Below are 139,172 nucleotides of genomic sequence, written 5' to 3' on the forward strand. Positions count from 1 at the left end.
GGTACAAACAACTTTTCTCTTTCTTCGTATATTTCTTGTACTATTCTATGCTTCTCTCGGGTGTGTTAGGATATTGAGATACTTTTCACTTTTTCTTGTTTTTTAAAAGAATGACAAAGGAGATCTGAACTAACCGAGTATAAACTTCGTAAATTTAGATACTTTTCGGTGTTTCTTTACTTTATACGATTCTCTCGGGTTTGTTAGGATACTTAAGACACTTTTCGAGTTTTCTAGTAATTTCAGAGTAGTTTTCTAGTGTTTTTAACAACATCATAGAGTATTTTTATAAAGAATTAGGATATTTTGTAGTATTCTCTCGGGTTTGTTACTGATTCTAGAGATACTTCTCGGGTTTTCTCATACTTTCAAAGTAGTTTTCTAGTGTTTCTGATACAACTTGAGAGTATTTCATAAAGAATTAGGATATTTTTTGTAGAATTCTCTCGGGTTTGTTACTGATTTCAGAGATACTTCTCGGGTTTTCTAGTAATTTCAGAGTGGTTTTCTAGTGTTTTTAACAACATATTTCGGTATCATATAAAGGATTAGTTCAGGTTAGTTCAGGTTAGTTCAGGTTAGTTCAGGTTAGTTCAGGTTAGTTCAGGTTAGTTCAGGTTAGTTCAGGTTAGTTCAGGTTAGTTCAGGTTAGTTCAGGTTAGTTCAGGTTAGTTCAGGTTAGTTCAGGTTAGTTCAGGTTAGTTCAGGTTAGTTCAGGTTAGTTCAGGTTAGTTCAGGTTAGTTCAGGTTAGTTCAGGTTAGTTCAGGTTAGTTCAGGTTAGTTCAGGTTAGTTCAGGTTAGTTCAGGTTAGTTCAGGTTAGTTCAGGTTAGTTCAGGTTAGTTCAGGTTAGTTCAGGTTAGTTCAGGTTAGTTCAGGTTAGTTCAGGTTAGTTCAGGTTAGTTCAGGTTAGTTCAGGTTAGTTCAGGTTAGTTCAGGTTAGTTCAGGTTAGTTCAGGTTAGTTCAGGTTAGTTCAGGTTAGTTCAGGTTAGTTCAGGTTAGTTCAGGTTAGTTCAGGTTAGTTCAGGTTAGTTCAGGTTAGTTCAGGTTAGTTCAGGTTAGTTCAGGTTAGTTCAGGTTAGTTCAGGTTAGTTCAGGTTAGTTCAGGTTAGTTCAGGTTAGTTCAGGTTAGTTCAGGTTAGTTCAGGTTAGTTCAGGTTAGTTCAGGTTAGTTCAGGTTAGTTCAGGTTAGTTCAGGTTAGTTCAGGTTAGTTCAGGTTAGTTCAGGTTAGTTCAGGTTAGTTCAGGTTAGTTCAGGTTAGTTCAGGTTAGTTCAGGTTAGTTCAGGTTAGTTCAGGTTAGTTCAGGTTAGTTCAGGTTAGTTCAGGTTAGTTCAGGTTAGTTCAGGTTAGTTCAGGTTAGTTCAGGTTAGTTCAGGTTAGTTCAGGTTAGTTCAGGTTAGTTCAGGTTAGTTCAGGTTAGTTCAGGTTAGTTCAGGTTAGTTCAGGTTAGTTCAGGTTAGTTCAGGTTAGTTCAGGTTAGTTCAGGTTAGTTCAGGTTAGTTCAGGTTAGTTCAGGTTAGTTCAGGTTAGTTCAGGTTAGTTCAGGTTAGTTCAGGTTAGTTCAGGTTAGTTCAGGTTAGTTCAGGTTAGTTCAGGTTAGTTCAGGTTAGTTCAGGTTAGTTCAGGTTAGTTCAGGTTAGTTCAGGTTAGTTCAGGTTAGTTCAGGTTAGTTCAGGTTAGTTCAGGTTAGTTCAGGTTAGTTCAGGTTAGTTCAGGTTAGTTCAGGTTAGTTCAGGTTAGTTCAGGTTAGTTCAGGTTAGTTCAGGTTAGTTCAGGTTAGTTCAGGTTAGTTCAGGTTAGTTCAGGTTAGTTCAGGTTAGTTCAGGTTAGTTCAGGTTAGTTCAGGTTAGTTCAGGTTAGTTCAGGTTAGTTCAGGTTAGTTCAGGTTAGTTCAGGTTAGTTCAGGTTAGTTCAGGTTAGTTCAGGTTAGTTCAGGTTAGTTCAGGTTAGTTCAGGTTAGTTCAGGTTAGTTCAGGTTAGTTCAGGTTAGTTCAGGTTAGTTCAGGTTAGTTCAGGTTAGTTCAGGTTAGTTCAGGTTAGTTCAGGTTAGTTCAGGTTAGTTCAGGTTAGTTCAGGTTAGTTCAGGTTAGTTCAGGTTAGTTCAGGTTAGTTCAGGTTAGTTCAGGTTAGTTCAGGTTAGTTCAGGTTAGTTCAGGTTAGTTCAGGTTAGTTCAGGTTAGTTCAGGTTAGTTCAGGTTAGTTCAGGTTAGTTCAGGTTAGTTCAGGTTAGTTCAGGTTAGTTCAGGTTAGTTCAGGTTAGTTCAGGTTAGTTCAGGTTAGTTCAGGTTAGTTCAGGTTAGTTCAGGTTAGTTCAGGTTAGTTCAGGTTAGTTCAGGTTAGTTCAGGTTAGTTCAGGTTAGTTCAGGTTAGTTCAGGTTAGTTCAGGTTAGTTCAGGTTAGTTCAGGTTAGTTCAGGTTAGTTCAGGTTAGTTCAGGTTAGTTCAGGTTAGTTCAGGTTAGTTCAGGTTAGTTCAGGTTAGTTCAGGTTAGTTCAGGTTAGTTCAGGTTAGTTCAGGTTAGTTCAGGTTAGTTCAGGTTAGTTCAGGTTAGTTCAGGTTAGTTCAGGTTAGTTCAGGTTAGTTCAGGTTAGTTCAGGTTAGTTCAGGTTAGTTCAGGTTAGTTCAGGTTAGTTCAGGTTAGTTCAGGTTAGTTCAGGTTAGTTCAGGTTAGTTCAGGTTAGTTCAGGTTAGTTCAGGTTAGTTCAGGTTAGTTCAGGTTAGTTCAGGTTAGTTCAGGTTAGTTCAGGTTAGTTCAGGTTAGTTCAGGTTAGTTCAGGTTAGTTCAGGTTAGTTCAGGTTAGTTCAGGTTAGTTCAGGTTAGTTCAGGTTAGTTCAGGTTAGTTCAGGTTAGTTCAGGTTAGTTCAGGTTAGTTCAGGTTAGTTCAGGTTAGTTCAGGTTAGTTCAGGTTAGTTCAGGTTAGTTCAGGTTAGTTCAGGTTAGTTCAGGTTAGTTCAGGTTAGTTCAGGTTAGTTCAGGTTAGTTCAGGTTAGTTCAGGTTAGTTCAGGTTAGTTCAGGTTAGTTCAGGTTAGTTCAGGTTAGTTCAGGTTAGTTCAGGTTAGTTCAGGTTAGTTCAGGTTAGTTCAGGTTAGTTCAGGTTAGTTCAGGTTAGTTCAGGTTAGTTCAGGTTAGTTCAGGTTAGTTCAGGTTAGTTCAGGTTAGTTCAGGTTAGTTCAGGTTAGTTCAGGTTAGTTCAGGTTAGTTCAGGTTAGTTCAGGTTAGTTCAGGTTAGTTCAGGTTAGTTCAGGTTAGTTCAGGTTAGTTCAGGTTAGTTCAGGTTAGTTCAGGTTAGTTCAGGTTAGTTCAGGTTAGTTCAGGTTAGTTCAGGTTAGTTCAGGTTAGTTCAGGTTAGTTCAGGTTAGTTCAGGTTAGTTCAGGTTAGTTCAGGTTAGTTCAGGTTAGTTCAGGTTAGTTCAGGTTAGTTCAGGTTAGTTCAGGTTAGTTCAGGTTAGTTCAGGTTAGTTCAGGTTAGTTCAGGTTAGTTCAGGTTAGTTCAGGTTAGTTCAGGTTAGTTCAGGTTAGTTCAGGTTAGTTCAGGTTAGTTCAGGTTAGTTCAGGTTAGTTCAGGTTAGTTCAGGTTAGTTCAGGTTAGTTCAGGTTAGTTCAGGTTAGTTCAGGTTAGTTCAGGTTAGTTCAGGTTAGTTCAGGTTAGTTCAGGTTAGTTCAGGTTAGTTCAGGTTAGTTCAGGTTAGTTCAGGTTAGTTCAGGTTAGTTCAGGTTAGTTCAGGTTAGTTCAGGTTAGTTCAGGTTAGTTCAGGTTAGTTCAGGTTAGTTCAGGTTAGTTCAGGTTAGTTCAGGTTAGTTCAGGTTAGTTCAGGTTAGTTCAGGTTAGTTCAGGTTAGTTCAGGTTAGTTCAGGTTAGTTCAGGTTAGTTCAGGTTAGTTCAGGTTAGTTCAGGTTAGTTCAGGTTAGTTCAGGTTAGTTCAGGTTAGTTCAGGTTAGTTCAGGTTAGTTCAGGTTAGTTCAGGTTAGTTCAGGTTAGTTCAGGTTAGTTCAGGTTAGTTCAGGTTAGTTCAGGTTAGTTCAGGTTAGTTCAGGTTAGTTCAGGTTAGTTCAGGTTAGTTCAGGTTAGTTCAGGTTAGTTCAGGTTAGTTCAGGTTAGTTCAGGTTAGTTCAGGTTAGTTCAGGTTAGTTCAGGTTAGTTCAGGTTAGTTCAGGTTAGTTCAGGTTAGTTCAGGTTAGTTCAGGTTAGTTCAGGTTAGTTCAGGTTAGTTCAGGTTAGTTCAGGTTAGTTCAGGTTAGTTCAGGTTAGTTCAGGTTAGTTCAGGTTAGTTCAGGTTAGTTCAGGTTAGTTCAGGTTAGTTCAGGTTAGTTCAGGTTAGTTCAGGTTAGTTCAGGTTAGTTCAGGTTAGTTCAGGTTAGTTCAGGTTAGTTCAGGTTAGTTCAGGTTAGTTCAGGTTAGTTCAGGTTAGTTCAGGTTAGTTCAGGTTAGTTCAGGTTAGTTCAGGTTAGTTCAGGTTAGTTCAGGTTAGTTCAGGTTAGTTCAGGTTAGTTCAGGTTAGTTCAGGTTAGTTCAGGTTAGTTCAGGTTAGTTCAGGTTAGTTCAGGTTAGTTCAGGTTAGTTCAGGTTAGTTCAGGTTAGTTCAGGTTAGTTCAGGTTAGTTCAGGTTAGTTCAGGTTAGTTCAGGTTAGTTCAGGTTAGTTCAGGTTAGTTCAGGTTAGTTCAGGTTAGTTCAGGTTAGTTCAGGTTAGTTCAGGTTAGTTCAGGTTAGTTCAGGTTAGTTCAGGTTAGTTCAGGTTAGTTCAGGTTAGTTCAGGTTAGTTCAGGTTAGTTCAGGTTAGTTCAGGTTAGTTCAGGTTAGTTCAGGTTAGTTCAGGTTAGTTCAGGTTAGTTCAGGTTAGTTCAGGTTAGTTCAGGTTAGTTCAGGTTAGTTCAGGTTAGTTCAGGTTAGTTCAGGTTAGTTCAGGTTAGTTCAGGTTAGTTCAGGTTAGTTCAGGTTAGTTCAGGTTAGTTCAGGTTAGTTCAGGTTAGTTCAGGTTAGTTCAGGTTAGTTCAGGTTAGTTCAGGTTAGTTCAGGTTAGTTCAGGTTAGTTCAGGTTAGTTCAGGTTAGTTCAGGTTAGTTCAGGTTAGTTCAGGTTAGTTCAGGTTAGTTCAGGTTAGTTCAGGTTAGTTCAGGTTAGTTCAGGTTAGTTCAGGTTAGTTCAGGTTAGTTCAGGTTAGTTCAGGTTAGTTCAGGTTAGTTCAGGTTAGTTCAGGTTAGTTCAGGTTAGTTCAGGTTAGTTCAGGTTAGTTCAGGTTAGTTCAGGTTAGTTCAGGTTAGTTCAGGTTAGTTCAGGTTAGTTCAGGTTAGTTCAGGTTAGTTCAGGTTAGTTCAGGTTAGTTCAGGTTAGTTCAGGTTAGTTCAGGTTAGTTCAGGTTAGTTCAGGTTAGTTCAGGTTAGTTCAGGTTAGTTCAGGTTAGTTCAGGTTAGTTCAGGTTAGTTCAGGTTAGTTCAGGTTAGTTCAGGTTAGTTCAGGTTAGTTCAGGTTAGTTCAGGTTAGTTCAGGTTAGTTCAGGTTAGTTCAGGTTAGTTCAGGTTAGTTCAGGTTAGTTCAGGTTAGTTCAGGTTAGTTCAGGTTAGTTCAGGTTAGTTCAGGTTAGTTCAGGTTAGTTCAGGTTAGTTCAGGTTAGTTCAGGTTAGTTCAGGTTAGTTCAGGTTAGTTCAGGTTAGTTCAGGTTAGTTCAGGTTAGTTCAGGTTAGTTCAGGTTAGTTCAGGTTAGTTCAGGTTAGTTCAGGTTAGTTCAGGTTAGTTCAGGTTAGTTCAGGTTAGTTCAGGTTAGTTCAGGTTAGTTCAGGTTAGTTCAGGTTAGTTCAGGTTAGTTCAGGTTAGTTCAGGTTAGTTCAGGTTAGTTCAGGTTAGTTCAGGTTAGTTCAGGTTAGTTCAGGTTAGTTCAGGTTAGTTCAGGTTAGTTCAGGTTAGTTCAGGTTAGTTCAGGTTAGTTCAGGTTAGTTCAGGTTAGTTCAGGTTAGTTCAGGTTAGTTCAGGTTAGTTCAGGTTAGTTCAGGTTAGTTCAGGTTAGTTCAGGTTAGTTCAGGTTAGTTCAGGTTAGTTCAGGTTAGTTCAGGTTAGTTCAGGTTAGTTCAGGTTAGTTCAGGTTAGTTCAGGTTAGTTCAGGTTAGTTCAGGTTAGTTCAGGTTAGTTCAGGTTAGTTCAGGTTAGTTCAGGTTAGTTCAGGTTAGTTCAGGTTAGTTCAGGTTAGTTCAGGTTAGTTCAGGTTAGTTCAGGTTAGTTCAGGTTAGTTCAGGTTAGTTCAGGTTAGTTCAGGTTAGTTCAGGTTAGTTCAGGTTAGTTCAGGTTAGTTCAGGTTAGTTCAGGTTAGTTCAGGTTAGTTCAGGTTAGTTCAGGTTAGTTCAGGTTAGTTCAGGTTAGTTCAGGTTAGTTCAGGTTAGTTCAGGTTAGTTCAGGTTAGTTCAGGTTAGTTCAGGTTAGTTCAGGTTAGTTCAGGTTAGTTCAGGTTAGTTCAGGTTAGTTCAGGTTAGTTCAGGTTAGTTCAGGTTAGTTCAGGTTAGTTCAGGTTAGTTCAGGTTAGTTCAGGTTAGTTCAGGTTAGTTCAGGTTAGTTCAGGTTAGTTCAGGTTAGTTCAGGTTAGTTCAGGTTAGTTCAGGTTAGTTCAGGTTAGTTCAGGTTAGTTCAGGTTAGTTCAGGTTAGTTCAGGTTAGTTCAGGTTAGTTCAGGTTAGTTCAGGTTAGTTCAGGTTAGTTCAGGTTAGTTCAGGTTAGTTCAGGTTAGTTCAGGTTAGTTCAGGTTAGTTCAGGTTAGTTCAGGTTAGTTCAGGTTAGTTCAGGTTAGTTCAGGTTAGTTCAGGTTAGTTCAGGTTAGTTCAGGTTAGTTCAGGTTAGTTCAGGTTAGTTCAGGTTAGTTCAGGTTAGTTCAGGTTAGTTCAGGTTAGTTCAGGTTAGTTCAGGTTAGTTCAGGTTAGTTCAGGTTAGTTCAGGTTAGTTCAGGTTAGTTCAGGTTAGTTCAGGTTAGTTCAGGTTAGTTCAGGTTAGTTCAGGTTAGTTCAGGTTAGTTCAGGTTAGTTCAGGTTAGTTCAGGTTAGTTCAGGTTAGTTCAGGTTAGTTCAGGTTAGTTCAGGTTAGTTCAGGTTAGTTCAGGTTAGTTCAGGTTAGTTCAGGTTAGTTCAGGTTAGTTCAGGTTAGTTCAGGTTAGTTCAGGTTAGTTCAGGTTAGTTCAGGTTAGTTCAGGTTAGTTCAGGTTAGTTCAGGTTAGTTCAGGTTAGTTCAGGTTAGTTCAGGTTAGTTCAGGTTAGTTCAGGTTAGTTCAGGTTAGTTCAGGTTAGTTCAGGTTAGTTCAGGTTAGTTCAGGTTAGTTCAGGTTAGTTCAGGTTAGTTCAGGTTAGTTCAGGTTAGTTCAGGTTAGTTCAGGTTAGTTCAGGTTAGTTCAGGTTAGTTCAGGTTAGTTCAGGTTAGTTCAGGTTAGTTCAGGTTAGTTCAGGTTAGTTCAGGTTAGTTCAGGTTAGTTCAGGTTAGTTCAGGTTAGTTCAGGTTAGTTCAGGTTAGTTCAGGTTAGTTCAGGTTAGTTCAGGTTAGTTCAGGTTAGTTCAGGTTAGTTCAGGTTAGTTCAGGTTAGTTCAGGTTAGTTCAGGTTAGTTCAGGTTAGTTCAGGTTAGTTCAGGTTAGTTCAGGTTAGTTCAGGTTAGTTCAGGTTAGTTCAGGTTAGTTCAGGTTAGTTCAGGTTAGTTCAGGTTAGTTCAGGTTAGTTCAGGTTAGTTCAGGTTAGTTCAGGTTAGTTCAGGTTAGTTCAGGTTAGTTCAGGTTAGTTCAGGTTAGTTCAGGTTAGTTCAGGTTAGTTCAGGTTAGTTCAGGTTAGTTCAGGTTAGTTCAGGTTAGTTCAGGTTAGTTCAGGTTAGTTCAGGTTAGTTCAGGTTAGTTCAGGTTAGTTCAGGTTAGTTCAGGTTAGTTCAGGTTAGTTCAGGTTAGTTCAGGTTAGTTCAGGTTAGTTCAGGTTAGTTCAGGTTAGTTCAGGTTAGTTCAGGTTAGTTCAGGTTAGTTCAGGTTAGTTCAGGTTAGTTCAGGTTAGTTCAGGTTAGTTCAGGTTAGTTCAGGTTAGTTCAGGTTAGTTCAGGTTAGTTCAGGTTAGTTCAGGTTAGTTCAGGTTAGTTCAGGTTAGTTCAGGTTAGTTCAGGTTAGTTCAGGTTAGTTCAGGTTAGTTCAGGTTAGTTCAGGTTAGTTCAGGTTAGTTCAGGTTAGTTCAGGTTAGTTCAGGTTAGTTCAGGTTAGTTCAGGTTAGTTCAGGTTAGTTCAGGTTAGTTCAGGTTAGTTCAGGTTAGTTCAGGTTAGTTCAGGTTAGTTCAGGTTAGTTCAGGTTAGTTCAGGTTAGTTCAGGTTAGTTCAGGTTAGTTCAGGTTAGTTCAGGTTAGTTCAGGTTAGTTCAGGTTAGTTCAGGTTAGTTCAGGTTAGTTCAGGTTAGTTCAGGTTAGTTCAGGTTAGTTCAGGTTAGTTCAGGTTAGTTCAGGTTAGTTCAGGTTAGTTCAGGTTAGTTCAGGTTAGTTCAGGTTAGTTCAGGTTAGTTCAGGTTAGTTCAGGTTAGTTCAGGTTAGTTCAGGTTAGTTCAGGTTAGTTCAGGTTAGTTCAGGTTAGTTCAGGTTAGTTCAGGTTAGTTCAGGTTAGTTCAGGTTAGTTCAGGTTAGTTCAGGTTAGTTCAGGTTAGTTCAGGTTAGTTCAGGTTAGTTCAGGTTAGTTCAGGTTAGTTCAGGTTAGTTCAGGTTAGTTCAGGTTAGTTCAGGTTAGTTCAGGTTAGTTCAGGTTAGTTCAGGTTAGTTCAGGTTAGTTCAGGTTAGTTCAGGTTAGTTCAGGTTAGTTCAGGTTAGTTCAGGTTAGTTCAGGTTAGTTCAGGTTAGTTCAGGTTAGTTCAGGTTAGTTCAGGTTAGTTCAGGTTAGTTCAGGTTAGTTCAGGTTAGTTCAGGTTAGTTCAGGTTAGTTCAGGTTAGTTCAGGTTAGTTCAGGTTAGTTCAGGTTAGTTCAGGTTAGTTCAGGTTAGTTCAGGTTAGTTCAGGTTAGTTCAGGTTAGTTCAGGTTAGTTCAGGTTAGTTCAGGTTAGTTCAGGTTAGTTCAGGTTAGTTCAGGTTAGTTCAGGTTAGTTCAGGTTAGTTCAGGTTAGTTCAGGTTAGTTCAGGTTAGTTCAGGTTAGTTCAGGTTAGTTCAGGTTAGTTCAGGTTAGTTCAGGTTAGTTCAGGTTAGTTCAGGTTAGTTCAGGTTAGTTCAGGTTAGTTCAGGTTAGTTCAGGTTAGTTCAGGTTAGTTCAGGTTAGTTCAGGTTAGTTCAGGTTAGTTCAGGTTAGTTCAGGTTAGTTCAGCCGCTTTTCATCTTGTACAACCTGTGTTCTCAAAGAAACTTGGTTGCAAGTTAGTGATACTGCTATATAAGTCATATCTGATTCTTGCGATAACTTTCTCGCTGCCAATGCCAATGAAATATAACCGAGTAAATGCAGTGAGAGAAATGGCTAAAACTATAAGTATTGCAACTAATAGTTTGGTAGTAAAATCGTGCTCTGCGCCAGAATCAATGATGTTACTTAAGCCTCTGCCAAAGAGGAGGATCGTTAAAGCTGAAAATAAAACTGCAATAAAAGCTACGATGAAATAAGATAGATTAGGCTTTATATAGTAAAATAACTGCCTAATATTAGATCGCATCGTATTTTAAAGTTTCTAAAGTTAAGTATATAGATTCTAGTTTCAGGGGAAAGGGGAAAGGTATGGCATTAGTCTACAGCATGTCTTCCAAGCATAACACGCTCACGAAACTTTAATGCGATAGCTTGGTTTCTACTGAAAGACAGCATTATGCCAAGTGCGATGCTCGAAGATAAAAGAGAAGAACCACCATAGCTAAGTAACGGCAGGGTTATGCCGGTGGTTGGAAAAACACTCAATGTTACCCCTATGTTTATTATGAATTGTGTGATGAATTGAATTGAGATACCGAGAATCACCAACAGATTAAATAATTCATTTTCCCTATATGCAATGTAAAGCAAGCGGGCGGAAATGATACCAAATAACATCAATGTGGCTAAGCATGTAATCAAACCAAATTCTTCTGCTAAAACAGAAAACACAAAATCTGTATGACAATCAGGAAGAGAGGCTTTTACGCTACCTTCACCAGGTCCAACTCCAGTTAATTGACCTCTTTTGAATGCTTCTAATGATTTTGTGACTTGAAAGTTATCGCGCTGCGTAAAAAAGACAAAATTGTAAATCCTTTGCTTTATATGTGGGAGGCATAAGTAAGCTATTGTAGTTCCAGTTGTGGCCATTCCTATTATGCATAGAAAGTATAAAAATGGTATACATGCAATAAACATTTGACCAATAAAAGAATATGTTAAAAGCATGGACATACTGAAATCAGGTTGCAAGAGTAACAACACAAAAACTAACAGAAATATTATGATTGATATGCGCATTTTAAACCTCATTTCGCTGGCCAAGATACTAGCTATAACAACAGAAAAAAATGGCCTTACGAACTCAGATGGTTGAACAGAAATTTTGACAATATGTAACCATCGTTTCGCACCTTTTACCTCTATACCAAGTATTATCGCAATTGCTACTAGAATAGTAAATAAAATGAAACCTGCGAACGAGAGGTTAAGTATAGTTCTTGTGTTGAGAAAAGAAAATGTCACCAAGGTAATTAGTGACAGGACTATATAAATTGTATGGCGCCGTATAAAATAATCCTGTGGTAGAGAAAGACGCTGCGCAATTACAGGGCTTGCTGAATAAACAAGAATGAAGCTTATAGTGAGCAAAAAAAACACTGGAAGGATGAGATAATAATCCAGCGTTCTATACCAGAGTTTAATATTCATTTTGTTCCAATGTGTAATGCCACTATTCCATAGCTCATATTATGAAACTCAACATTCTTAAAGCCTACCTCTTCAATTTCCATTTTAAAATCAGCCTGAGTTGGAAACTCTCTAATGCTCTTCACTAAATATTCATAAGAACTCTTGTCTTTAGCAACTATGCTGCCAATTTTAGGAATTACTTTAAATGAATATAAGTCATAAAGTTTGGTAAATATCTCATTTTGATAGTGCATAGGGGCAAATTCTAAGCAGATAAATTTCCCATGTGGTTTTAATACTCTGTATGCCTCATTTAAAGCCTTCTTGCGGTCAGAAACATTTCGAATGCCAAAAGCTATTGTGCAATAATCAAATTCGGAGTCTTCAAATGGTAAACTTTCTGTACTTGCACATACCCAATCAAAATTAATTTGGTTTGAATTTATAGCTTTATCACGTCCTCTGCTTAGCATATTTTGATTTATATCGCACACTGTAACCTTAGCACTTGGCTCTTTTCTTACTATTCTTATTGCTATATCTCCAGTTCCTCCAGCAACATCTAAAACCTTAGAGTTTTTTGTAAAATGCACACTATTTACCATTTTATCTTTCCACAATCTGTGCATTCCGAGGCTCATTATATCATTCATGGTGTCGTAGCGACTTGCCACGGAATCGAATACCTCTTTAACTAATTGTGATTTCTTCTCGATTTTTATAGTAGACATTACGTAAAAACTCCTTTATAATTAGTAAAAATTAATTTGAATTAACACAAATGTCAACGACAAGCCTTAAGCCTGTTAAAATCTTCTTCAGCGTGGTATGATGACCGAGTTAGTGGGCTTGATGCAACCACTAAGAAACCTTTGGAGTAAGCAATGTATTTATAATGCTCAAACTCTTCTGGGGTAACATACCTATCAAGTTTTGCATGTTTTGGAGTTGGTTGTAGATATTGACCAATTGTAATAAAATCAACCTCAGCACTGCGCAAATCGTCCATAACCTGAAGTATTTCCTCTTTTGTTTCTCCAAGACCAACCATAAGCCCCGACTTTGTGAAAACTTTAGGATTAATCTGCTTTACCATCTTCAGCAAATATAGTGAATGAAAATAGCGAGCTCGTGGTCTTATTTTTGCATACAATCTCGGCACTGTTTCAATATTGTGGTTATAGACATCAGGTGATGCAACAGCAATTGCTTCAAATGCTCCTTTCTTATTTAAAAAATCAGGAGTTAAAATCTCTATTGTTGTTTCTGAAGTTATCTTTCTAATTTCTTCTATGCACTGTATAAACTGATTTGCGCCACCATCTGGTAAATCATCACGATCAACAGAAGTAATAACAACATGCTTCAAGTTCAACTTTTTTATCGCTTTTGCTAAATTTTCTGGCTCATGAGGGTCTAACTTATCAGGAATGCCAGTTGCAACGTTGCAAAATGCACAAGCACGAGTGCAAACAGAACCGAGAATCATCACAGTAGCGTGACGTTTATTCCAACATTCACCAATATTTGGACATGCAGCTTCTTCACATACCGTATGTAAGTTATGCAGTTTAACGATGTTTAAGGTTTCATTGAATACTTCACCGGTCGGAGCTTTTGCTCTGAGCCATGGAGGCTTACTATGCATCTGAAACGGCTAACTCTACCTCTTGCTTTACTAAAACTTTTTTCAACCTTCTTTTTATCTTCTGTGCTTTCTCACTTAGTTTAATCGTTCTTGTGTTGAGCAAAAAAGCATCCAAATCACCTTTGTAATCTATAGTTCTCAAAGTTCTTGTTGCCACACGAAATCTAAACTTTTTATTCAATATATCACTTGTCAACGTAACCTTATGTAAATTTAAAAGAAAGGTACGCTTTGTTTTACGATTCGAATGTGATACCTTATTACCAAAAGATTTTTTTCTATTTGTTAATTCACAAACTCTACTCACTTCAATATACCAAATTATTCTATGTACTTAGATTACCTTATATAGTCAAATAGTCAATACTCTCTTGCTTAATTTTTATACCATATACTGCTTTATAACCAAAAAATATCGTAATTTTTTCTATTATAAGAGAAATCATATGCTGAATTTCCAATGCTTTACTGCCATTTGTTACTACCAGATGCAACACACCCGAATTTATATTCTGTGCATATGAGATCTTTTTCGGTTTTGTACACTCTGCTATTTCTTTCCCTACTATATTTCGCCAGTTTAAAATCAGACGTATTTCATTTTTACTAATCTTATTTTTCATGCATTTTAATGCATAGTTTTCAATTATAGACTTTAATTTTTTTGGACCGCTGTGTTTGAGCATTTTTCTGTTTTGTTTCTAGTATAACTAAATAAGTAAGGTTTACCACTACATTGGATTTCTTAAAGCCCTGTCATTCCAGTGCGTACTGCACAAACATTGTAATTTGAGTCCACCAGGGAGGATGTCATCCCAGTGCTCAGACACATAGCTGTACGAACATTCATTTTTGAAGGTAAATTGCACAGCAAATGGTGTCATTCCAGTCTGGAATCCAGAAATTTTGCTTATAACTGAGCTGATGAGCTAAAGGTAGTTGTCTTACGCTAAAATAAACGTTTTTAATTAAGTTGCATAGAAGCTGGATCCCAGTGTCTGGGCACTGGGATGACACCCCACTGGTGGGAATTGCTCCCAAACTACAACGTTCGTACAGTTGGTGCGACCCGAAAGTCGTGATTTTGTGATGGTAAAATTCCATCTTCCCTAGACATCGGGGGTAATGTATGTCTCACATTTTAGAGAGTGGCAACCTCTAGGATGCAAGCATGAGATAAAAGCAGGTAACACTAAACCTTATAGTGAATCCCTGCAAACAGAGTTAGATATGGTTACGAGAGGAACCAATGCCTGAATTGTCGTAACGAACGATATGCGAAATAAGGTTGGTTAACGCATAGACCAAAAGGTACGGAGAAAGTGGATAATTAGAACTTGACTGGTCTGATTAAGATGTTTCCCATCTCCCGGCAAAAAGTTGGAACCTAAGTCTAACATGAAACAATTTCATGAAACGGAGTAACATTATAGATGCTCTTATTCTTTAAGCAGGGAGCCACCCGTATGCACCTATAATGAGGGATTGTCTAAGAAGCCAAGGCCTAAAGTAATGTTTAGGATATGCTGACGTGGACACTGTAATTTGGAAGGTAAAGTTGTGAGTAGTGGTTAATATGTTATGAGCCAACATTAAGTGTTAGGTATGTATGAATACGACTTCTCTAGTAATATAGAGAATGCTGTATTTAAGCTATAAAAACAAATTTACCAAGCTTTGAAATGTTAATTACATGGAGAAGTATGTATGACAAACACCAAGTTAGAGAGAAGCCGGATGTGGTGAAAGTCACAAGTCCGGTTTTGAAGTCGAGTGGGGAGAGGTGACTTTCTCCACTTAGATAACTGTAGCTGACACTGGGATGACAACCTTCTAACTGCTTTACAAACCTCTAGCCTCACACCATAAAAGCAGTATTTTTATGTAAAATTTATCTCAACGTAGCACTTGTCAAGTAAGTCGTTCCATTCAAAAATTTTTGTTTTGCCTCATAATTAACCTTATAGCTGTTTTAATTGTAATTGGTTAAATTATTATTAACTTGCCAGGCTAGATCCAAAAAATAGCATAATCAATATGCAAATTGTAATAGAAATCACGTTTGCGTATGGTTTATTGCTATGCGGTTAATCTTTCCTCAATCCAAGCTGCTTGAATAGCTTCGAGTATTTTTTCGTTACAGCGTTTTTCATCATCATCAAATTCCTCTAAACTCAAGACCTTTTTTTTAAGCTCAGTGAATCTGACACTAATTATATTCTCATCTGGAAATTTTTCCTCCAGAGCTTCTACAATATCTTCTATATCAAGCCATTTCATACTTTTTTGTGTTTGTCTGCTAAGTTAAATTGGTGCCCATGGGGAGACTTGAACTCCCAAGGTCGCAAAACCCACGGATTTTAAGTCCGCTGCGTCTACCGATTCCGCCACACGGGCTTTTTTTATCTATCTAGAGTAAAACTCTACTACTAAATTGACTTCCATGTCTGCTGAATAAGGAACCTCAGAATATTGAGGTGACCTCAAATACTTCACTGAATGCTCTTTACTATCTGCTTCTAAATAATCCGGAGCCTTGCGCTCTTGTTTTTGTTCAGCCTCTACTACTACAGGGATTTTTGCTGCCCTTTCTCTTATTTTTATTATATCACCTGGCTTCACTCGATAACTCGATATGTTAACCACCTTATCATTAACTGTAACGTGCTTATGAGATATGAGCTGCTTTGCTGAGTAAATTGTTGGAACAAGACCAGAGTGGTATAAAACAGAACTTAATCTCGATTCTAAGATACCGATAAAATTATCAGCCGTATAACCCTTTCTGTTATAAGCATCTAAAAATGTACGTCTGAGCTGCTTACTTGAAATCGCATAGTAAAACTTAAATTTCTTATGCGCAGCAAACTGCTTACCAAAGTCGGATAACTTCTTGAATCCAAGAATACCATGTTGACCTGGAGGGTATTTCCTTTTGTTTACTGGGTCTTTAGCTCTACCCCATAAATTTACACCAAGTCTACGGCTAATCCTATACTTTCTAGTGATAACAGTTGTCATATAAAAACTCTCACGATTTAACTTTAGATTATTAAGGATTTTAGCACTCAGTGTCAACTTGTTTTTGCTGATATAATCTTTTATACTTCATTTTTAAGTTTTTCTATTAACACATGAATCATTCACATTTAAAATCTATGGCAAACGCCATCCGTTTTTTATCAATTGATGCAGTACAAAAAGCAAACTCTGGACACCCAGGTATGCCACTTGGCATGGCAGATGTTGCAACTGTTTTGTTTGCTAAATATCTGAATCATAATCCTGATGATTCTAAATGGTTCAATAGAGATCGCTTTGTTTTATCAAACGGTCATGGGTCAATGTTACTATACTCAATATTATATTTGACAGGTTATATTAGCATAGATGAGCTAAAAAACTTCAGGCAAATGGGATCCAAGACCCCAGGTCATCCAGAGTTCGGCTTGACTTCCGGGGTAGAGGCAACAACAGGCCCGCTCGGTCAGGGATTTGCCGCTGCTGTTGGCATGGCACTTGCTGAATCAATCCTTAAAAAGCAATTCAGAATCAATCACTACACTTACGTGATGCTAGGGGATGGCTGTCTTATGGAAGGAATAAGCCATGAGGTAGCATCACTTGCTGGGCATCTTAAATTGAATAAGCTCATAGCTCTTTTTGATGATAATGATATCTCTATAGATGGCGCTACTTGCCTTTCCTGCTCTGATGATGTAGAGAAACGCTTCTTAGCGTATGGATGGAATGTTGACAAAATTGATGGCCACGATTTTGATGCCATATCCTTTGCAATAGAGCAAGCAAAAAAGTCTGGTAAACCTACAATGATCTGCTGCAAAACCATTATCGGAAAATTTTCAAGCCGTGCTGGCACATCCTCTGCTCACAGTGGTGCTTTTTCGGAGGAAGACATAAAACAGATGAGAGAGAAATTAAACTGGAATTATGAACCATTCCATGTACCAGAAGATGTGAAAAATGCCTGGAAGAAAACTGTTGAGAGAGCAAAACAAAACTACACGATGTCATTCCAGCGCGTAACGCTGGAATCCAGGAAAGAAGAAAAAGAATGGATCCCAGTGTCAAGCACTGGGATGACAGGGTATCATGCAGAACTTCAAAGACGGTTAGATAAACATCTACCAGATAATATCGCTGGTGTTTTAGCTGACCTGAAGAAACAAATATGTGAGCTAATGCCAAACGAAGCTACTCGATCTTCTTTCGGCAGAGTAATGGAACTTTTAACTGAGTCTATGCCGGAATTAATCGGCGGTTCTGCTGATCTTACTGGGTCAAATTGCACTAAATATAAGCACATGCAGGTAATAAATAGCAATAATTATAGTGGCTCTTATGTCCACTATGGAGTGAGAGAGCACGCTATGGCAGCATGTATGAATGGTATGGCACTTCACGGCGCGATTCTTCCTTATGACGGCACTTTTTTGGTATTTTCCGACTATTGTCGTCCTGCTATACGTCTTTCAGCTCTGATGAAGCAGCAGGTTATGTATGTCATGACTCACGACTCAATTGGAGTGGGAGAAGATGGCCCAACTCATCAGCCAATAGAGCATTTAGCCTCCTTGCGTGCTATACCAAATCTATATGTTTTTAGGCCAGCCGATGCAGTTGAAACTCTGGAGTGTGTTAGCATTGCACTCGAAAAGAAAGAATCTCCAGCACTGTTTGCGCTCTCAAGGCAAAACGTAAGTTACATGCGCAAGTTCTACTCTGATATCGATCAATCTGCTAATTTATCGAAGTTTGGTGCATATATTTTGTGTGAATGTTCAAAAGAATTAAAAGTGACGATATTTGCTACGGGGTCCGAGGTTGAAATTGCAGTTGAAGCAAGGGAGAAATTGCAGGAAAAGGGTATAGGTACAAGGATTGTTTCTATGCCATGCTGGAGGCTTTTTGACGAGCAAAGCGATGAATATAAAGCGGCAATATTAAATAATGACAGCATTAAAGTTGCAATTGAAGCCGGAAGTGAAATGGGTTGGCATAAATACATAGGTTCAAACGGTATATTTATTGGCATGAAAAGCTTCGGAGAATCAGCACCTTATAAAACACTTTATGAGCATTTTAATATCAACGCTGATCATGTGGTAAAATGTGTGTGTGAGAAACTGGTTTACATTCAGTAGACTTCTCCTAAGAAACTCACTCAACTAACTCTTCTTGTTGAACTAATATGTAGCCAAATTCGCTCGCTTTTTTGATCAAATTTTTTACAATTCTATCTTTATAGCGTGTTTCATAGTATTCCATTCCTTTTTCTACATATTCCTGTCCGTATTTGAGCATACTATAAAATATGCATGCCATTTTTCTTGCAGTAGCTGTTATTGCTTTTGGTGCTCCTAGTCGTTTTTTCAATCTTCTGTAGTATGCACCCAACGCACTTTTACTCTTTCCTACAGAATGAGCAGCTATTCGCAAAGCATTTGCAGCACGGTTAATGACTTTACGTGTTCTTGTATTAAACACTTTTTCCCCTGTAACTTTATTAGCAGGACTGAGTCCCAACCACGACGAAAAGTGCTTTTCTGTTGGCCATTTACTGTGGTTTATACCAACTTCTGAAATTATGGTTTGTATACTTAATACATCAAATCCAGGAATTTTAGTGAAATCCATACCAGTGATTCGGTGCAGTTCCTCATACAAAGCAAAGCTTGGCTTACTTTTGCTATTTTTATTCTTTTGCTTACTTAGCTGTTTGCTTTCACAAGACTTTGTTTCAAACGTTTTATAATAGGCTTCAATATTTCTATCACATTCTGCTATTTTTTCTTGATAAATATTATATAGTTCAAATTCTTGCTTTAGCGTGAATAAGTGTTCTTCTCTATAGTCACCAGCTAACGCTTTTGCAATAGTAGACTGATCATTTTTCATTCGCACGTCCCTGAATTCTGCTAATTTTTCAGAATCTCTTTCGCCTTCAATTATAGCTTCAATGATTTTCATACCAGTTATCCCAGTAATATGACTAATAACCTTGTGTAATTGTATATTCATTTGAATTAATGCCTTCTGCATACGTAGAATATGCGTAGATGCACTTTCAGTGAGATTTCTGCGCTGCCGCACGTAACTGCGCAATACACACATCTGATTATCTGGGTCGAGTAGACCAGTGGAACTTCCCCCCCAGCCCCTCACAGAACTGTGCATGAACCTCTCGATTCACACAGCTCCCATTATTCAGTACTTTGATTACCATACCAACCTCCAGTGGTAAAAAGTATTCGGATTTTCTGTTCTCATTTTTCCTAGAAGTTTCCTTGCTAGTCTTTTTCCAATCAGATATTTCTTACTTACCCACTTTTCTAGATGCCGCTCTACATTATTAAGAAGTTTATACATCTCCGTTTGGTAAAACCTGCCATAATACTGACACCAGCCTCTGACTATTGGATTTACTTCCTTTGATATTTCCTCCAACTTCTTTCCTGTAAATCTATGTATTTTCCATGACCTTATGGTTTGAGTGATCTTTTTCTTGGCCTTATTGCTAATTGCAGGTAGAAATCCAACAAAATATTCTCCTATTTTGCTCTTTGCTCCTCTAGGTCTAAAGGTATATCCTAGAAAATCAAAGCTTTGTATAGGAAATGTATTCTTCCTGTTGCTATTCTTACAGTACACTATCCGTGTCTTTTCGGGATGCAACTTTAGCTTATACTCAGCCAATCTTTCTTCAATCTTTACTCTCATAAAGTCTGCCTGTCTCTTAGTTTTGCAGTGCACTATTGCATCATCAACATACCTTTCAAATGGTATTGTGGGGTAGTTTTGCCTCATCCACATATCAAACGCATGATGCATAAATATGTTAGAAATGATTGGGCTTACAGAACCTCCTTGCGGAACTCCCTTATTCCTCACTTCCCTAGTGCCATCTGCTTGTTGAATAGGGGCTTTCATCCACCTCTCAACATACAGTATGACCCATTTGCAGTTTGTATATTTCTTGATAGCTTGCAAAACTAATTCGTGATCCAGATTGTCGAAAAATCCAGATATATCAAGATCTATCGTCCAATCGTACCTCCAGCATCTCTTGCGTGCTGTATCTACCGCATCCAGTGCAGATTTATTCGGTCTATAACCATATGAATCCTCGTGGAATTTTGGCTCTACTAGCGGCTCAAGATACATAGAAGCTGCCGTTTGCCCTATCCTGTCGAATACTGAAGGAACACCTAAAATTCTTTGTCCTTCTCCCGTATCCTTCGGTATTGCTACAGCTTTTACTGGCTCTGGAAAATAACTTCCGGATGACATCCGATTCCATAGTTTGTACAGATTATCTTTTAGATTTTCCTCAAACTTTGTTATCGAAACCTCATCTACACCTGCAGCACCTTTATTTTTCGATACTTGTTTATAAGCTCTCCAAATAAGTTGTTTCGGTATATCAAAAGACTTTGTTTTATTCATTAACTCCTCCCTTTCGGTTGATAAATAATTAAAACTAAATAACTCAGCCCCTTCGCTCCATTTCCATTACAGAAACTTCTTCGCTACTACGAGCCGATCCGCCCCTGTTTTCCGCATCAGTACTCTCATCCTTAGAGTTTAGCTCCTCGAATTTCTCCCTTATCATCGAAACGACAGGTTCCCGCAGTTCCACACAATAGCCTAAAATAGATTCACGCCACCTCTATGCCGGACGCCACCTATCCAGTAAACAAGTTCCTGATAGGTTTATCCCAAGAGATTCAGGAGCCCATGGTTTTGACGTCGTCTTTGGAATTTCGACACTTCATCAGTGGTTCATTTTCATTCACCTCTCTATTTTACACATGATGCATAATTGCACCTTTTCCATAACGCTCACTACCATAGCTCTTTACCACAGCAGCTTATGGCTGTTTGAAGCCTATTCTTGCAAACCGACTTCAAGGGGCCCACCCTCATCTATTGTGCAGCTTTGCACTTAGTTTGCTCATTTTTTTTTTTAAGCATTCTTTGTGTCTCTACGGCACACCCTAAACGATCCATGAAGCAGTCCGTAGCTATGCAGTTGTTGGAGCCATTGGCAATCTTGAACGTCAGACTTCCTACCAGGTACATTCTTTACATGCCGTGCATTTACCAATCTTACCTCGAATTTATATGACTCAAGTATTTGAAATAAAGGAATCCAGTATACTCCTGTTGATTCCATAGCTACTGTTGTAACTTTACACTTTTTCAACCACTGTGCTAAGTTATGAAGGTCTTCAGTAAAGCAGCCAAATTTCTGAACGCGTTGTTCATCTCCTCCTTCAGGTACACACACATAGTGTACAGCTGAACCAACGTCTATTCCTGCTGCATTAGGATTCACTATTTCTAATTTACTTTTTGCTTTTTTCATGGTAACTCCTACATATAATTTGTTACAGGGAAACGCTTCAGCTTGGAACGGTTGATAGTACAATCTCCTAACCGAGGTAGTCTAAATGACTCCATCAATGATTTGACCGTTCCTTCCAAGACCATGCTTGCATACGGGCACTTAGGCACCATTGAAAATGTCGATCATAACTGCAGAGGCGCTCCCTCTACAACTATACTTGAAAATTACTAAAAACTTAAATTTGTGTGTTTCTTTCTGATTTGACAGATTTTGTCTGTTCGATGCTTGCATAACCATATGAAAGCCCACTCTTCTTTGTCATTCCAGCGCGTGACGTTATTTCCATCCAAGATGGTGTCATTCCAGTGCTCCTTTTTTTGTCATCCCAGTGCTTGACACTGGGATCCAGTTTTCTTTACAAATTCACCAAAAGTGTTTCATTCTATAACGCAAAACCCATACTCACCAAACCCAATGCATTACTTGCAATTAAGTTTCCTGGATCCCAGTGTCAAGCACTGAGATGACACCTTTTCCGGTAGAAGATCACTATCAAATCACATTGCTCTGGTCATTATGATCACCATTATTTTGTTCAACTGATTGATCGACCCTAGGTGAAGAAGAATCATCATAAGGTTGTGTGTCAGACTTTTCTTCGTCAGACCCAAATAACCATGAAAAAAAGCCACCAAGAAATGATCCTATTAATGAAAAAGGCTTCATAAGTATACTAAACAAACTACCAAAAAAAGAGCTCGGCTGTTCTTCTGTTTGTGCAGGTTCTGTGGGAGCAACAGGACCTACACTGTTGTCTTGTACACCAGTTCCTTGTCCTGCACTGGTGGTGCTGGTTTTTTCCCCTTCTTTGCTATTATCTGATTGTAGTTCAGTATCATCACCTACTCGTTTTTCTTCCTCTTGACCCCCTTCACTATCTGTCGATGATCCACCCGCTGAACCATCATCAGATTCTTCTGCGGGTTGCAATAGAGTTTTTATTTCTTCGTTAGTAGTTAAATCTAAGGGAGTCTTTCCATCTTCATCTTTTATATTAACATCTGCTCCTGCTTTTATTAGGGTGTCTACTATTTCTTTGTTGTTATTTTGAGCAGCCAAATGTAGAGGAGTCTTTTTTCCATGTTTACCTTCTATATTAACATCGATTCCTTCTGCTCCCAGTAGCGCTTTCACTATGTCTATCTTGTTCTTTAAAACAGCCCAATGTAAAGGAGTCCATTCTGCAAGTTTATCTTTTACATTAACATCGATTCCTTCTGCTTTCAGTAGAGCGTTCAACACATTTATATCTATGTTGTCCTTTTCCTTTTTAGCAGCCAAATGCAAAGGAGTACTGTTACCTCCATCTTGTGCATTAACATCGATTCCTTCTGCTCCCAGTAGAGCGTTCAATACATTTATATCTATGTTGTCCTTTTTAAGAACAGAATGTAAAGGAGTATCTTTATTCTTATCTGCTAAATTAACATCAATTCCCTCTTTTCTAAGTAGAGCGTTCAATACATTTATATCTATGTTGCCCTTTTTAAGAACAGAATGTAAAGGAGTATCTTTCTCGTTATTTGGTAAATTAACATCGATTCCATCTTTTCCCAATAGGGCTTCTACTACCTTTTCATAGCCCTTTACAGCAGCCCAATGTAAAGGAGTATTGTTATCTCTATCTTGTGCATTAACATCAATTCCCTCTTTTCCCAATAGGGATTCTACTACCTCTTCATGGCCATTTTTAGCAGCCCAATGTAGAGGAGTATTTCCATTTTGATCTGTTGCATTAACACTTGCTCCTTCACTTATTAGACGATTTACTTCATTAATATTACCACTTTTAGCAGCCTCAAGTAATTCATCTGTGTTTTGTAATAGAGTTTTTATTTCTTCGTTAGTAGTTAAATCTAAGGGAGTGTTTCCCTCTTCATCTTCTGCATTAACATTTGCCCCTTTGTCCAATAGATCTTTTACTATCTCTGCATGGTCCATTTTAGCAGCCTCATGTAAAGGAGTCTTTCCATCTTTATCTTGTGCATTAACATCGATCCCTTTTACTTTCAGTAGGGCATCTACTGCATCTTTACGGCCATGTGCAGCAGCCCAATGTAAAGGAGTCTTTTCATCTTGACCTACTGCATTAACATCTGCCTCATTATCCAATAGATCTTTTACTATCTCTGCATGGCCATTCGTAGCAGCATAATGTAAAGGAGTGTTGTTATATTCATCTACTGCATTAACCTCAGTTCCTTCACTTATTAGACGCTTTACTTTATTAGTATTACCTTTTATAACAGCAGAAAACCAATCATTATTTATACTTTGTAAATTACTCATCCCATACCTCCTGTAAAACTATATTGTTATGATAAAGTCGTTAATAATCTATGAGCTCTCACCCCCTGTAAAATTATATTATCATGATAAAGTCATTAATAACCCATGAGCTCTGGATCACGCAAATAATGGTTATTCCCTGTGTTTTTCAGTACATTTGAGCTGGCTGTACATAAGAATTGCAATTGTAGAGCATGCTATTGTTAATAGTAAATTTGGTAAAATACCATAGCGAAAAAATTTTCCTACTATATATATTCCAATAGCCCCAAATATCATATTGCAGAATGAGAGGACTGCACTACCAAGCCCTATACCTTTGATCGTTTCTAAAGCAGAAGTTACGTTATTGCTTATTACTAATGCAAGTCCGATATTGGCTGGAATCCAAACAGTTTGAAGAATTAATATATTTAACTTGTCCGCGAAATAAAAATATACCAATAAACTATCGGATATTATCGGTAACACCAAACCTATTATTAGCATTTTGCTAACCCCTACTTTTGGTACATACCTTCTATTAATTAAAGTTCCAATTATGTAAAATATGACTATGATCGATATGAGGTAGCCAAAATACTGTACTTCAATGCCCATCGATTCAAATATGAACGGGTAGTTAGCAATGTATGACCAAAGCCACATGAAAGTTAATCCATGAATGGCTGAAAACCCAAGGAAACGATAATTTCTAAATATTGATATATATTGCTTGCAGATATTAGTAGTTATGTTAGTTATACTGGTTTCATTTTTATTTACAGTGAGTGTTTCTTGTAACTTAAAGTAGATAAAAATAAGTATAGCAATTGCTGCAAGTGACATAATAAAAAACAAAAATTTCCAATGATAACCATGTGAAATTATATAACTGCCCACCACTGGAGCTATTCCAGGTGAGAGTGCCACAACCATATTTAATTTTGAAATTACTCTCGAGTATTCACTACCCGAGTACATATCCCTTATTGCTGCATACCCAACAACACCTGCAACACCAGCCCCTGTTCCTTGTATGAAGCGAATTAGTATCAAGAGCGCAATACTGTCGGCTATATAACACATGACACTTGCCAAAGTAAAAATTGTCATACCAATCAGCATCATTGGACGCCTACCATAATGGTCCGATAATGGACCATAAATTAATCCAGATACCGCAAATCCAACTAGATTTAAGCTAATTGTAAGCTGCACTACACTGCCTTCTACTTTAAAATAATTGGCAATGCTTGGTAGTGCAACTGAGTATAGGTCAGTTGCCATATCGACAATTGCTACAGACAATATCATAATAAGAGAGATGATATTTTGCGAAAGAGCTGTTTTCACTTAATGATTTATTGGTAAATATGCTTAATTATAATGTATTTTTTTCATTAGTATATTAATTTAACTACTGAAATTAAGAGTAGCTATTCGAGAAAAAGCCTGTGAAGGCTCTATCCAGTAGGGCAGTGCCATGACTACTTGGATCTAGTTTCCATTATACAATTTCATCAAAGCAGTTTACTTACTTGCAATTAAGTTTCTGGATCCAAGTAGTCATGGCACTGGGATGACAGGAGAAGGAGGCTACTTAGATGACACCCTCCTAGTGGATTCAAATCACAATGTTCGTACAGTTAGTGCGACCCGAAAGTCGTGATTTTGTGATGGTAAAATTCCATCTTCCCTAGACATCGTGGGTAATGTATGTCTCACATTTTAGAGAGTGGCAACCTCTAGGATGCAAGCATGAGATAAAAGCAGGTAACACTAAACCTTATAGTGAATCCCTGCAAACAGAGTTAGATATGGTTACGAGAGGAACCAATGCCTGAATTGTCGTAACGAACGATATGCGAAATAAGGTTGGTTAACGCATAGACCAAAAGGTACGGAGAAAGTGGATAATTAGAACTTGACTGGTCTGATTAAGATGTTTCCCATCTCCCGGCAAAAAGTTGGAACCTAAGTCTAACATGAAACAATTTCATGGAACGGAGTAACATTATAGATGCTCTTATTCTTTAAGCAGGGAGCCACCCGTATGCACCTATAATGAGGGATTGTCTAAGAAGCCAAGGCCTAAAGTAATGTTTAGGATATGCTGACGTGGACACTGTAATTTGGAAGGTAAAGTTGTGAGTAGTGGTTAATATGTTATGAGCCAACATTAAGTGTTAGGTATGAATGAATACGACTTCTCTAGTAATATAGAGAATGCTGTATTTGAGCTATAAAAACAAATTTACCAAGCTTTGAAATGTTAATTACATGAAGAAGTATGTATGACAAACACCAAGTTAGAGAGAAGCCGGATGTGGTGAAAGTCACAAGTCCGGTTTTGAAGTCGAGTGGGGAGAGGTGACTTTCTCCACTTAGATAACTGTGCTTGGACACTGGAATCTTAAGCTCAAATCATAAAAAGCACGAATTTCAATATCTTATCTTTGATTATTCACTTTAAGCTTTAAATATTGAGCATCAATTGTTTAGGACCTTCGCTTCCGTGTTATCCAATGAATCACCGTAAGTCACTGCTTTTAGGTAAAACTTTTTTCTCCTTTGCACTTCAAAAGAAATTATTGAATCATCAAGTAGAACAAATTTTTCACCTGTGGCATGATCATATTCTTTAGTGCCTTCTTGCCCTCTAATCAGGTTACTAAGCTTATATTTATTTTTATCTATAAGTTCGGCACTCTGAAATTTTACTATCTCTTTTCCAACCAGTGCTAAATTGCTTACATTTATAGTACTAACATTAGTGCTTGTAAAACCCTCTTCTGTCATCCCAGTGCCCAGACACTGGGATCCAGGAGAAATATGGTCAAGCGCTGGAATGACACCATCACTTAAATAATGGTTATATGAAGAACTCAATACACCAAAACGTAACACTACTATAAGCCCCTCGTCGGTAGATTCCATTACATATCCGTAAGTAGACTGTTTATTTGTGCTTGCGATAGGCTTATAATCCTTATCGTTGTACGAAATAAAGAGTGTTGCTCCTTTCCAATTCTTTTCCTCATTAATTAAAGTAAAGCTTGCGCTATTACTTTTAACATGCGGTAAATCTATCATTTCTATGATGGTTTTGCTAATGTGAGAGGGAGGGTATTCCTTCAGCATAAGTGACCTTGTTGAAGGAAAAGAGAGCTTGTATATAGAGCGATCATAACCAACGCCGCTTACTTGAATGGACATGCTTTCAAATTTTGTTTTTATAATTCTCACCGTATGTTTTTTCTCACTGTCTAAAATCGTTATTACATCACTTGGCACAAGCCACGCATATCTTATCGGCAGCTTGAAATTGTATATATTTCTCTCTTGCCACGAAGAATAAAGTAAAACCTCAGCTATATTTTGCGCCTCTCCCTCCTCCATAATGAGCGGTATTTCAACTGTTATAGCAGTGCCTTGCTTTGGCAACTCAGCATATTTAACATCAATTGGATAGCCAAAATTGCGGTTAAAGTAAACGATGTTAACTTTATTGTTTAAATCTAATTGACTGATATTAGCAAGTTTTGAATTGTTACTGAAAACCGTTTCACCAATTGGCATTACAGTTGTAACTCCCCTGCCCTTTTGGACAAATTTCAGTTTAGAGTCCTGTTCAACCACATCAAAAAAATAGCAACTTTGCAGCATTTTAATAATAGAACGTACGGGTTGCTGGTCATTTATCACATACCCAGACAATAACCCTTTGACGTTGCTTGTATCGAACTGATCGCTTTTTAAACCTGTTTTTTGTAACAGATCCGATAAAACATCGGAAATATTAAGCTGTGAAAGCTTTCCCTGAATCCAATGTCCTGTCTGCCAATTATGGCAGTCAGTCCACATATCACACAAATTGGGGAAATAAGGAAATGGCCTTGCATCCCACGCCCAGAGAAACATTTTTTCTACCATTTCCGAGCTTTGCCACTTCTTTAGCGTTCCTTCAATTGCAATTTTTTGCGAAAGAAAGCTCACCTCTCCGTTTGAATATCGTGGATATTTGCTCTCTATGCTGCCTTTATCAACAAACACATTTGGCTCATTAGTGCAGCCGTTCATACTGGGAAATCCATACTCAGTAAACCATATTTTTTTCATTTTTGGTTGCCATTTCGTTTTACTACCACCTGGATTTATGTGAGTTTCACTCCACCATTTTGCTATGTTTTTCCACGCATACCTGCTGTCGTTATACTTTACTCTTTCAGGCTCACCCTTTGAGTAATCATAGAAATAATCATACCCCACTCCACTGCTCCAACCACCCATTACATCTTCTGCAGAATAGCCAAAAGGAGGCTCTGGACCATCAGTCAGTGGAAAATAAGCATCTATGCCAACAACGTCGATGTACTCTGAAGACCACAGTTCATCCATATTATACCAACCATCATATGAATGGTATTCACTCCAATCAGCAGCGTAAGTTACCGTTACTTCTTTTCCAAGCTGAAGTTTTATTCGCTTTGCAAGCTTAACTAGCTCTATAACGGCAGGGTAATTCCCTTGTTCATCTCTAATTTTGGTAAGTTGCGCAAATTCAGATCCGATGATAAACCCTTCCACTTTAGTTTGTTTGGCAATGCTTGCATAATGCTCTATAAATTTGTTATATTGATTCTCAAAAAAATCACTTATATCCCCAGGGGTCCCGCTCAATTTTCCTCGCCACTCTTTGTTCTTTGTGTCAAGCAAGGGCATTGGATAGAGCATCACCTTGTAGCCTCTGCTGCGTAACTCTTCTATATATCTTATTAGCGCTGCATCACTAACTGTGCCACCATACCTTGGGTTTCCACTCGCATCTTTTGAAATTAGCTGAGCATTATTTCTGGTTACATCCCCTACTTGCCAATCATCAGGTAATATTGCGGAATCATCTTGAAATTCAACTGCAGGATATATTTTACAATCTTTAATGTTCAGATCATTCACAAACCAATTGACTACTACCGATACCCACTCAACATTTGGTAAATCTCCCTTTAATTGATCCAAAGAAAGCATTGCATCGCTCTTTTTAGTGTGGTTGTTGTGATTTACCCTTTGCGCCAGCCCATATGGGATATATTGGTTGCTGCTTATTTTCTCTTGCGTGATTTTCTTCTGTATTTTTGTATCATATACAAACTCTCCTGAGCCTGGTATTATATTGATATTCTGAATATTTTTTGCTACTGAAAATTCATTTGACTTTACTGCAGTTTGCACTTCAAACGTAAATACCGGAACATGATTATTATAGTCTGCTAAAGGAAAATTCTTGATGACTATGTAAGATATTCCCCTATAAGCTGGTACATTCTTCTCACCTTCAATTGATGATATGAATGGATCAGGATTTTGGTCTTCTCTGCCGCTGTAAAAAGTATAATCTATTTCATCAAAGCTAAGTGATGTTGTATCTGCCCAGATTCTGTTTAATTTTTCTACTTTCCCCTTGCAGATCGCAATTGCAAGCGTTGCATAGTAATTATATGTAACGTTCATACCTCTTCCAATTTTACTTTTGGTGGTTATCGCCTCTTCTTTTATTGGCTGTGCCCAAATAATATTCCCTGCAACACGAGCAGTGCCATAGATAATTGGGATCGTTCTGCCGTAGGTTGAGGTTTGAACTTGCAGATTTTTTAGCCTTGCCCCATGCGTTACTTTTTGCTCGGCTTCAAGGCCGAACATTGCCCCATCTAGCTGTGCACCAAGAAGAGCACCAAGTTCTGAGCCGATAATCCGGCCAATTGGCCCAAAAATGCTGCCTGCTTGACCAAAAATTGATGATAAAATTATTGTGGACATGATAATCCTCCTTTTTGATAGATTTTTTTGAAATTGTTGAGAAAAGATCCAAGTGTCACGCTACTTGGATGACACCTGTAACTTTGTCATTCCAGTGCTCCGACACTGGGATCCAGGAATTTTAATTGTAAACGAGCAAACATTTTCGATAAAATTACCAAAAAGCTGGGTCCAAGTAGTCAAGGCACTGGGATGACAAGAAAGGGGCTACTTGGATGACAGATGCTATGATAAGAAATTCAGTAACTTACAATTAATAATTGAAGTTTTTAATTAAGAAAAGCACATGGTGTAGCTATAATTATTGTAAGCAACAATGAAAAAGTGCGGAAGTGAAAAATTACCACTCTCATGGCAATCACTTCACCAGTGGCAAAGTGATACCATGCTGATTCATATATTTTCCTTTCATATCATCATATGATCTCTCACACTCACTTTCGCCACTTAAGAATACGAATTGGCATGCGCCTTCATTAGCGTAAATTTTTGCAGGAAGTGGAGTGGTGTTTGAGAATTCGAGTGTGACATGACCTTCCCATCCAGGTTCTAAGGGAGTAACGTTTACTATAATTCCACATCTTGCGTAAGTTGATTTACCAACACAAATGACCAGTACATTCCTTGGTATACGAAAATATTCCACTGTACTTGCAAGCACAAAGCTATTTGGTGGAATTATGCATACGTCTGTTTCTTTATCTATAAAACTATTCTCAGAGAAATTTTTAGGGTCCACGATGGCTGAATTAACGTTAGTAAAAATTTTAAATTTATTATCCACTCTTGCATCGTAACCATAAGATGATAGCCCAAAAGATATGACACCTTTGCTGCTTTTGTGATCCACAAAAGGCTCTATCATTCCAAAGCTTTCAGCTTTTTCTCTTATCCATTTATCTGGCATAACTGCCATAACTGTTCCTTAAAGTTGTGTAATACTTACAATAATATAAAATAAAATTTAAATGTAAACTGTAGCTTTTGTCATGCAAGTAGCTTGTATCAAATCACAATGTTCGTACAGTTAGTGCGACCCGAAAGTCGTGATTTTGTGATGGTAAAATTCCATCTTCCCTAGACATCGGGGGTAATGTATGTCTCACATTTTAGAGAGTGGCAACCTCTAGGATGCAAGCATGAGATAAAAGCAGGTAACACTAAACCTTATAGTGAATCCCTGCAAACAGAGTTAGATATGGTTACGAGAGGAACCAATGCCTGAATTGTCGTAACGAACGATATGCGAAATAAGGTTGGTTAACGCATAGACCAAAAGGTACGGAGAAAGTGGATAATTAGAACTTGACTGGTCTGATTAAGATGTTTCCCATCTCCCGGCAAAAAGTTGGAACCTAAGTCTAACATGAAACAATTTCATGGAACGGAGTAACATTATAGATGCTCTTATTCTTTAAGCAGGGAGCCACCCGTATGCACCTATAATGAGGGATTGTCTAAGAAGCCAAGGCCTAAAGTAATGTTTAGGATATGCTGACGTGGACACTGTAATTTGGAAGGTAAAGTTGTGAGTAGTGGTTAATATGTTATGAGCCAACATTAAGTGTTAGGTATGAATGAATACGACTTCTCTAGTAATATAGAGAATGCTGTATTTAAGCTATAAAAACAAATTTACCAAGCTTTGAAATGTTAATTACATGGAGAAGTATGTATGACAAACACCAAGTTAGAGAGAAGCCGGATGTGGTGAAAGTCACTAGTCCGGTTTTGAAGTCGAGTGGGGAGAGGTGACTTTCTCCACTTAGATAACTGCGCATGGCGCTGGGATGACAATGGATTATTAACTAACAAATTGTACTTCGTCACATGGTAAACGATGTCATTCCAGTCTGGAATCCAGAAAACTTACCAGGTAATAAGAACTGGATCCCAGTGTCTGGGCACTGGGATGACATCCTCCTAGTGGAAATTGCTCTCAAATCACAATGTTCGTACAGTAGGCTGCTTGCAGACACCATTGTTACAATGTTCATGCAATTGAAATAGCGGTCAATTGGGTTAGCTATAGGTCAATCACAAGAGAAAATTAAAGCTTTTCAGTTTGATTTTTTGTTACAATAATTAGATTTATGTTCTTAACTAAAAATAATGCTTAGAAACCTTCTCCTGATTTTTGTATTCGTATTATTCATGCCGCTGTCAAATGCTGATGCCAGGAAATACATCAGAATTGTTGGATCTTCAACTGTTTTTCCTTTTATCTCATTTGTAGCCGAGGAGTTCAATCGTGTATTCTCTTTTAAGACTCCAGTTGTGGAATCAATAGGAAGTGGATCAGGGTTCAAAATATTTTGCTCAGGAATAGGGGAAGACACGCCAGATATCACCACTTCATCTCGCCCTATGAAGGAAGTAGAAAGAGAACTATGTAAAAGGAATAAAATTAATGAAGTGATAGAGATCATCATTGGCTATGATGGAATTGTCATTGCAAATTCAAATCAAAGCCATAGATTTGATTTCACAAAGAAGGACTTATTTGAAACTTTATCTGCATATTCTCAAGAAAATGATAAATTAGTAAAAAATAATAAGAAGTTTTGGTCTGATGTAAATCAAGCCTTACCAAAAACAGAAATTGAAATTTATGGTCCACATCAAAATACAGGCACATACGAAACTTTGGTTAATTCTATTATGCTTGATCAATATTCATGCATGAACTCGAGAATTTTCAAAGAGAATTATAAAGATCAGGAAGAAAGAAAGAAAGCATGTGGTAATATAAGGGATGATGGAAGGTATATAGAAGTTGGAATTAATGAAAATATAATAATACAAAAATTGAAAAGTAACAAAAACGCCTTAGGGATATTTAGTTTCAGCTTTTTAATGAGGAATCAAGATAAAATACAAGGGAGCACAATTGCAGGAATTGAGCCAACTTATGAAAATATATCATCAGGAAAATATATATTAGCAAGACCTCTATACCTTTATATAAAGAAAGAACACCTGGATACTGTTGATGGATTAAGAGAATTCATAAAAGAAATTATAGATTCGATCGGCATTGAAGATGGGTACCTATCTAGGCTTGGTCTAATTCCACTTTCAAGTGAAGATGTAAAGAAAGCTTCAGCAAAAGTTTATGATATAACGTGACGGCAACGCTTTTTTTATATTCTCTGTTCTAGCGGTGCGCACAACTGTACGAATGTTATGATATAAAAGTAATTTTTACTAAGAGAGGTGTCATTCCAGCCTGGAATCCAGCTTTCCATCCAAGAGCCAGTGCCTCCTTAGTTTATGATATAACGTGACGGCAACGCTTTTTTTATATTCTCTGTTCTAGCGGTGCGCACAACTGTACGAATGTTATGATATAAAAGTAATTTTTACTAAGAGAGGTGTCATTCCAGCCTGGAATCCAGCTTTCCATCCAAGAGCCAGTGCCTCCTTCTCCTGTCATCCAAGTACCCTCTTCTTGTCATTCCAGTGCTTGACACTGGAATCCAGCCTTTTCATAATCATTAAAACGTTGTATTTTAACATAAAACGGCTACTTTTATGCTTACCAACTTAATAAAATTCCTGGATCCCAGTGTCAAGCACTGGGATGACACCCTCCTAGTGTACTTCTTGTTGTTGTGTAAACAGTTTTTCTACACTTGAATTTTCTAAAACCTTAGCAATACCAGCACCCATTAATATAACTGCTGCCAAAACTGTTAAAGCTAATGCAACTGCAGGATACGCCAACACATAGGCTACAATAGCACCAACTGCGCATAGTCCACCAACACCTAGAGAAATCTTCCCTTTGTGTTCACTCCAGAAGGTTGTTTCGTTCTTTTCTGGGGCTTGTGTTGCTACTATTTACTGGGGTTGCAGTTGTACCAACAGTATTCTTCTTCTTGTTGCCCGGGAGGCTTGCACCGTTATTTACTGGGGCTTGGTTGACAGTAGTTGGTTCAGTAGTGTTAGTTGCTATAGGAGCAGTAAGCAAACTTTCTTGCCTTGCTAGCTCAAGCGCTTGTTTATCTTCTTCCTCAAGAATAGGGCCATTGAGTTTTATGTCTCTTTGCCGTCTATAATCCTTAACTTCTTGAATAAAGTCTTCAAGCCATCCCTCACCAGCTATATCAGCATACCTTCCTTGTTGCTTTTCAAGAGAATCTATTATATAGTTATCTCCTGTATTTTGACCTTCTTCATTAATCATGTGACTTTCAAGCCAGAAGTTACGAACATTAGGGGAAGCTTTATCCCAAAGAAGTTTAGTGATCTCTTTTATCTTTTTCACATCTTCTTGGTTCAATTCTTTACTATATCTAACTTTCAGAGGATAAACTAAAAGGTCATCTACGTTTCCATCACTCCAATATACATTTCGCGTCAAAACACTTTCCACATCTTCACCACAATTCTCTAATGCTACTTTAACTTGATTAACATTAAGACGTGTTATTGCTACACGTAATTCGTCATTAAAACCCCTTACCCTCTTGTGCTCTTCCATTTCTTGAATAACTGTTTTAAGAGCAGGTATGTTATAACTGCCAAATCTTCGAAAATTATCTATTGTACAACAACACAAAAAATCACGAGTTTTTTGATCAGCTTCCTTCCAAATTAGTTCAATGACCTCTACTTTAGTGCTAACGCTAGCATTAGAACAGTCAATAACATCATTTAAAATGGTACCTTTGTCACTAGTCAGAGTCCCCTCGTGGCTCAAAACTGCTTGTATATCATTATGTTCCTTATTGTCGAGTACGTTCTGGACTTCTTGAAAATTGTCATTCCTGACTGCCTGTCTTAATGAACCTAGAATTTTTTCTTGTGCATCAGTTAATTCAATCATATCTTACCTCTATTTTCTATAACAAGTTTAATTATCACACATATTTACGGGTAAGTCAAGAATAACTGTTAATAAAGGCCAACAAAGTGCTTGACGTTAGAGTAGCTTTTATGGCTTTGTATAGCGAGGAAGTAACTCTATGAAAAATCATCAACGTTTACAAACTTTACGTTCAATTGTATTTATTGTGGGAATATTCCTATTGTTATTTAGCTTAGCAATGCTTATTCCTGCTATTACTAATAAATGTCTCAGCTACGAATGGAAAAATTTTTTCGCTGGATTCATAGTTACCTGTACATCTGGCGTAATTTTTATTTTACTCGGTAAATTAAGTAGATTGCATGGAATGCCAGCAATTTTTGCGATTACTAGTTGCACCTGGATTGCCTTGTCTCTGTTTGCAGCTATTCCTTTCTATTTTGATAATCTGAGCTATGTTGATGCATTGTTTGAAACGATATCTGGCATCACAACCACAGGAGCAACTATATTTAATGATATTGAAAAACAATCTCCAGGAATACTGCTATGGAGAGCAATGCTACATGGCATGGGGGGTTTTGGTGTAATAACTATAGGAATTGCAGTTTTTCCTATGTTTAAGGTTCTCAGCCTAAATAATTTACTTTATTCTGAATATTCAGATGCTACCAAAAGGAAGTTGCCGAACACGCGAAGCGTAGTAATTCATGTTACGGCAATATATTATGGCCTAATTTTGTTATGTATATTTTCCTATTATCTAGCTGGTATGCCACTGTTTGATGCAATATGCCACGGAATGTCCTCTGTATCAACTGGTGGATTTGCTAACTATAATGATTCTATAGGGCACTATAATAACCCTATGTTAGAAGTCATAACGATCATTTTTATGATTTTGGGTTCTCTGCCTTTTCTTAGCTATTTAAAAATTATAAGACGGTTAGACATTTGCTATGATGAGCAGGTCTCTTACTTTGTTAAGATAGCTACTATCTCATCTTTATTTGCTTGTTTTTGGTTGTATAAAAATGTTGATTTAGGAGTGTCATTATCATTTAGATGCAGCACATTTACCATCACTTCCTTGATTACGTCAACTGGTTATGCAATCTGTAATCATATAGATTGGGGTTTCATTTCAGTCTTAGCTTTTTTTCTAACCTTTGTTGGTGGATGTAGCGGTTCTTCAAGTGGTGGTGTCAAAATCTTTCGTTTGATCATTTTTCTAAGATCTATAGAAAATCACTTTCGCCTTTTATTAAACCCAGGCGCAGGCGATAGGGTAAAATTCAATGGAAAAACCCTGGAGAATGATGAAGTTCACTCTGTTTTTATATTTTTTGCAATTTTCATGTTAACGTTTACCATTTCATCAATAGTGATGTCTTACTTAAGCAATGCAGACTTTATAACTAGCATCAGCTCAGTCTCTGCAACGCTTACAAACTCTGGCCCGGGATTTAGTAATTTAATAGGTCCTTCGGGTAATTATTCTTCTTTCAGTAATGAAGTAAAATTATTTCTATCGTTTTTAATGCTGCTTGGCAGACTTGAAATATTGCCAATCTATTTTTGTATAGGCAATTTATTCTTATTTAATAGAAAGAAATAGTTGGTAAAATTTGATATTATAGCTAAACTGACTTACGACAATTTGAAAAACCGTCATTCCGCTACTCGTTAGCGGAATCTATACCGCGAATAAATCTAGTTATCTAAGTGGAGAAAGTCACCTCTCCCCACTCGACTTCAAAACCGGACTAGTGACTTTCACCACATCCGGCTTCTCTCTAACTTGGTGTTTGTCATACATACTTCTCCATGTAATTAACATTTCAAAGCTTGGTAAATTTGTTTTTATAGCTTAAATACAGCATTCTCTATATTACTAGAGAAGTCGTATTCATTCATACCTAACACTTAATGTTGGCTCATAACATATTAACCACTACTCACAACTTTACCTTCCAAATTACAGTGTCCACGTCAGCATATCCTAAACATTACTTTAGGCCTTGGCTTCTTAGACAATCCCTCATTATAGGTGCATACGGGTGGCTCCCTGCTTAAAGAATAAGAGCATCTATAATGTTACTCCGTTCCATGAAATTGTTTCATGTTAGACTTAGGTTCCAACTTTTTGCCGGGAGATGGGAAACATCTTAATCAGACCAGTCAAGTTCTAATTATCCACTTTCTCCGTACCTTTTGGTCTATGCGTTAACCAACCTTATTTCGCATATCGTTCGTTACGACAATTCAGGCATTGGTTCCTCTCGTAACCATATCTAACTCTGTTTGCAGGGATTCACTATAAGGTTTAGTGTTACCTGCTTTTATCTCATGCTTGCATCCTAGAGGTTGCCACTCTCTAAAATGTGAGACATACATTACCCCCGATGTCTAGGGAAGATGGAATTTTACCATCACAAAATCACGACTTTCGGGTCGCACTAACTGTACGAACATTGTGATTTGCAGGCAATTTGCGTGGCAGATGGTGTCATCCGAGTAGCCCCTATGATGTCATGCCAGTGCCCCTATGATGTCATCCCAGTGCTTGACACTGGGATCCAGAAAAGTTTGCTTGTAAACTAGTATGGAAAGTAGCTGATCTTACACTAAATGAATGTTTTTGATGAGGTTGCATAGAAGCTGGATTCCAGTGTCAAGCACTGGAATGACATCGTTTACTATGTGCCATATTGCAATGTTTGTACAGTTGGTGCGACCCGAAAGTCGTGATTTTGTGATGGTAAAATTCCATCTTCCCTAGACATCGGGGGTAATGTATGTCTCACATTTTAGAGAGTGGCAACCTCTAGGATGCAAGCATGAGATAAAAGCAGGTAACACTAAACCTTATAGTGAATCCCTGCAAACAGAGTTAGATATGGTTACGAGAGGAACCAATGCCTGAATTGTCGTAACGAACGATATGCGAAATAAGGTTGGTTAACGCATAGACCAAAAGGTACGGAGAAAGTGGATAATTAGAACTTGACTGGTCTGATTAAGATGTTTCCCATCTCCCGGCAAAAAGTTGGAACCTAAGTCTAACATGAAACAATTTCATGAAACGGAGTAACATTATAGATGCTTTTATTCTTTAAGCAGGGAGCCACCCGTATGCACCTATAATGAGGGATTGTCTAAGAAGCCAAGGCCTAAAGTAATGTTTAGGATATGCTGACGTGGACACTGTAATTTGGAAGGTAAAGTTGTGAGTAGTGGTTAATATGTTATGAGCCAACATTAAGTGTTAGGTATGTATGAATACGACTTCTCTAGTAATATAGAGAATGCTGTATTTAAGCTATAAAAACAAATTTACCAAGCTTTGAAATGTTAATTACATGGAGAAGTATGTATGACAAACACCAAGTTAGAGAGAAGCCGGATGTGGTGAAAGTCACAAGTCCGGTTTTGAAGTCGAGTGGGGAGAGGTGACTTTCTCCACTTAGATAACTGGAATAAATTGCGGTATAGCTATAGATAGTATCAGCTATTTAATAAAAAGATCGTAGCTAAACCAAGAAATATAAAAGCTGAGAGAATATCAGTTGTTGCCGATGTTAGGATTGAAGAAGAAACGGCAGGGTCAGACTTTAAGCGATGAAGCATTATAGGAATGAAAGTTCCGATGAACGTTGCAATAATTGACATCATAATCATGGAGACCACAAAAATCATCTCCACTTTGAAGTTGTGAAACCTTATTGCTAACACTACTAATGAAATAGTAGATAAGATCACCCCGTTTATAAGACCTATTAAAAATTCTTTCATCAGTATTCTCTTTGCATTTTGCTCAGTTAGATATTTTGTTGCGATTGCCCGGATGGTTAGCGTTACTGTTTGGGATCCTGCATTTCCGCTCATTGATGCAATTATCGGCATGATTATTGGCAGCACTATAAAACTTTTTATTACATCATCGAAAAAGCCAACTACTATGGAACACATTGTTGCAGCTAAGAGGTTAAACAGTAACCAAGGTAGCCTTTTAATTATAGTTTTATGTATAGGGGCATTTATATCGGCTTTAGAAGATACACCGCTTATTTTGAGTATATCCTCTTCTGTTTCTTGTTGAACAACTTTTATCACATCTTCAATTAAGATCACACCAATAATTTTACCATTCTTATTTACTGCCGGAGCTGATAATAGAGAGTAATCTTTAAATATTCTTGCTACTTCCTCTTGGTCTATTCCAGTTTTAATGATTTTTATGTCATGATCCATTATCTCTTTTATTATTGTGTCTCCTGAGTGAGATATTACCTTATTTAAATTAACACTGCCTATAGGCTCTAATTTTGAGTTGATAATGAATATCTGGTGAAATTTTTCTGGTATTTTTTTATAGTTGCACACAAATTCTGTCAGTTGATTTATTGTCCAATAATATGGAGCTATAACCATATCTTTATGTATTAACCTTCCTGCACTTTCTTCTGGATATGATAGCAACTCCTCTACCGATTTCTGAGTTTTGCTGGGCAAATAGTAAAGTATATTTTCTACAGACTTTCTATCTAAATCTTTCACTATGGTTACTATATCTTCTACATCAAGGAGCATTAGTAACTTTGCTGTATTTTCTATTCCCAATGTTTCTATGATCTCTATTTGTAAATCTGGCACTACATGCACTAGGGCATCACTTAACAAATGTTGATCGAGGATATTAACTAATTTCTCCCTGTGATCACTGATCGAAGTAGATAAAAAATAAGCTAACTGAACACTGTCTATCGTTTTTACAATATTATGAACATTTTCTAGCTCCTCGTTATCAAGTGACTCTATTAAGTCATCAATAGCCTTTTTGTCTAAACCATAATGAGAACTTATTTTAATATTCATTACTTTACCTTATTTTTTAATAAATATACGCGCTTGATTTCCTTAAACATTAAAGTATAATGAAATTATTTAAATTAACTATCATATGGTTAAATTTCTATTTTGTTTACTGTTATTGTTATTGATAGTAAATATATTAAAATCTAAAGTATAATGAAAACTTATCCAGAAATTCTTGAACACTTTCAAAGCTTAAATAAAAGTATTTCTCTTATCAGGAGGTGTCTTTGACATAGAAAGATTAAAGTTGCGTCTTGAAGAGCTTGACTCCCAAGCGTCGAATGATGACCTATGGCAAGATAACCAAAAAGCACAAGAAGTTTTAAAAGAACGTTCTAAAATTAAGAATGACGTAGAGTCGTTTTTAAAGCTGGAAAGCGATTACAACGATGCCATCAGCTTAATGAAGTCTGCTATTGATGAAAATGATGAAGAATTTTTCTCTGAAGTTGAAAATGAATTAGCTAAGCTAGAGAAATTAATCAAGTGTAAAGAAACAGAATCCTTATTTACTGGCGAAGCAGATAATAATAACTGCTTTTTAGAAATCCACTCAGGAGCTGGCGGAACCGAGAGCAATGATTGGGCTGAAATGCTGATGCGCATGTATATAAGGTGGGCAGAAATTTATCACAACTTTAAAGTTGAAGTTGTAGAAAAATTAGAAGGAGAGTCAGTTGGTATAAAGTCTGCAATGATAAAAATCGTTGGAGAAAAAGCTTATGGGTGGACAAAAAGTGAAAGTGGAATTCACAGGCTGGTTAGAATATCGCCATTTGATGCAAATGGTAAACGTCATACCAGTTTTGCAAGTGTAGGAGTAACTCCAGTGATCGAAGATTCAATTGATATTGCTGTGGATGAAAAGGATCTAAAGATCGACACCTACCGTGCTTCCGGAGCAGGCGGTCAGCACGTGAACAAGACTGAAAGTGCGGTACGCATTACGCATATTCCAACTGGTGTTATAGTTCAATGCCAAAATGGTCGTTCTCAACACAGAAATAAAGATGAGGCGTTAAAATTACTTAAAGGACGTTTATACCAAATTGAACTGGAAAAAAAAGAACAGAAAATGGCTGAAGAATATGGTAAAAAATGCGATATAGGCTGGGGCAATCAGATCAGATCGTACGTTATGCATCCATATCAAATGGTGAAGGATTTAAGAACCGGACATGAAGTGGGCAATATAAATTCTGTTTTTGATGGTAATATAGATTGTTTCATAGTTAGTGTGCTTACTAAGCAAAATTAAGAATTCATTTGGAGTTGACTTTACTTGCTGTGATAGGTGATAATTAAAATACTATTTAAAATTAGAGGTAAAGTTATGGCAATGAACTATAAGCAATGGGAAGAAATATTAAGTACAGTTAATAAAGAAGGGAATTTAAGTAAGGACAATATAATTGAGAAAATTAGAGAGAAATTATCACAATATTCAAATGAATATAAAGAGAGGGAAAAAGCTGATTTTGGTGTAAATCACCTGTACACTATTAATGACCTCAGTAATCTATTTTGGGGGAAGAAGAAGGATGAGTGTACATTATTACATTTAACTGCTCGTAATAACCTAGAAAATGTAACGGAAGTTCTACTGGGAGTAGAGGGAATTGATGTTAATGTAAAAAATCAAGATGATGAGACCCCTTTACATTTAGCTGCTAAAAATAGCAATGAAGAGGTAGTAGAAGGGATCAATGTTAATGCAACAGATTCGTCGCAAAAGACTCCTTTACATGTGGTTGCCTCAGGTTTCTGGAGTAACAAAACCTTGAATATTCTAATAGAAAGAGGAGCAGACATTAAAGCGGTAGATAGAGACGGGAATACCCCTTTACATTTGGCTGCTACTCAGAACAAATGGGTAGTAGAGATTCTCATAATAAATGGAGCAGATCCTTTATTGAAAAATAAGGATGGTAAAACTCCAATGGATCTTGACAAAAGCGGATATATAAAACAGTTTTTGGAAAAGAAGGCAATTAAAAACGGTATTATTGCCGGCTGTGCAACTGCAGCACTCAGTACTGCTATAGCAGTGACACTTTTTGCAACCGGGACAGTTGCAGTTGAATTGATGTCCATAATGATAGCAGCAGCTATAGTTACAGCAGTGGCACTAGCAGTTGGTGGTATTACGTATAGCATATTAAAAATCTAGTACTAAAATGGATGAAACGAAAGAAGCGCAAAACGTAAATGGGAATGTGCTAGGAGGTGGCAAGGCGGCAGCTTGACACAGTTTATAGTATCAAGTTAAGCTTAAAATATGATTGAATAGTTGTTAATAATAGTGTATAATTATTAATCTTTTCTAAGCACTTTAGCTATGGCTATTTCTAAGTTTCTCGATCCAAAAAATGATGTTGCGTTTGTGCGACGTGAAAAGTCGCTTATTAAATTGTTTAGCAGGTCACCCTGACTAAACCGAGTGTTTTGCCGCTCGTACCCTACTAGACTGTACAAAAGCAGTAATGTTTTGTGCAAAGCGTTTAGGACAATGAACCCGCCTGAAAAGGAGAAGTTCGGTCTGTGAAGAAAGAACAATGCTATAAGTGTCAAATTGGCACGGGGGCTAGGGTTAATGGTATGGATAGCGCAAGCAAATGATCCTAAGCATCGTTACGTCGAACAAGCCAAAGACACTGATAGGCTTGAACCAAAAGGTAAGTAGACAGGTTATCAAACTGAACGCATTTGATACGCAAACATCAAGGTCACCGGTGTAGAGATCAATCCTAACCCGTTGTTGTTTAATAGGTGGAACACGGAAACCCCATATATCTCTGGGTACCAATATTGGATATTCAGTAAGGTCGATCGTGAGAAAGGCTTATGGGTATGTGGGATTGGGAGTGTGGAAAAAGTGAACGCTCATCTGTAATGGATGTGATACAGGTTTAAACGTTACCTGGCTCGAAAGAGAACTGACGTCCACAATGGTCATCTTGGACAAGATTGTTTGTAAAACTTTTAAAGAGAGGAAAGCAGATGGTTACAGGTAAAATTGTAAGTGCACCTTTCGGTACTGCCGAGCACTGGAACCAAATTAATTGGTCTCAATGTAAGAAAAAAACTAGGAAGCTACAAGCTCGTATTGTTCAGGCAACAAAAGATGGGAGATGGAATAAAGTGAAAACTTTACAACATCTTCTCACACGTAGTTTTAGTGCTAAAGCATTAGCAGTGAAACGCGTAACTTCGAACAAAGGAAAATACACAGCTGGTGTTGATAATCAGTTGTGGCAAAGTCCTTCAGCTAAATCTCAAGGAATTGCTAGCCTAAAGCGACGTGGATATCACTCTCAACCTATGAGACGCATTTATCTAATCAAGCCTGAGGGCGGCAAGCGGCCGATTAGTATTCCAACTATAAAAGATCGTGCGATACAAGCCTTATACCTTATGGGCTTGGACCCTGTTGCAGAAACAATAGGAGACACTCACTCATATGGATTCAGGGTGCATCGTTCAGCAGCAGATGCGGTAAGTCAAATTTTCATAACATTGGCAAGACGTGATGCTCCGCAATGGATTTTAGAGGGGGATATTAAGAAGTGTTTCGATGAAATAGACCACCACTGGTTGAAGAACTCAATTCCAATGGAAAAGAGTATCCTAAATAAATGGTTAAGGTCTGGATTCGTAGAAAGACGAATGCTACATCCCACAATAGCAGGAACTCCACAAGGTGGAATTATATCTCCTGTACTTGCTAATTTAACTCTCGACGGTCTTGATGATGTTTTCAATAAACATTTCGGAAAAAAGGGAACCAAAAAACGCAAGAAATATGGTGTACACATGATCCGCTATGCGGATGATTTTATAGTAACTGGAAAATCGAAAGAAATTCTAGAGACTAAAGTCAAACGGCTTGTAGAGGATTTCCTGAGCCAAAGAGGGCTATCTTTATCGGCAGGAAAGACAAAGATCATACACATAGAACAGGGATTCGATTTTCTCGGTCAGACAGTACGCAAGTACAAAACAAAACTAATCATCAAACCTTCAGAAAAAAGTGTAAACAGACTTCTGAAGCGCATCCGGTACCTAATTCGCAAGAAGAACGCAGAAACCCAAGAAAAAGTAATTGATATGCTTACACCTCAAATTCGAGGATGGGCCAATTACCATCGAGGAATATGTGCGAGAAAAGCTTACGAAAAAGTGGACCATGAGATCTTCAAAGCCTTATGGCACTGGTCAAAACGCAGACATCCTAATAAAGGATTACGTTGGATTAAAGGTAAATACTTTAAAGTCAAGGAGTCTCGAAAATGGTGTTTTGCAGTACTGGCTAAGAATAAAAACATAGTTGAATGGAAAGAACTCTTCCAAGCGACAAGTGTACCAATTCGCCGCCATAAGAAAATTAGAGCAGTAGCTAACCCCTATGATAAAGAGTGGTATGCTTACTTTAAAGAACGTCAATCAAAAAAACTCTTCTCTTTGCAAAAATGGTAAGGTATGATTAATGTTAGTTCTAAGAAGGAATTTGATATGTCCAAATATTCGATAAAAACTGTTGCCGGTTCTAAAGAAAAGGACTTAAGGTGGCTCGAGCCGTATGAAGGGAAACTTTCACGTACGGTTCCTAGAGGAGGGTTCGATGGGTAAATATCTTAGTCCATTGAACTCTTACTCTTTCCGGCGTATCTTTGGTACTGAAAAGAATAAAGATATCCTCATTCACTTCCTCAATGATATTCTGAGCTTTACTGGCAAAAACGCAATACAGGATATAGAGTTTTTAAGTACTATTCAAGATCCTGATATTGCCTCTAAAAAACAAAGTATTGTTGATGTCCTCTGTAGAGATTCTTCAGGTGTTCAGTACGTTTGCGAGATGCAGGTCGCTAAAACTAAGGGCTTTGAAAAACGTGCCCAATACTATGCTGCTAAGACTTACTCAAGACAGGCTGATAAAGGTGATCAATATCATGATCTTAAGGAAATTATCTTTATTGCTATAGCAGATTGTATTTTATTCCCTGATAAGTCTGAGTACAAATCAAAGCATACTATTCGCGATGAAAATACTAATGAACATGATTTAAAAGATTTTTACTTTATATTTATTGAGTTACCTAAATTTACAAAAACCAAGGAAGATCAGCTTTCAAGTATAGTCGAGAAATGGATCTACTTCTTTAGATATGCAGATGAAACTAGTGAAGAAGAGCTAGAGAGAATAATAGGAAGTGATCTAACAATTAAAAGAGCATATGAAGAACTAAATAGATTCAACTGGTCAGAAAAAGAATTTATAGCCTATGAACAAGAGATCAAGCGTATTCGTGATGAACAGGCTGTCCTCGCTCAAAAACTCGATGATGCTGCTCAAAAAGGTAGACAAGAAGGCATCCAAATCGGCCATGAAAAAGGCAGGAAAGAAAGAGAAATCGAAGTTGCAAAAAACCTACTTAAAGCTGGTATCCCCATTGATGTTATTTCCCAGACAACTGGCCTCTCTCATTCTGAAATTTCACAACTCAAAGAAAAAACATAATATTCCTACTTATTCACTTTAACATTTATAAAAACCTTTTCTAAGTTAGACATGTCCCCTAATTAAGAATCTAGTGAACTGTCTAAAATGGCTATAAAGATTGCACATAGAATTATATAAATTACTATCATAACGTTACCCAAACTTCTATATTAAAGCTACATACTGTAAGTTTAATATGGAAAATAGATTAACCACTTATTTCCCAATTCCAGTCTTGTACTTCCCATTCCTACTTCATTCATGTTAGTATTAGAACCATCAAACTTGCCACCAGCCTCCCTAATGATTTTGGCTAATTCTATCACCTTTACTTTTCACTATTTGGCATATTATATCTTCCATATTCTCATCTACTTACTCAAAGTATTTCCAAGCTTGGTTACTCCTATCTCAGAAAGACAAGTTGATACTTCTGAATGGCTGTGAACTGAAACATTACTTAAATAACTTTGAGGCTCTAAACTCATCTGCTGTTTTTTTGTACCATCAACTTCTAATCTACCATCTCTGTTGTGTAATATCTGCTCTATTGATTGATTTAGCAGACCCTTATTAAATTGAGCTATAAACTTGTCAAACTTTTTCGGACTTAACTTACCAGGGCATCCTGCTTCTCTACCAGGACATGCTTCTTCTAGGTATGAGTTTAAAACTCCCGAAATCTCATCAAATTTACCACTCATGATTTTTCCTGTAACTTCTTTCTGTATTTCCACAAAATCAATATTTAATCGATGCAGTGAACTATCTAAAATAGCTATAAAGATTACACATAGAATTACATAGATTACTATCATAACGAAACCCTCCTATTCAGCCTTCCATATCAAGAATACATACTGTAAGTTTAACATGGAAAGTACATTACCATTTATTTCCTGATCCCAATCTTGTACCTCTAATTTCTACTTTATCTATCTATAACCCTCTAACTTGCTACTGATCTCCCTTCTGATAAAATTGAAGAGTTAAACAGAATGACATCCTTTTTTACTTATTTGGTAAACCATAAAGTACCTTCAATTCTTCCTCCAACTTTTCTTCCTAAAGTCTCAGCTCTAACTTTTTCAGCATGCAACATTCTCTTTTGGATTTTCTTAGGTAATGGCGTATTGTTAAATTTCTGATTTGTCGCTTTCATGGCCAACATGTTCAATGCAAACAATGTACTTGGTACATCAACTTGCGCCGTAGCTCTTGTTAAATGCGCATGTTTAGAATTATGAGAACTTTGCTGGTTTTTATGAAAACCTTGTTGTTTTTGATTTGCACCACCTATCATTTTTCTACTATCTATTCTCCCATTACTAATCCTTTCAGACCATTTATTGTTTGCACTAATCATTGGTTTGTGTTGGTTACTATGTTTATAGGAGCTGTTATCACACTGTTTATAATTTACTATGTGCTCCTTTCTTTCACTAATTTTTTTAGGTTGACCATCAAAGTAACTATGATTTTTATTGCTATGGTGAGATAAAGTAGGTTTTGGTCCATTATGTAAAACTCCTAACTTCTGCTGTCTTTCGTTACCTACAACTCTCGATTGATTAACACTCTGCTCATTGCCCATTTTGCTTCCATATTGTTGTTTTACCTGCCTGTCATTGCCATGTTTTTTGCTGTAGGCACCGGCGTTCTTATCATTACTTTTACGAGCATCATACTTTGACATATATTGAAATTCCATTTCTTGTGCTTGATCATAGCTAGGCTGTTTTGATTTTCGTTGATTATTTAAGCTTGTTTGAATATCTTCAGACTTAGAGTTTTCTAATTCTTTAATAGTATCTCCGTATAATCCTGATATTAACTTTCCACTTTTTTCTTTTGCCCAACCGAATAAATCATTTATCCATGAAGATGGTCTTGTTGTACTGCTTGCTGCTATCTCAGGTTGGTCTATAGCAAGAGGTTTATGTGACAAGTATCCATGATGATGACGAGCATGATCTCCATGGTGATGACGGCGTTTGCGTTGAACAGTTTTGTCTCTTTCTTCTTTGATTTTCTCTAAATATTTTACAACATCATTATGTTTTTTCCAAGAAGCAAGATCCAACGGTGTTTTATCGTCCTTGTCTTTAACTTCAAAATCAGCATCTTCTTCTATAAGGTATTTTACTACATCTAAATGACCATTTCTAGCAGCATAGTGTAGAGGAGTCCTACTAGTGTTATCCTTAGCATTAATGTCAGCAACTTCCTTTATAAGATACTCTACTCCGGGTAAGCAACCTTCAAATGCAGCCCAGTGTAGAGAAGTCCTTCCATTACTACTCTTAGTATTAATATAAGCACCCCGTTTGATACATTCTTTAACTTTATCAAGGTCTCCGCTTTTTGCAGCATTCAATAATTCTTTATCTAGATCTAATTGTGCTTGCCTTAAAACTTCCTCTATATCTTTGTAACCACTTTGAATAGCCAATTCTAAAGGTATATCACCATCCATGTCTCTAGCCTCAATGTTAGCATGCTTACCAAGAAGAAATTTTACTATATTCAATCTGTTCATCCTAACAGCAAGATGTAAAGGTTTGTTATTATAGTTGTCTTGAGACTCAATATTAGCACCTTTATCAATAAGAAATGTAACCATATCAAAATTACCCTCTTGAACAGCAAAATGTAAAGGTGTTCCCTGATACGTTATTTCATTATTAAATTTAGCACCCTTATCAATAAGAAGTTTTACTGCACTCCATTTACTTTTTTGAGCAGCAAGAAGCATAGGTGTCCAACCATTCCTATCTAGAAGCTCAATCCTAGCACATCTACTAAGAAGAAGCTGAATCATATCTAAGTTACCTTCTTGAGCAGCACAGTGTAAAGGCGTAGAACCATACATATCTTGAGCATTAATATTAGCACCATAATAAAGAAGGAGACTCACTACATTCAATTTTCCTGATTGAGTAGCGAAAAAAATTGGTGTATAACCAAAATTGTCTTGAGCTTCAATATTAGCATTATAATCATCACAAAGAAGGTTTATTTTGCTCAGATCACCTGCTTTGGCAGCAAGATGTAAGGGTGTTCTACCAAGTTTGTCTTGAACCTCAATGTTATTACTATTTGGAATTTCTAAAGACGTAGAATTTCCTTGTAAGTTACTTATCAAATCTGAATTATGTATTTTACCAAGGTAGTTTATTACATTAGAATAACCACCACAAGAAGCATAATATAGAGGCGCCCAACCATTATTATCTTTTATGTTAACATCAATTTTCTTTTCATCTATAAAATATTTTACTACATCTAGCTTACCATTGTAAGCAGCATAGTGTAGGGAAACTCTACCACTACTATCTTTGACTTTTAAACTACTTTTTTCACCTGCAACGAGATATTTTACTATATCTAACTTACCCCCATAAGCGGCACAATGAATAAGAGTTCGGCCATCGCTATATTTAGCACTTAAGCTAGCTTTTTGACTTACAAGATCTTCAACTTTGCTAAGATTTCCATATTGTGCTGCAATCAATAATTCTTTATCTAATTGCACTTGTTTTAAATGCTCTACAATATTATTGTGTTTTTGATCAGTAGCAATATTCAGCAATGTTTTACCGCCTTTGTCTTGAGTGTAAACGTCAGCCCCCTTATCCACGAGGTACCTTACTAAATCCAAGTGACCATTCCGAGAGGCACAGTACAGGGGCGTCCGACCATACCTATCAGCATTATCAATGTCTACTCCCTTGCTGAGAAAAAATTCTATGATGTTCTTGTTATTGTTTTCAGCGGCAATGTGTATAGGTTTTCTGCCAAAAATGTTCTCAGCGTTAATATCAGCACCCTTTTCTATTAAAAAGTTAGCAACTTCTAAGTAGCCTCTCCATGCAGCAAAATGTAGCGGTGTCCAACCATTTTTATCAGTATCATTAATATCAACACATTTGCTAATAAGGTACTTTAGTATATCCAAATTACCACTATAAGAAGCATCACATATAGAGGGGCCACAACGATGATCTTTACCCTCTAAACTAACGCCATTTTCAACAAGGTATTTAAATATACCAAAGTGACCTTTTAATACAGCATTGCGTGCAGGGGTATTACCATCTCTGTCTTCAGTATTAACATTAGCTCCTTGATTAACAAGGCCTGTTACTTCACTAATATTGCCAACTTTTGTTACATTCAACAATGCATGATCTAATTGTGCTTGCCTTGAAACCTTTACTATATCTAAACTAGAACCAGCATCTGCATTTCTCACTTTTCTTACAGTAGATACACAATCTTCAATCATCCACATCCCTTGTGAAACCTGACCTCCTGGAATCCAAGTAAATACTCTTCGCCTACCATCGTCATATTTAGCATAATCAGCAGCATATAAATATTCATTAAGCTTAACATTCATTATAGAACAGTTATCACCATAAGGTCTAAGCTCCCACACATCTTGTGCAGCTCTTCCTCCTGAAATCCAAGTAAATACCATTCGTCTATCATTATCATAATTAAAATAGTTACTAGCAGCATACAAGGTTTCATTAAATGCAACATTCACTATATAAAAATTGTTACCATCAGGTTTAATCTTCCACCTAAACTTATCATTTTCTTCATTCTTTGGAGTCCAAGTAAATGCCATTCGTCTGTCATTATCATAATTGAAACATTTGTTAGCAGCATATAAATATTCATCCTGATAAACGTTCTTTATACATACTTTTGAAGCAAATATTGCATTCCTTACTGATTTTGGTAATCTATTTTCTAGCTTTTCAAGGCTAGATCTTTTTTCTAAAGGAACATTAGGATAATTCTCCATTTCCATTGCTTCTTTAATGTAATAAGCTAACTTAAATATTGCATTATCATTTAGATCACCACTCTTTTGCATTGCATCAAACACAGCTACATAACCTGAAATCAACTGACCAATATCACCATGACTGCGTACATAACTTAATGTTTCTTTCGTATCTACCCCCCCCATACACATCATTTATAACTCCTTTAATTATATCATCAAACAGCTTTCCATCTGATTTATAAATTTCATTAGCAAGTTCATTAACTGAACTATACCTATTACGCAACATGCCATCCTTTAGTTTCTCTTTTGCTACACTTTTTATTGAATATCTTAACTTCTCTACAAAAAACTCTGCCCATCTTTTTACATTAGGTGCAGTATCTGCTTGGTTAATAATTTCCTTCTTTACGCCCTCAACTACTCCCATCATCTTATATGGATCATTATTTTTAACCTCAATACTCATGTTCCTATCAAGAAAAAATTTGACCATATCTAGGTTACCACTATAAGCGGCTACACGCAGAGGTGTTCTACCATCATTATCTTTAGCTCCAATATCAGCACCTTTATCCACAAGAAACTTAGCTATATTCAAATTGCCTTGCTGAGCGGCCCAGTGCAGGGGATGGATGTCTTTATCTTTAACACTAAAATGCTTCCCATCAAAAAGAATTTCTACTATGTCCAATCTGCCTGCTTGAATAGCAACGTATAAAGGTGTTAATCCACTTTTACCTTCAATAGTTTCAATTTTTCTAATTAAATCATTAGCTTCATTGGTACCATTTTGTACTATAGCATCAAACATTTCCTCCTTTAATAAAATTACTTTCTTCTGATTAAAGTCCTCTATAATATCTTCTGAATTACAAGCGGAGGCTATGCACTTCAGATTAGAAACCATTGTATCATTAAAAGCAAATATCATTTCTCTTGCAGGCTGATAATTACTCCAATTCTCCACTTTTGCAATGGTACTATTTCCATATGATAGCACTAAACTATCATCAGCAATCTCCATATCAAAACCCAATATAGACTTATCTCTAAAATCAACCAACCCAACATCATTATTGTCAATAGGTTGATTATGATAAATCTGTAATCCTTGTTCATCTGGCTGATAGTATCTGAAAGAGTTAGGATCCATCTCTACATATTCAAGCTTTGAATTTGTACTATCAATTTTATAAAGCTCATTGTTCATTCGTAATACAATTTGTTGATGTTCCGGACTTTTAAAGTAATCAACTAAACCAATAAACAAAGACCACTTAGTACCTTTGCTATCAAGTACTGTAATATCTTTTATCTCTAAACTGTCCTCTGTAAGGTCAGAGATTGATTTGTTATAACATTCATTTATATAACTCCTTTCACCTTCTTCTATACCTATACTATCAATATCTGTTACATTCAATCCAGCAAAATCAATAATATTGTAAGGTACGTTCTGATAAGGCACTGCTTTGCTTTTTATTTTTAAATTAAGTCTTATGGGAAATAACGAGATTTCGTAATTTAATGTATCTGGTAGTCTGATAACATACTGATGTTGCCCTTTTTCTCCTTCTACCGTCACATCTTGATAGTGATTACATGCTACCATATAGCGATCATAATTAAGGCTTCCTCCATTATTATGATATTTCTGATAACTACTTGTAACATCAGAATTATTATAGCTAAAATCAACAACTACCTGACCTGAGTACATATCAGCAATTATCACTTTTTCACTAGGTATTCCCATGTGATTTTTGGTGACTTCTATTTGAGATATTGGTATGTCCAAATTACTCTTACTAGCAATATCTTTTGCAACTTGGTAAGTGCTAGGCAATTCTTGATCTGGAATACTTGCTTGTATAAATGCTTTTAACTTTTTTTCACTATTTTGCATGACCTCTCTATTAACATCATTGCCTGAATTTCTCAACTTTTGATACCTAATATCTTCTACTGTATCAGACAAAGACTTATCTTGTATTGCAACAGACTCTGTTATTCCACGACAATTTACTTGAATTACTAGACTTTTAAAATCATTTACTTTAGTACTTGAGACAATACTTTGCATATCGTCAGCCAAAAGATCTAAGCTATAGCCACCTTTTTCTATATTTTCACTTATCCCCCACTGTGTGACATTAGCAACTTGAACTCTTATTGTGTCAACATTTTCTTTTATTTTTTCTGTACTGCCTAAATCACTCACTATCCTAGCATTATCACTGTCTTCATTAACGAAAAATATTGTTTGCTTTAATCCCCTGTGATGCATGTTTTCTTTGTTGACTACTCTAACTTCATAATCTTTATCTGTGCAGTTAGATGAATTCTGCCAAACTTCTGCGTTTTTTACATTAATTAGTCTCGTTTCACAGTGAGTGGTAATATTTTGCTTGCTGTCAGAATTAGATACGTAGTTATATGTGTTAACCAATCTTATGTTATTACTATTACCATAACGTATAGTGCCACTATACAAATCAGCAACGATATTATTAGCTTTAACATTCATTACCACAGTATTTTCTTTTCCTACCCCACCTTTAAGAGTACCAGATGTATGGTCATTAATAATAAAAATAGTTTCATTATTTTCTGAACCAATATAACGTATATTACTACCCTCTGGAATATGCATTACTGCTGGATAATTTGCAGCTGCTGTCAACGTTTTCGGTCCTGAAATGTATAACACCGAATCCTTGAGGAACATTTTTTCTTTTTTGCTATTAGAACTTTTTCTTGTTGGATTAGTAAAAATAAAAGGTTCACCTGAAAGAGTAAAGGTCTCTTGACAATTCCTATGGATTTTGTTGGTATTGCATGGAGAAAATCCATCATCCGTATGTTTTGTATTAATTATTTTACTGCATTGAGATCTTTGTGTCGGGTTTCTTAATGGTGCATTTACAATTCTTAAGCCAAGGTCTTCATATTCATGTTTAGTCATGTGAGGAATATGTTTTGCATTTGTATTAACAACATAAATTTCTTTCTCGTTTAACTCTTGATGACATTGAAAACTATTTTTTATTTCACAGACAAATCTTTCCCAACTTTCGCTCATGACCAAAGTATAAGACTTCATAGGTAGTGTTTTAGATATATTGAGGGAAGAGAGATCGTTCTTCACATTAGAAGCTGTGTTAATCTTATCAAAAGAGATATTATCATATTTTTTTTCTAAATCACATATCCAACTCATCCGCGTCGCGCAATCAGGACCATACGGCGATGGCATAATACATATAGGCTGTGCACCCATATTTTTAATTATTTCGCTATATTTTTCTTCAATGGAGATTACGTATTGTACAACTGCAGCTATATTATAATTATCATTTAACAACTGGGTAGCCACTTCTTTTACATGATTTAAATAGCCTTTTATTCTAATTTTATCTTCATACTCCTTTTCTACATCTCTCCCTGTAAAAAACCTGATTACCTTTGCAAAAAAGACTTCTGCCTGCTCATTACCAGGTAACAGAGGTATTTGCTCTGCTATTGCTTTGGTATACTCCATTCTTTCATCGATTTCTACACCAATTGTTATCAATACATCAGCAGCCATAGTAACTACTGCTACCCTTCCTAAAACTTTGCCTGCAGCAGATAACCCTCTTAAAATCTTAGTAGTAGCACTTACACTTTTTATCGTAAAACTAACTCCTGCACTTATAGGCCTTATACTCATGCTTGCTAGTTTTATACCACTACTAGCTGTCCAATAATAATTTAATGGATGATTATTACCTTGAGCTATTTCATTTACACTATATCCAAATTGATAAGCGATAGTCGCAAATGTAATACTTTGAACTACAGGATTACTGATAACCTTAACAAAAGCTTGACGTGCAGGCCCTGGTATTTTACCAATCAGTTTTCCTACTTTACTATTAGGAGAAATACTTACACTGGTCCTAACATCATCCATAGCGTCAAGTATACCGTTGATACCAAATACTTGCTTTAAAGCGTCATTGTCATATCGTCCAAGTGTTGCTGTATCACCTATACTATCAAATAAATCATATATAGCCATAAGGGAGAAAAACTTTCCACTTTTCGCTCCTTTTATTTTTGCTGAGTCAAATTTATCACGATCAAATGCAATTCCTTTTTCTTTAAGGCTGCTTTCTACATTACTAATATAATCTGCAAAAACTTTTTCACCAAGATCATCAAAATGACTTTTAAACCTATCGAAAGTATCTTCTCTAACTCCTTTTGCTAATAAGCTCTGTTTAATTTCCTTTACAATATCATTGTAATCTTGATTAGTTTGAACATCACCTATGTCTTCAATGTATTTTTTATTCTCTAACAACTGCTTATCATTTGATAGTTGATGTAATTTATTATGAATTTTCTCTCTTTCTGCATCTGTAGTAAAATCTTTAATTATATCATCAAATTTTACTTCATAGCCATCGATGCTTAAATAATACTCAATATTTTGTCCTTTTATTTTTTCTTTTATAACGTGATCTTTATCTCTACCTACTTTTACTAAGATCTCAATACCATCACTATAATCATTTACAAAATATCTTTCTGCATTCTTCATTTCTATAATATCACCTATTATCAATTTTTTATCATTACCATTGTTATCTTTTACTTTTACATATACATCAGTTCTATCAGCATTACCTATCATATCAAATACTTGCTCATGACCTATATCTATAATTTCAGTATTAAAATCCTTAGCATTATCAATATCAAACAACTCTTTGACACGTTGTTCTTTTTCCTCCTCTGTAATCTTTTCTTCATCAAACGAATCTATGCAGGCCATACTTACACTTCTTTCTCTTCTTGGTTTTTTACTTGGTTGATACTCCGGCGATGAAGATTTTCCTTTAGAACACTGCCCTACAGTAGGCAACATATGAACTGAACTATGAACTACACCAACAGGAATAAATCCTTCCTTAGCTGTCCTACTTGTTAAAATAAGTTTATTTGGATTATTAGATCCTTTATCGAAAACAACACCGATAAATTTCACCTCATCACCATCTGTGAGTGTTTTATAGGTAACGCCCTCTTTATACTCTTCATTTATTTGATCATTTGCTTCCCTCAATAAAGCTTTAGCTCCTTTGCCCTGCCTTGATGTCTTAAGTTCTAATCCTATTGGAGTGTACTCCTCAGCATTTCCACCTTGAGCCACAAACTTAATACCATGAACTAGCATGTCAATACGTTCTCCTCTACCGGTTTGAAACTCAGTTAAAACTAATGCCCTAGTTTCTGGTGATTCTTGTAATTTTAGGTCGCTATAATAACTAAATGCTCCATTCAATATTCCCTGGAAATGAGCTTCTTTATTAACGAGGCTCTTAAAAGGGAATATTCCTTCTCCAATTTTTTCTAATAATCTACTATATCCTCCTATTGATAAAGATTGGATATCTAGTGCTTTATCGAATGTTTCTTTTAACTCATTAGGGTAAGGAACTTCTTTGAAAGTACCTTGAAATCTCTCAGCTCCGTTGTTGTACTCTTGTAAAGAATTGTATTTTTCAGTCCAAATAGTAAGATATCTTCTAAAATCTGACTTGTATCTAGTATCAAAATTAAGATTTAATTCGACTATTTCCCTATTTAATCTATCAAGAGGGAGCACTTCATTTAGCATGTTCAGAACATCCTTTCTGTTAGCTTCAACAATATTTATTACATAAACCAACTTCTCTGTATTTTCTGGAATGAGCACCATTGTTACAACTGCGTGGCTTCTATCAAGGTTAGTTGATAGTGCTTCTCTGCTTCTTTGAACTGCTAGACGTCCAGGTCTACCAGAATCGGGATGCGCTTCAGTAGGTATATTGTCTACATAGGCAAAAATGTATTTTTTAAAACCAGTTTCTAAATCTTCAACTCTATTTAACAATAGCGATTGCCCTAGTAAAAACCTACTGAAATAATGATTATCTCCCTTCTCCGGTGTACCAGGAAACGTATGGTAAATACGTTCTATATTATTTTTTATTCGTTTTTTTAGTGCGTTTGTATAAATTTCTTGCGTATCCCAATCATCAGAGGATTTTAGCATATCTTGAAAAAGAGGAATTATTCTTTCCCTACGATTCGATACCCTAACGTCAGAGATAGGAGATGGATTATCAAGATTGACACCAACACATAAAATGTTATCTGCAGTAGTTAAAACTCGCTGAACATTTGGTTGAAACCCTTGTGCATACTTTTCTGCTTGCTGTAAAGCCCTATCTGGAGTGGCATTAGGACCTGCCCCTGCTTTTAATTCAATAATAATGGGAATAGAATCCAATGCACGGTCAGGACCACGAGCTAGCAAGATAATGTCTGCATAACCCCTTCCTGCAAATTGCTCTGGGTAAACTCTAAGATTATACCTATAGTGGAAATTCATGAAAACACCTACCATAAATCCATGATGTGCTGCTTCACGTGCACTACTATCATAGATTAATGAGTTTTCATATTTAAAATGAACTCTCCCAATCTCTCTAAGAACCACCTCAAGAGATCTTTCAACTATTGTCTCATCAAAACCAGTTAATCTAGCTATATCATCTTCCGGATTATTCCATATTCCTTTTTCTATTTCATGAAATTCTTTACTACTGGCAGAATCAAGTATCTCCTTAACTTCCATATTAACAAAAATACCATCCTTTCCTTTGTAGATCTGTACTAATCTGGATTTTATTCTATCTTGAATTTCATTCTTAATATTTTGCTCAACGTTCCGATCTCTAATCTTACTCCTATCTATATTATTTCTTAATATGTTCTCCAATTCATTAACAGTAAACTGATGGCCACGCTTACCTTCTGAAATGGAAAATAGATCTATATTATTAATAGCGTCTTCAGCATTTCCAATTTGACCATTTTTAACAATAGCTACTTTTAAAGTTTTCGAAGTATCAAAACTAAAATAAATCTTTTTAATATTTAACTTTTCTGCAATCTTTGTATCCGGCAAAGTAGAAAAACTACCTAGGAAGAAGTGCGTAAAAAACCCTGCTTTTTCTACAGAGTGTAAATAAGATGGAATCTGATCCACAAATGACTGAAATCTCGTTTCAAAAGATTCAAAATCCTCATCTTGCCTGCTTATATCAACTTTTTTATCTGCTTCCTCTATTAATAACTGTATTAATTCAAAATCTTGTGGCCTTCCCTTACCCATGACTTTTTTTAAACCTTTCGCAAGCTCTACATCATTATCAACAATACCTCTCTCAAGACCAAAATTATAATGGTTTCGGTTACCCGGTGCGCCAACATGAAATAATTGTATTTGAATATCTCCATTACCATATAGAGTTTCAACTTCACCAGAAACACTAATTGTTGCGCTAAGTATTCCACTCATTGCTCTTATTTCAGGTTCACCTCCCCAAGTATTAGGGTTCCTCATGTTTTTCAAGTAACGCTCAAAATCACCTTCAACAAAATCTCTGAACTCATTCCTATGAGAACCTATATAATCAACTACTCGATTGCGAAATACATTTCTTACTAAGTTTGCAAATGTATCATCATAATTCGCAGCACTTAAATTCTGAACCAGATTCCTAATATGATCTAAATCTCGGGTTACAGCTCCTTCATTTCCAAATAGTACTTCATACCTTTGTCGAAATAAAGCATTGTCGTTTCTGACAGGTATTAAGTAAGCCATAGTAATGGACCAAAATAAGCAGCTACCATCTCCTGGAACATCGATTCTTTTAAACCTACTTTCACTTTCGGAATCAACATCAGACCTCCGATAGCGCTTAAATTGGGGAAATTCTTTAGCTTGCTCTATATATTGTATCTCATCCGATGATTCGGTAATCTTTGAATTAACGCCTTCTTTTTTTAGATGATCTATTGGATATTGTGCCTTAAACATAAAACCCCCTTCATTACATTATACCAAACCCACTATACCAAGCTTATTATATAACCATCAGAGACATCAATAATAAAAGCTATTTTTGCCTATATGCTGACTTGTGTATATAACATTTGTATTACAATGCAACATCTTTTTGACAGAAGCTAAAGTAGTAACAAGAAATCACCACCTACTTTATAGAATTGCCTTATAATACCTTAATTGCCCAACCCTAATTGCTCACATGCTTTGCTTAATTTAACCTCAGTTAAGCTAGTAAACCCTTCAGCTGTAGACTTACCGTATGATAAAAATTTATTTAATGAATCAATATCTCTTTTCTCTAACACAGATCGTATATATTCTGCTTGTCTAGAATCCATAAATTCTTTAATCTGATCAGAATTAGCTCTATCTAATATTACCCATACCGGTGCCATATAACCTCTATCAATTAGAGGCACTAATAACCTCCCTTGAAATACTGAGCTACTCTTCATTTCTTTATCTAATAATAAGGCACGATGGCTATCAAATCCCTCCCTTGTCCACATATACATAAAAAGCTTTACTCCTGCACCTACACAAGACTCTGAGTAATTTTCTAATTCTTTTATATACTTTAACCAAAGACAATAACAACTTTCTGAAACATCACTTGACCCTAAGCAGTCAAACAATTTTTGGAATTGATCGAAGCGAAGTGCACTCTGTAGAGTATCTAAACTACCATAATAACCATTTTCAGCTAAATCTCTTTTTAGAAGTTCTGGATATTTATCAGGATTTATTTGGCTAAAACAAAACTCGAATATTTCAGGATAACTATTACAACGACTTCCTGCTGCATATACTGCTGTTTTCATGAAGATTTCATCCTTTTTCTGTGCACTCATTTCACTTTCAGGCAATGATTTTATTTTATTCCAGAAGAATTCCACTGCCTGCTCTTGCTTAAAACTCATAGCACATTTAAGCCCGTACTCATATGGATGACAGCCATCTAAATTTAATTTAGAGATATAACCACTAACAAAATGTGACCAAAACTGCGCTAAAAGACCAGATCCGCAACACCTAACTAAGTGCTCATACTCCAACAGACTACTCTTACCTTGAGCTGATAGGCTTTTTTTTCTTTCCTCAAATAAAGCAATAATATCTTCTTCTAAACAGTACCGACAGGCAATCTTGTAGCTAGAGTTACTAAAGGGACTACCTTGCACTATCAGCTTTTTGCCTACCACCTGTCTATCAAGCTTAACTCCGTGTAAATTATCTACTTTTTTCCAACAATCCTCATTAGATAACACCTGCGCAAGAAAATTGTGTCTCTTTTTACCAGCCATTTCGTGCAAATCCCAATTCGCATAGCACCAACGTTCAATTTGAAAAAGCTTAGATACTCTATAGGGATCATCCTCTTTAATAGACAAAAACAAAACTTTTGGAATATCTGAACGCAGCATAATCACCCCTCTATCAATGGAAAAACATGGAAACTGTTACACCTAACATACACTTGTAACTTGATACCATTTTAAGAAAGATATCCCGTTTCTAAGTTTTGTCAATCCTCAATTTGAAAAATTTTTTAGACTTGAATAACTCTCAACAAAAGCCTCTTAATATGAGAGATACATGACGTTTTGTTTATTTTAAACTCTGTTTTTTATAAGTTTATCTTAATTATTATTCTAAAATAAATTAATATTAATTTAGTACCTTATCTTATTAATAATTAAATAATATAACCATTTCCAGTGGTCAAAAACAAAGGCCATGAGAACAAGTTTTTTTGGGATGGGTTGGTCTACCATGTGTACCATACGAACTTTTTTATACGGTAATTTTATTATACGCTAAAACTAACCATATTAGCCCATTTCATCAATATCTACATACGAACTATTTTGCCTAACTTTATTGCAAAGATTTCAAACTTCTATTTTTATAACCTTATTTTTAAGCTGCTTGTTCTCACAAAGATACGCCCTTTTTTGAAGGAGTAAACAATTGAATTTTTTATAACACTAACTAGCATGGTACTTTCACTAAAATATTTTTTGAAAAAGTTAGTTGACTTGTAAATAGTTCTCTACTAATATTGGCATGTATTTGTTTATTCTGCTGAAGTTGCTCCATACAGGTTTGCTGTAAAAACTTCAGCAGTTTCCGTACTCCTTTAAAGCATCATATTCCTATATATTAAATATAGCTGGTGTTCTCAATTTTGTTGATCTATAGTAAAATTGGCTAAAACTTCCAGTAATAAACAACTTTTAACCTAGCAGTACTCACCATAAAAACTTAACAAAAATATGAGTAGTAAAAAGATTATGTTGAAATTAGCTTGACACATACTACACATTCTATATAATATATTCTATATCTAGGGCTAGCAGGTAATATGGGTATAGGGTCAGTAAAATATATTTCAGAACCTATCAGTGAACAAAGTAAACACACTGATGAGCAAAAACTGAAGCAACTGAATTACCAGTAGATAGTTATTATGAATTCATTAAGCGAGATTTATTTTGGGCTGATAGAAGTTTGATAGATGATAAAAAATACTTAGAGGATTTAATAGATGAGTGGCTTATTCATGCACCTAACTTAAAACTGGAAGAGAGTCAAAAAGAGTTAAATCAAAAATTACTCAATAGTATTATAAAAGATTTTAATATGGGAAATTATGACTCATTTTTAAATCTTAAGCAATTTTTAGAAAGTAACGAGAAAAATAAAGACCTGAAGTACGTTCTTAATCTAAAAAGAGGGCATCTAGGAACAACAGTATTGAATGTGTTTGTCGCACACGATGAAGCCATTCATCCTCTTCTCAAAGCTGGTGCTGATCTAAATATGCAGGATAATAAAGGTAAAACACTTTTGCATGATACTGCTATTTATTCCAGTGAGTATGAAGGTCTAAAGTATCTCTTAGATGCAAAAACTGATCCAAATATACAAGATAAAAAAGGTAATACACCTTTACACTATTATGCTGCTAATTGTAATGATTATAGCAGAAAGGTTATGGATTTACTCATAAGCAAAGGAGCTGATTTAAACATAAAAAATAACAATGGAAAAACCCCACTGCAAATTGCAATTGATAGCAACAATATTATAGAGTGTTTTTTAACTGACAACCAAAAAAAGTTAAGAGACCAACTACGTAAAATGGTTAAAGCTACAGATTCTGATGAAGATTGGGATAATCCTTATGGTCCAGGTGTTGAAGATCTGAAAAAATTTTTAGATAAACATAAAAATAACCAAGATTTAAAGATAGTTTTAAATGTTAAGGGTGATAGTTCAATTTGGCCGTTTTGTCAATTTCCTGATGTAAAAGCTTTACTCTTAAAAGCAGGAGCAACTGACTTTGTAGGTAATAAGCAAGATAATTGTGAAAAATGTGATAGTCTCTTGTCAGAGATGTATCAAACAAATCAACTTGCTAAGCTAAATAAGTTTTTGAGTAAGGTAGTAAAAGCTAAAAGCATGATTGAACTACAGGAAGTTGTAAATGAGATTATAGCTTCTGGAATGAGATTAAATTTTGCTAAAGACAAAGACTATTACTTTGCAGATCACGTACTAGAAAAAATTGCTAAGTTAGAAGGAAGCTATGGAATTGCCAGTGATATAGTATGTGCATTAATATCGAGAGGAGCAAAGTTAAAAAACTCAGATAGTTTAAAAGTCATTGATACAATAGAACGAGAGTTTAAAGATCATAAAGCTAATGTAATCAAGGCTCATGTAGAGTACATTAATTATGCTGAAGAATTTTTTAGAGTTGCAAAGGATGCTACCAGTGGTCAACTGTGTGATGGAAAAATCGATAACAGTGTATCTTACTTAGAATACTCAGAGGATAGTATAATAGATGTTGCAAAAATCACAGATAGAACAAGGAATTTAGGAATACCTCAAGGAGAAAAAGGATATGGAAGGAGTGTAATAAAAATTGGCAAAAGTGAGGTGGAAATTATAACCCAAGATGGCATAAGGAATTACACAGATCTTACAGAAGGCAGCGATATAGTATTAACTTTCTATACCAGTTTGGGAAATATAGACGTTAGACTGTATCCTGACGTACAAGATAAAAGCAAAATTATAGTAGAAGTGAGTAATAGAGAGGAAGTATTGGAAAAATTCAAAGGTCATGAAGAAGAATTAGGCGAGGATTGTGCACTTGGTGATTATGATGTCTACTATGCTATTGAACAGGGATATTTTGAAAGGTCTGGAAAATTAATGCATCCTAAAGTAATAAGCGAGTCTAACAACAAATGGACAGAACGTGAAGAGTTAAGAAGGGATTCTATGGAGGAAATTGCTAGAAGGCATAAGTTATTCAAGATTTACGCAATATTGAGTCTAATATTGTAAAAAAGGAGAAGAATTTTGACGTAAAAACTTACCTGATAGATATCTTTAAAATTTTATCTAGGTTCTATGAAGAAAAAGGGGATATTTCTAAAACAGACTTAGCTAAAGCAGCAGAAAAGGAAAGTAAAAAATTGGGGTTAGAAGGTAAATACAACTGGAGTAAGATTTTTGGTTTAGAGGAAGAAATTATTGAAAAGGCAGAAAAACAAGGTGATAAAGAGCAAAAATCAAACATACCTGATGACTTCTATTTAGGGCACGCAATCAATAATGGAAGCTGTTTTTTTGATTCATTCAGGCAAAGTCTGGAACAACAGAAGGGAATCAAAGTTACTGTAGAGCAGTTAAGGAATGAGTGTAAGAGATTTGCGCAAGACAATCCTCCAGAGTGGTTTATAAGTAAAATTGGCAATGACTTTGATGAGGTTGAAGGTAAGTTCGTAAATCGTGGAATTACGTGTAACCAATATATCAATAGCATTGGAAAGAATGAATTTTGGGGACGTTCCGATATCGAGGGCAGAATACTTTGTGATAAGTATGGTGTGAAATTGCATGTTGCAGAAAGTAACCCATTGCACACTATTGATAAGCAACAAGATCCGTTCTTGCATCAGTTAATAGATAGCTCAGGATCAAAAGCAGGTAAGATAGATTATAGTCACAATAGTGTCTTACATATGGTAAATGGAGGCCATGATCATTTTCAACCCCTACTTTATAGAAATAAGGCCTTGGCAAAACAAACGCAAGAACAAAAAGATTCCTTATGCTATTCAAGCTTGCCAAGCTGTAGTATGGATGAGTTAAAGATAGAAAAAGCATCTCATCAACAGAAGGCACTGCTTGTAAGTAGACCATAGCTTTGTATATGATTTGTTACACAGCAATGATGGGAGAAGTTTATTTAGTAAGTTGAAAAAGAAACTATTTTATTTAAAAAGTTTACTTAATGTTTATGGATTTTCAAGTACACTCTCAGATTCAAAAGGGGCTATAGATTGCTCGACATGTACTATTTCCTGGAGTTGTGTGCTGAAGTTTAGAGTATTGCCTTTTTTGATGTTTAAAGAATTTTCCTCTAAATCTACTATTAAAATATGCAGCTAAAATTGGATACATCTTCTACCATTGTTGCACCTAATATGCTAAAATCTTCATCACTTATATTGATTTTCTACATAATTGATTTTGTAACATTTATTTGCTCTTCTATATCAATTTCAACATCTTTTTGTGTGGCCCTTTGTAGTAGCTCCTTTTGCAATAACCTTTTTTAATTTTCTGGCACATACTTTTTTCGATGTTTTTTCATGTTGTTTTTATAAACGTTACGACGCTGAGCTGTAATAATTTAGACTTAATCTGACAGGCGAACAAAGTAAGATAAAAATATAAACAAGTTTTAAAGGAGTGTCAGATATGAGTACAACACAACAAAAAATACTAAAACCAAAGTTGGGATTGCTAGAACTTGCAAAGCAATTAGGAAATGTATCACAGGCGTGTAAAGTAATGGGATATTCAAGGGATACATTTTACCGCTTCAAAGAGCTGTATGAAGCAGGAGGGGAAAAAGCATTATATGAGATAAACAAAAGCAAACCATTACTTGCCAATAGAGTGCCAAAGGATACAGAAGAAGCAGTAGTTAAAATAGCAGTAGAGTTTCCAGCATATGGACAAGAAAGAGCAGCTAATGAGTTAAAGAAAAAAGGAATTTTAATATCTGCTAGTGGAATAAGGTCAATATGGCAAAGAAACGACCTAGAAAATTTTAAAAAGAGATTGAAAGCCCTGGAAGCAAAGGTGGTCCAAGACGGTATAATTTTAACAGAGGAGCAAGTTGCTGCTTTAGAAAAAACTAAGGAACAAAAAGAGGCCAATGGCGAAATTGAGACACAACACCCTGGATACTTAGGTAGTCAAGATACCTATTATGTAGGTAATATCAAAGGTATTGGACGAATTTATCAACAAACTTTTATTGACACCTACTCTAGAGTGGCTTTTGCTAAACTTTATACGGAGAAAACTGCCATCACAGCTGCAGATCTTCTCAACGATAGAGTTATACCATTTTTGACGAACAGAAAGTTCCATTGCTACGCATTTTAACTGATCGTGGTACAGAGTATTGTGGCAAGCCAGGAAATCATGCGTACCAGTTATATTTGGGAGTAGAAAATATTGATCATTCTAGAACCAAAGCTTACTCTCCACAGACTAATGGTATATGTGAAAGGCTTCATAGAACTATGCAAGATGAATGTTATAATATTATTTTTAGGAAAAAGATTTATAGTACTTTGGAAGAACTCCAGTTAGATGTCGATCATTGGTTGCATTCTTACAATAGAGCTAGACCTCATTCCGGTAAATATTGCTATGGTAAGACTCCTATGCAGACCTTTTTTGATAGTATGCATATTGCTTACCAAAAAAATATTGATAACATTAAAACAGATTCTGATATCGGTTTTGACTTCGTCGATTCTTCTGTCAGTTAATTTATGCCTGTCAGATTAAGTCTAAACTATTACAAAATCTTTGCTTGATAAAGGAGCAGACATTAATGCTAAAACAGTTAAAAGTACTACACCTCTACACTTTGCAGTAGACCATGATCATTTAGAGGTGGTTGAATTGCTCTTAGAAAAGGAAGCAGATATTAATGCTTTAGATCACACAAATTGGACTCCTTTACATTTTGCAGCAGAAAAAGGTTATGATCAGATAGCAACCGTTCTATTGAAACATGGTGCTGATGTAAATGTAAAAGAAAATCAAAATAAAGGCACAGCCCTACATCTTGCAGCTCAATATGGTCATCCTAAGGTAGTTAAAACTCTTATTATAAATGGAGCGGATGTTAATGCAAAAATGGATAAAAATGCTACACCTTTACACTTAGGGGCACAAATTGGTAATTTAGATATAGTTAGGTCTCTGCTTATTAGCGGAGCATACTTTAATGCTAGAGCTGAAGGAGGTAGATATGTTTTACCATTACACTTTGCGGAAAGAAGAGGAAACCCAGAAGTAATAAAATTACTAAAATTGGTTGAGAAGTTATTTAAGGCTATAGAAGATAATAATTATTTAGGAATTGAGAGTTCCATTAGAGATGGAGCAATCATTGATTCGAAGAACGTGGATGGAAGAACGCCATTACATTATGCTGTTAATAATGGGCACATAAAAGTTGTAAATATCTTGCTAGCAAATGGAGCTGATGCTACTAAAGTTACTAACAAAGGTAATACACCATTACACACTGCTGCTTCCAAAGGTCATAAAGAAATTATTGAAGCTTTGTTACAACGTGTAAGCCACAATAAATTGAGTGATTTTATTAATGCTAAAACAATAGTTAAAGGCACTGCATCGTTGCATGTTGCTACTGAAAATAGCTTTTTTGAAGCTGTAAAGTCTTTGTTGAAACATGGTGCAATTTATAACATCAAGAATAAGGAAGGTAAAATACCACTTGATCTTTCTCGAGACCAAAATATTACTAACCTATTGAAATTAGTAGAAGAGCTGTTTGAGAATGCAAAAAATGGTAATGTTGAAATTATCAGTAAGCTGAAAGCAATAAAACCTGATGAGCGCTTAGCTGTAACAAATGCTCGTAATGATCAAGACAAGTCATTAGTCCAGGTTGCAGTAATCAATAAACACTCAAACCTTGCAAGTAGATTATTAGAAATATTAAAAATCCAGATCAGAGTTTACAAGATGTCAGCGTAGAAAATCGAGTAAAGAGTTTAAAGTTATAGCTCTCTTAAATGAAACTCTAATGAGGGTGCTAAGATCTAGAAAATATACAAAAATTTTGTTACAAAATAGTGAAATTTAGGAGGATTTTAAAAATATGCTAAATAATAATATTAACAAAGAATTAGAAAAAGCAGTCTATGAACGAAACTTAGAAAAAGTTAAAGCTCTTTTGTCTGCAGGTGCTAATGCTAACCTTAGAGTAGAAAGGAATAGAGATACGTTACTTCATATTACTAGTAGTGTAGAAATTACTAAAGAGCTTTTGTTAGGTGGTGCCGAAGTCAATTCAAGAAACATGTATAGTGAAACTCCACTACATTCTGTTATAACACTGGGGAAGGAATTAGAATTAGTTAGAGAACTTCTGAAACATGGTGCTGATGTAAATGCAACAAACCGTAAAGGCAATACTGCACTGAACCATGCTGTAAAAAAAAGTGGTAAAAATTTGGAAGTAGTTAAAGAACTATTAGAATATGGAGCTGATATTAATATAAGAAATCGTGAACGACGGCTTTATGATAATTGTTCCACATCTTTAGATAATGCTGTAAGTGATCTAGCATGCGCTAAATTGTTGATTAAATTTACTTTAGTAAGGAACTTCAATAAGGATTGCGGAAAAATTATTGACTTATCTCCTTATAAAGGATGCAGTAATTACAGTAAATTATCAAGTTATCTAGATGACTGTGTTTGTGAAATTCTTCAAATGAAAACAGATGAAATAAAAGATAGCCTTCCACTATATGAATTTGTTACAAATAACTTCAACATACATGTACTATATAATAATCAATTATCTGTAAGACTAGCAAAAATTGATTATTCCATACGCTATCCTATATATAATGATATCATATTAGATAAGGTAAAACCTTTTTTAGAAAGAGCAGATTTGTTAAATAAGTTAAGTAAGATACAATTTTATACTAAATTAGATGTGGCAGATCAAGATGCCAAAGAAAAGAAAATTATTCTGGATCATGATTCTACATATAATATAACTGAATATCTATCTAATGATAACTTGTTAAACTTTATAGTAGCGTTTGATGATTCCAATAAACGTACTTTTCAATCTTTAAGTTCCTTAAATAATTTCGTAGAGCCTGGTACAAGACTTTATGAAACTTCTATAAGTAATGATACCAAACGTGCAAGATTAGAATAAATACATTTTTTGTCAGTACTAGAGTTTTTTATGAACAACAATTAGTCGTATGGTTCCAGAGAGGTGATACATAAGAGATTGCTATAATGCCAAAACACTAAACTTAGTGCTTTTTTATGTAAGTTGATCATCATTTCTCTTTGTTGTTTTCAAACGGGTTATTATTAGTAGGTGTTACTAAAAATTTAAACAACCAACACATTTCCCACACCCAAAATCAAATGTTGTGAAGGCTTTTCGTCCTGAAATTGCAGGATTAGTAGATATTCTCTCAAAAATATTTTATTAACAAAAGATGCTATTTTAATTTTTGCCATATTAAGTAAACTTTGCTATTCTAATACTGGTGTAAATATATTTCAGAGAGGGTTTATGCATGTACCTAAACAACAAACCAGTTTTTATCACGTTCTTACACATCAAAAGAGGAGTTTATTAGAGAATATAAAAAGCTCTACCGCAGAAAAGCAAAAGCTGAAGAACTTTATCTCCTGGTTTTAACTGAACTCGAAGAGGCAATATCAGATGGTAATGTCGACAGCTTAAAAAAATTAAGCAATTTTATTGATTACATAAGTGATGCAGAAGATCAAGTAACTTTGAGAGACTATTATGATAATGCTAACAATCCTGTTAAGAGTACTAACTTAGTTATCTTAGCTTGTAAACACAATAAGGTAAAGATTTTAGAATACCTACTTGGCAATAATAGTAAAATTCTCAGTAATTTATCTGTTGGCATCAGAGAAACTACTATATTACCAGATGATGAGGATGAAACATGCCATAATGCGTTTTATTATGCTATACGTTCAGGTAATGTTGAACTTCTTGATACACTCATTAATAAATGGCCAGGTAATTATTTTGCTGTTCATTTCAGGGAATTAGATGAAATTCTTTCACGAGCTTATGAGGAATTAAAACTAAAGAACGTATTCTTGTCAGAAGAGATAGAAATTTTTGTTGAAAATAAGTTGATAAACCTCCGTTTTTTCTCTAGTGCTTCTGGACAAGATCAGAATGTGAAGAGTTATCTTAATAACATAAGAGAGCGGATTGAGTTAGTACTTCAAAATATTAGCCTGTTAAAGGCAGAGTATTCAAACACAGAAAAAGTAGATGAAAAGTTTTTATTCATAGCAAAATTTATTGCACAAAATATTCATATATTAAAGCGGCAGTTGAAATCAACCTACGATAGACTGCCTTGGGAAGAAATGGAATTTTGTTTAGTTAGCTTTATTTTTTCTCACACAAAGCGACAAGAAATTAATTTATTTTATCATACCGTATTGAATAAAAGCAAGATGCTAAACTACTTAGAAAACTTTGTAAAGAAACTTGAAACCGAAAAAGATATTATAGAAGGTGTAAATATTGGTGAAATCGCTGATCTTCCAAAGTTAAAACGTGAGAAAGTTGTTGCAGAGATCATTAGCAACTATCCTCAATTTGAAGAGTTATATAATGATTATCAACAAATTAGGGACATTCATTCTTTAGAGAAAATAAGTGATTATATAAAGTTGGCATTATCAGCTAATCCTAAAGAAAGGGAAGGACAGTTAATTATTACGAGGGTTTTACAGGTTATTGGTGAATATTTAAAAAACACTCTAGAATCTCCCAAGTTATCTAGCACTACAAGCGAGCTTCTTCTACTATCATTACCAAAGAACACAAGAGAAGTCATTATAGATTTACGTAACTCACTATCACAAGCTTATTCACTCTCTAAAAGAACAGAGATTGAGGAAAATACAGATGTTAATTTTTTTATTGGTGTTCAAAATGACACTAAGAAAGTTGGTGATGTGATTACTAGTATTCTTTATGACAACAAAATTAAAACTGTCAGAATACTTCTAAGAAAAATTATTAATAGTGAGAACTTGGATGAGATAAAAGAAGTCACCGAAGCGTTTAGCAACGCTAAATTAGATGAAATAACCTCAGGAAACTTTGTAACAATGGAACACGAAAAGCTTAAAAAGCTCATTGCAGAACTAAGCAATAGTGTAACTGAAAAGACAAGTCACGAGCAAGAGCTGTTTAATAAAATTAATAACATAATCAATTGTGCAGGAACTCAATCAGAAAATATCAGAACTGATTATATTACAGGGTTTGCATTATTAAAGAGTTTAAGTATTGGCTTTAGTGATAATAAGATTGACCATAACGTTATTAGGGGAATGAAATTTCGTGCTAATAAAACATTAGAGAATATTGTTCCCCGAATAGAGTCTCACAGCCTTAAAGAGATTGCTGAGCTATCGAAGAAGATTTCTCATAGTGTTAAGTCAAGAATACAAGAAGACAACCTTGATGAAGTAAATAGATTAACTTGCGAAATTTTTTATATTGCTGAATTTGGAACAGGTGATATCAAATGGATTGAGGAATTAAGAGAAAAGTTGAATGAGAAAGGTTCTTTTATTCCTGCATACAAACAAAAGAAGACTTACAATATAACAGAAGAAAAATATAATAACCAACTTGCACTGAAGCTATCTGAACTGAAAAGTATTTTAAGGAATAACGCATTGAGTGGTAAATTAATTGAAAAACTCCCTTCCTATAAGAGTAATAAGAAATTGCAAGCAGTAGTAGAAATGCTTGTTCTGGATATAATGTCAATCTTAGGCAGCTCAAAGAATTATCTAGAAAACAATTTACTTTTCTTAGATGAGAATACTCCTTTACTAACTGGAAAATGTTTGCGTAATCACTTAGCACACGATAATGCCTTGGTTAATGTATTGTTATCTGATCCCTCAATAGCAGTTATCTTAAACGCTAAAAAACTTACTTCAGAAAACATAATGAAAAGTAAGAAAAAAGTTGGCAAGTTAGTGAGAGACGATCCTTCCAAATTGAAGGATAAATACGATCAAGGTCTTATTACTATTACTAATCAGGAAAGAATGTTTGTCGCATTGGAAGAAGGGAATCTCGAAGACTTAAAGAGTTATCTCAAAAAAGGAGCAGACATCAATGCTAGAAGTATTAACTTATGGACTACATTACATTTTGCTGCTAAGGGACCTAGTCTTGAAATTGTAAAATTTGTTCTTAATCAAAATTTAGACGTTAATGTTAAAGATATTAATGGCCAAAGCCCACTACAGATCGCTGCTGCACATGGAAGAAAAAATATTGTGAAGTTTTTTGTAGGGGAAGCTGGTTTATATGTTGATGATGCAGATAATCATGGCAAAACACCACTACACATTGCAGCCCAAAATGGTCACAAGGATACTGTTGAGGTTTTATTAAAAAATAAAGCCAGTACTGTTACTCAAGATATGAGTGGTCTTTCACCTTTATATTATGCAATAAGAAATAATCATGTTAATGTTGCTAAGGTTCTACTAGAAAAAGATACGAATGTTGATATTAATGAGGCCATGGGTGGCTTTACTCCATTGCATGAAGCTGCAGAAAGTGGTCACCTGGAGTTAGTTAATTTCTTACTTCAAAATAAGGCAGACGTTAATGCTAGAAATGACAGAGATTGGACACCATTACATGCAGCGGCGTTTAATGGCCATCTGGAAATAGTAAACGCTTTAATTCTGAAAGGGGCAAATGTTAATGCTAGTGTCATAAATGGTTGTACACCATTACACTATGCAATAGAAAACGGTCATGAAAAGATAGCTAATATTTTATTGAAGCATGGAGCTCATGTTAATGTTGTTGACAAAACCTATAATAACACACCTTTGCACTACGCAGCAAAAGATGGACATGAGAAAATTGTTAAGGCTTTACTGACAAATAAGGCAAATGCTAGTATTGCCACTGTGGAAGGTATAACCCCACTACATTTTGCAGTGCAGAGTGGCCACTTGAAGATAGTTGTTGCTCTTCTTGAGCATGGGGTTAACATTCGCGCTAAAGATAAAAATAATGCTACGCCATTACATGTAGCTGCTCTGAAAGGTCACAAAGATATTATTGAACTTCTAAGAAACTCTTTCTGCTAGTAGCTCTTTTTTAATCAAGACATAACCAAATTCACTAGCTTTCTTGCTTAGAGTCTTCACTATTTTTTCCTTATATAACTTTTCATAGTAATCAATGCCCTTCTCTACATATTCCTGTCCATACTTTAGCATACTATAAAAAATGCACGCCAATTTCCTAGCCGTAGCGGTAATCGCTTTCGGTGCTCCTAGTCGTTTTTTTAACCTTCTGCAATATGCACCAATCCCACCGTTGCTTCTTGACACACACTGGGCAGCCATCCTAAAAGCATTTGCAGCACGAGCAATAACTTTGCGAGTTCTCGTCCCAAATACTTTTTCCCCTGTAACTTTATTAGCAGGACTTAGCCCCAACCAAGAAGTAAAGTGCTTCTCTGATGGCCATTTATCGTGGTTCAAACCAACTTCTGAGATAATTGTTTGTATAGTTAGCACATCAAGCCCAGGAACTTTAGTAAAATCAATACCGGTTACTCTATACAGTTCTTCGTGTAAAGGAAAGTCTGGTCTGTTTTTTGAAAACCTATTCTTTATTTTGCTGCATCGCTTATTCTCGTCAGATTTTGTTTCAAATGTTTTGTAATATTGTTCGATGCTTTTGTCGCATTCTGCTATTTTTTCCTGATAAATATTATACAATTCAAATTCTTGCTTTAACACAAATAAGAGTTCCTTTCTGTAGTCGCCTTTTAGCGCTTTTGCCATGGTAGATCTATCATTTCTTATCCGTACATCTCTCAATTCTGATAATTTTTCAGGATTCCTTTCACCTTCAATTATTGCTTTGATAATTTGCATACCGGTCACTCCAGTAATATCACTTATGACTTTGTGTAATTGAACGTTCATTTGAATTAACGCTTTTTGCATACGTAGAATATGTGTGGATGCACTTTCAATCAGGTTGCTACGTTGCCTAACGTAATTACGCAACACACACATTTGATCATCAGGTCTAAACGACCCATGGAGTAATCCATAGCTGTGTAATTGTTGTAACCATTGACAGTCTTGAACGTCGGATTTTCTACCAGGCACGTTCTTAATATATCGTGCATTTACCAATTTTACCTCAAATCCATATGACTCAAGTATTTGAAACAAAGGAATCCAATATACTCCTGTTGATTCCATAGCTACTGTTCTAACTTTACATTTCTTTAACCACCCTGCTAAGTTATGAAGATCAACTGTAAAGCATCCAAATTTTTTGACACGTTGTTCATCTCTTCCTTCAGGTACACATACATAATGTACAGCTGAGCCGATATCAATTCCTGCTGTATCAGGATTCACTATTTCTAGTTTACTTTTTGCCTTTATCATGGTAATTATCCTACTATAACTTATAATGGAGAAGCACTTAAGCTTGGGACGGTTAGATTATACAATCTTCTAATCGAGGTAGTCATAATAGACTCCATCAGTGGTTTAACCGTTCCTCCAAAACCACGCTCCTAAACGGGCACTTAAGCACCATTGATCAGTCGGTTATAACTGCAGAAGTACTTCTTGATAAATTATATATAAAAATTGCTATGGAAGTGAAGAAATAGTTTCTTTCCGGTTTAACAAGATTTTTTTCTTGTTCGACGCTCCTAATAAGAAATAAAGCTGAAGTTAGAGCTCAAGACATTAAGGGTAGTACACCATTACATGCAGCTGCTATGAACGGTAGCAAAGATGTTATTGATCTCTTGATAAAAAATAAAGCTGAAGTCGATGCTAGAACTAATGATGGTATGACACCATTACATTCAGCTGCTCTAAATGGCCGTGGAGATGCTGTTGTTTTCCTAATAAAAAATAAAGCTGAAGTAAATGCTAAAGCTAATTATGGTCTTACATCGTTACATGCAGCTGTTGTAGAAGACCATAAAGACGTTGTTAATCTTTTAATAAAAAATAAAGCTAAAGTTAACGCGGAAGGTATTGCAGGCAGTACACCATTACATGTAGCTGTGGAAGCAGGTCATAAGGAAATCGTTGAGATTCTGGTAGCAAATGGAGCCAATGTTAATGTTAAGAGCAATAACCTAACACCATTGCTTTCTGCTATTAAATATAATCATAAGGAAATCGTCGAAGTTCTTATAGCAAATGGAGCTAGTGTTAATGTAGAAGGTGGTGAACCTTTATTACTCGCAGTTCTTGCTGGCTACAGAGATATTGTAGAGATTTTGCTAAGAAATAAAGCTTATGTTAACACAAAAGGTCCTGAAAATACTACACTATTGCATTTGGCTGCTAAAAGAGGTCATAAGGAGATAGTAAATGCTCTGATAACAAAAGGAGCTAATGTTGATGCTATGACTATTAATGGTACAACACCGTTGTATCTTGCAGCACAAGAAGGTCATGGGGAAATTGCTGAAACTTTGATAGCAAATAGGGCTAATGTTAACATTGTAAATGTTGAAGGTGCTCCGCTACATATAGCTGCAGGACACGGCCATGATAATGTTGTTGAAGTCCTATTAAGTAATGGAGCAAAAATTAATGTTAAAGACAATAAGAGTAGAACATCTTTAGAATTAGCAGTGTCACATGGTCATTTGCAAGTGGTTAAAATGTTACTGCAGTATAAAAAAGTAGATATGAATGCTAAAGGCAATGATGATTGGACTATACTGCACATTGCTTCACAGGAAAGTAACTTGGAAATGGTAAAATGTCTAGTAGATGAAGGGTCTAATATTAATGCTAAAAATGCCTCTGGATCAAAGCCTATACACATTGCAGCTAGAGAAGGTTATAAAGATACCGTAGAGTTTTTCCTTAGCAAGGGGTTGAGTATTAATGAGCTTGGTACAGCTAACCAGACATTACTACACTATGCTGCAATGAAAGGTCGGTTAGAAGTTGTAAAGTATTTGATAGCACAAGGTGCTGACGTTAATGCTAAAGATACTAATGGCTTAACCCCTATGCATATTGCTGCTAATTTTGGTTATAAAGACGTTATTGAAGTTTTATTAAAAAATGGTGCAGTTTATAACGCTGTTGACAAGCTTTGTAGAAGACCATTAGAAATGACTAACGATAAAGACGTTATCAATCTATTAGCATCAACTGAGAAATTATTTGAGGCTGTAAAACGTAATAGCTCTTCAGAGGTTGAGAATTACATTAAAGCAGGAGCGTTTGTTAATGCCAAAAATGCTGATAGTGTAACACCATTACATTATGCTGCATGGAAGGGCTATGATGGAGTTGTCAATATTCTATTACAAAATAAAGCTAATCCTAATGTGGTTGGTAACAAGGGGTTTACTCCTCTGCATTATGCTGCTAAGTTCTCTCACTTAAAAGTTGTAAAGGCCCTATTGTCTAATGGTGCAGTATACAATGCTGTCTCTGACAGTGGGAAAACACCATCAGATTTTACTGTGGATAAAAGTATAACTAGCTTATTTAAACTAGTCAGTGAATCATTTAAAAAGGTTAAAGATGGTAATGCTTAAGTTATTAATGACCTAAATAAGATAAAGGATATTGATACAGTAAAAGCAGTGATGAGTGCTCGTAATAGAGAGAACAAAACGTTAGTAGTTGCTGCAGTACATAGTAACTTTTCAAAAGTCGAGCAGTTGAAGCAGATATCGCAAAGTGACGTATCCGCTCAGATTGATACAGCTTTGGTGCTCTTGAATCAAGGCAATTACCAAAAAGCCTTAAGTATTTTCAGAAGCGCATTTGAAAGAAGAAAAGAAATACTAGGACCAGACAATCCTGGTACTTTAGATATTCAGACATATATAGCCAAAGTGCTATATAAGCAAGGAATTTACCAAGAAGCTTTAAATATGCTTGAAGAGATTTTTCAGAAACAAAAAGAAATGCTGGGTTTAAACGATAAGGATACTTTAAGTACAAGAAGTACAATCGCTTTAGTGCTGCATAGACAGGGGAAAGATGAAGAAGCTTTCAATATTTATCAAGAAGTCTATCAGAGACAAAAGGAAATACTAGGGTCAAATCATTCAGATACCTTAAATACTCAGTTTCACATGGCATTAGTATTAGATAAACAGGGAAAATATGAAGAAGCGTTAAATATCAATAGGGCAGTTTTTGAAAAGAGGAAAGAAACACTAGGTACACATGATCTAGCCACTGTGAGTGCCAAAAATAATATAGCAATGGTACTAGCTAACCAAGGTAAATACGAAGAGTCCTTAAAAATCTATAAAGAGGTTTTTGAAAAGAAGAAAATAATTTTAGGTATTAATCATGCTGATACCTTGAGAACGTTACATAACATTGCTGGGGTACTCTTCAATCAAAATAAATATCATGAAGCCTTGAAAGCTTTTCAAGAGGTTTTAAATATCCAGAAAAAAGCTTTACAACAAAATCACCCAGAAACCTTGAATACTCAATACAACATAGCAAATGTACTTTTTGCTCAAGGGAAATGGATCAGCGCACTTAAAGTCTACAGAGAAAGTTTTGATCAAAGAAAAGCTGTTTTTGGACCAAGTCATCCGAGTGTTTTAGATATTTTAAAAAAGATAGAGATGATTAATTTTAGATTTAAGCTTGAGGGTAGCGAAGCATCAGAGGTTCTCCAGCATCTGCAGAAAGATATCAACATTGCTGCTAGTAAAGGTGATATACGAACTGTTCAGCGTCTATTAAAGGATGGAGCTGATGCCAACGATAAAGATATTGATGGAAGAACACCGTTGCATTACGCTGTTAGCAATGGACACATAGATATTGTAAACATCTTACTAACAAATGGAGCTAATGTTAGTCAAGTTACTAATAAAGGTAATACACCATTACACACTGCTACTTCCAAATATTACAAGGAAATTGTTGAGGTTCTGTTACAACATATCAGTCGTGATAAATTAAATGACTTTGTTAATGCCAAAACTACTTCTAGTGGCACTACATCACTTCATGTTGCAGCTAAAGGTGGCTTCTTGGAAGTTGTAAAATCTTTATTAAAACATGGTGCAATTTATAACATTGAGAACAAAGAAGGTAAAATACCTATTGATCTTTCTAAGGACCAAAAAGTTACTAACCTACTGAAATTAATTGAAGAATTGTTTAGAGATATAAAAAATGGTAATGTTGAATCTATCAGCAAGCTAAGAACAGTAAAACCTGATGAGTTCTTAGCTATAACAAATGCTCGTAATAATCAAGGGAATACATTATTGCAAGTTGCTATAGCCAATAAACATAAGAATATTGCAACTAAATTGTTAAAAATGCTGAAGGAGCCAGATCAAGTTCAATCACAGTTTAGCCCTGAATGTGAGTTGGATCAACTTGAGAAGCTTAAAAGTGCTACAGAGGTGCATATCCGTTTTTCTGAGCTTTACCTTCCTATGTTGCGTAGCATGTCGCAACCATATAGTTCAGAAAAGAATACTTCTCCTTGGAAAACTCTTAAGGAAGGTTCTTATTACCTAGGAAATGCATATCGCTTAGTTGAGGTATACAAAGACTGTGTACCTGGTTCGATAAATAATAAAAGCATGCAGTCAGTAAATGATATGCTAGTAGCACTAGAATTTGATCCAAAACACATAACGTCAGGGTATACAGATGAAGCTTACGGTGGGAAGGCTGAATGCTTCGTTTCCAAAGGGCAAGGTACAAAATATTATAAGTTATTGCATAGTGAGTTAAAGAAAGATGTAAGATCGTTCATAGAAATGGTTGAACTTAATATTGACATTCCTGTAAAAAGGTTTTTAGAGTCAATCAATCAGAGGTTACAGTCTGCTTTTTCTGAAAAGTTACTTGAGGCCATAGAAAATGACAATCCTTTAGCGGTTGAGAATTGCATCAAAAGAGGGGTAATTGTTAACTTCAAAGATACCGATGGAAGAACACCATTACACCATGCTGTTAACAACGGCAACATAGATGTTGTAAGTACCTTATTAAAAAATGGAGCTGAAGTTGCTCAAATTACTAACAAGGGCAATACGCCATTACATATAGCTTCTTCCAAAGGTTACAGAGAAGTTGTTGAAGTTTTATTACAATATGTAAGTCGTGATAAATTAAATGACTTTATTAATGCTAGAACAACTTCTGGTGGTACTACATCACTTCATGTTGCGGCTAAAAATGGCTTCTTAGAAGTTGTAAAATCTTTATTAAAACATGGTGCAACTTACAACATTGAGAATAAAGAAGGCAAAACACCTATTAATCTTTCCAAAGATCAGAAAGTTGCTAACTTCCTGAAATTAGTTGAAGAATTGTTTGAAGGTACAAAAAAAGGTAATGTTGAAATTATCAACAAGCTAAGGGTAGTAAAGCAAGATGAATTTTTAGCTGTAACGAGCGCTCGTAATAATCAAGGGAATACATTATTGCAAGTTGCTATAGCTAATGGACATAAGAATGTTGCGGGTAAATTGTTAGAAATGCTAAAAAAGCCAGATCAAAATTTACAAGACGTCAATATAGGAAGTGGGGTTAAAAGTTTGAAACTTTGAATAATACTATTGAAATATTTATATATAACCTAAGTTAATATTATACTTAAATCAGTTACAATATCTGAGTTTCAGCAATCCATAGAGTCAAATTAAGGAAAGTAGATATAGAAAAAAGTACAAATTTTTGGTACATGGGCTACTTTATACTCCACATCACAGCTACAAGTTTACCATTTTATTCTATTAGACATATTTATTGCGTTAAAGGAGAGTATATGTAAACACCTGGATTTATTACAGAAACTAAAACACTGCAAGATAGTAAAAATATTATGTTTAAACTAGTTTGACTTATATTATATACTGTGGATAATATATCATCTATTTATGATTATATTAATATAAGGAAAATGTTATAATCTGGAGGGTAAGTAGTTATGCTAGGCAATGATAATACAAGCTACAGTTTAATTTCTGCAGTTCGTGAAGGAAGACTAGAAAGAGCAAGGGAGTTAATTAATTCTTTTGGACTATCTTATTCACAAGCATGGTCAGAAGGATATGTTTTACTTCGTGATGCTATTGAGAATAAACATACAGCGGTTACTAAACTACTTTTAACAAACGGTTCTAAAGTTAATAGCAAAAACAAAAAACCTTCTAATACTCCACTTCATTTTGCTGCTATAAATGGTGACATAGAAATTGTTAAGATGCTTCTAGACAGAGGTGCTAACATTGATGCTAAAAATCAGTATGGCAGAACTCCGCTTCACAATGCGATTGAAAATAAGAAAATGGAAATTACTGAACTACTTTTAAATCGTGGAGCTAACATTAACGTCAGAAGCAATGATGGTATAACTCCTCTTCATATTGCAGCTGAGAGAGAGTATTTACAGATTGTTGAGAATCTTTTAAAATATGGAGCTTATGTTAATTGTGTGTGTACTTCAACATGGAAAAAAGGTTATGCACCACTGCACTTTGCTGTTGAAAAAGGTAGTAAAGAAGTTATCACGTTGCTTTTAAGTAGAGGTGCTAATGTTGATGTTAAAGGGGAAGATAGTATAACCCCTCTTCATATTGCTGCTAAGAAAGGATATATGCATATTGCCGAAGATCTTCTAAACCATGGTGCTTGTATTCATTCTTTCACATTGAAGGAAGGATATACGCCACTACATTTTGCTTCTGAACTAGGCAATGAAGAAGCTGTGAAATTATTCTTAAATAAAGGTGCTGATATTAATGCTAGCACAAATAGTAATTTAACGCCACTTCATATTGCTACCAAAACAGGACGTAAAACAGTTGTAAAGCTGCTCTTACAACATGGAGCTAAAGTTGATAATCAGGACAAAGATGGCAAAACCACACTACACCTCGCTGTTGAAAAAGGATATTTAATGATTGTTGAGGATGTTTTAAAGTATTGTCCTGATATTAATCATCAAAGTAACAGAAGCTCTCTTAAAATCGCAGTGCACGGCTATGGAGAAGAGTATAAAAAGATTGTTGAGGCTCTTCTAGAATATGGCCTTATTGTTAACCCAGAAGATGCAAATAATCCTAAGTTATTACATGCTGCTGTTGAAAAAGGATATTTGAAAATTATTGAAGACCTATTAAAGTATGGTACTGACGTTAATACGTTATACAATTCAACATTTAAAGAAGGTTTTACACCTTTACATAGTGCAGCCAAAAACAAACAGGAAGAAGTAGCTAAATTGTTGATAAGCTATGAAGCTGACATAAATGCTCAAGATAAAACCGGAAAAACTCCAATATTTTATGCTATTGAGAATGCTGATTTAAAAATTACCAAGCTACTTTTAACTAATAGAGCTAATATAAAAGATAGTCCTGATCTATTGAATATTGCTGTTAAGAAGGAATGCATAGAAATCGTTGAAGCTCTTTTGCAACACGATACTGATATTAACGCTAGTGATAAATATGGAAGAACAGCATTGCATTTTACTGCTTTAAGTGAGAGTGAAGGTTTTTTTGGATTTCTTACTAATGAAGATCCTGATATTAATATTAAGGGAGAAATTGCTAAACTGCTTCTAAGTAAGGGAGCTAATATAAATGCTCAAACCAAAAATGGTATTACGACGCTTCATGCTGCTGCTCAGAAAGGATATACGAAAGTTGTTGAAGCTCTTTTAGAATATAATGCAGATGTTAATTCTACAGTTAAAAGTGATATAACACCTCTCCATCTTTCTGCTCAACAAGGAAATGAAGTAATTAGCAAAATGCTCTTGAACAAAGGAGCTAACGCAAACGCTAAGCAAAAAGATGGAATAACTGCACTTCATATTGCAACTCAAAAAGGCCATAAAGAGGTTGTAAAAGTATTGCTAGAATGCGGTGCTAAAGTTGGTTCTAAAATTAAAAGTGACATAACACCACTGCACCTGGCTGCTCAAAAAGGTTACCAGGAAATTATTGAGACTATCTTGAAATTTGGTGCTGATATTAACTCTAGAGATGAGTATGGCAGAACAGCACTTCACATTGCTTCTAAAGAAGGACATGAAGAAGTTGTTACAACTCTTTTGGAATATGGCTCTGATATTAATATTACGAGTAGAAATAATCATACACCACTTGATTCTGCTATGGCTGGTATAAGGTCATTCTATAGTCAACTCAACAACTATGACTCTGATGATGATGGTTATTACGATCCTGATCGTGGTGTCTGTTCGTGTGAAGTAACTGCTGAAGCTCTTAAACGCCACATAGTTAAAATGAAAACCGCAAATTTATATGTAAGTGAAAAAAATTTACTATCAATGAGTATCAGTGGTGAAATAAGTGGCTTTTATGATGAATGTGAGGAAGAAATAGCAAGGATGAAGAGTGAGAAGATTAATAATCCTAACATTTCATTTTATGATATCTTGGCAAAAGGTACAAGCTCATTAGCAATATATATGAGGAATGAAAATATAGTGCAGGTTTTAAAATCAGACGACTATAAAACAAAATTTCCAATATATGCTAGTATGATCGAAAGTCATTTCAGAAAGGGTATGGAAAGAAAAGAGTTACTTGAACAAGGCAATAAAATTTTCCATTTTCTCTTTAACAATTTTCCTGAGTTACCATATGACTGTACTGAAAAAATATTTAGTTACCTGAGTAACGAAGACTTAAGAATTTTGATAGATGCTTGTAAACCTCTTAGCATCAGTAATCCTAATACTAATATTAACAATGTAGTGATTACCTCAAGTACATCTCAAGTACAGTGCGTTTAAGTTAAGGAAAAATAGCAGAACAAGCTACTTTCAACATTAAGTAATGGCTTTAGTAATTTAAAGATTATTTTAAAGGTTTTATGGGAATATTCAAAAAAGTATACGTGTCAAGTTAAGGGAAAATGAGCAAATTTAGTGCACTCAAAGTTGGGGAATATTAAATAAATCATTGGAGGTAAGTTTGGAAAGTAAAATACTTATCAAATGAAGATGAAGAAAATAATCGCAGAAATGGGAGGAATGCAATAACTCTACGTACTACAATTAATCTAGTTTATAGCATTACCCATGGTAATCCAAATAAGATTTTTTTCTCATAATCAAGTCATGGTAAATTGGAACAACTTTTCATATCTAACAAAAGCTCTGACTTTAGATTTAGGATTGAAATTAGTAAGTAGAATGATTATGTAATGCATATATTAGTGAAAGGAGGTACAACATGAGTAATATAGTTCATTCAAATAAAAACAATAACTGTGATAACTTTAGTGTAAGAGGACTACAAAGAGCCGTTGATAACATATTTGATAGCTTCTTTACAGGATGGGACTCAGAGCTTTCCAGAAGAGGTAGTAGTCTATTACCAGCTTGCGATTTTTATGAAACAAAAGAAAGCTATTGTCTCTCGCTAGAGCTACCAGGTATTTCCAAAGAAAGCATAGACATTAGTATATCTGGCGACAGCTTAATAGTGAAGGGTGAAAAGACGTGTAATAACGAGTCAAAAGATAAGCAGTTTTACCATCGAGAAAGATACTATGGATCTTTCTATAGGTCTATTCAGCTTCCAGTAAATGTAGAGCAAGATAAAGTGTCTGCTAATTTTTCAGATGGAGTATTGAATGTAACCATACCTAAGTCGGAGAAACATATCAAGAGAATTGATGTAAAGTAACCAGTAAGTAATAGCAGGCTTCTAGTTTGAGGCTTGCTACTTTAAATTATTATAGATGGAATGTAATAAAGTTCAATTATCTTTTCTAGATCTAAATTTTTGTCTTAGCGTATTTATTATACAGATAGTGTAAAGCCTTTGTTAAGCTTACATATTGTCAATAATCTATTAATAATTCTTATGGTATAATTGACTTTGAAGAAAGAGGGAGTATGAGTGAGGCAAATCCAATAGTTACATTGAAGGCTAAAATTAAAGAATTTGGTTTTAGTGAATTAAAGGCTGGTGAGAGCAATAAATCAGCAAACTCTGGTGAAACAATGTATTTCGATTTTCCAAGAATGAACTTTGTTATTAATGGAAAAATTATAGATACAGTTTTAACCTCTGCGTTAATGGAAGGAGCTCAATATCGCAAAAGCAACCTTTTTAATAGTTATGATATATACAGTACTGAAACCGCAAGAGAAAAACAAAGAGAAATAGATACAGATTATGGTAGAGCTTTTGTTGATTCAGTCCTCAAGGATCTTGAAAAGGAACTTGCACATAATGCGTTATGTGAATTATGGAAAAGTCACTGCAAAAATTCTGAAATTCCTGATTATCAGAAAACCACCTCATATGGGAAAGATTTTGAGAGATTTTACAATGCTGGAAGAGAGCATCTGCATCTATTACTAAAAGTAGGAGATGAGAATAAGAACTATCGCCCATTTGTAAAAGAAGTCTTTAAGGAAATGTTCCAATACGCAGAAGCAAGTGTTCCGAATGACCCTATTTTAGAAGAAATAATCACTAATTGTAACCAAGCGGGGTATGAATTTGCTGTAAGCATCCCTATTCTTGAAAGTTCACTCTTGGAATATGGATTAAAAGGTGAATATAGCAAGAATAAAACAATGTGTATTGATTGTGCTGATCCAATCAGTACAAAAGTAAAATCTGATATGTTAGTGTTCGTAACGAAGTTTGATAACCCAGGAGAAAAAATATGCGATCTATCGACTTCACTTGAATTTGTACTTGAGTCTCAAGATGGTAAAGATGGTGTAACCTATAAAGATGGCAAATTATTACTTACTATTCCTAAGGAACTAAAAAATTATAAAGGGGAAAGTAGAAACTTGTTTGATGTTATTAAAGAATATTTTCAAAAATTCTGCGAAAAATTAGGATTTAAATTCAAGATAAAAACACAAAAAATAGAGCATGATTTGGACGATTCGCTGAAAGTAAATAGTCATCTTGAAAGCCTAAGACCACCTATTTGTAGTAATAATTATGCTCTTGGTCATTAAGTACTTTAAACCATAAGCTCAAGTTAGAGAGAATGGCACAAATGTTATTAAACAATAAAAGTTATAGTTGTATCTGGTTACTTAAGTTAGCTATAGAAGGCCTTCTGTGTATATTAAAAGGGTATTTATTTTGTTATTTAAGTTTCCTCTTTTGGAACATAGAAACATCCTAGGAATAATCCTACTGAATTCTATGATATTATTTTTTGTAACATTGTTATAGACATCATGATAAGGGGGCTGGCGAAGGGTGTCATGTAAATTTTTTCGTTTCTAACGGTTGTTAACGTGTTGCCAAAAACTATGCAAGAAGTCTATTGAAATCGCGTATATCGATCGTTGTAAAATCACACAATTGCTCTGTAGAGCTATGCCCTGTAATAATTACTATACCATTTTGCTCAGAGCGTATTGAGATTAGGTTCAGCACTAATTCACACGTTGCACTATCAAGATTACAAAATGGTTCATCTATCAGCCAAACGTTTGCATTAGAAATCAAGAGGCGAGCAAGCGCAACTCTCCTTTTCCAACCTGCAGAAAGTTCGCCATATCTAATATTAAGTACAGGTTGCAACTGCAAGCAATAAATAGCTGCCACAATCAATTCTCTAGTATTTCGTATTCCTGCCCAGAATTCTACGTTTTGAGCAACAGTTAAGCTATCTTTACAGGCATTCTTATGGCCTATATAGACCATAGAAGGTATATAGGATTTTGGATCATCATATATATCTTTTCCGCAGTGCCTTATATTGCCTGATACCGGCGGTAAAAGTCCAGATAAACTTCTAATTAAGCTGGTTTTACCACTACCATTTGGACCAGTGATTAGAATCTTTGATTTTAGCTCAGCTTTAAAACTGAGATTTTTAAATAATACTTTGTTATTACGAGCGCAGGATAAATTTTCACATTCAAGCATGGATTATCTGCCTTTCCCCTTATGTTTACCTTGAGTTGAAGCCTGAGCTTTTACAAACAGCTCCCAAAATCCTTTCTGTCCGCCTTCTCTATGTATCAATTGTGCAAAACGCTGCATTAAACCATTACCCATCATAACCATCTTTGTCCATTTACCTACCGGTTTTGCTATGTCAACTATTTCTGGATCTTCTTTATAAATTTGCACATCTTTTTGTTTCTCGCGTAGCGTTTCTTGTTGTTTCAGCAACTCTTTTTGCTTGTTTTTTTGATACAATTCATTGAATTTTCTGTCTTCTTCCCACTCTTCTTTAAAAACTTTTCTAGGAAATATGATTTTTCTAATGTGATTTTTGTATATTTTTCTCAAAAAGAGAAATACTGCAGCGACAGCAAGTAACGTTATGCTATATATTATGATCTGTGTAAGTGGCATTTCCTGTATCTAATTCATTAAAAATACCCTTACTATTATACCATAATTATAGAAATTGTGCAATTTTTGTGTGAGTAAAGACAGTATAAAAGTAATACTGCTCTATTTCGTAAATTGCACAAATATCCGACGAATGGGCTTGTATGTAGTAAGGTTTATTTCTATACTTTTTAAAGAATTTAGAAGTGAAACAAACATGAACTGCTACAAGACTCACACGTGTGAAGAATTAAGGAAGAACGACGTAGAAAAGGAAGTTACCCTTTCTGGATGGTTATACCGTAAGCGTGATCACGGCAACCTAATCTTTGTTGATTTAAGAGACTTCTATGGAATCACTCAACTAGTATTTAATAATGACAAAGACTTTTTTGATGAGATATCAAATTTAAAATTGGAAAGTGTAATTACTGTTACAGGAATAGTTGAAGCTAGAACTGAAGATACGGTAAACACCTCTATCGCAACCGGGGGAATTGAGGTTGTAGTTAGCAATTTGCACGTTGAATCGGAAGTCGAGTTCCACCGTGATGAAGAAATAGCGAAAGAAGAAAGAAGTATATTAGCGAGCATTGCTGGCGAACAAGAATATCCGGAAAATATGAGATTTAAATATCGTTTTCTTGATTTAAGGCGTGAAAAAGCCCGCAACAATATTATTCTGCGCTCACAAATTATTGCAGAACTCCGCAAGCTCATGATAGAGCAAGGGTTGTTGGAAATTCAAACTCCAATACTTACTGCTTCGTCCCCTGAAGGTGCACGTGATTATTTGGTGCCAAGCAGACTAAATCCTGGTAAATTCTATGCATTGCCGCAAGCTCCACAGATTTTTAAGCAATTGCTCATGGTTTCAGGGTTTGATAAATATTTTCAAATTGCACCGTGTTTCCGTGATGAAGACGCAAGGGCTGACCGTTCTCCGGGAGAGTTTTATCAGCTAGATCTTGAAATGTCTTTTATAACTCAAGAAGACATCTTTCAGATTATTGAGTCTACCTTATATAAAGTGTTTGCTAAATTTTCTCGTAAGTCTGTTGATAAAGATTTTCCACGTATTACATATAAAGAGGCAATGCTCAAATATGGTTCTGATAAGCCAGATCTGCGTAATCCATTATTAATCAGCGATGTTACAGAAATTTTCCGTGATTCAGAGTTCAATATTTTCAAGAGCAATATCGAGCGTGGTATGGTAGTCAGAGCGATCCCTGCACCTAAAACAGCAGAGGAACCACGCAGCTTCTTTGATAAAAAGATAAAACATGCGCAAAGAGAATTCGGTGCTAAGGGTCTTGGATATATAACGTTTGATAAAGATGGTACTGCGAAAGGCCCGATTGCTAAATTCCTTGATGACAATAGGCTAAACTACATAAGAGAAGTAACGAATGTAGGGCCTGGAGATAGTGTGTTTTTTGCTTCTGACAAAGAGAATGAGGCAGCAACAATTGCAGGGAAAGTGCGCACTCTTTTAGGGTCAGAACTCAGTCTTATAGATGACAATATCTTCAAGTTTTGTTGGATCATTGATTTTCCCTATTTTGTATATGACGATAAAAGTAAAAAAATCGATTTCTTTCATAACCCATTCTCCATGCCACATGGCGGCTTGAAAGATTTAGAGGAAAAGAATCCACTGGATATCCTTGCTTACCAATATGATCTCGTTTGCAATGGAATAGAACTGTCGAGCGGGGCGATTCGTAATAACAAACTGGATATCATGTATAAGGCCTTTGCCATTGCAGGTTATAGCCGGGGAGAAGTTGATACAAGATTCGGTGCACTTGTACGTGCATTCAGATTTGGTGTTCCTCCTCATGGTGGAATAGCACCAGGAGTTGATAGAATAGTTATGCTGCTTGCTGATGAGCCAAATATTCGTGAAGTAATCTGTTTTCCTATGAACCAGCAAGGTGAAGATGTTCTAATGGGTGCTCCTTCCAAGGTGGAGGATAAGCATTTACGTGAGTTGTCTTTGCAGATCATTGAGTGAAAAATCTTATAGCAAGGAGCACCGGTTAATGATATATTAGGTTATGTTAAATCGAAAGATTATGACTAACATCCAAAAGGCAATACTATCGGGCATAATCTGCAGCATGATTATATGGTATGAATTAACTCTATTTGGAGTTTTAACACATATAATAAGCAATGTTTTTTTTCCTTCAGAAAGCGATTATTTAAGCACAATCAAATTTCTTGGTAGTTTTGCAATTGGATTTGGATTTAGACCACTTGGTGCATTTATTTTTGGTTACATTGGAGATAAATACGGCAGAAGGAAAATTTTGCTGACTTCCGTAATATTAGCTTCGATATCATCTACTGCAATTGCGATTATACCAAGCTTTAAAGAAATAGGAATATTTTCTCCTATACTGCTTCTGCTTTGTAGAATAACACAAGGAATGGCAGCAGGTGGAGAAACAAGTATCAATTCAGCTTTTTTAATAGAGCATTCAAGCGATAAAAAAAATCTAGGCTTTTTAGGTAGCATGAAAGCTTTTAGTGGTGCTCTTGGTTCTATTACATGCTTTGTAATGATAGCTGTTTGCAAAAAGTTTACAGGTGAAAATTATGAAATTTGGGGCTGGAGGTTGCCCTTCTATTTCTGCTTCATTATGGGCATAATAGGCTTTTTAACAAGATATATAATGGAAGAGAGCTTAGCATATAAAGTGCACGATCAAAATAAAAGCTTATCTAATTCTCCATTTTTAGAGTTAATCAGGGACTATAAAAAAGCATTTGTGATAGCAATTGGACTTGGTATTGCTCAAAATGCAATCGTTTATTCAGCAATCATGTTTTACAACATATCTGTAAAAGAATTTACCCTGTCAGGCATCGATATTAAAAATGTAGTAAGAATTATAAGCGAAATTATATTTGGAACATCTGCAGTGTTGTTCGCAACGTTATCTGATAAAGTTGGGAAGAAAAACGTGATGGTTCCTGTACTAATAGTATTAGCTTGCGCTAGCTTACCGGCATTTTCGCTACTGTCCTATGATAACCACTATGTTATAACGCTCACTTATTGGCTAATAACCATACCAATAAGTGCATCTTTTGGAATATATAATTCTCTTGCTTGCGAGTTATTTCCAACGAAAGTTAGGTGCACGGGCTTTAGCCTCGCACATAACATATCTGCAGGAATATTTGGTGGCCTTTCTCCATCCATATGCATGTGGCTTATAGAAAAAACCGAAACAAAACTTGCAGCAGGCATTTATCTTACTGCCTGCGCATTAATTAGCCTAATATCTGTGCTTCAAATTAAAGCCAAAGACAGAAAAGTTGATTGGTGAAATCGTTTCAGTCGAAAAATAGCGCTTCAATGGATTTTTCGATGTGTTTAGTGATAGGAGCGGTGATAGTGATTTCTTTATTGTTTGGCAGTTTTAAAGATAAAGAATGCGAATGAAGGTGAATTTTATTTGCTATCCCATCAATAAAAGCTTTTTTACCACCATATTTACCGTCACCAAGAATAGGGCAATTTATATGAGCTAAATGTGCACGTAACTGATGGGTTCTGCCGGTAATTGGTTGTAATTTTAAATAAGCAACATTGTGTTTGGATTTTGCTATAATTGAAAAATGCGTAGTGGCATTCTGAGGTGAATTTTCATCAACGACCACTTTTTCTTGACCTGAAACATATTTTTTCACCAATGGATAGTCTATTGTTCCACTATCCTTGCTCGGTATGCCAGAAGTTAATGCTAAATAAGTTTTTTTTACTCTTCGTCCTTTAAATTCTTCCATAAGGTATCTGGCAACATTAGCGTTGCGTGCGAATATTATCACTCCACTCGTATCTCTATCTAGCCTATGGACAATTTTAAATGTTTCTCCCTCTCTTATTTGGTCAAGCAAATCACTCATGCTAATCTTTACTTTTACGCCACCTTGAACGATGACCCCTGCGGGTTTGTTTATAGCTAGTATATATTCGTCTTCATATAATATGTTCTCTCTTAGTAGATTCACTAACTTTTCATTATATTTGCGATCAGAATTAGCGTTTTCAATATAATTCAAGTGCTTCAGCGTTATAGTTTGCCCAGAATTTACTCTATCACTGGACTTTGCTTTGCAATCATCAACTTTGATTAATCCTTTCCTTAAAGATTTTTCAATTACAGATTGCTTTAAATCAGGAAAGATTCTTCTGATGTACCTATCCAGCCTAACGTTATCGTCTTCTATTAATATGGTTTTTATACTTTGTAGCATTCCATTATTTATAATGAATATCTAGTGAAATGTCAATTATTGGTGTCATTCCAGTGTCAAGCACTGGAATGACACCGAAGGGGCTACTGCCGTCATAAAGGAACCAGTGTCAGCTACTCGGATGACAGGAGAAGGAGACTACTGAGATGACAGCTAGCCTGACAACCGTCATCCCGCTGCTTGTTAGCGGGATGACGGTTCGCGGCGGCATGACGTAGAGCTTGCGTTAGCTATACTTTTATACTCACCAACTCAGCTGGATCCAAGTAGTCAGAGCACTGGGATGACAAAAAAAGGAGGGCACTTGGATGACGGGAGAAGGAGCTATTTGGATGACATCGTTTACTATACAATGTTTGTACAGTTCTGGATAAAAAAATTAGCTAACAAATTTATAAACATCAGTATACAGCTCATCAACGCTTGGTTCTTTACTATTTTTGGCAAAATCTTCCGACTTTTTTACTAAATCACGTATTTCCTTATCAATTACTTTGCACTCTTCTTCTGAAGCCATTTTATTATCTGTCATGTATTTCTTTAAAGTGCTTATAGGGTCATGATTTTGCTTCATATCTTCAACTTCTTCTTTTAAGCGATAAGTAGCAGGATCTGACATTGAGTGACCGCGATATCGATATGTCTTCATTTCAAGCAGGATAGGCCCTTTTCCGCTGCGTGTGTGTTCCGCTGCTTCGCTTGTAGCCTCATAAACAGAGAAAAAATCCATTCCATCAACTTGTTTTCCAGGAATACCAAAACTTTCTCCTCTTTTATATAACTCTGTTACTAAAGTTGATCTTTGCACGGAGGTTCCCATTGCGTATTCATTATTTTCTATGATGTAAACCACAGGCAACTCCCATAAAGATGCCATATTAAACGATTCATATACTTGTCCTTGATTTGCAGCACCGTCGCCAAAATATGTAAATACCACATTATCTTTTTTCTTATATTTATTAGCAAATGCTATTCCTGTGCCAATTGGAACTTGTGCTCCCACTATTCCATGCCCGCCGAAGAATTTTTTTTCAACGTCAAATACGTGCATCGAACCACCTTTACCTTTCGAGCATCCTGTTTCTTTGCCGGTAAGCTCTGCCATTACAACATTTGGATCAGAATCACATGCGAGCATTAAGCCATGGTCTCTATAACTTGTGATAAAAGCGTCACCTAATTTTGATGCAGCTTGAGTTCCAACTGCAACTGCTTCTTGTCCTATTGATAGGTGACAGAACCCGCCTATTAATCCCATCCCATATAATTGTCCTGCTTTTTCCTCAAATCTGCGTATGAGTAGCATTTTCCTGTAGAATCCAATTATCTGTTCTTTAGTGAAATTTTCTGCTTTCATATCGATTTCTTTTTCATTAAACTAACACAATACCAGGAATTTTAAATTTTTGCTAATGAACTATTACCACTGGCTTGAGGCTTTTCACGTTATCTCTGTTATCATGTGGATGGCAGGTATGCTTTATTTACCCAGGCTTTATGTCTACCATGCAACTGTAAAACCGGGATCGGAAAATGATAGCTTGCTTCAAACAATGGAAAAGAGGCTACTTAGATATATCATAAACCCTGCAATGCTTTTCTCACTTGGTCTTGGAATTACACTAATGGTTATTAGGGAAGCATATCGTGAAGGGTGGTTTCATGTAAAAGCATTTGCAATACTTTTGATGTTAATTATTCATATGCTACTTGCAAAATATAGGAAAAATTTTGCAATGGGTTCGAATAAGAAGTCACATATTTATTTTCGCGTTTTAAATGAAGCAGTTACAGTATTGATAATAGTTATAGTTATTATGGTTGTTGTAAAACCTTTTTGACTGACCTTACCCAAAAAAAGCAGAAAGCTCGTATCTGTTCAGATGCATGGCTAATGTACAATACTGAAATAAAAATTCCAGTGCTCCCTTTCTTGTCATCCCAGTGCTTGACACTGGGATCCAGCTTTCTTTACAAATTCACCAAAAGTGCTTCATTCTATAACGCAAAACCCATACTCACCAAACTCAATGCATTACTTGCAATTAAGTTTCCTGGATGCCAGTGTCAAGCTACTCGGATGACACCATTCTTTTTCCTGGATCCCAGTGTCAAGCGCTGGGATGACAAGAAGAGGGCACTGCCCTCTTGGATGGAAGCCAGTGTTAGCTACTTTCATGACACCCTGACAACCGTCATCCCGCTACTTGTTAGCGGGATCTAGAGATACCGTGATGGTATGACGTAGGGGTTGCCGAGAACTTGTCATCCCAGTGCTTGACACTGGGATCCAGTTTTTCGTATAATTTTGTCAAAATCTATTGTGCTAGCAAGTTCACTAGCGTCACGCGCTGGTCTGTTAGACATTTACGTGTAGGGTGAAGAAATTTTGAAAAAGACATACCAAATATGAAAGGCCTATATATTAAAACTTACGGCTGTCAGATGAACGTTTATGACTCCGTTTTAATGGAAAATGTAATTAAACCTTTGGGGTTCAACGTTGTTAGTGATGCAGGGAAAGCCGATTTAGTGATACTGAATACTTGTCACATTAGAGAGAAGGCAGCAGAAAAACTTTACTCAGAGCTTGGGAAGATTCATTCGTTACGAAAAGAAATGACTATAGTGGTGGCTGGGTGTGTAGCGCAAGCAGAGGGAGAAGAAGTGTTCAGAAGGGCTCCTTTTGTTGATATTGTTGTTGGTCCGCAGAGTATCGCTACCTTACCGGAGCTGATAGTCAAAGCAAGCAGAAGTAAAGGTCATGTAATAAACACTGATTTTCCTGAAGTTGCAAAGTTTGATAAATTGCCAGATGAATGCTATGGCAATAGCCAGGGGTCTTCTGCGTTTCTTGCCATACAAGAGGGTTGTGATAAATTTTGTACGTTTTGTGTAGTGCCCTATACTCGTGGAGCTGAGTATTCACGGCCAGTGAATGAAATATTTCGTGAAGCATTGAAATTAGTTGCAAATGGGGCAAATGAGATCAATTTGCTTGGTCAGAACGTCAATGCTTACCATGGGGAGTGCGAAGGGGAAGTGTGGGATTTAGGAAAATTAATTAGTCATATTGCTAAAATTGAAAAGCTAGAGAGGATTCGTTATACAACTTCTCATCCAAGAGATATGCATGAATCTCTCTACTTGGCACATGCGGAAGAGCCAAAGCTCATGCCGTTTGTTCACCTGCCTGTGCAGTCTGGTTCGAATAAAATATTGCACGCGATGAACAGGAAACACACTGCAGAGGAGTATTTGGAAATAATAGATAGATTTCGCAAATTGAAACCTGAAATCGAATTTTCTTCTGATTTTATTGTTGGTTTTCCTGGAGAAACCGAAAAAGACTTTGAAGAAACTATGAAATTAGTAGAAAAAGTTAGATATGCTCAGGCTTATAGTTTTAAATACAGCCCAAGACCAGGCACACCGGGAGCGGAAAGAAAAGATCAAGTACCAGAAGAGGTTAAAACAGAGCGCCTTCTTCGTTTACAGAAATTAATTAGTAAGCAACAACTTGAGTTTAACCAGAGTATGGTAGGCAAAACTATACCTGTTCTATTTAGCGATAAAAAAGGTAAATACAAAAACCAAATTATTGGTAAAAGCCCATATATGCAATCAGTGTGCATTGATGATCCTGAAGATAAATACAGGGACAAAATAGTAAACGTGAAAGTGTTGGAAGCTCGGCAAAATAGCCTATTGGGTGTGCCTTTCACTGATTTTAAGCAGCATATTTAATCAAATGTAAGTCTTAAGCAAAAGAGTATTGAAGATATGAGTATCTGTTCAGCAGAGTGGCAAAATAAGGTAGATGAGAAAAGACAACTATAGGAACAAATGGGTGTCATGCCAGTGCGTGACACTGGCATCCAGTCCTTTTGCACAGTTCCATCAAAAACGTTGTAAAGCGCTTTCGTGTTTACCAACTTAGTGCCCAATCTGGATCCCAGTGTCAAGCACTGGCATGACACCATTTGTTGTAAACTCACTTTTACTCTATGGTTATACTACCTTGCCGCTATCCTGAACGGATATGCTTAATACAGTAAAAGTCCGTAAACGATTACAGAATTTAGACCTACAAATAGTAGTCTTAAGCTTACCTATATCAATTTTTTGTACAAGATGAGTTAGTAACAACTTTATGTATAAAATTGAAGAAGAATAAAAATACAATAACGAGCATTAAATTAAATATTCCCACCTTTAAAAAACCTTCTTTATATATTTCTAAAGATTCTAAATAATTTATTTTACCATTTACTGAAGGAACTGACATAAATTTTGATATTGCAACTCCGGCTAGGTTAGAAAACGCTAATGACAGCATTACTATACCCATCACTACTCCTCTAAGGTTTTTGGGGGCTAGTGTAGTTGCTTGTTCTTGGACCAATGGAGCAATACATAATTCTCCCAGTCCCATAAAGGAGATAGCAATTATTAAATATAAGTATTCTACTTTACCTTCAATGTTAGAGTTTAAACATCCTATGTACAGTGTGAAAAAACACATAGCCATTGTCAGAAGGCCAAGGGTAAACATGGAAGTTGCATATTTTTGCTTAAACTTCATGTATGTTCCAAAAAGAAAGCCAAATATTATAATTGACAAAGGATTTATGGCTTGAGAAACTGAAGCTGGAATTGTTATACCTAATACATTGTTAATAACGTTTCTTTCGGTGAATAAGTTAACCAAAGAGCCAAGCTGCATTTCTAAAGCAAAAAAACATAAGAAAAATACCACAAGAATAGATAATGCCACTAATTTTCGTCTTTGTTCTGCTGATAATTTAGATATTATATAAATAAATATGCCCAGAGCTGTTATTCCAACAAATATGAGCATATTAGTAAAAAATTCACTATGTATAAGCATTTTAGCAATTATTGATGATGACAGAAAGCTTCCTATCAATACTATACCAAAAATTTTAATCCCTAATATGCGCTTATTCATAAGCTCTGGATAAGGAGAAAGGCCGCTATCTCCTAAAAGATTCTGAAATTTGAGAAAAAAGATTAGCCCTATAGACATCCCAATACCAGCTAAACCAAAGCCGTAGTGCCAGCCAAACAAGTGGGCTACATAACCACATGAAATAGAAGCCAATATTGCTCCAATATTCACGCTTACGTAAAATAAAGTAAAGCCTCTGCTACGTTCAGGATCGTCTTTGCCATAGCATGAACCAAGTAAGTTAGTTGCGTTTGTGCGACGTGAAAAGTCGCTTATTAAATTGTTTAGCAGGTCACCCTGACTAAACCGAGTGTTTTGCCGCTCGTACCCTACTAGACTGTACAAAAGCAGTAATGTTTTGTGCAAAGCGTTTAGGACAATGAACCCGCCTGAAAAGGAGAAGTTCGGTCTGTGAAGAAAGAACAATGCTATAAGTGTCAAATTGGCACGGGGGCTAGGGTTAATGGTATGGATAGCGCAAGCAAATGATCCTAAGCATCGTTACGTCGAACAAGCCAAAGACACTGATAGGCTTGAACCAAAAGGTAAGTAGACAGGTTATCAAACTGAACGCATTTGATACGCAAACATCAAGGTCACCGGTGTAGAGATCAATCCTAACCCGTTGTTGTTTAATAGGTGGAACACGGAAACCCCATATATCTCTGGGTACCAATATTGGATATTCAGTAAGGTCGATCGTGAGAAAGGCTTATGGGTATGTGGGATTGGGAGTGTGGAAAAAGTGAACGCTCATCTGTAATGGATGTGATACAGGTTTAAACGTTACCTGGCTCGAAAGAGAACTGACGTCCACAATGGTCATCTTGGACAAGATTGTTTGTAAAACTTTTAAAGAGAGGAAAGCAGATGGTTACAGGTAAAATTGTAAGTGCACCTTTCGGTACTGCCGAGCACTGGAACCAAATTAATTGGTCTCAATGTAAGAAAAAAACTAGGAAGCTACAAGCTCGTATTGTTCAGGCAACAAAAGATGGGAGATGGAATAAAGTGAAAACTTTACAACATCTTCTCACACGTAGTTTTAGTGCTAAAGCATTAGCAGTGAAACGCGTAACTTCGAACAAAGGAAAATACACAGCTGGTGTTGATAATCAGTTGTGGCAAAGTCCTTCAGCTAAATCTCAAGGAATTGCTAGCCTAAAGCGACGTGGATATCACTCTCAACCTATGAGACGCATTTATCTAATCAAGCCTGAGGGCGGCAAGCGGCCGATTAGTATTCCAACTATAAAAGATCGTGCGATACAAGCCTTATACCTTATGGGCTTGGACCCTGTTGCAGAAACAATAGGAGACACTCACTCATATGGATTCAGGGTGCATCGTTCAGCAGCAGATGCGGTAAGTCAAATTTTCATAACATTGGCAAGACGTGATGCTCCGCAATGGATTTTAGAGGGGGATATTAAGAAGTGTTTCGATGAAATAGACCACCACTGGTTGAAGAACTCAATTCCAATGGAAAAGAGTATCCTAAATAAATGGTTAAGGTCTGGATTCGTAGAAAGACGAATGCTACATCCCACAATAGCAGGAACTCCACAAGGTGGAATTATATCTCCTGTACTTGCTAATTTAACTCTCGACGGTCTTGATGATGTTTTCAATAAACATTTCGGAAAAAAGGGAACCAAAAAACGCAAGAAATATGGTGTACACATGATCCGCTATGCGGATGATTTTATAGTAACTGGAAAATCGAAAGAAATTCTAGAGACTAAAGTCAAACGGCTTGTAGAGGATTTCCTGAGCCAAAGAGGGCTATCTTTATCGGCAGGAAAGACAAAGATCATACACATAGAACAGGGATTCGATTTTCTCGGTCAGACAGTACGCAAGTACAAAACAAAACTAATCATCAAACCTTCAGAAAAAAGTGTAAACAGACTTCTGAAGCGCATCCGGTACCTAATTCGCAAGAAGAACGCAGAAACCCAAGAAAAAGTAATTGATATGCTTACACCTCAAATTCGAGGATGGGCCAATTACCATCGAGGAATATGTGCGAGAAAAGCTTACGAAAAAGTGGACCATGAGATCTTCAAAGCCTTATGGCACTGGTCAAAACGCAGACATCCTAATAAAGGATTACGTTGGATTAAAGGTAAATACTTTAAAGTCAAGGAGTCTCGAAAATGGTGTTTTGCAGTACTGGCTAAGAATAAAAACATAGTTGAATGGAAAGAACTCTTCCAAGCGACAAGTGTACCAATTCGCCGCCATAAGAAAATTAGAGCAGTAGCTAACCCCTATGATAAAGAGTGGTATGCTTACTTTAAAGAACGTCAATCAAAAAAACTCTTCTCTTTGCAAAAATGGTAAGGTATGATTAATGTTAGTTCTAAGAAGGAATTTGATATGTCCAAATATTCGATAAAAACTGTTGCCGGTTCTAAAGAAAAGGACTTAAGGTGGCTCGAGCCGTATGAAGGGAAACTTTCACGTACGGTTCCTAGAGGAGGGTTCGATGGGTAAATATCTTAGTCCATTGAACTCTTACTCTTTCAAGCGTATCTTCGGTACTGAAAAAAATAAAGATATCCTTATTCACTTCCTCAATGATATTCTTGGCTTTACTGGTAAAAATGAAATAAAGGATATAGAGTTTTTAAGTACTATTCAAGACCCTGATATCGCCGCTAAAAAGCAAAGTATTGTTGATGTTCTCTGTAGAGATTCTACAGGTGCTCAATACATTTGCGAGATGCAGGTCGCTAAAATTAAAGGCTTCGAAAAACGCGCCCAATACTATGCTGCTAAAGCTTACTCAAGGCAAGCTGATAAAGGTGACCAGTATCATAACCTTAAGGAAATTATCTTCATTGCTATAGCAGATTGTGTACTGTTTCCTAATAAATCTGAGTACAAATCAAAGCATACTATTCGAGATGAAGACACTAATGAGCATGATCTAAAAGATTTCTATTTTATATTTATTGAGTTGCCAAAATTTCCAAAGAATAAGGAAGATCAGTTGGAAAATATAGTTGAAAAATGGGTTTATTTTTTTCGATATGCAGACGAAACTAGTGAAGAAGAGCTGGAAAAAATAATAGGTAGTGATGTAATAATTAAAAAGGCCTATGAAGAACTAAATAGATTTAACTGGTCAGAAAAAGAATTTATTGCCTATGAACAGGAAATAAAACGTATTCTTGATGAACAGGCTGTTCTTGAACAAAAACTTGATGATGCTAAAAAGGAAGGAAAAATTGAAGTTGCAAAAACAATGCTGGCTAATAATGTTGATGTCACCACTATTGTTAAGTTTACTGGCCTCTCCATGAGTGAGATTGAAAAATTAAGTGGAAATCTGTGAACGGTTACCTTGGATGACAGAAAAGAGTGTTGGAAGGAGGCAATATTAAAAACTTAATTTCAGTCCAGCCAAGAACACATAACCAGAGTTGTTATTTTCTATTTTAGGCTCTTTTGTACTAAACTTTACAATATCGAAATAGTATGAAGTACCTAAAAAAAGAGAATTTTCAAGACTTAAAGCATATGATGTTAACTCGTTTGTACCTTCGCCTGCAATATCCCTACCACTACTAAAATATGTTAAGCTCGATTTGTAAGAATCAGAACGGTAAGCGATACCTGCATTCATATAATACGTATTATTTGTTTCAGGATTACGCTTCTCACCAGATTTACCACCATTACCATACGAAAAAATGCAATCAAGATCGAACAATTTTAGCTTCAAACCAAAATTCCAGTGTAGTAATTGATTGCGGCATTCATAATTTTTAGAAGTCCCATCTGAGCAATCAGTTAAATTTTCTCTTGCAAATTCACCAGTTAAGGCAGTAGTAAAACCTATATCATCTGACAAGCTGTTTTTATAGGAAAGGCCAGCAGCAATTAGATTGCTATATTGTAAGTTATTTTTTCCTGGGACGTAACTGAACCCGAGTTGAAAGTTATAGATTTTAGGGGAGATGTAGTTAATTGATGATTGTTTTAACCCTAGTTCGAGCCCATTATACTCACTGTAAATGTTGGGTTTTACCCAAAATACCTTGTCTTTATCATATCCAGGGTCACCATCTTTTTTAGGATCACCGCGCAAATTTGCATAGTTTGCCCAGCAACCATTTACTCCTCCAGCAGCTGCATAAATTTTTGAAGTGTTAATTAACATGCTCTGACTAACTAAACTTCTTTTACCATATTTAATTGATCCAAGTTCCTGGTTTTTTATGATAAAATACCATTCCTCCATGTCTAACTTTTCTATGTCTAACGCTTTTAGGTTTGCAATACCAGAAACCCCTGCCTTAACATTAACCCCCATTTGAGTATTTGGATAAACTTGCTGTAAATAAAGAAAGCGCAAGTATGAATCACTTGAAGTTTTATCCTTAGGCTTAGCATTGAAAGAATCTCTGTTGAAGGCGTAGCCGAATCTCAAATCTATTTTTCCGTCTAGTTCTGCATAAAATATTTCCTTATCCAAAATTGTTTTAGAGCTAGCACTATTCTGCAAAAACAATGATGAAAGCAGTGCTACCAGGTAGTACTTTAACTTCATAAATAAACTTAAATCTTTATAAAAATTTAAGTTTAAACTCAATATAAATAAAAAACAACTTTTCAGAAGGTACCGCTGGTAGATTTTGCTGCCTGTTTTTGAGCTATCTTCCCATAAATTATTGATACACTTGGTAATTTTTGCATTAATAACTGCTTATTAATGGCAGAATGTATACGATTAATTATTTTAGATGTACTTTTTACATCGCAGTTAATCAAAACAAAAAGCACTTTATTCTCATCAATATACCCTAGAAAATCATCACTACGGCAATTTTTATAAAAATGTTCTATGATAACTTTCAGTGCATTATTTGTCTCACTACAGCTACTATTTAAGCCAATCACTCCTATAGCTGCATTAATTTGATGTTGAAAGGCAAAATTTAATATAACGTATAACTCTAGAATAGTGGACTCATTGCCCGGTATATCGAATAAGTCATGGTTTTTATATTTTTTACCCATTAGATATTTATCTCTAAAGATTCCTAGTTTATGGGACAAACTGATATCACGTATTAATAGCTCATAATTTATTTTATTACTGGCAAATTGTGCAGTGCGGAAAACTTTTACTTTTGTCCTGATATCTTCTCCTTTAGCATCAGTTAAGGAAAAATCTATCACTTTAGGTAATATATCAAGTAAATCGTGCCCATTTTCGGTATACTCTAAATAATTCTTCATGTCGTCAGCTGCTCTTGCACTTAAAATATTGATTAACGGCTTATTAAGTAAATTCCCTTCCTCGTATTTTAACAAATTCCTTGCGGCTTGATTGAGCCCTAAAATTAACACGTTTTTTTTCTTATTATCCTGACAAACAGATACCACAGCATCATCTTTTCTTCTTGCAGTTATGAAATCATCCATACTTTCATTCTATACAGCGTATTTATAAGTATAATAAGATTATATTAAGATTTACTTACTTATTAATATGCTTGATTGGGTATAGGTAAAATGTCATATGGGATGGCTTTGTTGTAGAAGAATCAAGATTACTGTTTATAGACTTCAAGTTACTGCAAAAAATATTTTAAAACATAGTGATATCTTGACTTTACCTAGTTAATATTCCAAATTATAAAAAAACAGATAGTTCTATGACGACAAGTCTATTACAAGGCAAAAAGGGATTAATAACCGGAATAATAAATAAGAGATCAATAGCATACGGTATAGCAAAAACTCTCTCAGAACACGGAGCAGAACTTGCAATCACCTACCAGAATGAAATAATAAAAGAAAAACTATCACCAATAGCAGATGAACTAAATGTGGAGCTAATATTACACTGCGACGTTTCAAATGAAAAAATCATAGATAACGCTTTCGAAATAATAGAGAAAAAATGGGGTACTCTTGACTTTTTGGTGCATGCAATAGCATTCTCCGATAAAAATGAGTTAGATGGTAAATATGTCAATACTTCACTAGATAACTTCCTCAATGCAATGCATATATCGTGCTATTCTTTTACTGCTTTAGCGCAAAGGGCTGAAAAAATGATGTCAAATGGTGGTAGTTTACTTACTTTATCTTATTATGGCGCTGAAAAAGTTATGCCAAATTATAACGTTATGGGTTTATGTAAAGCGGCACTTGAAGCAAGTGTAAAATATATAGCATGTGATCTCGGGCCACAAAATATCAGAGTAAATGCAATTTCCGCTGGTCCAATCAGAACTTTAGCATCTTCTGGAATAAGCGATTTTCACTCCATATCAGAATGGAATAGAAATAATTCTCCGCTCAGACGCAATGTTACAATAGAGGATGTTGGCAAGGCAGCGCTATACTTATTAAGCGACTTAAGTAGTGGCACTACTGGAGAAATTTTGCACGTCGATTCAGGATATAACGTTGTGGGAATGAAGGTGGTTGACTGAGATCTAAATCCCTAATTCAAAGCGCTAGTTCCTTCGGGTTCATACACAACTCTATCAGGAGTTTTGTGACTGTGATTGCAGAAAACATCGAACATAAAATTCCTATTGATAGAGTGACAGAAAAGCCTCTAATTGCTCCACTGCCAATAATGAACATTATTCCTGCAGCAATGAGTGTTGTGATATTTGAATCCAGTATTGTCTTTATAGCGTTTTTAAACCCTTCTTCAATAGCACGTTCCACTCTCTTGCCAGATTTGATTTCCTCACGAATTCGCTCAAATATTAAAACATTTGCATCCACCGCCATACCAACAGTAAGTGCAATACCGGCAATTCCAGGTAAAGTTAGAGTTGCTTCAAGCAGAGTGAGAATTGATAATATAAGAACTACATTAGAAAAAAGTGCAACAGAGGCCAATACACCTAATTTGCCGTAAGTGATGATTATAAATAAAGCCACGGCTATAATAGAGATTGTTGCTGCCATTTCCCCTGCCTTTATTGATTCTTCTCCAAGACTTGGGCCAATGTTTTTTTCTTCAATTATTTTAAGTGGTGCTGGCAGTGCTCCAGATTTTAAAAGTATTGCAAGTTCGCTTGCTTGTTTTTCAGTGAAATTACCGCTAATTTCTCCCTCTCCATTTAAAATTGGCTCACGTATTGTAGGTACTGTTAAGACTGTGTTATCCAGAACAATTGCAAAAGGTTTTCCCACATTTTCTTTAGTGATTTTTGTGAATCTTTTACTCGCTATGCTGTCAAATTTAAAATGCACTGTTGGTTTACCTAAGTGACCAAATCTAACTGATGCGTTAACCAGCGAATCACCACCTATTTCAGTTTTGCGGAATATTGGATAAGAATTACCTAAAGAATCCTTGAGCATGACAGTGGTTTCATGGTCTATATCCTGCACCTTGGCTATGTTAGTGTTTGCCAAATGAAAAGCTAGCTTAGCAGTTTTGCCAAGCAGAGATTTTATCTGCTTGGTATCTTCTACTCCAGGCACCTGCACTAATATTTTATTCTGCCCTTGTTTTTGAACGCTGACTTCCTTTGTGCCAAGTTTGTCCAAACGGCGCTGGACATTGTTTATTGATTCTGCAGCTACTTCACTGATCAAAGAATTTTTATAATGGGGTTTATACGAAATGAGAATCGAAGAATCTTTTCTATTTAGCTCTAAATTTGGATTTATCGCATTAATCAACACAGATGCTTTTTTATAATCATCAATATTATTTAAAGTTATAACGCTATTTTGTACGTTAGATTCAATATTTTTTGTTAGCAATGTCTCTTTTATTTCGTTAGCTAGCATGCTTAGCTTTTCCTTAAAATAGAAGTCTAAGTCTATGTTTAAAAGCAAAGATGCCCCTCCTTTCAGGTCAAGGCCTAAGTTTATTCTTTTTTTCGAAATAAAAAGCTTATTATCAAAGAAATTTGGCAGTGTTATGTATAAAGCAAATAAACAGATGCATAATACTGAAAAAGATTTGACTATAAGTCTGTTATACATAAGTTGTAGGTTTAAAATTGTAATAATTGATTGTAAGTTAAAAATAGATTTTTGTAAAATTCTCTATTTGACCTTACCCAGAAAAAGTAGAGAGAAAGTTAAGACGTTTTTATCATAAGAATAAATTGTGCAGGAATGCAATAGTTAATAGTAGAATGTCTACGTTATTTGTTATAAAAGATTTCTATGTATTCAAATATGGCAGTTCTGGTTTGTCGAGCGAGAAGTATCAATAAGCAGCTCCCTTTTAAGTGAACTTTTCTGCAACAGAGTTATCGTAACAACAGCCCTTATGGCTCATGCTGGAAATGATGTTTTTTGTATTCAATAGAAATTGGTAATTTTGAGAGGTATACTGTGACCCTTGATCGCTATGTAACAGCAGATTTTTATCGGGTTTGCGTTTATCAACGGCCATCAATAAAGAATCTTATAACTAATTATCATGTTACTCATTAACCACCATGCGTGAATATAGGTCAATTATTGCCGCCAACAACCTTCTTTAGTTTTTATGTAGGTAATCCCAAACTTTATTTGGCTGATCAGTAGTAAAATTTTGATCCAATGTGTTCGGAGCCACAACTCGGTTGCTTATTTGCTGTTTTTTATTTTTGAACTTTCGTCTAAGCTTGGCTTTAATGCCATTTTCTTCTAAGAAACTCTTTCTGCTAGTAGCTCTTTTTTAATCAAGACATAACCAAATTCACTAGCTTTCTTGCTTAGAGTCTTCACTATTTTTTCCTTATATAACTTTTCATAGTAATCAATGCCCTTCTCTACATATTCCTGTCCATACTTTAGCATACTATAAAAAATGCACGCCAATTTCCTAGCCGTAGCGGTAATCGCTTTCGATGCTCCTAGTCGTTTTTTTAACCTTCTGCAATATGCACCAATCCCACCGTTGCTTCTTGACACACACTGGGCAGCCATCCTAAAAGCATTTGCAGCACGAGCAATAACTTTGCGAGTTCTCGTCCCAAATACTTTTTCCCCTGTAACTTTATTAGCAGGACTTAGCCCCAACCAAGAAGTAAAGTGCTTCTCTGATGGCCATTTATCGTGGTTCAAACCAACTTCTGAGATAATTGTTTGTATAGTTAGCACATCAAGCCCAGGAACTTTAGTAAAATCAATACCGGTTACTCTATACAGTTCTTCGTGTAAAGGAAAGTCTGGTCTGTTTTTTGAAAACCTATTCTTTATTTTGCTGCATCGCTTATTCTCGTCAGATTTTGTTTCAAATGTTTTGTAATATTGTTCGATGCTTTTGTCGCATTCTGCTATTTTTTCCTGATAAATATTATACAATTCAAATTCTTGCTTTAACACAAATAAGAGTTCCTTTCTGTAGTCGCCTTTTAGCGCTTTTGCCATGGTAGATCTATCATTTCTTATCCGTACATCTCTCAATTCTGATAATTTTTCAGGATTCCTTTCACCTTCAATTATTGCTTTGATAATTTGCATACCGGTCACTCCAGTAATATCACTTATGACTTTGTGTAATTGAACGTTCATTTGAATTAACGCTTTTTGCATACGTAGAATATGTGTGGATGCACTTTCAATCAGGTTGCTACGTTGCCTAACGTAATTACGCAACACACACATTTGATCATCAGGTCTAAACGACCCATGGAGTAATCCATAGCTGTGTAATTGTTGTAACCATTGACAGTCTTGAACGTCGGATTTTCTACCAGGCACGTTCTTAATATATCGTGCATTTACCAATTTTACCTCAAATCCATATGACTCAAGTATTTGAAACAAAGGAATCCAATATACTCCTGTTGATTCCATAGCTACTGTTCTAACTTTACATTTCTTTAACCACCCTGCTAAGTTATGAAGATCAACTGTAAAGCATCCAAATTTTTTGACACGTTGTTCATCTCTTCCTTCAGGTACACATACATAATGCACAGCTGAGCCGATATCAATTCCTGCTGTATCAGGATTCACTATTTCTAGTTTACTTTTTGCCTTTATCATGGTAATTATCCTACTATAACTTATAATGGAGAAGCACTTAAGCTTGGGACGGTTAGATTATACAATCTTCTAATCGAGGTAGTCATAATAGACTCCATCAGTGGTTTAACCGTTCCTCCAAAACCACGCTCCTAAACGGGCACTTAAGCACCATTGATCAGTCGGTTATAACTGCAGAAGTACTTCTTGATAAATTATATATAAAAATTGCTATGGAAGTGAAGAAATAGTTTCTTTCCGGTTTAACAAGATTTTTTTCTTGTTCGACGCTCCTAAAGAGAAGGAATTACTAAAGTTGCAATTGATAGAGGGCTCACTTTACGTAAACAATATAGAGATTCTAAATAAGAAGGCTGTAGCATGTATGAAAGTTTTTCGCGTATTATTTGAACAATCTTTGCATGATTGTAAAAAAGAATTACCTCCTGAAAAACACATGTTGCTTAGCATAACTGAAATAGAAAAGCGCCTAAATCTTGATCCAGAAGCAGATCCAGAACATCACATCAGAAAACCACTAAACACAATCCAAAGAACAATAAAAACCACCTTAGCTAAAAAGTTAGGACTAAACATCGAACGTAATGATGTGATTCAAACAGTTGGTTGGCCTGGATCATCGCGTAAAGATTATGGTTACCGTATTAACCCTTTCACTGTGCTGATAAAAGTAGTTCGTTAACTGTGTTGAAGAGAAGTAAAAGATGTTACAATGGAAAAAGTAAAATTTGTGACAAGGCTTGTGATCAAGTTTTAAAGAAGCGTTCTTTGGTTGGTATTTTACCCTAAAGTCACATCTAGCTTTAAAATACAGTTTTTGTCTCATCTAAAAAAATACAAATTCTCAATTATGTAACTTACCAAAAGCCTAAATTTCTTTTGCTTGCTTCAATCTTTTCTACTCTGTTCGTTTGCCGACTTTTGTGTTTGAAGCACATCTACACTCAATGACCCTATACTAATATATACCGGATTTCTTACTACTTTTTCCGGGATTTTCTCAAAAAAAGTTAAAATAATTTTAAGACAGCTAAGGAATTAAAGAGCTTTGAAAACCAGCTATATCTTTTACAGCAGCTTCTTTGCTATTTGAGTTGTTTCCATTTTGGAAATAACTGCTTATTTGAGTTGAGAGGAGATTACACGAGCTTTTGATAAAAACACTAATCCCCTATCTAGATAACGCTATAATAGCCCTTTAAGACATCTTAAAGAATTGTGTTGTAGTAGAGAGATTGTTTTGGCTCCATCCCCTTCTTTTAAAGCCAAAGATACTAATGTTAGCAAACTCTATAAACTTAAGAATAACTGTAGAAACTACTATTTTTTCAGTCAGAAGAAACATTACTTACAATTCAATAATTTTCCAAAATCAATTATATGTGAAAAGTAACCACTATCTATAACATCATCACTTACATCATTAACGTGGATAAGGACTGGACGACATGAAAAGCCTTTTGGACGATTTAGTGCATCTATTTTCTTTTGTACCTCTTGTATTATTGAATGACCAATTTTATCTTTTGAAAATTTGATTTCGCAAATGTAGAGAGTGTTAAACTTCGTTTGAATCATATAATCAATTTGACAACCTGCACTATTACGCGTTCTTTTCTGAAAAAATGGATTCTCGCTTATTATTCCATCAATTCCTAAGATATTATGTATACTCTTTCTATTGTTCAGCACCAAATTTTCAAATTGAAGCCCAATAATTGTATACCACTCTGGTAAGAACCCTATAGAATAGGTGTCACGACTAATTTTTCCTAGATCTTTTTCGATATATTTTAGATAAAACCTTAAATAATTATCTTGAAGTCTGTATCTCCTGAGTCGTGAATCAGTACCAGTTTTTATACTCCAAGTATGATCCTTTGCAATAAAACCAGCAAGCTCAAGTTCATATAGATACTCAGAAATGCGTCCATGTCTTACGATATTTAAAGTAGCACAAATTTCTTCTTGTTCTTTAGCTCCAGTAGAAAGAGCTCTGACTATTTGCTTATAAAAAGCAGTTTTTCGCATGAATAAATCTGAGAATATTTGATTAAATTCTTCAACTAAAAACCCACCTTTTGTAAAACAAAGCCTTTTAATATTTTCTTCAGCACTATGTTTAAAATTTACCTCCTCTAAATACTTTGGAATTCCGCCAGTTACTGCAAGCACCTTAAATTTTTCATATGCTGAAATATTTTTCGGCCAAAATTCATTGCAATCAGAAAGTGATAATTCTCCGAGTGTTAAAGTTAACGATATTCTCCCTACGAAACCAGTGCTGCTAAGTATATTTTTCTCGATCCAGGATGAAGCTGATCCACAAACAACAAAAATTAGCTTGTTATTATTTTTTAGCTGTGTATCCCAAAAATTTTTTATTTTGCCTAAAAAGGTTGGATCTTTTGAGCCCATCCAAGAAATTTCATCAAACAGCAATAATGTTTTTCCTGATAGTAGACGTTCACCAACTGCCCATAGTAAATCGCTCCAGTCATCATAACGAGCAAAAGATGTATTAAATTGTCTAGCAACTTGTCTAGAAAATTCATTAAGTTGGTAGGACATTGTAGTATGCTTTGCTGGTGGCAAACCTATAAAGGAGTAATATTGTTCAAAATACTTACCAAACTCTTGAATTAAACGACTTTTTCCTATACGACGCCTTCCTTTGACTACTACAAAAGATGCAGTATTTTTTTCTGTAAGCTCCAGTAGTTGTTTTAACTCAGTTTGCCTACCAATAAATGATGGAGAGATAAAATACGAAATATAAATCTTTGTCTCCGTTATACGCGATAAAATTGGAGACGTAAATAAATAAATTTAGATCTTTGTCTCCATCTTGAACTATTGAGAGGGTTTTGTAGCTTCTGTTTCTTCTTCTATGGCAGTAGCTAGAGACTTTTTTCCTTGATCTACCTCTACAATTTGCTGATTTCATCACTGAGAGTTTTGCAATTAATTGCTCAGAGGTTTTAAACAAAAGCTGTTCTACTGACATACTTTGCTATACCGAAATTATGAAAACTGTTTACTTTTTTGAAAAAATATTTTACAATGAATAAAAAACCTGATAAACTAAAGTGAGGTTTTTTTATAACAAGTAGAAGTTTAAAGTAAAAAATAATTTAGAAGTACCTCGTAATCGAGTTTTAAGCTATCTTACATGATTAACCTAGGTCTTGGTGGTATAATTGTACCCTGAAGTTATAGAATGGCTTTAAAACGCAATTAAGGGCCATTTGTTTTTTCAGATAACTTTGAAAGAGAGCTTTACACATATACATAACTTATTATTGTAAGTAAAAGAGAAACGAACAGAGTAGTATGTTTTAAAGTCATACTACTATATTATTATTATATAATAATAGGAGTTATTCTGAAAATTGAAAACCGTATAAAGTCCTCTATATTCCTAGCTTTTCTCCCTTTTGCTCAGATTGCAGTACCAAAATCTGAAAAATCTCTTAAGTTACTGAAAATATAGCGTTTTTTTAATTATCGCTAAATTCAGATTTTGTAAACTAAGTGAAATCTACTTAAAAACTGGCAAATTCTGAAATCTGAACTGTTTAAATAGTTTATAGTTCTTATAAGTGATTTTACTATTTTGGCTCTAATCGTTGTAAACCCAAACATTTGGATTTTCTACAGGAATAACATCTCCATATTGTGGTGATTTGTAATCAGTTGGTAAAATTTTCTCATAGATAGTAACTTCCTTGTTTAGCTGATGATCAAACACTTTGCTTCTTTTTTCCATACCTTCAACACAAAGTATTCCATATTTGGTCCTTGCTCCATTTTTGCCTTCTTTATTGAATTTAATATAACCTTTTGTAGCAAGAACATCAATACGATCACGAATGGAATGATTGCTACCAAGTCCTGCTTTATTTTCGAATAACTTACAAAATGAACTAGTTGTATACACATTTCCTTTCCGTGCTTCTTCGTAAATCAATTGTAAAATATTATCGTACCTACGTGAACGTTCTGCATCTAACTTTTGACCATAGTCTTTGTTTACAAGTCTTTGTGATTCATAATCCGTTGTATGCCAGCAATTATTCACTTTATCAACGTATTTTGATGCAATAGCATGACCATTGCGTAGCTCAAATATTAGCTGACGACGGCTTTGTTGTTCATTTGGTCTAAACATTATCATTCCTGTAGTATAAAAACTTCGCAATGAACCAGCTCCACTAAAGCTTTGAAAGGGATCTTCTTCTAATGATTTCTTTTGAATCTTTTTTGTATGATGTACTAAAATAACCCCTGCATCTTGATTAGCCAGCTTTCTCAATTTACCAACCCTTTCTTGTAGAAAGAATAACATAGCATTGTTGTCATTTTCACTACTATTCTCGCCGGCATCAAAAATATTGCGTAGTGGATCTATTGCTATTATATCAACTGCATTCGAGCCAAATGAACTTTCTATTTTATCTAAAATAATCTCTATACTATCATCATTTAGGAGTAACTCCACTTGTGGTGTAATAACTAAATTATATCCAGCAATTTCAAGAAGTTCTTCATTTAGTTTAATCTGCTGAAGACGTTCACGCATATAGTGATAGCCAATTTCAGTTTGTAAGTAAAAGATTTTCAAAGGTCTTGTGGGCATCATGTTCAAAAATGGAACTCCTCCTGCCATGTGTAATAACCAAGAAATAAGAAAATCACTTTTTCCAACCTTAGGTGCACCTGCAAACACCAATAGTCCTCCTGGAGTTAAAATTCTTGGAGCTATTATGTCTTTCGGCATTGGTGATTTATCGTTTAAATACTTTATTACTGGAATTGCTGAAAGTGAAATGCGACGTCCTGCTTTTTGAACTTTCGAGAATTCCTCGATAGTTGATAGTTTTTTCACATATGGAACTTGAGGAATTGAAGATAAGAATTTTTCAACATTTATACCTTCTTTCACGCAATCAGCAGCGTCCCAACCCTTTGGTTTATCTTTAGGTATTTCCAAAATGCAAAGTTCTTCAACTCCAAGACAAGTAAGTTTCATAGCAGATTTTTCAGCGTATTTCTTACCTGGTTCATCATTATCTGGCCAAATAATAACATGTTTACCTTTAAGTGGTGTCCAATCTGTTTTATTTGGGTCTGCATTTGCTCCAGACATTGCAGTTGTGGCAGTAATACCTTGCTCTATGAGAGCATTTGCACACTTTTCCCCTTCTACAAGAATAATTTTATCGGACTTTAAAATACCTGGAATATTATATAGTGGCCTTATCTCTGGTACACTAAAGGTGGATTTTTTGATATCAAAAGGAAGATATCTCTTTCCACTATCATCATCATAACGATATACTCTAACAATAGCTTGGCCGTTTTCATCGTAATAATCCCAATATGCAGTTGGATTACCTGCAGTTTTGTCAGTTTTGATCTTTTTAAAATGACCAAGCCATTCAGCTATAGAGTCCATTACTTCAGTAAACTCTGTTCTAGTACTTTTTCTATGCACTTCTGCCCAAAGGTCGATAATGTCACCACCTTCTCCTGTTGCAAAATCATGCCATAGGCCAGCTTCACTGCCACTTAATTCTACTACTAGACTCTTTCCTTTATCACCTTGTACATTGCCTACATAAAACTTATCACCACGAAATATCCCTCTTGGTAATAGATAAGAAAGACATGATCTGATATTCAACAGAAGCTGAGCTTTTAGCTGTTCTTTTTCTAATAACGGTCCATTTTTTAGTGGAGCTGCAGTATTAAAATCACAATAGATATCCATAAAATCTCCAATATATTTAAAGTTTAGAAATTTGGTTAAGCTGTACCTATCCAGCGTCCGTTAACCATGTTTATGAATTTTGTTGGTATTGGTTTACCGTTTTTAAGTTCGTACATCAATTGCAGAGTATTCCTTTCTGGCCTAAATATCATTACTCCAGATGTATATAAACTTCTTAAAACATTAGCACCACTCAATGCTTGAAATGGATTCTTTTTTAACGTGGTTGTTGACACTTTTTTGGTGTAATGTGTAACTATTACTCCAGCCGTAGGATTAGTGATAGAGCGTAGTTCATCAATACCATTTTGCAGAAAAGAGATCATACTCCTATAATCAAAAAGAGAGTCTATCACTATAAGATCAACTGTTTTTACATCGAGATTTTCCGACATAATTTCTTTTATTTTTTCCACACTCAAAGTTAACTGTACTTTTTTAGTAATAACTAAGTTTTCTGTTCCTGCATCAAGGGTTTTCTTGCTGATTCTTAGCTTCTGTAAGCGCTCTCTTATGTAATCATATTCCATTTCATCCTGTAGATAGAATATCTTAAGTGGCTTTGCAGGCTTCATACCAAGGAATGATACTCCAGCAGCTAAATGTACTAACATGGAAAGTAGAAAATTACTCTTTCCTATTTTAGGAGTTCCACCTATAACCAAAAGACCGCCTGGAGTTAAAATTCTTGGGCCTATTATATCTTTTGGCATTGGTGATTTATCATTTAAGTAATGCCTTGCTGAAAACGATGTAATTTTATGTTCTGTTGTGTTTTCTTTAGTATTTAACCACTTCTTAGCGGAATTTATATCACCTTTAACTAAAGTCCAAAGATCAATAATATCACCACTAATTCCTTTAGTAAAATTACGCCAATTTCCAGCTTCTTTACCCACTATTTTAACTGTAATCATATCCCCGTCACAGTTGCCAACATAAGTCCTCTCTCGATAAAAATTACCGTTTGGAATTAGGTAAGGTACACACTCCTTAATATTATCAATCAATAATCCTTTTATTTCCTTTCTCTGCATAAAACCCCCATACATACTTTTCATACGTTTAGAGCTAAGATTAGCTAGCTCACAAACAGTTTCAAAAGACTCTGAATCAAACCATTTTATTGCTTCTTTCTTTAGCTCTAGATTTTTTCCTGCTGCATCTTTGATAGCTCTCTCAATTACAGCAATCCAGAGCTTCTCCTCGTCGTACTTCAAAACGGGACCCAATCAGATTCAATGCTATTGTTTTGTTCTGGAGTAACAACTGCAGTAATTCTGTTCCTGTCTCCGTATCTACTATCAGCTTCAATACCAACTTTTGCAGTAAACTCTAACCCGTTAAAATCAGCTATAGAGTTGATTTTTCTCGCAATAACTGCTTTCTCTGAAGTGTCATGTGCATTAATATTTCGTGCTGACTCCAAAATACTTCTAAGCATGGAACGACCAGATTCTCCCCAAGTATCTTCTCTTTCAACGCTTGCTTTGCCACTTTTTATACCAATTACTTGAAAAATCTTGCGTTTTGCGTATGGACCTTCAGTAACAATAAATTCAGCGTTTAAATAGGTGCTGCCGGTAGCATAGCTTTTAGTGAACCAATTTTCATAACCTCCAGGCTTTATTGCCATTTTTACCTTGACTATTGTACCTTTCGGTATTAAACTGCTTTGCAGTTTCACGTTATTAAAATCAGTTAAAAAATCTGATAACATATTGTCTCCTATAAATTAAGTAAAAATCAGTTACTCCATTGGTCTACAACCTTCCAACGACCATTTATCTTATCAACAAGCTTACTTGCCACACGTTTACCATTACGCAGTTCAAATACTATCTGACGTACAGTACTTTCTTCATCATGAGCAAACATCACCATGCCAGTACTGTAGAAACCTCTTAAAGATCCAGCTCCGCTCAAACCCTGAAATGGATCTTCTTCCAGCATCTTTTTCGATAATTTTTTTGTATGATGAGTAAGTACAATGCAAGCATCTGGATTGACAGCACTGCGTAGCTTTTCAAGAGTCTTTTGCAGAAAGAATAACATAGCACTATTATCATTTTCATTTCCATACTCGCTGCTAAAGATGTTACGCAATGGATCTATGGCCAAAACATCAGGTTTAAAGCGTTCATTCACGATTTCCTTGATTTCACTTATTTCATCATGATTAAATGATAAGTGCACCTTTGGCGTAATGATTAAGTTGTTAGCAGCTACATTCAAAAGTTCGTTATCAAGTTGAAGTTGTTGCAACCGTTCTTTCATATATTCATATTCAATTTCAGTTTGCATGTAGAAAATTTTCAAAGGTCTATTTGGTGTCATACCAAGAAATGATCTACCAGCAGCCATGTGGACAAGCCAAGAGATCAAAAAGTCGCTTTTGCCAATCTTAGGTGGGCCACCTAGTACCAATAGACCTCTTTTTGTTAAAATCCTTGGTGAGATTATATCTTCTGGTATCGGTGCTTTGTCGTTTAAATACTCTTTTACGCTGAAAAAGGGAATTTTTTGACCGATATTGAAAAAGCTTTGTTCCATAATAACTATTCTCCAATTTTTAATTAAGCAATAGGCGCAAAAGTTTTGGCTTTAATTTTCGTAAGTAATTTTCCCAGATGCGGTTCTTCAACCATATTGAGGCAGCCACTGCGATCTTTAGCTGGATATCCCCAAGAGTTAATAGTCTGACAGACAAATGAACGTTTCTCTGTTCCATCATCTTTCTTGATTCCAACCATGCTGATTACCTCATCAACTATCCCTGGAATCTCACTAGCAGTTTTAGCTCCTTCACATTGAGGTAGCCAAGTTGGACAATTGCAGTCATCGAGATATTGACCTAATGTGCCAACTATGATGATGTCTTTATCTCTGATATGTTGAAACTGATTGAGCCAAGCCATCATCTCTTGAGCAAGCAACCCATAAGCAGCTCTTTTATCTTCTTTTCCTGATCTATCGGAAAAAGCTTCAGGTTGCATCCTTGCCCATAATAGACATAAACGTGAAGCAACGGTTATACTATCCACAAAGATGCATCGGTATTTAGACACTTCAGAAAGAAGATCTTTGTGCTTGCTACAGACATGCTCATAGTGTTTCTGACTATACGCCTGATCAGATTTTAGTGCAGGGTTCGGACCACCAATTAGGCAGGCAATATCCCGAGCTTGATTCCAAGTACGAACACTAATTGAATCTCCCTGCCAATCTTGAACAGCAAGCAGACCTGCTTCAAAGTCAAGACATAGTATTGGTTCACTTATAGTCTTTAAGAGGCTGGTTTTACCGATACCGTAAGGACCAAAAATTACTACTTTTATGCCTGTAGTTGTTTTCAATCTTTCATTATTGTTTAAAATTTTAAAAGTCATTTATTCACCTCAATGGTATATGTTATATATTCAGGAAAGGTAGAATTTATGTTCAATTTTTCTTTTTGCCCTTGTAGTAGATGGAAGAGAGTTTTATACGTATTTTTCTTACCATAGTATTTAAAGTAGTTCTTGATATGTTGTTCATCTTAGCAACTTCATATAAGTTAAAGTACTTGAGTTGCTCGCATATCTTTTGCATCTTTCTTGGTAGTGTTGAAATCATGTAATCTACATCAGTACGTTTTGCTACTTCATCTTCAAAAGCTTCTGTTTTCTCAATATTAATGTAGTTATTAATATTGCGTTTTATACATAGTTGTTTCTCTAATAAGTTGTTGGCACGACGTTCAGTTAATCTTGCTACAAAAGTGTTAAAGCTACCTTTACTTTCATCATATCTATCAAGATAAGTCCAAATTTCACAGAAAAGTTCTTGCTCAAGATCTTCATGAGTTTCATGAGTAAAGCATTCAAAAAGTTTTAATCTCCTAGCTTGATAGCGTATATTTTGAACAACTATAGCAGTTTTTAGTTTCATAATCTTTCCCTAAAACAATTAATGCTTTAAGGATGAGAACCTATAGGTGCACTTTGTAGGACAGGGGCAAAAATAAATAATACAGATGCAATTTTTAAACTACTGATATTCAATTACTTTTCTTCAAGAATAATACACATCCAAATTTAAATAATACTGCAACAAAAAATTAGGCAAAAATTCATTTTTTTTGGACAAAAATTTTCCAAATCCTGAATATATATTATATAAGCCTTTCGAACTCATCACAGGTGTCAATTCTTACACAGTCAGGAAGAGCAGCAATAGCCGCAAGTATAAAAGAGCAATCTCTACATCTTGCTTGGGGAAGTGGTGATGGAAGCTCTGGAAGTAGCCATAAAGTAGAAAAAACTTTCGTTAAGGGTGAAATAAAACTTGATCATCAACCTATTAAAGATGTGAAGGTTGTTACAGGACAAACAATGCATCAGCCAAGTGTTGACTATACAGTTGATAGCAGTACTGGTGTAATAAAACGTACAGAAAATAGCTCCATTCCAGTAAGTGATAAAGTTACTATAGAGTACGTTCAAAGCACACCACCAGAGCCTATTACTTCTCAAAAACTACTCAATGAACTTGGCAGACGTACTGCAGATGAAGTTCTCTTTTGCACAGGTGATGAGAATGGAGAGCTTTTGACCCCTTCTGGAAGGTTTAGGCCCTCAAATGTACCAACCAATAATTTATACCTTAAATTTACTTTCGATTTCACGGACGCAGCAAATCAAGTTATACGGGAATTAGGAGTTATGGTTGGTACAAAAGTAAAAAAAGAATTACCTATAGGACAGAGGTATTTTGAACCAAAAGATATAGAAGACCATAGAATTTTGTTAGTTTTAGAACACACCGTACCACTTATCAGAACATCTGCCACAAGAGAAACTTTTTCATTTGTTGTAACTTTTTGAATTTTTCTAGCATTAAATGACTTTAAACGCCTATTATAACCGCTTTAATCCTGACAAAGAATACGAAAAAAGTTTGTTCCTGGCAGGAAGAGGTCTACAATCAGCAGAATTAAATGAGACTCAGGAGTATGCTCTTTCTAAGCTTAAAGGCATAGGTGATGCAATATTTCGTGATGGTGATGTTATAACGGGAAGCAATTGTATTATAGATAGAGAAACTGGTAAAGTTACGCTTGAATCAGGAAAAATCTATCTGCGTGGAGCGGTGAGAAAGGTAGAGGCAAAAGAGTTTGTTATCCCGCTTAATACTACAGTTCGCATAGGTGTTTATTATCTAGAATCTACGATTACAGAACTTGAGGATGAAAACCTTCGTGATCCTGCTGTTGGTACAAGAAACTATCAGGAAGTAGGAGCTGCAAGACTTAAAGTTTCCACCATTTGGGGTCATCAATTTGAAGGTCTTTCTCCACGTTTTTCTGAAGGAGAATTTTATCCAATTTACAATATTGAAAATGGAATACTGATAGAACATTCACCACCTCCACAAGCAAATATAGTAACTACTGCGCTTGCTCGTTATGACAAAGAAGCCAATGGTTCCTATGTCGTAAATGGTCTTGAAGTAATGTTCCTGCAAAAGGAAGAGGGAGAAGGAGGAAAAAAAATATTTGTGATTAATGAGGGCAAGGCTCATGTTGATGGCTATGAAATTGAGTTACCTCATAGTATCCGTGTTTCTTTTGATCAAGATCCAGATATAAAATCAGTTGAATCAGAACCACATACTTTTCAGCCAAATAGCCAAAGAGTAATGGAACTTAAAGTTAATGATTTTCCAATACGTGAAATCAAAAAAGTAGATATAACTGTTCAAAAAACCATTACCATTACTCATGGTTCATATTCAGGAGCTGTTGATCCAATACCTGATTCTGCAGTACTTGAGATTATTCAAGTTAAACAAGGCAATGTTATTTATGAAAATAGTATAGATTACAAATTAAACGCAGGAAACGTTGATTGGTCATTACCAGGTAAAGAACCAGCTCCTGGAAGTAGTTATCAAATAACTTACCGCTGTCGTACTCATGTAAGCCCTGAAGATATAAGTGAACAGGGATGCAAAGTAAAAGGAGCAGTTGATAACAGCTTGGTTCTGATTGATTACACCTGGAAAATGCCCCGCTTTGATTTAATTACTATTGATAGCAAAGGGGTGGTAAGGAGAATAAAAGGAATTTCCCATTCTTGGCGACCATCGATGCCTAAAGCGCCCTCTGGACAACTTTTGCTCTGCTACATTCACCAGACGTGGAAAAAAGGCGAAGGGGTAAAAATAGTGAATAATGCTATTCATGCTGTACCTATGAATGAGCTTGAAGCAATGAAAAAAGGAATAAATGATCTTTATGCGCTGGTTGCAGAGGAACGTCTACGCAATGATGCAAATTCAAGAGAACCTACAACGAAAAAAGGAGTATTTGTTGATTCGTTTTTTGACGATGATATGCGTGATCAAGGAATTTCGCAGTCTGCAGCAATAGTAAATAAGGAACTAATTTTACCAATAGATGTAACTATTGCTGATATTGATGGGGAAGAAAAAACTTATTTGTTGCCGTATGAACTTGAACCGGTACTGGAGCAGCTTTTACAGACCAAAGGAGAAAAGATCAATCCATACCAAGCTTTTGATCCAGTACCAGCACAAATTACTTTAAATAAAAATATTGATCACTGGACGGAGGTAAAAACAAATTGGAAAAGTCCAGTAACCAGAGTATTTAATGTTAAAGAAACAACAGAGCTGCTGTCAAGTACCTCATACGAAACTGAATTTATGCGAGAAGCAACTCAAAATTTTGAGATTGAAGGTTTTGAGCCAAATGAAAAGCTCAAGGAGGTGAAGTTCGATGGTATCGTCATTCAGCCTACTGTATAAGAGGTAAAAAAATATGCTCACAGCTAACAACCAGGGAAAATTAAAGGGAAAGATAAAAATCCCAGCAAATATTCCAGCCGGTACTAAATTAGTGCAGTTCTTTGGTGATAAAGGCAGTTATGGAGAAACAACTTATACTGGTAAAAAAACAATTACCATAGAAGAGAGAAGAAGAGTTATCGCAGCAAGAAGAGTTGATCCTTTAGCGCAAACATTTACGCTAAATGAGAGCAGACACATAGGAGGCGTGGAGCTATGGTTTATAAATAAAGGCAAAAAACGTGTTGTTGTGCAGATTAGAGAAACAGCAGTGGGAATGCCCTCGCAGACTGTCATTGCTGAAAGCTATATTGAGCCAAAAGATATAAAGATAGATGGCACAGCAACACGTATAGAGTGGTTACCAGTGTTTTGCCATGCAGGACAAGAGTATGCAATAGTGCTACTCACTGATGATGCAGATACTGCAGTAAAAATAGCAGAGCTTGGCAAATATGATGCAGTAAATAGTCGTTGGGTAACAAGTCAACCATATCAAGTAGGAGTATTACTTTCATCAAGCAATGCAAGTACCTGGACTCCACATCAAAATTTAGATTTAACGTTTCGATTACTAGCTGCAAAATTTAGCGAAGTTTCTCACATTATTGATCTGGGTAAAGTTACTGCAAATAATGTATCAGATTTAATTGTTTTGACGAACGTCGAAAAAGTAGCATTTAATACCAATGTAGAATTTATCTTAACAGATGAAGAGGGAAAAGAAAATTTTTTGTCTGATAATTTGCCGCTCGCACTGCGTGAAAGAATAAATGGGGAATTAACGGTAAAAGCAAGCCTAAAAGGAGGGCGAGAAAAAAGTCCAGTGCTATATCCAGGGTTACAGCTAGTTCTAGGTAATCTTTCAGAGTCCGGAGATTATGTAACGAGAAGCATTACAGCAGGGGCTAACACTAAGATTACCATAACATATGATGCGCTAATACCTGGCACTGCAGATGTTAAAGCGTATGTGCAAAAAAATGTGGATCGGCAATTAGTAAATTTAACATCAGGAAAACCAATTGGAGAAAATTGGGTAGAGAGAACTCATGTGCTGACAAACTTTAATGGCAATGAGACAAGGATAAAATTAGTTTTAAGTGGAACGGTTATCTATCGTCCTAAAGTAAAAAATCTACGAATCATTGTCACATAGAAGAATGTCAGATGATAAAACAAGTAGAGGATATTCATTACCTCATCCAGAAAATATTGCTGTGCAGGATGTTGTTCGTATCCGTACTACAATTAAGAAAATAGATGAAGATATCGCTAAAAGAGAGAATGAGCACAATAAGCTTAAAAAAGCATTTGAACGACTGAATTTTGAGACTTTTTTGAATTTTTGGAATGACCATTGCTAACGAAGCCATAGATGCATTGCATCAAAGAATTAAAGATTTAGCAGCAAATAGCACACCTGATCAATTAGCGTACCTTGCTAAATCATTAGAATCGATGATAGGTAAAAAAGCTATTTCTGATATTGCGCAAATGACTAAAGTAAAAGAAATAATTGATGCACTACAAGAAAGGCTTAGGGATTTAGCAGCAAATAGTACGCCAGATCAATTAGCATATCTTGCTAAAGCATTGGAATCAATAGTCGACAAAAGTGCGGTTTCTGAAATTGTGCAAATGACTGATGGTAAGCTAAAAGAACTTCTTGATAGTGCAAAAAAACACTTAAGCGATCTGGATACTAAAAAAACTAGCTCTTTAGTAGCGATCTCTGAATCAGAGAAACAATTATTAAAGAAAATAGATGAGAAAGGCACAACAAATTTATCACTACTTGATACGAGAAAGAATGCCAATATTGCAGCAATAAATAGCATTAGCAACAGTCATAAAGATGGTCTTAAAGGTTTAGTAGAAGATTTTCGTGCTGTTAATAATGTACCACCTGGCTCATCAATTATAGGAGAAATAGAAACTCGAATTGAAAACATCTCTAATGAGGTAAAAACTAGAGATGATCAATTAAGAACATCTATTACAAATGATGTAAAGACTCGAGATGATCAATTAAAAGTGTCGCTTACAAACGAAATAAAAAAGCGCAATATGGTTGAACCAGGGTCATTACCTTTCTTATTTGGTGTACTTGGAAGAAAAAATAATTACTTTGGCCACGGAACTTTTACAACAGAGCTTGGAAAGTGGAGTAGTGATATAACAAAAACCGACTGTATGTTGCAATTACTAGCAGGTAGCCATACATACGATACAGATTACGTTAGTTTTTATCGGCCAAGACAACTCAGTTTTATAGAAGGAAATGAAGGAACATTTATTTATGGAGAGTTATGCACAAACAGTTTTTCGGGTAGTTACGATGAGATATACTATTACCCATATGCTGCACTTGGAGTAGTGTTTGTAAAAAATACAACAAATGTGAACATAAATAAAACAATAGAATTTGTTGGATCATCATACTCGAGTACGGAGTATGGGGGTGCAGGATTATTTGTGGGAACGCCAGATAATACCGATAAATCAAGAATTTCGAAAATAGTATGGAAAAATGTTTACCAATATATGAGCTCTGATAGCAAATTAGCTGGATCTGGAAATGTGGAGATTCCAGCAGGAAAAACAGTTGCAATATTACTTTACACATCATCTTACCTGTATTCCAGAACAAAAGTTAGTCAAGGTATGCTTGCATCAAATTATGTACACAACTATGGTCAATTTATTCAGTGGGGAATTTATAACATACGTAGCAATTTTCTAACTACAGGACTTGAAGTAGATGTAGAGAGAACGCTAAAAGCTTGGCAATGTCCTGGGTTATCTAGCACACATGAAATTTGGCAGTGAATCAAATAGGGAGGGAGAAAGACTGTGAGCATTTACATACGCTTTGAAAATCACAAACAAGTAGAAACAACAACGCTTGAAAGCAAGCCAACTGGAAATGATTGGTATGAAGCACCAGAAGATTTTGATTGGCAAAAAAGCTATTGTTTAACAGAAGGAGGAGAAATTGCTCAGCGTACTAAAGAAGATATACAAAAGGAGTTACTGGATAATGCGAAGCTTTGTGCATTTGATAGTATGCGTTTTTATTATGATAGCCATATTAACCAATATGCAGGGCATTCTCACCAGAAGTCTAAATCGTATGCGATACAAGCGAAAGCCGCAGAGAATATTTTAGCAGTACCAGAATCTATGAATGAAAAGGATAAAGAAATTATAGAGCCTTTAGCAAAAGTCCGTGGTATTACAGTTATCGAAATGGCAAGGATAATCGAGGAAAAAGTGAAAAAAGCAGTAAAAGAAATAATAAAATGCGAAAAGTTGGAAGACATGGCCAAGAGGAAAATTGCAGAAGCTAAAAGTAAAGAAGAACTGCAAACTTTGCTAGATGATTGTAAACAAAAAATGCAAAACCTAGAAACTTAAATTCTTTTCAAAAATCAGCGTGCAAGGAAAAAAATGGCAGAACAATTTTTACATGGTGTAAATGTTATTGAGGTAACCTCAGGGGCAAGATCAGTACGTACAGCTAAATCATCAGTGATAGGTGTAATTGGTACTGCACCTGAAGCTGATGAGCAAAAATTTCCACTCAATAGTCCAATACTAATAGCAGGAAGCTTAAAAGAAGCAGCAAAACTTGGAAAGAGTGGCAGTTTACCTTCTGCAGTAAATGGAATATTTTCCCAAATCGGTGCAACAGTAGTAGTTATTCGAGTTAAAGAAAGTGATAACAGTGATCCAAAGCTCAAAGAAAGTGAAACTATTCAAAATATAATTGGTGGAGTTGATAAAGAAACCGGAGAATATCAGGGAATTGAGGCATTTCTCAGCAGTGAAAGCATAGTTCATGTTGCGTCAAGAATATTAATTGCACCTCAGTTTACTCATCAATTACCTGAAATGGATGGAGTAAATTCAGTAGTGAGTGCTTTAATTTCCATAGCAGAAAAATTAAGAGCAATTATTGTTGCAGATGGACCAAATACTAATGATGAAGAAGCAATCAAGTGGAGAAAAAGTGTAGGTAGCTCAAGAGTTTACGTAGTTGATCCATGGGTGAAGGTACTTATTGAAGGAAAAGAAGAAATCTTGCCATCGAGTCCATTTGTAGCTGGTTTAATAGCTAAGATAGACAGCGAGCAAGGCTTCTGGCACTCACCTTCAAATAAAGAAATAAACGGTATTGTTGGAACAAGCAGGCCTATTGATTTTACGCTCGGTAATACAAATTGTAGAGCAAACCATTTAAATGAAAATGAAGTAACAACGATAATTCATCAAAATGGCTATAGGCTTTGGGGAAATAGAACATGTTCAAATGACTCAAAATGGGCTTTTTTGTCAGTGAGAAGGACTGCAGATTTAATTAATGATAGTTTACTTCGAGCTCATCTCTGGGCAGTTGATCGAAATATCACCAAAACTTATATAGATGATGTAATTGAGGGGGTGAATTCTTATCTTGCAAGTTTAAAAGCACAAGGAGCGATTATTAGCGGAAAATGTTATACAACACCAGAGCTCAATACACCGGCAAATATTGCAAGCGGGAAAGTGTCTTTTGATTTTGAGTTCACGCCACCATATCCAGCAGAGCAGATTACTTTCAGGTCACGTCTTGTGGATGGTACAATATTATAAAAAGGAGAAAGAGAAATGCTACCAAAGATTTTAAAGAATTTTAATGTATTTGTTGATGGTCGTGGTTATGCAGGAAAAATAGATGAAATAACCTTGCCGAAGCTTACCATAAAAACCGAAGAGTACAGAGCTGGTGGTATGGATATTCCAATAAATATTGACATGGGCATGGAAAAGCTTGAAGCAGATTTCACTTTTGCTGAATACGATACAGAGCTCTTTCGGCTATTTGGGTTGATAAATGGAAACTCAGTAGCTTTGACGCTCCGTGGTGGAATGCAAGGAAGTGGAAGTAATGATATTGAAGGAGTAATAATCAATTTAAGAGGCATTTTTAAAGAATTTGATTTTGGTAGCTGGAAACCTGCTGAAAAAGCAACGCTGAAGTGTACTGTAGCTGCTCATTACTATAAACTTACTATAGGTGGTAATGAATTAATAGAAATCGATGCTGAAAATATGATTAGAAAGATAAATGGTGTTGATCAAATGGCCTTGCTGCAAACGGTTTTAGGCATATAAAAACTTATTTGAAATTTTATTTTTAAGGAGGCAATAATGCACACTATAACACTTAATAACCCAATAACAGTAGATGGTATTTCTGTTTCAGAACTTACCGTTAGACGTCCAAAAGTTAGAGATTATCTAGCTATTGAGAGACTTAATGGTAGTGATCTAAGTAAGGAAGTAACTTTGACTGCCAATTTGACATCAGTTGCAAAAGAAGCGATTGAAGAGTTAGATATTGCTGATTATGTGAAAGTTCAAGAGGTATTAAAGGATTTTTTTTCACCGATTATCCAAAAAACTTGAGATTAGAAATACTAGTGCTTGGCTCTATCATAGGTGGTGGAGTTGAGCACATTCTTGATATGGAGATTAGTGAGTTTATTTTATGGGTGCGCCAAGCAAAGCGCTTGGAATACAGTTGGTGGAAATCCAACACAGGTAAAGCCTAGCCAGCGACCTGGAACAGACCATTATGCTGCGTAAGGTAACGAACGCAGTAAAGCTAATGGAATGGACAGCATAGGGTGTAACGGAAGTGAAGGTATGGAGCTACGAAATTTAATAACGACATGGAGGTCGACACTATCCATGAGGTGGAAGACAATATGAATGGTAACACTAAGGCGAGTTATCATTTGCTTCATCGGAGTCTGAGGCCACATCATGTGCTGAAATGGATTCTAAGTGAACTTGGGAGATCCTTTGTATTCCTACCGAGGTATGTTGGAACAAGTCAACAAAGGCAAGAACTAACAGAAGATACAAAGGAAGTCGGACTGATTGATAGTACTCAGAGTGTGGGAAAGCCACATACACGGGGAAGCGATCAGCAATATAGTAACTGGTTTAGGGATTGCTGTACCAGTACAACAGAGATTGGAGTAATATGCAAAAGAAACTAAACCAGATAGCAGTAAGAGCAAAGCAAGATAGGCGGTTGAGATTTACATCGCTGATACATCTGATTGATGCAGAAAATCTTGCAGAGTGTTATAAAGAACTAAAGCGTAATAAGGCTTGTGGAATAGATAACGTAACAGTAGAAGCTTATGCAGAGAATCTGAAAGAAAAGCTGGAAATATTAGTAGAAAATATGAAAAGAAAGCAATATCAGCCGCAACCAGTAAAAAGAGTATACATACCAAAAGCTGGGAGCAAGGAGAAACGCAGACTTGGAATACCTACAGTGGAAAGCAAGATTGTACAGATAATGCTAAAGAAGATATTGGAAAATATTTATGAAGTAGATTTTCTGGACACGTCATATGGTTTTCGACCAGGCAGAAGCTGTCACCAAGCAGTGAAAGCATTGCACAAGGCAGTTATGAACAAACCAATTAATTACGTAGTAGAAGTAGATATCAAGAAATTCTTTGATAATGTTCAGCATAGATGGCTAATGAAATGCCTAAGGGAACGAGTTGCAGATCCAAATTTATTGTGGTTAGTGAAGAAGTTTCTCAAGGCAGGAGTGGTCAAAGATGAACAGTACGAAGCAACTGAAGATGGTACACCTCAAGGCGGAATAGTAAGCCCTATATTAGCTAATATATATCTACATTATGTGTTAGATCTATGGTTTGAAAAGAAATTTAAGCCAAAGACTAAAGGATATGTACAACTAATCAGGTATTCTGACGACCTTGTGGTTTGTTGTGAGAGGGAAATAGATGCAAAGGAATTTCTAGAATTGCTAAAACAACGGTTAAATAAATTTGGATTGGAAATATCTAAAAACAAAACCAAAATAGTAAAATTTGGCAAGAAAGTGTGGCAACAAGCAATAAAACAGAAACGGAAAACGGAAAGCTTTGACTTTCTAGGGTTTACACGCTATGGTGCAAAAAGTCGTAAAGGCATATTGATAGCAGGACATAAAACCTCAAAAATTAATCTGGCTAGAAAACTAAAAGAAATCAAAGTGTGGTTAAAAGCAATAAGAAACCGAGTCTGTCTAAAAGATTGGTGGACAATACTTAAAGCCAAACTAACAGGACATTATAACTATTTTGGTATTAGTGGAAACTATCAATGTATAAAACAATTTTACAAGCGAATAACATGGTTAGCGTTTAAGTGGATAAATCGACGAAGTCAAAAGAAAAGTATGAGTATGAAACAATATTTATATTATCGGCAGGTCAATCCATTACCAATACCAAGAATACGGTATTCTTTATATTCATAGAACAAATTCTGTGAATACTATATTGTGGAGCCGTGTGCGGGAAATCTGCATGCACGGTTCTTGTGGGGAGATTATAGAAATAAAACTCGGTCATGAGGATAAACCTATAATCTCTACCAAACAGCAAATTAGCTAGGAAGTTCAAATGTCAGTATTATCGATAAAAATAGGTGCGGTACTTGATGGCAGTTTTAATACTGTAATAAAGGGAAGCAGTAGTCAACTTACCCGTCTTGGTGAGAATATAAGAAAGCTTGACTCATCTTTAAAATCAGTATCAAAGTTTAAGCAGTTAGGTCATGATGTTTTGACTAGCAAGAGGTCATGGAAAGGCTTTGAAGATCAAATAAAATCTTTAGCTAAACAAATGAAGGCAATAGAGAAACCGAGCAAAACTTTAAAAGCAGAATTTGACAAGGCCAAAACCTCCGCAATAAAAGCAAAAGAAGCATATTTGAAAAAGAGAGATGCTTTGCATTCATTTAATGAAGAAGTAAGAAAAAGTGGAAGAAATATTAAGTCATTAGTAAGCGACCAATATAAACTTGGCTCGTCCATTGAAGCGCTGAAAGGCAAGTATGGTAAGCTTGGATCTGCAATACGTAGTCACCAAAGTTTTTTAGCAAGTAAAGCACATTTTAAGTCAAAAATTATAGAGACTATTGGGCTTGGACTAACGCTTGCAGCGCCAGTTAAAGTTGCTATTGATTTTGAAAGTGCTATGGCTGATGTTACAAAAGTAGTTGATTTAAAAAAGGGAACGAATGAAGCAACTAAATTTGCCAAAGGGTTAAAGGAAATGTCAAGAACAATACCATTATCAGCCGCAGAATTAGCACAAATAGCTGCAAGCGGTGGACAGCTTGGTATCAAGAAAGAAGACCTTTTTAATTTTACAGAAACAGTGGCAAAAATGTCTACAGCATTTGATATGTCTGCAGAACAAGCAGGAGATTCTATAGCTAAACTTTCTAACGTTTATGGAATTAATGTTAGTGAAATGGAACACGTTGGTAATGTGATCAACCACTTGTCAGATAACACTGCTGCTAAAGCAAAAGATATGGTTGAAGCTCTAGCAATAGTTGGTGGTACTGCAAAGCAGTTTGGATTAAAGTTTGAACAAACAAGTAGCTTAGTAAATGCTTTCATTAGTTTGGGCAAACAACCAGCAAAAGCTGCAACTGCTATAAATGCACTACTTTCAAAACTTCAAACTGCTGAAGGTCAAGGAAAAGAATTTAAGGAAGCACTAGAAGAAATGAGCATAGCCGCAGAAGAAATGGTACAAAGGATAAGTGAAAATGGGGAAAAAGCACTACTTTACTTTTTTCAAACTCTAAAGAAAATGGATAATCAGGAACGTTCTACAATCCTGATGAAACTTTTCGGTCAGGAATATCAAGATGATATTGCATTATTAGCTGGAAGTTTTAATAAGTATGAGGATGCAATAAAGTTATTGGCTAATACAGAAAAGTATGGAAGCTCTCTGCAAAAAGAATTCAAAAATCGTGCAGACACTACAGCCAATAAATTAAGACTCCTTCGAAATGCAATAGCTGAAGTTGGTATGAACCTGGGCTCGGTGATGCTGCCTACTTTAAAATTTATAGCTGAATTTTTACAAGAAAAAACTAGGAGCATAGCCTTATTTGCAGAAAAATATCCAACCTTAACTACAGCAATCATGGGAACTATAGCAGCTTTAATAAGTTTGAAAATCTTAGTAGTGGGCTTAGGTTGTGGGTTTACTTTTTTAGCAAGTACAGTTCTCGGTTTAAGAGCAAAAATAATTGCAACATTTTCATTTTTATCAGCTACAGTTTTTCCTGCAGTAATAATAGGACTAAGAGCAGTAACACTCGCTGTAATGAGTAACCCGATTGGATTTTTAATAGCAAGTCTTGTTACTGGTGCAGCTCTTGTTGTGACTAACTGGCAAAAGGTGAAAGACTTTTTTTCTAGCTTTTTGGAATACATAAAATCACTCATTAAACCTATAGGAGAAGCCTTTTCATGGATGGAAAATACAGTTAGTAGCATATTTGGAAAAGTGTCAAAAAATAGTCCAGTAAAGGAATTTGAAAAGAGAAAAACTGTTATTTCGTTAGTTGATAGAGAAGCTAGCAATGTACTTTCTAAAAATAGTGTTTTTAATAATGGGAATCCTTTATCAAATAATAATGTGATGAAAGAAATTTCTAAAAATAACTGGAATAATGTTAAAATTAAACATGCTATCGCAGAAAAGAAATCTGTAGTAGATGAGAAAAATCTAAAAGAGTACGTAAAAAGCAAATATGAAAATAAAACTTTTAACCAAACTCAACATAATTATTTCAACATAAGTGTACAAGCAGCACCAAATCAAGATGTTCGTAGTCTTGCAGATGAAGTAATAAAAAGGATAAGAGAAAAGTCACGTGATGTTTTATTTGATACAGTAGAGACATTTTACTGATGTTATCTCTTGGTCCATATAAATTTACTCCGATAAGTTTGAAGTATAGTAAAGAAAATCGTTGGAGTGTAATTGAATGCATCGATAAAATGCCGTCACTACAAAATATTGGTCAAGGAGTGGAAAATATAGACTTAGAGGGAATAACTTATCTTCATAACCCTGGAAATTTAAGTCAATTAAATAGTGCAAAAGAAGCAGAAGAACCTCACACTTTGGTTGATAACATGGGAAATGTTTTGGGAAAGTTTGTGATTACAAGATTAGAAGAAAAGCAAACATCATTTCTCCCTTGTGGATTTCCAAGAAAAGTTGAATTTAGTTTGAGTTTGAAAAGCTATAGATGACCATATATTACTTAACTAAAGAAGGAGAAATGCTAGGCTCTGTGGACAAAAAATATGAAAAGAGAGAAAAAGATGGTAGTTTAGCCTAATAGGTAAAAAATGGAGAAACTACCATATGCAATATTACATCAAAGAGGAAAATTGGAAACAAATTTTAGAGTTCATAAAAAGCGTAAAAGGAATGCACAGCAAAGATGAAAAACGTTTAAGAATATTCATAGAGGCAGTGTGGTACATAGTGCGAAGTGGTTGCCAATGGAGACTTTTACCAAAAACTTATGGTAATTACAGGAGTATACATAAGCGATTTAAAAGATGGTGTGAAAGAGATGTCTGGGAAAAATTGCTTGAATATACTAAACAAGAGCCTGATTTAGAAGTTGCTATAATCGACGGTACGATCATCCGAGCCCATCCATGTTCATCTGGATATACAAAAAACTCCAAGGATCAAGAAGCTTTAGGGAGGAGCAAAGGTGGCTTTACAACTAAAATACATGCGCTTGTCGATGCGCTTGGAAATCCACTTAAATTTACTCTGACTCCTGGTCAAAGAAATGAAATTACGCAGGCACAGGTGTTAACCGAAAGTATCTATAACTCTACTGTAGTAGCTGACAAGGGCTACGATAGCAATGCCTTTGTTACAAGTCTTGAAGACAAGGGATGTACAGTAGTTATTCCGCCAAAACGGAATCGAAAAGTGCAAAGGTATTACGATGAGCATATCTACAAAGAACATCATTTGATTGAGTGTTTTTTTGGTAAAATTAAAAATTTTAGGCGCATTTTTTCCAGATTTGATAAAACTGCTGAGGTTTTTATGGGTTTTCTCAATTTTGTTGGAGCTCTTGTATGGCTTCTCTAAAATTTTGTCCACAGAGCCTAGATCTGATTTGCTGGAAACATTACGGATTTACTGATGGAGTAGTGGAATTAGTACTAGCAGAGAACTTAGGTTTGGCAGAATACGGAAGCTTTTTACCTGCTGGATTAAAGATAAAGCTTTCTACTATTAAGAAAACAGTACAAAAGTCAAAATTAAAGGTCTGGGAATAAATGCAGCCAGATTTTATAATAGATAAATGTGAATCAATTAAAGATAGAGTTATATCATTGCGCCTCACAGATGAATCTGGGACAATAGACGATGTAGTTGAAGTGTATGTTGATTACAGAGATGAAAACTTAAATATCCCAGATGAATTGAATATTTCTTTAGGGTATAGGGAAATCGGAGTGACGCCCATGGGTGTATATACAATTAATGAAATTACGGTACAGAGTCCGCCTAAAACCTTACTAATAAAAGATAAAGCTTTCTACTATTAAGAAAACAGTACAAAAGTCAAAATTAAAGGTCTGGGAATAAATGCAGCCAGATTTTATAATAGATAAATGTGAATCAATTAAAGATAGAGTTATATCATTGCGCCTCACAGATGAATCTGGGACAATAGACGATGTAGTTGAAGTGTATGTTGATTACAGAGATGAAAACTTAAATATCCCAGATGAATTGAATATTTCTTTAGGGTATAGGGAAATCGGAGTGACGCCCATGGGTGTATATACAATTAATGAAATTACGGTACAGAGTCCGCCTAAAACCTTACTAATAAAGGCTCATGCAACAAATTTAAGACTATCATTAAAGGAAAAAGTATCTAAAGAATGGCATCAAATTACTCTAGGTAACTTGGTTAATGAAATAGCAGAAAAACACGGATATGGGTGCAGAGTTGCAGAAGAATTTGAAAATGTGTTGATTCCACATATTAACCAAACAGAAGAAAGTGATATAAGTTTACTAACGAAAATAGCAATAGAACGCGAAGCAATGGCAAAACTAGCTGGCGGATATATACTCTTTATTCCAAAAGGCAAAGCAAAGTCGGCAACTGGAAAAGCTTTAGGAACAACAGCTATTAGACCTCAAGACACAATAAATTGGAAAGTGCACTTTACAGTGAGCAGGTACACCTCGGTAATTGCGAAATGGCATAGCTATGAAAAAGGTGAAACTATGTCAGAAACAGCTGGCACTGGTAGTCCAAGTTATACTATACAAACGCTTTACTCTAATGTAGAATCAGCAATCAGTGCAGCAAATGCTAAGTTAAAACAACTAAAGCGAAATAATGCAGTATTGGATATCACTATGCCTGGTAATCCAGAACTATTTGCAGAGGCGAAACTTAGCTTATTAGAATTTCATCAAGATATAGACGGTGAGTGGATAATTGACAGAGCAGAACATGTGTTAGATAGTTCAGGTTATCGCACTGTGTTATCAGCATCAACGTTAAGAGAAAATAAGTAAAACAAATATTTAATGTTGAAAAAAGTATTAAATATGAATAGAGACTCAAGAAATAAGCTACATTTTTGGTGGTGTATAACAATGATAATATGTGTTGTTATTACCTATTGCTACATGAAGGCAAAAGCTACAGATAATTATAAAACAATACTGCGGATTGCATCTGAAAATTGTAACTTAGAAATTGTAAAGTTTTCAGTAAAAAATTTATTAGATGTAGATACGCAAATTTCTAAACTTACTACACTACATTATGCTGCAGGAGAAGGATGCTTAGAAGTTGTCAAGTTTTTGATAGACAAAGGAATTAATGTAAATATTATAAACGGGTATGGAAGTACAGCACTTCACAATGCTGCATATCGAGGAGATTTAGAGATCATAAGGTTTTTATTGGAGAAAGGTGCAAATCCTACAATCAGAAATAAAGATGGAAAAACACCAAGGAAAGTTGCTGTATTAAGATCGCGGCACAATAAAGATAAACCTTACAGGGAAATCATTAAGCTACTTGCTAAAGTGGAGGATCAATATAAATCTGAAAAGTAAGCTATCATCAACAATTATTCATAATAAATTCACATTTATGCAAAATCAAAAAATCCCACTAGCAGTAATAATAACGATGGTAATACAGACCATAGCAGCAATTTGGTGGCTTGCCAAGCTGGATTTACGGGTACACATGCATGATAAATTTATAGAGCAGAACAATGGATTGGCTGTTACGGTATATTGTCTGGAAGAACGGGTAAAAAATCTTTCTGAGGAATTGGATGAACTTAAAGCTGATTTAAAGTAATTATTCTTCTACTTTTGGTGTATAAGGATCAGATTGAGATTGACGATCCTTCCAGTTTTCGATGTATTGCTCAACTAATTGAGGATCCCCTGTTATAATCAGTAGATTCTCAGCATTTCTTGATTCAGCTGCATAGGTGAAATTAAAAGAGCCAGTTATTATTTTGTTATCATCAATAATCATTATTTTACTATGAGCAATCGCTGGTTTAAAGTCTACCCAAATTGGGATTTTTTGCTCAAACAGCTCATTGATAACACTATACTTTGAGCTAACTTGCGATTCCTCGAGAATAACCATGACATCAACTCCACGCTTTTTAGCTTGAACCAAGGATTCAGCAATAGGCTTTGAGGTAAATTGGTATGCCTGAACCAACACGGATTTTTTAGCATGATCCACGGAATCAATTATTAAGTTGGTGCAATTTTCTCTAGGAGTGAAACATACAGTAGTACTTGGACAAGAAACACAACCTGATAAAAGAGAACAAGTTAATAAAATTATTAAATATCTAAACATGATTAAATATATCCTTTCAGTTGACGGAGGAGGCATAAGGGACATAATACCAGCCATAATATTAGCAGAAATAGAAAAAAGAACAAGAAGAACTATAGCTGAAATCTTTTATTTAATGGCAGGAACCTCAACCGGTGGGATTGTTGTAGCGGGATTATGTAGAAAAGATGAACGAGGAAATCCCCAATATTCAGCTAGTGATTTAGTCAAGCTTTACCAAGAATACGGGTCATATATTTTTAAATCTTCATTTTTGAGAAGATCAATATTTTCCTGGCTAAATTGTGCACAGTATTCATGCAAAAATATTGAATATGTTCTGAATAGATATTTTGGTGATTCTACTCTTGCAGATGCAACAAATAATTTAATGCTTACAAGCTACGATATTAAGAACAATGCTCCTTTTTTCTTAAAAAGCTGGCAAGAGGATAGAAACTTTATCAAATTACAAGATGCACTAAGAGCAACAACAGCTGCACCAACATATTTTGCGCCAAAGTGCCTGAAAATCAATAATATAGAAAAGGTTTTAGTGGATGGTGGTGTGTTTGCAAATAATCCAGCGGCTTGTGCATACGCAAACAGTAAAAAACTTTTCCCTAATGAAGAGATCATTCTGGTGTCAATTGGCACAGGTCGGCTATCTAATCGAATCAAGTACAGGAAATTAGGGAAAATAGCTTGGATAAAGCCGTTACTAGATGTGATGTTTGCTTCGAGCCTTGATGTAGTAAATTATCAGATGAGTAATGTAATGGACGACAAGTATATAAGAATACAATCACACCTGACAATGGCGTCTGCTGAGATGGATAATGTAACACCTAAAAATATTAAATTTCTACAGAAGGAGGCAAATGCAATGATAGAGGATAATCAAAAAGTAGTCGATAAATTCTGTGATATTGTATCTTGATACGTCAAATTCTGCAGAGCTAAACAAGGGTTTAGAGTAGATATATTAACTACTTTTGCTTATATATTAATATATTATTTATGAATAAGTAAACTACTGCTGTTTTTAACCCAGATTAAGTTTTGAAAGCATAATTTTCAAGCTCCTCAATAGATAAATCTGTTATTTTAGAAATAGCATCAATAGAAACGTCCAACATACGTAAATTATTCGCAACTTTTACTGCCTCTGCTTTGTAAATCTTTTCTTTGTAAACTTGCTTTCTTTGCGATAAAAATTCTACCCATATATCCAGTTCATCTCGTGATTCTTGATTGTCAATCTTTTTAGACTCTCTCACCCAACTTAATAGCTCGTTTTCTGCTTTATAATTATCTTCTTCATATTTCTTCATCAGATCTTCAGGATTAACTGATAACTTTTCTGCTATTTCCCATAATCTTTCACTTAAAATGGTAACACTACCTTGTTCATAGTGATGTATCTGTGAGGGTCCTATATCTAGCTTTTTTGCTAATTCTTCTTGCGTATATCCTCTTATTATTCTCCATTTTTTTATCTCTTGTCCCTCGTTTTGATGCTCAGAGCCTTTTTTCTCCTTATTATCATATTCTTCAGTTGATAAGCCTGTTGCTTGATAGATAATATCATTATCAAACCCCACTTTCGCTAAGTTCTTGGCCATGCTTACCCTTGCAGCTTTTACATTATTTTCCTCTTCAGCTTGAATAAATCCAGTCAAGTCGCGAATTAACTTGCATGACTCTTGTCCCTTTATTTTTGCTATAAAGTTGTACATCCATTCTTTGTTAAAAGAACAATTTTCTCTCAGTACTTTTTGTCTAGGAAATAAGCTACCAACGTGAACTGATAATGCTTCCGCTATAACTTTTAATTTTTTAGTTGGAATGCCACATGTCCCTTGCTCATATCTTAACAAGGTATGATATTTTATGCCTGTTTTATCTACTAAATCTTTTAGGGTATACTTTTGTTTTAACCTCCAGCTTCTTATTTTTTGTGCTATTTTGTACCTTATAGAGATATTTGCCATATCGCAACAATTTTACCGAAATAAACATCTGTTATTTTACTATAACTTAAATTTAGCTTATAAAGAGTTCGCAATTTTGTGGTTGTAAGTAAAAAGGGAAGAAAACCTCCCTTCGTTTAAAGTTTCCGAGAAGTTTCTTTACTACCTTCACACACCCTATCAACCCACGATAATCTTTCACTATTACTAATTGCCTTTTTAACCTTCTCTTTACTCCACTTGCCATCTCTAGGAAAACTCCCTTTTTCTACCGCTTCTGTGACTGTCATTCCCCCAAAAAAGCATCCTTTTCCTATAGTTTCCCCTCTTTTTTGCAGTTCAGACCACATTTCTTTATCTGCTACTCTGATCTCTACTTTGTGGTCATTTTCTGGATTATGGTATATTACAACTTTTAGGCTACCAATACTTGTGGAAAATGTTATCTCAAAAGCACTATTGTCGGACACATCAACGTAATTCCTTTCACCTTCTTTTCCAATTCTAACTTCAACCTTACTATTTCCTATTTCTATAACATCACCTCCTAATTTTACCTCTCCTGTGGTTAACCCTAAATTTTTTGTACCTTCCAATACTCTTGCAATATTTACCTTACTATTTTCAGAAAATTTCATAAAAAACGTCTGATTATCCATTTCCACGTCTTCTATGATTCCTTCATTTTCAATAGCACTTTCACCGATTTCTCTCAGTTCTTTTAGCCACTCATCTATCTGTGGACGAATCTCTTGATACAGTTTGTTATGCATTTCACTTATTCCCTTATCCTGCAATAGATCGTAACTGAATATTGCTCCATTTAGCATCAATTCACATATTATGTCTTCCTTCTCATTTTCTTTGCATTTGATCAAAGGCATTTTCGATATTACTGTATCAGCAAAACTCTTCTGCCCTTCGCTATACGCATTTATCCTGATTCCAGCACTTAGTGCTTGGTCTATAGTCTTGTTCAGTTCTTCTACGCTTTTTGCCTTTACCACTCTACTTTTAAACCACCTCAATTCTGCATTTTCACTTGCACTTGGCTCTATCTTGCTTAAAGATGGAATAAACGGATTTTGACGATTTGAAGATTTTTTGTTATAAACCTCACGTCCTTCTCCAAGATTGATTGATTTTCCAGAAACATCGCTAGGGGAAGGCACACCTTCAGGCTTCTCAAACCTGCTTTTATCATCAAATATTTTCGGATCAGTCTCGTCTACAAATATAGGCTGCTGATTTTTTTTGCCAGTACGCCTTATACCTTCAATAGCACTATATAGTCCTTTTGGTAACTTTTTAGAATCAATGATTAACTCATAAGTATTTCCATCTGTATCATCAAATGATACTGTTTTTTTAGTAGTCATATAGCCTCCTATTAAGCATGTTATTCAAGTCTATAGAGCAATTTATTGCTTTATGATTAACTTAATACGCAAATTATAAAAAGATCTTGTATATCTTACAACTATTTCTAATAAAAGAATACCTTTCTCAAGACTTTTATTCTTTAATTACGACTTAATATACAAGCTATACAAAGATCTTTTATATTATGCAGTTCTTGCTCTTCGGATTCTTGACTTAGTTTTCTTGTTACTGTGCAGTAGCCAAACTTCTCAAGCAATTGAAATTTGGTTTATAACAGCTCTCTTTCCTTAAAACTGCAATATCCTTTGTCTGTCATAATAATGTGATCCTCTAGTTCAATTCCCACTCCTTGACATGCTGATACTAATTCTCTAGTCATAACCTTATCATCTTCTGATGGCTCTAAACTCCCTCCTGGATGATTGTGAGATAATATTATCGATGCTGCTTCCATTGATAACGCCTTTTTTACCACTTTTCTTTCAGATAGGTGTACTTCATCTATTGTACCAAAATACACTTCATCTCTTATCAAACGGTTCTGTTTATCCAAATATATTATCTGAACAGCTTCTTTTGCTGAAAAGCCTATGTTTACCCTTACATACTCTATCAGCTTTTCTTGGCTATCCATTACTGGGCCTCTCTTTAATCCTTCTCTGAGTGCTCTTTTATAAGCTTCTTTTACACATTCAATTGCTGCAGCTGCATGTTCGGTCATTCCTTCTATCATTTTCAGATCATCGATTTCTCGTCCCAAAATTTCTCCTATTCCTGGGCAGTTATCCATTAGAGTTTTAGTAACATCTTGTGCTTGCTTTCTGTCATGAACTGCTCCTAGAAGCACTGCCATTATTTCACGATCAAACAGAGCACTTCCTCCTCCACTCTGTAATACTCTCTCTATTTCTTCTGTAAGTTTTTCACTATTATTCATAAAATATACTCCTCGTTAATAACAAATAGTTTTTAATTATTTACTGCTGTTTTTTATCAGCATTGGCATAAAGCCATAGCTTTCGAGTGAAGTCAAATCAATTTCTCAATCTTTTTTACTTATTTTTTCATCAATAAATTAAGATATTAATAGATATTTGTTTTTATCTAATTGAAAATTAATCCTTTATGTAAAAGAAGTTGTTACTATTTTAGAAATAACATCAGTAGAAAAACCTAACTGAAGTAAATTATTTGCAACTTTCATTTCCTCTATTTTTCTCTTTGTAAATTTGCTTTCTTTGCAATAAAAATTCTACCCATATATTTAGCTCATCTCGTGATTCTTGATTGTCAATTTTTCTATATTCTCTTGCCAAACTTAATAATTCATTTTCTGCTTCGCAATCATTTTCTTTGTACTCCTTTATCAGATCTTCAGCATCCACTTCTTGCTATCTCCCACAACCTTTCACTTAAAAGAGTAACGCTACCTTGCTCATAATGATGTATCTGTGAGGGTCCTATATTAAGCTTTTTTGCTTTGCGTATAGCCTCTTCCACTTCTTGATCTCTTGTCCTCCGTTTGGCTCGTATCTCTCTTTATCAGCATATTCTTCAATTGACAAGCCTGTTGCTCGATAGATAATGCCAGTATCAAACCCTGTCTTAACTAGATTCTTGCAATTCTTATTCTTGCTGCTTTTATATTACTTTCTTCCTCAGCTCGGACAGATTTGGTTAATGCATAAATTGCTTTGTGTCCTCCTGTTTTTTCTATGAAATTATACATTTCCTGGGTCTTGGCTTTGTCGGAACAACTATCTTCTTTTAGTACTTTTCGTCTTGGAAAGAGATTTCTAATAGGAACTGATAATGCATCTGCTAATATTTTTAACTTCTCAATTGGAATGCCACATGTTCCTTGCTCGTATCTTATCAGTGTATGATAGTTTATGCCTGTTTTGCCTACTAAATCTTTCAGAGTATATTTTCTTTTTAACCTCCAGCTTCTTACTTTTTGTGCTATTTGATACCTTATCGAGATATTTGCCATAAATATTATACAGGTTAATACTACCAAATAAAGATATACAAAAACTTCTACGTTTCAATTTTAGTTGAATATTTCTTCACAATTGTGTATAATTATTAATGCTTTTTATCTTACTTTCTCATGGCTCTTTCGAAGTTTCTTGACGCACGCAATGATTATGCTTTTAAAAGAATACTTGGCACTGAGAAAAACAAAGATATCCTCATTCATTTCTTAAATGATATTTTAGGCTTTACTGGCTTAGCTGCTATTCACGATGTTGAATTCTTAGCTACCATTTTGGACCCTGAAATTGCCGCTAAAAAGCAGAGTATTGTCGATGTTCTTTGTAAAGACTCTCAAGGTTCCAGATATATTATAGAAATGCAGTTCACTAAGACCAAAGGCTTCGAAAAGCGTGCTCAATATTATGCTGCTAAGGCCTATTCAAGTCAAGCTGATGTAGGTGATCAGTATCATGATCTTAAAGGCGTTATCTTTATTGCTATTGCTGATTTCATCTTATTTCCTAATAAGCTGGCTTATAAGTCCGATCACGTTACTTTTGATAAGATGACCTTTGAACATGATCTCAGAGACTTTAGTTTTACTTTTATAGAGTTACCTAAATTTAAAAAAAGAGAAGATCAATTAGAAAATATAGTAGAGAAATGGTGTTATTTTTTTAAACACGCCGGTGAAACAAGTGAAGATGATCTAAAAAAAATAATAGGAAGTGATTTAATTATTGGCAGGGCTTATGATAAGCTGAACCAATATAATTGGAGTAAAGAAGAACGTCTTGCTTACGATCAAACTAAGAAACGTACCGATGATTATTTATCTAGTCTTGAAGAAAAACTTCATGAAGGCATCCTCATAGGTCAAGAAAAAGGTAAAATTGAAGGTAGACAAGAAGAAAAAATCGAAGTTGCCAAAAACTCACTCAAGGCCGGTGTCTCTATAGATGTTATAGCTCAAATTACCGGTCTCTCTCATTCTGAAATTTCACAACTCAAAGAAAAAACATAATATTCCTACTTATTCACTCCAACATTTATGAAAACCTTTCCTAAGTCGAACATACCCCCGATTAAGAGTCTAATGAACTGTCTAAAATAGCTATAATGTCTAAATATAGAAGATGTTTTTCATAAAGTTTTTATCCTTGATAATTTTAGCGTTGATATTTGATTCTAACTCTTATATAACTCAGTAAATATTTTTTATGGGGGATAAAATGCCAATAGAAACAAAGCGTCAAGCTGCAGTACTTAAAAAGCTACAAGATGTTATAAAACATACAGATCCTGAAATTGCTGCTGGGAGGAAGTTAGCTATTAAAAGGTGGGCGGAGACCTATATAGAGAATATTAAATCTTTTGAGGGTGATAAGCTGCAGTTTTTGTACAATATATTCCAAGATGAAAATTGTTGGTCAGGTACAAGACTAAATAATCATGTTCTAGGTCAAAGGTTGACTGAAGAAAAAGTAGAAGAAATAGATAATCCACTTCGCATATATGAAATAGCTTCTAGTTACTGTGTGGTAGATAAAATTCATCCATTATTCCAAAAAAGATTTGAATCTTACAAAAGTAACTTTTCTTCTGATGAACTTGATGGTAGTGGCAATCCTATAACTGACAAATACATAAGAAATTCACTTTTGAGTGGCATTGGAAGGAAGGGACATGTATTTAATTTCTGGATAGATAAGGAATCTGGGGAATTAAGGCAACCTGGTAATGCAGCAGAGGGTTTTGACAGTGCTATAAAACTTAAGTGGAGTGAAGGAGTAGAGTATTTTTATAATCATTTAAAAGAAGAAGATAAAGAGAAGAAGCTTACAGAAACTATTCTTGCTCTGTCTCGCGTTCAATCTGTTAAGAAAGATGCTCCTATTTTAGATTTTTGTGTAAATAATATAGTCGATAAAGATACTCTTTTACAGAAATTGCTGCAGAAAGATAAGGGAGTATATTCCCTTTTTGCTAAATTAATAGATTCATGTTTTTTTGATACAATTCACGATTTAATACAGTGCTGGTGTTATAAAGAAGTTTTAGTACGTGGAAGCCATTCAGAGAAAACATTTTCAAAGGATGAGTATGAACTCCTTCTTTACTCACTTTCAAATGTGATGCTGAAAAATCCTGAGTTAAGCGTTCAAGCTAGATCTCTTATGATGGGGATTTGGAAGTGTGACCGCTTTACTGAATACAGAAAGACTTCTGTTAATACTTCTAATTATACGGTTCCTATAAAAAGTGTACTAGGAGGATTAATAATTAATTGGAAACGAGGAGATATTTATAAGTCTGATGAGGAAAAGAAAATAGAGAAAAAAGAAATATTAGATATAATATCATTTGCTCGAGATTCCTTTCCTAAAAAATTTGAACTCTTTAAAGAAATCATGATGGAAAATCTTAGATTATGTGGTAGAGAAGGAATGAAAGAAGATATAGACTACGGTAATTTCGCAAAAGAATTGTTTTCTGAGTTAGAAAAAGCAACTTTACCTCCTAGAGATGATGGTTCCGGTGATTATCGAAGACGGTCCATATCCATAGTGGAAGCTGAAGATTCTAGTCTTTCTATTAGACATGATGGTTCTGGTGATGCTCCGAAATCCATTCTTGGAACCCCCGGTGTAAGTGATTTTTCTCGCCGTAGCAAGTAGAAAGGTATATTATATGAATAATGGTGATGGGTTTATCAGAAGTTTGGTCAATAGAAATCTTGAAGGTTTTAGACGAGAGTTTGAATCCTTTTTAGATCAATGTCCATCTTCCTTGTATCATGTGGGTACGGGTCGTTTCCTTCCTGTATTCTTTTTCAGTATGTTTGCTACTGCACATGACGCAGGTATTTTAGCTCCAGATGAGAGAGTCTATATTCGTTTTGATAACCATGGTATTGATACAGATGGTAGGAATAGAAGTACAGGAAACCTGAAGGTTGCAGTTTTAACTAATAAATCCCTTGGTAAAAAGCGAGTTGTCAGGTGTTACAGCATCTCTGATGTCCCTAATAGTGATGGGTTAAGATTTAGTGAAAGGGAGAAAAATTCTCTAGTGCAAGAAATTGGGCGGGAAAATCGGGATTTAAGGGAAGAAGGCCTAAGTTTCGAGCAATACAAAGTGTGTACGCATGGGAAAGGCAAGAGCCAGGGAGAGAAAGGAGCAGTAGTATTTGAAGAGATTCGCGAAAAAGATCCTCGAGGTGGAGATAGATTTGCCAAATATTCAGCATCTGAAATCAATCTTATTAGAGTGCTCTTAGAAAATCACGAATTAACAATTAAGGAAATAGAAGGGATGGACCTCAATCAAAATCAGCATGGACAGCTTGATGAGTTGGTCAATTTTGCACAAGTCGGGCCTGGTCAACAAAGAATCGACGGTTTTATAGGGATGCTAGCAAGTAACAATAAAGAAAATATAGAACGTCAAATAAATGAAGAAATTTTGCCATACATAACTCGAATCTATCGTCATTACTCAGGCACACTAGAAAATGATATTCAAAATCGTAATCAAAAATTTGAGAGTCACGCGGTTTTGTTAGGTTTGTTAGCAAATTTTAGTCATCTCTACATGATAGGTATTGACCTTAACTTATCTCTTGTAAATTCATACGTTGCTTTTCTTGTACACCATCAAGCAGAGAGAGAAAACATTCCTATCGTTATTAATATTGGATGGAGAACATTGTTTGCATTAGAACGCGCTAGAGGTGACGCTCAAAGATTACATGCTTCTTCATTTATATCTATTCATACTGAATCAAGACATGCTGTCTGTGTTGGATTAAATTTTAATTCACTTCTAGCCCCTTTTAGGGTTGGCATAGCAGAGCTTCAACAGAATAGGTTTCCTTTAGTACAAAGATTATTTGAGTGTGTAGAAGATGAAGGCATTAGAGAAAATGTTAGAGATTTCTTGCTTCAACATTTTCCTATCGAAATACCAAGAAATGCAGAAAATCGTGACAGAATACTTGATTATATAATTGGTTTTGCTTTTGGGAATAGTGCTTTTACAAGAGAATATTTAGAGCTAAGAGAGGGAGAAGATCAAGTACGTCTAAAAAAGTACATATTTAGATATAATAATGAGGATTTAAGAAGACATGCTTTAACTATGGTTTTCCATGCTCAAGGTTTTCCTATAGTTATCCTTGATGTTAAAAATCCCCATGATATACGACCAGTAAAAGCCATCTCTCTACCACCAGGTTATGATGGTGCTGTGAATAGATTTACATACATACTTAATAATCAATATGAACTGAGTGTTGTATTAGATAGATTTAATTCGCCTGATAGTTACCTACGTAGGAGTAGATATACTTCTTATGATGGTAATCTTATAGGAGTCCCTAATGCTGAAAATGTACATAATACTTTGAATCAAGTTATGAATGATGGGTGGCAAGGTATAGCTCAGCATAGAGAATTATTGAGAGCTATTTCTAGAGTGTTAGTTCCAGATAATATGAATGGTAATGCAATAATAGATGTAAGTAACAATGACAAATTTCGTTCTATACTGCACGGTATATTTTATGTTTGTGACAATCCTGATAAAGTGGTTACTGAATACAGGGTAGGTCAAACGTATAGTCCTGATATAAGAATGGCAGGAGAAGTAAGTACAAGAGCTGCAGAGCATAGATTAGATCTTCTATTATTAAGACAACCTACAGAGAATGATTCAGATACTCACCCAATTGGATATGTATTAGGGTTTGCTGATA

General features: G+C 35.5%; 11 protein-coding genes and 1 non-coding gene across 12 annotated transcripts; 6 read left to right on the top strand and 6 right to left on the bottom strand.

The window, feature by feature from the left end:
* Positions 1 to 14,750: 14,750 nt before the first annotated feature.
* On the bottom strand, positions 14,751 to 14,834 carry TRNAL-UAA (transfer RNA leucine (anticodon UAA)). The gene has a single exon. It is a non-coding gene; the product is annotated as a tRNA-Leu (tRNA).
* Positions 14,835 to 15,673: 839 nt separating this feature from the next.
* Positions 15,674 to 17,602, top strand: LOC136412738 (transketolase-like). The gene has a single exon (XM_066395908.1). The coding sequence runs from the start codon at positions 15,674 to 15,676 to the stop codon at positions 17,600 to 17,602; it is 1,929 nt and encodes a 642-aa protein (XP_066252005.1).
* A 13,508-nt stretch (positions 17,603 to 31,110) lies between these two features.
* LOC136412739 (phosphate-binding protein PstS-like) lies at positions 31,111 to 32,085 on the top strand. The gene has a single exon (XM_066395909.1). It carries the CDS (start codon positions 31,111 to 31,113, stop codon positions 32,083 to 32,085), a length of 975 nt encoding a protein of 324 aa, XP_066252006.1.
* Positions 32,086 to 36,034: 3,949 nt separating this feature from the next.
* Positions 36,035 to 38,647, bottom strand: LOC136412740 (magnesium transporter MgtE-like). The gene is made up of 2 exons (XM_066395910.1): positions 37,709 to 38,647; positions 36,035 to 36,178 (listed from the first exon to the last, which is right to left on the bottom strand). Exons 1-2 carry the CDS (start codon positions 38,645 to 38,647, stop codon positions 36,035 to 36,037), a joined length of 1,083 nt encoding a protein of 360 aa, XP_066252007.1.
* A 20,623-nt stretch (positions 38,648 to 59,270) lies between these two features.
* LOC136412741 (uncharacterized) lies at positions 59,271 to 79,913 on the top strand. The gene is given in 12 exon segments (XM_066395911.1): positions 59,271 to 59,362; positions 59,413 to 61,263; positions 61,329 to 61,699; positions 61,832 to 61,912; positions 62,679 to 63,208; positions 63,361 to 63,658; positions 63,831 to 64,745; positions 64,803 to 64,964; positions 65,230 to 65,600; positions 66,623 to 70,200; positions 71,745 to 76,678; positions 77,116 to 79,913. Coding segments are annotated over 12 exon segments (15,981 nt in total).
* A 442-nt stretch (positions 79,914 to 80,355) lies between these two features.
* LOC136412742 (small heat shock protein C2-like) lies at positions 80,356 to 80,811 on the top strand. The gene has a single exon (XM_066395912.1). It carries the CDS (start codon positions 80,356 to 80,358, stop codon positions 80,809 to 80,811), a length of 456 nt encoding a protein of 151 aa, XP_066252009.1.
* Positions 80,812 to 86,802: 5,991 nt separating this feature from the next.
* On the bottom strand, positions 86,803 to 87,726 carry LOC136412743 (ribosomal large subunit pseudouridine synthase C-like). Its single transcript, XM_066395913.1, has one exon. It carries the CDS (start codon positions 87,724 to 87,726, stop codon positions 86,803 to 86,805), a length of 924 nt encoding a protein of 307 aa, XP_066252010.1.
* A 379-nt stretch (positions 87,727 to 88,105) lies between these two features.
* Positions 88,106 to 89,086, bottom strand: LOC136412744 (pyruvate dehydrogenase E1 component subunit alpha-like). Its single transcript, XM_066395914.1, has one exon. It carries the CDS (start codon positions 89,084 to 89,086, stop codon positions 88,106 to 88,108), a length of 981 nt encoding a protein of 326 aa, XP_066252011.1.
* Positions 89,087 to 98,373: 9,287 nt separating this feature from the next.
* LOC136412745 (enoyl-[acyl-carrier-protein] reductase [NADH] 1-like) lies at positions 98,374 to 99,159 on the top strand. Its single transcript, XM_066395915.1, has one exon. It carries the CDS (start codon positions 98,374 to 98,376, stop codon positions 99,157 to 99,159), a length of 786 nt encoding a protein of 261 aa, XP_066252012.1.
* Positions 99,160 to 99,175: 16 nt separating this feature from the next.
* LOC136412746 (protein translocase subunit SecD-like) lies at positions 99,176 to 100,483 on the bottom strand. The gene has a single exon (XM_066395916.1). The coding sequence runs from the start codon at positions 100,481 to 100,483 to the stop codon at positions 99,176 to 99,178; it is 1,308 nt and encodes a 435-aa protein (XP_066252013.1).
* Positions 100,484 to 132,704: 32,221 nt separating this feature from the next.
* Positions 132,705 to 133,289, bottom strand: LOC136412747 (UPF0758 protein R01728-like). Its single transcript, XM_066395917.1, has one exon. It carries the CDS (start codon positions 133,287 to 133,289, stop codon positions 132,705 to 132,707), a length of 585 nt encoding a protein of 194 aa, XP_066252014.1.
* Positions 133,290 to 134,549: 1,260 nt separating this feature from the next.
* LOC136412748 (uncharacterized) lies at positions 134,550 to 135,440 on the top strand. Its single transcript, XM_066395918.1, has one exon. It carries the CDS (start codon positions 134,550 to 134,552, stop codon positions 135,438 to 135,440), a length of 891 nt encoding a protein of 296 aa, XP_066252015.1.
* Positions 135,441 to 139,172: the final 3,732 nt, after the last annotated feature.

This window comes from Euwallacea similis, chromosome 12 (assembly GCF_039881205.1).
Source record: "Euwallacea similis isolate ESF13 chromosome 12, ESF131.1, whole genome shotgun sequence".
Classification (NCBI taxonomy): domain Eukaryota; kingdom Metazoa; phylum Arthropoda; class Insecta; order Coleoptera; family Curculionidae; genus Euwallacea; species Euwallacea similis.

Excerpts from the sequence above, each read along its gene's own strand:
- LOC136412738 (XM_066395908.1), top strand. The coding sequence starts at position 15,674 with ATGGCAGATGTTGCAACTGTTTTGTTTGCTAAATATCTGAATCATAAT.
- LOC136412747 (XM_066395917.1), bottom strand. The coding sequence starts at position 133,289 with ATGGCAGTGCTTCTAGGAGCAGTTCATGACAGAAAGCAAGCACAAGAT.
- LOC136412739 (XM_066395909.1), top strand. The coding sequence starts at position 31,111 with ATGCCGCTGTCAAATGCTGATGCCAGGAAATACATCAGAATTGTTGGA.
- LOC136412748 (XM_066395918.1), top strand. The coding sequence starts at position 134,550 with ATGGCTCTTTCGAAGTTTCTTGACGCACGCAATGATTATGCTTTTAAA.
- LOC136412744 (XM_066395914.1), bottom strand. The coding sequence starts at position 89,086 with ATGAAAGCAGAAAATTTCACTAAAGAACAGATAATTGGATTCTACAGG.
- LOC136412743 (XM_066395913.1), bottom strand. The coding sequence starts at position 87,726 with ATGCTACAAAGTATAAAAACCATATTAATAGAAGACGATAACGTTAGG.
- LOC136412745 (XM_066395915.1), top strand. The coding sequence starts at position 98,374 with ATGACGACAAGTCTATTACAAGGCAAAAAGGGATTAATAACCGGAATA.
- LOC136412746 (XM_066395916.1), bottom strand. The coding sequence starts at position 100,483 with ATGCTAGCTAACGAAATAAAAGAGACATTGCTAACAAAAAATATTGAA.
- LOC136412740 (XM_066395910.1), bottom strand. The coding sequence starts at position 38,647 with ATGAATATTAAAATAAGTTCTCATTATGGTTTAGACAAAAAGGCTATT. Across the intron at positions 36,179-37,708 it reads TAGTTGGCTTTTTCGATGAT|ACATCGGGGGTAATGTATGT; the intron begins GTAATAAAAAGT and ends CATCTTCCCTAG.
- LOC136412742 (XM_066395912.1), top strand. The coding sequence starts at position 80,356 with ATGAGTAATATAGTTCATTCAAATAAAAACAATAACTGTGATAACTTT.